Consider the following 144,179-nt stretch of genomic DNA (forward strand, 5'->3'; position numbering starts at 1 on the left):
GTGTGTGTAGGATAGTGTAAGTGTGCGGGGATCGCTGGGCGGCGCGGACCCGGTGGGCCGAAGGGCCTGTTTCCATGCTGTATCTCTAAATCTAAAATCTAAATCTAAAATCACCTTATGATTCTATACGCTTGTATATGTTTGCCCCCCGGCCTCCTTCACTGTAAGGAATAAACTCATAGACAATAGACAATATGTGCAGGAGGAGGCCATTTGGCCCTTCGAGCCAGCACCGCCCATTCACCGTGATCGTGGCTGATCATCCACAATCAGTACCCCGCTCCTGCCTTCTCCCCAAATCCCCTGACTCCGCTATCCTTAAGAGCTCTATCGAGCTCTCTCTTGAAGGCATCCAGAGAATTGGCCTCCACTGCCTTCTGAGGCAGAGAATTCCACATGAGGGGGAAGGAACTGCAGATGCTGGTTTACACCGAAGATAGACACTAACAGCTGGAGTAACTCAGCGGGTCAGGCAGCATCTCTGGAGAATAGGTAACGTTTCGGGCCGAGACCTTCTTCAGACTGAAGAGTCAGTGGGGAGGTAACTGAGAGATATGAAACGAGTAGTACAAACAGTGAAACTGTAGGACGACAGTGAAACTAGTACAACGACTAGGGTGGGCGAGGGAGGGAGAGAGAGGGGATGCAAGGGCTACTTGAAGTTAGAGAAGTCAATGTTCATACCGCTGGGGTGTAAGCTGCCCAAGTGATATATGAGGTGCTGTTCCTCCAATTTGTGTTGGGCCTCACTCTGACAATGGAGGAGGCCCAGGACAGAAAGGTCAGTGTGGGAATGGGAGGGGGAGTCAAAGTGTTTGGCAACCGGGAGATCATGTAGGTCTAGGCGGACTGAGTGAAGGTGTACTGAGCAGGACTTATGTGGAGTTTAATTAACACTAAAACCCACTCTGAGAGGTATAAGATTCAGCACAATCAGCTGGTAGCCTACTTAGGAGATGGAGAAACAACATTCCATCACTGCTGCTCTGGGCTCTCATGCTTTGGCCAATATCGCTAATGTCCTGCACACTTTGATGCAGCCTTTTTGATGCAGCTTTATAAAACTTTGGTTAGGTTGCATTTGGAGTGAAACCTTTTCACCCAGAGAGCTGTGAATCTGTGGAATTCTCTGCCACTGAAGGCAGTGGAGGTCAATTCACTGGATGTATTCAAGAGAGAGTTCGATACAGCTCTTAGGGCTAACGGAATCAAGGGATACGGGGAGAGAGCAGGAACGGGGTCCTGATTTTGGATGTTCAGCCATGATCATATTGAATGGCGGTGCTGGCTCGAATGGCCTACTCCTTTGCACCTATTTCCTATGCTTCTATGAGTATTAACTACAGATCCGGTCGCCCGATTACAGGAAGACTATGGAGGCTTTGGAAAGGGAATCGAGGAGGTGTAACAGAATGATATCTGGATTAGAGGGTATTGGTTACAGGGAGAGGTTGGACAGACTTCAAATGTTTTCTCTGGACTGCCGGAGGTTGTGGGGCGATCAAATAGAAGTGCATAAAATGAGGAGAGGCTTAGGTAGGGTAGACCATCAGAATCTGTTCCCCAGGATAACATAAATACTCCAGGGAACAGCTATGAAGTGAGAGGGGCAAAGTTTAAAGGAGATGTGCTGAACAAGTTTTCTTTCAAAGAGGGTGGTGGGTGCCTGGAATGTGAGGCTCTATAAGGCGCTGGTCAGGCCGCATTTGGAGCATTATGAGCAAGTTTGGGCCCCATATCTGAGGAAGGATGTGCTGGCTCTGGAGAGGGTCCAGAGGAGGTTTACAAGAAGGATCCCAGGAATGTGTAGGTTAACCCATGATGAGCATTTGTCGGTACTGGGCCTGTACTCGGTGGAGTTTGGAAGAATGAGGGGGGGACCTCATTGAAACATAGGGAATAGTGAAAGGCCTGGATAGAGTGGATGTGGAGAGGATATTTCCACTAGTGGGAGATCCTAGGACTAGAGGTCACAGCCTCAGAATTAAAGGATGTTCTTACAGGAAGGAGATGAGGAGAAATGTCTTGAGTCAGAGGGTGGTGAATCTGTGGGATTCTTTGCCACAGAAGGCTGTGGAGGCCAAGTCAGTGGATATATTTAAGGCAGGGATAGATAGGTTCTTGATTAGTACGGGTGTCAGAGGTTATGGGGAGAAGGCAGGAGAATGGGGTTAGGAGGGAGAGATGGATCAGCCACGATTGAATGGCGGAGTAGACTTGATGGGCCGAATGGCCCAATTCTACTCCTATCACGTATGATGTTATGACCATATAATGTGCTGTCGGGGGTAGTGGTAGAGGCAGATATAATAGTGGCGTTTAAGACACTTTTGGACAGGCACATCGATATGCAGGGAATGGAGGGGTATGGGTTATGTTAAGTGCAGGCGGATAAGAGTTGGTTTTGGCATCATGTTCAGCTAGGGGTTGCCAACAATCTCACTCCCAAATACGGGACAAGGTGACGTCACCGCCCCGCGCCCCACGTGACCTCACCCAGCCAGCGGCCACGTGCTCCCGCTCCATCAATGGCGGCCGCACGGGCTGGGAGACGGGTTGCTAAGCAACCTCCGTTAGGCGGCGCCTGGGCCTCCGGACCTACACTGTCCGGGCCTACAGTGTCCGGGCCTACACTGTCCGGGCTACACTGTCCGGGCTACACTGTCCGGGCCTACACTGTCCGGGCCTTCACTGTCCGGGCCTACATTGTCCGGGCCCACACTGTCCGGGCCTACACTGTCCGGGCCTACACAGTCCGGGCCTACACTGTCCGGGCCTTCACTGTCCGGGCCTAAACTGTCTGGACCTACTGCTCCCCCCGGGCCTACACTGTCCGGGCCCACACTGTCCGGGCCCACACTGTCCGGGCCTACACTGTCCGGGCCTACACAGTCCGGGCCTACACTGTCCGGGCCTTCACTGTCCGGGCCTAAACTGTCTGGACCTACTGCTCCCCCCGGGCCTACACTGTCCGGACCTACAGTGCCCCACGGGCCTAATATGAGACAAGGGCGGTCCTGTATGGGACAAACAAATGTAGCCCAATATACGGGATGTCCTGGCTAGCAGGGACAGTTGGCGACCCTATGTTCAGCACAGACATTGTGGGCCAAATGTTCCTGCGCTGTGTTGTAATGTCTCCTGTCACTTCTGTTGTCTCTCCAGGAATTCCATGTGTGGGAAGCTGCAGTGTGAGAACGTCAACTCTGTGCTGGTCTTTGGCCGCCAGCCTTCCATGAGCCGCACCCCCATTGATGGCACCGTGTGCTGGGGGGTGGACTTTGAGTTGGGCTCGGATGTTCCTGATCCTGGCATGGTCAGTCCAGGCACCCGATGTGACCCGGGCAAGGTACAGTCAGAGTCTGATCAACATCTGACATCAAAGGGCTTTTCTTATTTCTGGCATTCGGGAAGTTTCGTCCAAAGATACGGCTCAGAAGCAGGCCCTTCAGACCACCGCGTCCGCGCCGACCAGCGATCCCCGCGCATTAACACTACCCTACACACCAAGGGCGGCACAGTGGCGCAGCGGTAGAGTTGCTGCCTTACAGCGAATGCAGCGCCGGAGACTCAGGTTCGATCCTGACTACGGGTGCCGTCTGTACGGAGTTTGTACGTTCTCCCCGTGACCTGAGTGGTTTTTCTCCGAGATCTTCGGTTTCCTCCCACGCTCCAAAAACGTACAGATTTGTAGGTTAATTGGCTGGGCAAATGTAAAAATTGTCCCGAGCGGGTGTAGGATAGTGTTAGTGTGCGGGGATCGCTGGGCGGTGTGGACCCGGTGGGCCGAAGGGCCTGTTTCTGCGCTGTACCTCTAAATCTAAATCTAAAAAATCACACTAGAGATTAATTTTTATATTTGCCGAGCCAATTAACCTACAACCTGTACATTTTTGGAGCGTGAGAGGAAACCGAAGATCTCGGAGAAAACCCACGCAGGTCACGGGGAGAGCGTACAAACTCCGTACAGACGGCACCCGTAGTCGGGATCGAACCCGGGTCTACTGCCATTGTAAGGCAGCAACTCTACCACTGTGCTGCCCTAAGTTAGGCGCGGGATTGTCTTGATGTCATGTTGGGTGGGTCGGGAGATGTACAATCTGATTGCGAGCAAGGTGGCGTGGTGGTAGAGTCGCTGCCTTACAGCACCAGAGACCCGGGTTCGATCCCGACTACGGGCGCCGTCTGTGCGGAGTTTGCACGTTCTCCCCGTGACCTGCGTGGGTTTTCTCTGAGATCTCCGGTTTCCTCCCACACTCCAAAGACGTGCAGGTTTGTGAGACAATTGGCTTTGGTAAAATTGTAAATTGTTCCTAGTGGGTGTAGGATAGTGTTAGTGTGCGGGGATCGCTGGGCGGCGCGGACTCAGTGGGCCGAGGGGCCTGTTTCCGTGCTGTATCTCTATACTAAACTAAACTAAACATGCAACATGGCGGAAAGGTTGAGAGTTAAACCTCTTTGCACGTGGCCTCTTTAAAACCGCTTTATCTCAGGAGAACTGCTGAGGCTGTGGTATTAAGCTTGGGTTTATTGGTGCATTGTACACGATTAAAGTGGAGCTCAGCAGGAGACTGTCGATGCTGCACCAGATTGTGCTGCAGTGACTGCTCTCGAAGCTGCTGACGAGGTTCGGTGCAATGTACCCAATGCCCTGTGAACTTGTCCTCACTGACCCCACATTGGAGTTCCTGCACCTTCTACAAGCTGAACCACATCCCAACAAAGATAGACGCAACATGCTGCAGCAACTCAGCAGGACAGGCAACAGAGAAACATAGAACATAGGTGCAGGAGGAGGCCATTTGGCCCTTCGAGCCAGCACCACCATTCATTGTGATCATGGCTGATCATCCACAGTCAGTAACCTGTGCCTGTCTTCTCCCCATATCCCCTGATTCCGCTAGCCCCCAGAGCTCTAAAGTTGCTGGTCCGGCTCCTATTATATCTTATATATAAGAAAATAACTGCAGATGCTGGTACAATATATCGATTTATTCACAAAATGCTGGAGTAACTCAGCAGGTCAGGCAGCATCTCGGGAGAGAATTTCCTATTAATCTGCTATTATTTAATCTCCTATTAAATCTCCTATTAAATCTTGCTTCTCTCATCTTAAACCTATGTCCACTGGTTCTTGATTTTGAAGTGCATTTTCTTCTCTGCATTTTATAATTCTGGACCTCAAATCTTTTATATATGATTCCCTCTATCTTCCTGTCTCCACCTATATCCTTCCTTTGTCCCGCCCCTCTGACATTAGTCTGAAGAAGGGTCTCGACCCGAAACGTCACCCATTCCTTCTCTCCTGAGATGCTGCCTGACCTGCTGAGTTACTCCAGCATTTTGTGAATAAATACCTTTGATTTGTACCAGCATCTGCAGTTATTTTCTTATACCATATTTGGCACGGTACTTTGCATCCTTTCAGCGCCTTCATGTCTTAGATATTTGCACCCTGGGGGAAAAATGAAGACTGTACACCCCTCCATCACGCCCCCCCCCCTCCCCCTCTCCTCTGGGTAGAAGGAATGGGTGACGTTTCGATCGAGATCCTTCTTCAGACTGAAGTCTGCTGTTTGAAGAAGGGTCTCGACCCGAAACGTCACCCATTCCTTCTATCCAGAGATGCTGCCTGACCTGCTGAGTTACTACAGCATTTTGTGTCTCTCTTCGGTGTAAACCAGCATCTGTAGTTCCTTCCTCCACGTCCCACCAAGATGGCAAGATGGCAAAGACCACTTTGAGTCATAGCCATTCAGCATAGAAACAGGCCCTTTGGCCGAACTCATTACAATCGCTCCACACTTTTAAATATCTACTCCTTCAGCGTTAAACGTTATTCCCTTGTCATGTTCGTCCACACTGTGAATGGCGCGATTGTAATCATGTATTGTCTTTCCGCTGACTGGTTAGCACGCAACAAGAAGAGCTTTTCACTGTACCTCGGTACACGTGACAATATACTACACTGAACTAAACTCGTCCATGCTGTCCAAGATGCCCCATCTACACTAGTCCCACCTGCCCGCGTTTGGCCAATATCCCTCTCAACCTTTCCCATCCATGTACCCGTCCGAATGCCTTTTAAGTGTTGTAGCGGTACCTGCCTCAACGACCTCCACTGGCCGTTCAATCCACATACCCACCACCCTCAGTGTGGAAAAAGCTGCTGCCCTCGGCTCCCATTGAATCTTGCTTCTCTCAACTTAAACCTGTGTCCACTGGTTCTTGATTTTGAAGTGCATTTTCAATAGACAATAGGTGCAGGAGGAGGCCATTCAACCCTTCGAGCCAGCACGGCCATTCGACGTGATCATGGCTGATCATCCACAATCAGTGCCCCGTTCCTGCCTTCTCCCTATATCTCGTGTGTCTTCTTTGCGCTTTATAATTCTGGGCTACAAAGCTCACCATATTTGGCACGGTGTTTTACGTCCTTCCCGCGTCTTTGATATTTCTACGATGGGAGGAAGATGGTGACTGTCCACCCCTCCCTCATGGTGGTCCCCTCCCCCCCCCCCCCCCCCCCCCCCACACCGGGTCCTCCTCTGTTCCTTCCCCTTGGTCCGTTGCTCGGCGCCATCATCGACCGCCGCACCGTCAATAGACAATAGACAATAGGTGCAGGAGGAGGCCATTCGGCCCTTCTAGCCAGCACCGCCATTCAATGTGATCATGGCTGATCATTCTCAATCAGTACCCCATTCCTGCCTTCTCCCCATACCCCCTGACTCCGCTATCCTTAAGAGCTCTATCTAGGTCTCTCTTGAATACATTCAGAGAATTGGCCTCCACTGCCCTCTGAGGCAGAGAATTCCACAGATTTACAACTCTCTGACTGAAAAAGTTTTTCCTCATCTCTGTTATAAATGGCCTACACATTATTCTTAAACTGTGCCCCTTGTTCTGGACTCCCCCAACATTGGGAACATGTTTCCTGCCTCTAACGTGTCCAACCCCTTAATAATCTTATACGTTTCGATAAGATCTCCTCTCATCCTTCTAAATTCCAGTGTATACAAGCCTAGTCGCTCCAGTCTTTCAACATATGACAGTCCCGCCATTCCGGGAATTAACCTAGTAAATCTACGCTGCACGCCCTCAATAGCAAGAATATCCTTCCTCAAATTTGGAGACCAAAACTGCACACAGTGCACAGGTGCGGTCTCACTAGGGCCCTCCCTGTACAACTGCAGAAGGACCTCTTTGTTCCTATACTCAACTCCTCTTGTTATGAAGGCCATCATTCCATTGGCTTTCTTCACTGCCTGCTGTACCTGCATGCTTCCTTTCAATGACTGATGCACTAGGACACCCAGATCTCGTTGTACGTCCCCTGTTCCTAACTTGACACCATTCAGATAATAATCTGCCTTCCTATTCTTACCACCAAAGTGGATAACCTCACACTTATCCACATTAAACTGCATCTGCCATGCATCCGCCCACTCACACAACCTGTCCAAGTCACCCTGCAACCTCATAGCATCTTCCTCACAGTTCACACTGACACCCGGCTTTGTATCATCTGCAAATTTGCTGATGGCCCTCTCCGGCTAACCATGGCTTTGATGTGCCACAGGTCTGCATGGACTTCACATGCGTGGATGTCTCGGTCTTGAACTATGATTGCGACGTGGAGGTGAAATGCAGCGGTCACGGTGTAAGTACGAGCTCCTGCCCGAATAAATAACTGTTACCCCAGTCAACGATATGAGGATATTGCTGGACATGTTCATCTGTGTGTAAAAGAAAAAAATGTTACCTTGCACATCGCATAAGGTCATAACTCACAGGAGCAGAATTAGGCCATTCGGCCCATCAAGCCTCTTCCGCCATTCAATCACGGCTGATCTATCTCTCCCTCCTAACCCCATTCTCCTGCCTTCTCCCCAAAACCCCTGACACCCGTACTAATTAAGAATCTATCTACACCTTAGAAATATCCACTGACTTAAGGCCTCCACAGCCTTCTGTAGCAAAGAATCCCACAGATTCACCACCCTCCGACTGCAGTTTAAAAAAAGGATACAAAGTGCTAGAGTAGCTCCACGGGTCCTACGGTCATATGATAAGTGATAGGAGCAGAATTAGGCCATTCGGCCCATTAAGTCTACTCCACCGTTCAATCATGTCTGATCTATCTCTCCCACTTATCCCCATTTTCCTGCCTTCTCCCCATAACCACTGATACCCATGCTAATCAAGAATCTATCTATCTCTGCCTTAAAAATATCCATTGACTTAAGGCCTGCACAGCCTTCTGTGGCAAAGAATCCCACAGAATCTATCTATATCTGTCTTAAAAATATTCACAGCCACCTGTGGCAAAGAATTCCACAGATTCACCACCCTCTGACTAAAGAAATTCCTCCTCGTCCCTTTCCGAAAGGAACGTCCTTTAATTCTGAGGCTGTGACCTCTAGTCCTAGACTCTCCCACTGGTGGAAACATCCTGTCCACATCCATTCTATCCAGGCCTTTCACTATTCTGTTTGTTTCAATGAGGTCCCCCCTCATCTTTCTAAACTCCAGCGAGTGCAGGCCCAGTGCTGACAAATGCACATCATATGTAACCCATATAAATCTCCTTTAAATTTGTTGAATGGGCAACTAGAACAGTTCAGCACAAGAACAAGGCCCTTCGGCCCACAATGTCTGTGCAGACCATGATGCCAGCTCTTATCTACCTGCACATAATCCACATCCCTCCATTTCCCGCATATCCATGTGCCTATCCAAAAGCCTCTTAAAAGCCACTACCGTATCTGCCTCACCCACCAACTTTGGCACGATCCAGGCACACTCACCCTCTGTGCAAAAAGTAAAGCGGCCCTGCCCATCTCATATCATATCATATCATATCATATCATATATATACAGCCGGAAACAGGCCTTTTCGGCCCTCCAAGTCCGTGCCGCCCAGCGATCCCCGCACATTAACACTATCCTACACCCACTAGGGACAATTTTTACATTTACCCAGCCAATTAACCTACATACCTGTACGTCTTTGGAGTGTGGGAGGAAACCGAAGATCTCGGAGAAAACCCACGCAGGTCACGGGGAGAACGTACAAAAAATCCTTACAGTGCAGCACCCGTAGTCAGGATCGAACCTGAGTCTCCGGCGCTGCATTCGCTGTAAAGCAGCAACTCTACCGCTGCGCTACCGTGCCGCCCTTTAATCTCCTTTAATCTTTGCCCCGTTCACCTTAAAGCTGTGCTCTCTAGATTTAGATTTAGATTTAGAGACACAGGGAGAGAACATTGCCAGGACTCGAGGGCCTGAGCTACAGGGAGAGAGTGTGGGATGATGTTAATGTGCGGGGATCGCTGGTTGGCGCGGACTCGGTGGGCCGAAGGGCCTGTTTCCGCTCTATCTCTAAACTAAACTAAACTAAACTACTTACAGGAATGCAAGGGTGGGCATACCAGGAAGTGGGGAACTGATTGGGCCTCTTTCCACATGAGAATAAAAGACTGAGGGCATTGATAGGTGCAACTCATGAACGAGCCAGTCAACTCATTAACCAAATGGATAACTCATTAACCAATGGTGCAATTCATTAGCCACCAGGACTACTCATGAAACATGCCCAACATCCACACATCCATTATAACATTGAGCCATTCCACATTATCTTTGATCAACGTCCCCTTTGATCTGTGTTTTCACACCTTACCCTTCCATATCTCTATGTCTCCCTCATCCCTGACTCACAGTCTGAAGAAGGGTCTCGACCCGAAACGCCAGCCGTTCCTTCTGGAGGCCCAGCACAAATTGGAGGAACAGCACCTCATATTTCGCTTGGGCAGTTTGCACCCCAGCGGTATGAACATTGACTTCTCCAACTTCAGATAACCCCTGCTTCCCCTCTCTATCTCCTCCCCCTTCCCAGTTCTCCCACTAGTCTTCCTGTCTCCGACTACATCCTATCTTTGTCCCACCCCCTCCCCTGACATCGGTCTGAAGAAGGGTCTCGACCCAAAACGTCACCCATTCATTCCTTCTCTCCCAAAATGCTGCCTGACCCGCTGAGTTACTCCAGCATTTTGTGTCTACCTTCGATTGAAAAACCAGCACCTGCAGTTTTTTGTTCCTACACACCTGCCGTTCCTTCCCGCACACCAACATCCACCATGGCAGTGGGGAAAACCACGTTTACTAAAGAAGGAGGCCCTAGAGTGGAACGCCTCATCTCAGGAGCAGATGCATTGGAAATGGAGGAACAACGTTGACGCTGAAACAACGTTCTACTTCTGGAGAGATTAAGCTAGAGGCTTTTAATGTGAGACAACCAGCCAGTAAAATCCAGTGGGGAATTTTACAGGAGAAACCTTTTCCCTCGCAGTGGTGAGAGGTGACGTTCCCTCACAGAGAGGAACGTCGAGGAGTGGCGCAGTGGCAGACCGGGTTCGATCCTGACCACGGGTGCTGTCTGTATAGAGTTTGTCCATTTTCCCCAGGTCCTCCAGTTTCCTCCCGCACTCCAAAGACATAGAAACATAGACAATAGGTGCAGAAGGAGGCCATTCGGCCCTTCGTGCCAGCACCGCCATTAATTGTGATCATAGCTGATCGTCCACAATCAGTAACCCGTGCCTGCCTTCTCCCCACATCCCTTGATTCCACTAGCCCCTAGAGCTCGATCTAACTCTCTTTTAAATTCATCCAGTGAATTGGCCTCCACTGCCCTCTGTGGCAGCGAATTCCACAAATTCACAACTCTCTGGGTGAAAACGTTTGTTCTCACCTCAGTTTTAAACGGCCTCCCCTTTATTCTTAGGCTGTGGGCCCTGGTTCTGGACTCCCCCAACATTGGGAACAATTTTCCTGCATCGAGCTTGTCCAGTCCTTTTATAATTTTACACGTTTCTACAAGATTTGTACGTTTCTATGAGACGTGCAGGTTTGGAGGTTAAATGGGCTCCTCCTTTGGATAGAACTAGTATAGGGATGATGGCTGGTCGGCATGGACTCGGTGGGCCGAAGGGCCTGTCCCAGCGGTGTATCTCTAAAGACCAAAAAGTCCAAAGAGTAAAGTCTAAATGGTGCTTGTCGGGGGAGTCTGGGCAAAATACTCAGTCACTCGAGCAGCATCAGTGAAGGCAAGAGAGGCGTGTGTCGAGGTTTCAGGTACAAGACCCTGCATCAGGGCGAGGCGAGGGAAAAGTGGAAAGATGGCAAGTCTCTAGATGTGTGGGAGAGGGATGAGATGGGAGGTGACGAATCCCCTTCTCCCCAGAGGAATAGATCGAGTAGATGCACAGAGTCTCTTGCCCAGAGTAGGGGAATCGAGGACCAGAGGACATAGGTTCAAGGTGAAGGGGAAAAGATTTAATAGGAATCCGAGGGCCAACATTTTCACACAAAGGGTGGTGGGTGTACGGAACGAGCTGCCAGAGGAGGTAGTTGAGGCTGGGACTATCCCAACCTTTAAGAAACAGTTAGGCAGGTGCATGGATAGGACAGGTTTGGAGGGATAAGGACCAAAAAGCGGGCAGATGGGACTAGTGTAGCTGGGCAGGTTGGGCCGAAGGGCCAGTTTCCACACTGTATCACTCTATGACGCTATGACCTTGCCGTCGTTCGGAGGTCCTTTCCCGTACGAAAGGTCTTGCTGTGCCACTGGTGCGTAGCCCAGAGGGAGTGAGCCATGCTTTGTTTCTTTACAGGTGTGCAACAACAATAAGAACTGCCACTGTGACAAAGGGTGGGCACCCCCCACCTGTGCTAAAGCAGGATACGGAGGGAGTGCCGACAGTGGACCAACCTACGATGGTAACTAAGCGCTACCTTAGCACCAGCTTCAGAAACATGGGAAATAGGTGCAGGGGCAGGCCATTCGGCCCTTTGAGCCAGCACCGCCATTCCAATATGACCATGGCTGCTAATTCAGACTCAGTACCCCGTTCCTGCTTTCTCCCCCATACCCCTTGATTCCGTTAGCCCGAAGAGCTAAATCTAACTGTGGAATTCTCTGCCTCAGAAGGCAGTGCAGGCCAATTCTCTGAATGCATTCAAGAGAGAGCTAGATAGAGCTCTTAAGGATGGCGGAGTCAGGGGGTATGGGGAGAAGGCAGGAACGGGGTACTGATTGAGAATGATCAGCCATGATCACATTGAATGGCGGTGCTGGCTCGAAGGGCCGAATGGCATCCTTCTGCACCTATTGTCTATTGTCTATTGAAAACATCCAGTGAGTTGGCCTCCACTGCCTTCTGCGGCAGAGAATTCCACAGATTCCCAACTCCTCATCTCAGTCCTAAATGGCCTACCCCTTATTCTGGTCCCCCCCAACATGGGGAACATTCTTCCTGCATCTCGCCTGTCCAATCCCTTAAGAGTTTTATATATTTCTATGAGATCCCCTCTCAACCTTCTAAATAACAGTGAATACAAGCCCAGTCGATCCATTCTTTCATCATGTCAGTCCCGCCATCCCGGGATTTAACCTGGTGAACCTATGCTGCATTTTCATTTTTGTTTTACAAAGCAGTGGTTTAAAATATTTTAAAAAAGATGTGCAAATGTAACTCCATACATTTTCATCTTAAAAATAGATGATTCCAGATTACTGTGTAATGAAGAAGGAACTGCAAATGTTGGCTTATACCAAAATATTGACTTTCGACTTTATTTAGCACTTAGAAAGCCATGTAAAGTTTGATTGTGTAGGAAGGAAATACAGATGCTGGTGGAGACCGAAGACAGACACAAAAAGCTGGAGTAACTCAGCGGGTCAGGCAGCATCTCTGGAGAGAAGGAATTGGTGACGTTTCGGGTCGAGACCCTTCCTCAGTCTGAACGGGTGAACAGCACAAAACGTCACCCATCCCATTCTCTCCAGAGATGCTGCCTGTCCCGCTGAGTTACTCCAGCACTTTGTGTCTATCTTCAGTGTAAACCAGCATCTGCAGTTTCTTTCTACACCTCACAACCCAGCGGTATGAATATTGATTTCTCTAACTTTAAGTAACCCTTGCTTTCCCTCGCTCTCTGCCCCCACCCCCCCCCCCCCCCACCTTAGTTCCCCCGAAGAGTTTCACTATCCGGCTGAATAATTTCACTGATTGAATGCATCGTTGTCACTTTCTCTTCAGCTAAGAATGAACCATTCTACATTTCCTTGATCATCGTCTGCTTTGATCTGTCGTTTGCGCACCTTACCCTTCCAAAGTCTGAAGAAGGGTCTCGACCCGAAACATCACCCATTCCTTCTCTCCAGAGATGCTGCCTGTCCCGCTGAGTTACTCCAGCATTTTGTGTCTACCTCTAGTTTCCCTCTTCCCTGACACTCAGTCTGAATAAATGGTCTCGACACGAAATGTCACCCATTCCTCCTCTCCAGAGATGCTGCCTGTCCCGCTGAGTAACTCCGGCATTTTGCGTCTACCTTTGCCTTAGCCTTATCTGCCTCACGTAAAGGGACCAAGTCCAGCACTGCCACCACCTAGATGGACACAAAAAGCTGGAGTAACTCGGGTCAGATGGCATCTCTGGAGAGAAGGAATAGGTGATGTTTCAAATCGAGACCCTTCTTCAGCTACCAGTTCCAACAGATCGCACTCTGGAGCAATGTTATTAATCTCTGCAAAATAAGTCTCTCTCTCTCTCTCTCTCTCTCTTCCAGAAAACGACACCTCGCTACGGGATGGCTTGCTGATTTTCTTCCTGTTGGTTGCGCCACTCACTATCCTGGCAGTATACGTATTTGTAAATAGGAACGAGCTGAAACGAAGATTCCATCAAAGACAAAGGTCGCAACGACACAAGTAAATGTTCTATTCTTTGTTTCACCCTCTGGGGCCGGGGGGACTTTAAGTTAGGTTGATTAAATAAACCTGTAATGAATGATTGAAATCTGTAATGGGGACTGTGAAGTGGCAGGAGTGTCATTAAAACCTCACCCCACCTCCCATTAGACCCTCAATGATGGATGCATAAGATGGCTACAATCTTGGAAGATGATACATGTTGCCTGGTGTGTAGATGGGAGAGGTGGTACGTGGACAGGGCAGGTTTAGAGGGATATGGATCTAACGCGGTCAGGTGGGTCTAGTGTAGATGGGGCATCTTGGTCAGCACGGGCAAGTTGGGCCGAAGGGCCCGTTTCCGTCCCGTGTGACTCCATGAATTGAACATGTACCAGTAACTGATCGATCATTATGATTAGTGTGAAACGATCACCTCTGCCCATCTGCACCCCACGCTGCCTCGGTAAGGCCAGCAGCATCATCAAGGACCAGTCTCACCCCCCCCCCCGGCCACTCCGTCTTCACCCCTCTCCCATCAGGCAAGAGGTACAGAAGTGTGAAAACGCACACCTCCTGATTCAGGGACAGTTCCTTCCCAGCTGTTATCAGGCAACTGAACTGTCCTCTCACCAGCTATAGTTAGAGATTAGCTACCTCGTTTAGTTAATGAGAATAAATTTGCCCTTTGAGGTTGACCACGTTGTTTAGTCTCACCTTTTGTGTCTGTCTTAGATCTGAAAGCTCAGCAGGGCCAAGTGGTGCATCGAATAACTCTGCCAAGGAAGGGGTGAGTGAAATGTTCCACATGTTCACTTTGCTATCTGGTTAGTTTAGTTTAGTTTCATTTTGAGATACGGGCCCTTCGGCCCACCGGGTCAGCGCCGACCAGTGATCCCCGCACACTAACACCATCCAACACACCCTAGGGACAATGTTTACATTTACCAAGCCAGCTAACCTACAAACCTGCACGTCTTTGGAGTGTGGGAGGAAACCGAAGATCTCGGAGAAAACCCACGCAGGTCACGGGGAGAACGTACAAACTCCGTACAGACGGCGCCCGTAGTCGGGATCGAACCCGGGTCACTGGCGCTGTAAAGCAGCAACTCTACCGCTGCGCCACCGTGCCGCCTTACTGTTCTGATGTTAACGGGAAGCACTGCCTGGGCGATGAGACAGCAAGAATCATTTTTAAACTCCGGCCTCTGGGAACTATAGACAATAGACAATAGGTGCAGGAGGAGGCCATTCAGCCCTTCGAGCCAGCACCGCCATTCAATGTGATCATGGCTGATCATTCTCAATCAGTACCCCGTTCCTGCCTTCTCCCCATACCCCCTGACTCCGCTATCCTTAAGAGCTCTATCTAGCTCTCTCTTGAATGCATTCAGAGAATTGGCCTCCACTGCCTTCTGCGGCAGAGAATTCCACAGAGTCACAACTCTCTGACTGAAAACGTTTTTCCTCATCTCACTTCTAAATGGCCTACCCCTTATTCTTAAACTGTGGCCCCTGGTTCTGGACTATCTATGCTTTGTGGACAGACACGAAATGCTGGAGTAACTCAGTGGGACGGGCAGCATCTCTAGAGAGAGAAGGAATAGGTGGTGTTTTGGGTCGAGACCCTTCTTCAGACTCAACTCGACCGGTTGGGTCTGGAGTGTGTCGTATTCTCGTTAATTCTCCATCTGCCTGCCAGCGCCTGTTTGCAAGACTGAGAGGGCACCTCTTCCCCAGCAGTGATGGCGGCAGAGGGAAGCGTTGTAGAGGGGTTGAGCACAAAGCTCTCATGCCCTTTATGCCCGGGTCTCTCTGTCTCAGCAGGGTGAAGGCATCATATTTAAAACGCAGGCACAAAATGCTGGATAACTCATCTCCATGTGCTGCCTGACCCGCTGAGTTACTTCAGAATGAGATGCTGCCTGACCCTCTGAGTTACTCCAGCATTTTGTGTCCATTTTCGGTGCAAACCGGTTTCTGCAGTTACTTCTTACTTATATAAAAAAGTAACCAGAAATGCGTCCACAGTCAGCAATGTTAAATGCATTACTTATTCACGTGAAAGTGCTACGCTCTGCCTTGACAATCCATTCTTGGTGACGTTTCGGGTCGGGACCTTTCTTCGTGGATAGGTGAGGTTTTGGGTCGGGACCCTTCAGTCTGAAGAAGGGTCCCGACCCGAAACGTCACCTATCCATGTTCTCCAGAGATGCTGCCTGACCCGCTGAGTTACTCCAGCACTCTGTGAAACGTCACCTATCCATGTTCTCCAGAGATGCTGCCTGACCCGCTGAGTTACTCCAGCACTCTGTGAAACGTCACCTATCCATGTTCTCCAGAGATGCTGCCTGACCCGCTGAGTTACTCCAGCACTTTGTGCCTTCACCTGTTGTTAAGTACTTGGACCTTTAGAAGGGCTTCAACAAGGTGCTACCGAGGAGGTTATTAATTTACAAAAAAACTAGGCACAGGGTATTGGCAGTAAGATATTGGCTTGGGCTGAGCATTGGTTGGTGGACACGTCAGTTGAGCAGTAAGACGACGCAGCGGTAGAGTTGCTGCCCTACAACGCCAAAGACCCGGGTTCGATCCCGACCATGTGCTGTCTGTACGGAGTTTGTATGTTCTCTCCGTGACCTGCGTGTTTTTTCTCCTGGATCTCTGGTTTCCTCCCACACTCCAAAGACGTACAGGCTTGTAAGTTAATTGGCTTCTGTAAATTGTGCCTAGTGTGTGTAGGATCGTGTTAGCGTGCGGCAATTGCTGATCGGCGCGGACCCGGGCCGAAGGGCCTGTTTCCGCGCCGTATTTCTAAACGAAGAATAAACGGGTGATCTTGGATTAGGCATAGAACACAGAATGTCTGTGCCAAGCATGAGGCCTACTAGGGTTAATCCGATCTACCTGCATGCACTCCACATCCCTTCATTTCCAAGCACATTGACGTGTTTATCTGAAGGTCTCGTAAACACCACTCTGCAATCTATCTGATCCGATCAGTGAAGCTGGGTCCCTGGTGCTTCAAAGGGTGGCACGGTAGCGCGGTGATAGAGTTAGAGAGGTAGAGTGGTACAGCACCGGAGACCCGGGTTCGATCCCGACTACGGGCGCTGTCTGTACAGAGTTGGTACGTTCTCCCCGTGACCTGCGTGGGTTTTCTCCGAGATCTTCGGTTTCCTCCCGCGCTCCAAAGACGTACAGGTTTGTAGTTTAAAAGGCTTGGTATAAGTGTAAATTGTCCCCAGGGTGTGTAGGATAGTGTTAATGTGCGGGGATCGCTGGTCGGCGCGGACCCGGTGGGCGGAAGGGCCTGTTTCCGCACTGTATCTCTAAACTAAACTAAACTAAACTAATCCAAATAAACCATGCTGATGGTGCAAATATGAGTGGCAGTGTGGGTTGTGTGGAGGGGCTAGGGGCTCAGACGGATAATGGATGAGGGCGTACCAGATGGGATGTGATGTGGAAAAGGTTGGGAAAAATAACAAGGGGAAGAATATTCTAAATCATCAGGGATTGCTAGTGTTGCCGTTCAGAGGCACTTTGTGCGCAAGTCACTGAAAATTAACATTAGGGTATAACAAGCAATTAGGAAGGCAAATAGCATATTTCAAGTTGATTAGAGAGACCAAGGAGTGCAGGTACATAGTTCCCTGAAAGAGGCCACACAGGTAGGCAAGGTGATGATAAAGGCATATGGCGTGTTTGCCTACAACCAACGGATGTGGACAGCTTGCATGTCCTGGCCGGTATTGCTCCACCAGGAATCCGCAGATCAGTTGTCGGTGGAACTGGACGTAGTAGGCAAGATGGGTACGCCCGCCATCCCTGTCACTCCCATCACCCGGCCTCAACGCGCTGGAAGTCGAGGAAGAGCTTCCTTCACACACGGTCTAGCCACTGTCACGGTCTCCTCAAGCAACCAGACTCGCCTTGTGGGAAAACCACCGCCGCTACGGAAAGCTGCCAACCCCCAGCCAAGGAACAGCTACCACACAGGTGTGACTGGAAGGCCAGGACGTCCCTCAATAGGCTTGGTACGGGGATGGGCCGATGCAAGGCCAATATGAGCAAGTGGGGCCGTGCAGATGCGGCAGACACAGAATGTGAATAGAAACATTGAAACATAGAAAATAGGTGCAGGAGTAGGCCATTCGGCCCTTCGAGCCTGCACCGCCATTCAATATGATCATGGCTGATCATCCAACTCAGTATCCTGTACCTGCCTTCTCTCCATACCCCCTGTTCCCTTTAGACACAAGGGCCACATCTAACTCCCTCTTAAATATAGCCAATGAACTGGCCTCAACTACCCTCTGTGGCAGAGAATTCCACAGATTCACCACTCTCTGTGTGAAAAAAAAAGTTCTCATCTCGGTCCTAAAAGACTTCCCCCTTATCCTTAAACTGTGACCCCTTGTTCTGGACTTCCCCAACATCGGGAACAATCTTCCTGCATCTAGCCTGTCCAACCCCTTAAGAATTTTGTAAGTTTCTATAAGATCCCCCCTCAATCTTCTAAGTTCCAGCGAGTACAAGCCATGTACAATGTGGAACATCTGTACAATCCACGCCACACCTACTAAGGTGCCCACTTCTCGGTGAACAAGGCTGTCTGGAAGATCCAGCGGTGGCCAACGAGAAGGCTGCCCACTGTGCAAGAGCCTGGCCCAACATTTGAAACAGAGACGATGGACACGAAAGATGAATGAGCATTGAGTACAGGAGTCGGGACAACATGTTGGAGTGCAGGATGAGACCGCACCTCGAAAGTCGTGCGCAGTTTCTGCTCGCCGAACTACAGCAAGGATGAGATTGGGTTGGAAAGAGTGCAGAAATGATCGACAAAAGGTTTTGCTGGGTCCGGGAACCGTGAGTTATGAGGACAGAACAGATGAGTTGGGCCTGTTTGACAATAGACAATAGTTGCAGGAGGAGGCCATTCGACCCATCGAGCCGGCACCGCCACTCAATGTGATCATGGTTGATCATTTTCAATCAGTACCCCGTTCCTGCCCCCTCCCCATACCCCCCTGATTCCGCTATCCTTAAGAGCTCTATCTAGCTCTCTCTTGAATGCATTCAGAGAATTGGCCTCCACTGCCCTCTGAGGCAGAGAATTCCACAGATTCACAACTCTCTGACTGAAAAAGTTTTTCCTCATCTCCGTTCTAAATGGCCTACCCGGTATTCTTTTAAACTGTGGCCCCTTGTTCTGGACTCCCCCAACATTGGGAACATGTTTCCTGCCTCTAACGTGTCCAACCCCTTAATAATCTTATACGTTTCGATAAGATCCCCTCTCATCCTTCTAAATTCCAGTGTATACAAGCCTAGTCGCTCCAGTCTTTCAACATATGACAGTCCCGCCATTCCGGGAATTAACCTAGTAAACCTACGCTGCACCCCCTGGAGCTCAGGAGGCTGAGGGGTAACACAAAATGCCGGAGTAACTCAGCAGATCAGGCAGCATCTCTGGAGAGAAGGGATGGGTGACGTTTCGGGTCGAGACCCGGAAGGTCACCCATTCCTTCTCTCCAGAGATGCCTCCTGACCCGCTGTGTTACTCCAGCATTTTGTGTCAACCTTCGATTTAAACCAGCATCTGCAGTTTTTTCCCTACACAGGCTGAGGGGCAACCTTTATATAGGTTAATAAACTCATGAGGGGCATGGATAAGCGTGGATGTGCACAGTATTTTCCCCAGCGTAGAGGAGTTTGAAACTAGAGGGCACAGGTTTAGGATGAGAGGAAGGTGATTTCAAAGGGACTTCATGAAAGACATCTACCAGTGGGTAGACGGAACCAGCAGCCAGAAGACGTGGGAGGGCAGGGCACACTCACAATGTTTAAAAGACATTTGGACAAGTTTGTGGACAGACAATAGACAATAGGTGCAGGAGTGGGCCATTCGGCCCTTCGAGCCAGCACCGCCATTCACTGTGATCATGGCTGATCATCCACAATCAGTACACCATTCCTTGCCCTCTCCCCATACCCCCCTGACTCCGCTATCTTTCAGAGCTCTATCTAACTCTCTCTTGAAAGAATCCAGTGAATTAGCCTCCACTGCCTTCGGAGGCAGAGAATTCCACAGATTCACAACTATCTGGGTGAAAATTCTTTTCCTCATCTCAGTTCTAAATGGCCTACCCCATTATTCTTAAACTATGGCCTCTGGTTCTGGACTCCCCCAACATCGGGAACATGTTTCAATAGACAATAGACAATAGGTGCAGGAGTAGGCCATTCGGCCCTTTGTCCCATTTCTGCGTCTTGTGTGTCCAATCCCTTAATAATCTAATAGGTCTCATTAATAGGAAAGGTTTAGAGGGACATGGGCCAAGTATAGGCAAATGGAGATAGGCCAGGAAGACATGTTGGTCGGCATGGGCAAGTTGGGCCGAAGGGCCTGTTTCCATGCTTTTACAACACTGTTACTCTATAATGGAGGTAAAGATGTCAATCCTCAATTTTACGAGAAACAGAGAAACATAGAAAAATAGGTGCAGGAGGAGGCCATTCGGTCCTACGAGCCAACACCGCCATTTAATATGATCATGGCTGATCATCTAAAATCTAAAACCAGTACCCCGTTCGTGCTTTCTCCCCATATCCCTTGATTTCTTTAGCCCTCAGAGCTAAATCTAACTCTCTCTTGAAAACATAATAATAATAATAATAATCCTTTATTCGTCCCACAACGGGGACATTTGCAGGGTTACAGCAGCAAAGTGGATAGCAAAAATAAATAAGCATTCATTAAGAAATAAAATAATGGTAATTATCTTTATTTACTGGTCAACTGGTCGAACATCAACTGATAGACGCTGCCTGGAATACTGAGGTAGGACCTACGAGTCCATTGAATGTTCACCAGACTAATTTCTTGGATATAGAGGTTTGTTGTATGAGGAAAGATGAATAGACTGGGTCTGGTCCAGCATTTTGTGATACCTTCGATTTGTACCAGCATCTGCAGTTATTTTCTGACAGCATGGAAATAGGCCCTTCGGCCCACCAAGTCCACGCCGACCGACGATCGCCCATATCTCTATCCTACCCTACACACTAGGGGCAATTTACAGAAGCCAATTAACCTACAAACCCACACGTCTTTTGAATTTTGGAGGAAAACAGAGCACCCGGAGAAAACCCACACGGTCACGGGGAGAAACAAAGAAGAGTTTTAGTATACAGATAACTGCAGGATGTTCACCGCGCTTAGTGGGGGGAGGGGGGGAGAGGTGAGTTCATCGTTGGACCCTTCCATCGCTCACACGTGGATGTTTTAGGACTTGTAGTTTTGCTCTTTTGAGGTGTAGCAATAATATGTTTTATTTTCAAAACACCAGGTCCAGTTCTTGCCAGACCGACAGGTAATTTGTCTTTGTGAATCTTCAGGGCTGCCCCCTGGCATGTCCGCAGAGCTGGTGTTGCGTCCGCCTGCTTTGGCTTTTTGGGAAATGTTGCTGCAGGGGGAGGCGGAGACTTGGTCCAAAAAAAACCCCCATCTCACAAAGTTCCTCTGCATTCTGTGTGGAAATTTGCCTTGAAATGGACCGGTCGGATATTGAGCTGCATTTTTAATGTCGAGCAGAAACAGGTCACATGTGCACAAGGGGTGGAGACATAAAGTGGCCGTGAACTAAATTTCCTTTCAGGCTAGCTGCTGCAGCTGGGACTATGACAATGGTGACAGATCTTGGCCATCCTTGCATATGGACTCAGTGGGCTGTTGCTGTACATTCTTTACTTAATCGGGTTAAGGGGGAGAGCATTCTGGATGTGGAGAGGATGTTTCCACCAGTGGGAGAGTCTGGGGCCAGAGGCCACAGCTTCAGAATTAAAGGACGTTCTTTTAGGAAGGAGGTGAGGAGAAATTTCTTTAGTCAGAGGGTGGTGAATCTGTGGGATTCTTTGCCACAGAAGGCTGTGGAGGCCAAGTCAGTGAATATTTTTAAGGCAGAGATAGATAGATTCTTGATTAGTAGTGCGGGTGTCAGGGGTTATGGGGAGAAGGCAGGAGAATGGGGTTAGGAGGGAGAGATAGATCAGCCGTGAATGAGTGGCGGAGTGGACTTGATGGGCCGAATGGCCTAGTTCTACTCCTATTCCTTATGACCTCTGCACGGCAATAGTCTTACTGATCTGTGTGCAACAAAAAGAATATCACTGAGCCTTGGTACATGTAATCATAGAGGAAGAAGGTCTGAAGAAGGGTCTCGACCCGAAACGTCACCCATTCCTTCTCTCCCGAGATGCTGCCTGACCTGCTGAGTTACTCCAGCATTTTGTGAATAAATACCTTCGATTTGTACCAGCATCTGCAGTTATCTTCTTATAATCATAGAGGATCATTTAACTGCAACTGTGTCCCTACCCAACTCAGCTGAGGCTGGTAATGAAAACTTAAAAACACACCACAAAGATCGGCTAAGGCAACCAAGGACTTATCTTAAGAGCATCAAGTAGAACAGTCATTGGGAACAGTTCAACTACACTGTTTCCTGAACAAAGATACATATGACCATTCGAAAGTTTTTCCCTGTGTAGTTTTTGTACACTATTAACCCTAACAGGTTTAAGGTGAAGGGGAAAAGATTTAATAGGAATGTGAGGGGTAACTTTTTCACATTTTCACACTTTGTGTGCCTTTCACACAAATGCTGCAGAAATGGCGTATGGAACGAGCTGCTGGAAGAGGTAGTTAAGGCAGAGACTATCCCAGCAAGTTGGACAGGTACATCGATAGGACAGGTTTAGAGGGATATGGGCCAAACTCAGACAGGTGGGACTACTGTAGCCGGGACATGTTAGTCGGCGTGGGCAAGTTGTGCCGAAAGCCTGTTTCCACGCTGTGTGACTCTGTGATTCTATGACTCTATAACAGATTTCACACAGAGACCTCAGCATTTCTTTCTTCAGAATGATCTAACAACAGTTCCCATTCATGCACCTCCCACATCACAGAGCACCAAACGCAGCTCAATCCAATGTCCATGGCAGCTATGCAAATGTCCTGCAACCTATTGACGGTTTAATTATTCCACTTGTCCTTTTACAAGGCACACAAATTCGGAGAACTTTGTGTTTTGTACGAAAGCTTTGAATCTCAAATAAAAGCAGAAAACACTCAAACTGGCAGCTTGCGTGAAGGGCGGAACAGAAATAATATTTTGGGTCCCTGACCCTTCATCTGAATTGTTTCTGACTGACCTGAGGAGTAAACGCTAGCCTTTTCTGCTTCTATTCCAGATTTTAAGCATTTGCATTTTCTTTGTGCTTCGCTGCTTTGAATTGATTTTGCATGCTGTTACCTGTCCATTAATGTAACCTTGTCAGTCACAGCATCCACATGGTGCTGTGTGAGTGGCTGTAGAGGCAAAAAACAAATTAAATACCTTTGGGCAGATAGAAGAAAATCTTTTAACAATACCCTCAGGAGGAGTTGTACGATGCTGTTACTGTATCTGCTCATCTATTGTGCATCCAACATTCAAAACATTGCCTAGATATTCATCCGTGGCCACCAATGTTAAACGTAATAAAACTGAGTGCCAGTGAGCAAGTATAATGCACTGTCACTTCCAGTGTGATTGGAGATGCTGACTGGGAACCTCTCGGCTTATTTGCCCCCTACAGTAAACCCTCGCCATCGCAAACCTCTTTATAGTGGATTATGGTTGCAGTGGTCTCTTTCAGAAGCCAGGCTGCTAGTTGCACTGCGGAGGTCATTGAAATTGACAAGGTCATTGAAATTGACAAGCCCGTTGAAATTGACAAGCTCATTGAAATTGACAAGGCATTGAAATTGACAAAGTCTTTGAAATTCACAAGGCCATTAAAAGTGACAAGGCCATTGAAATGGACAAGACCATTGAAAGTGACAAGGCATTGAAATTGACAAGGTCATTGAAAGTGACAAGGCATTAAAATTGACAAGCCCATTGAATTGACAAGGCATTGAAATTGACAGTCTTTGAAATTGACAAGGCCATTAAAAGTGACAAGGCCATTGAAATTGACAAGACCATTGAAAGTGACAAGGCATTGAAATTGACAAGGCCATTGAAATTAACAAGGCCATTCAAAGTGACAAGGCATTGAAATTGACAAGCCCATTGAAATTGACCCCATTGAAATTGACAAAGTCTTTGAAATTGACAAGGCCATTAAAATTGACAAGGCCATTGAAATTGACAAGCCCATTGAAATTGACAAGCCATTGAAATTGACAAGGCAATTGAAAGTGACAAGGTATTGAAATTGACAAGCCATTGAAATTGACAAGGCATTGAAAATGACAAGGCATTGAAATTGACAAGCTCATTGAAATTGACAAGCTCATTGAAATTGACAAAGTCTTTGAAATTGACAAGGCCATTAAAAATGACAAGGCCATTGAAATTGACAAGATCGTTGAAAGTGACAAGGCATTGAAATTGACAAGGTAATGAAAGTGACAAGGTATTGAAATTGACAAGGTCATTGAAATTGACAAGGCATTGAAAGTGACAAGGTATTGAAATTGACAAGGTAATTGAAATTGACAAGGCATTGAAAGTGACAAGGTCATTGAAATTGACAAGGCCATTGAAATTGACAAGGCCATTGAAATTGACAAGATCGTTGAAAGTGATAAGGCATTGAAATTGACAAGGCAATGACATTGACAAGGCATTGGAATTGACAAGGTCATTGAAATTGACAAGGTCACTAAAATTGACAAGGCATTGAAAGTGACAAGGCATTGAAATTGACAAGGTCATTGAAATTGACAAGGCATTGAAAGTGACAAGGCCATTGAAATTGACAAGGCCATTGAAATTGACAAGGCCATTGAAATGGACAAGGCCATTGAAATTGACAAGGCCATTGAAATTGACAAGGCCATTGAAATTGGCATGACACTGAAATTGACAAGATCATTGAAATTGACTAGGCATTGAAATTGACAAGGTCAATGAAAGTGACAAGGCCATTGAAATTGACACGGCATTGAAATTGACAAAGTCTTTGAAATTGGGCATGACATTGAAATTGACAAGGTGTCACTTTGTTCAGCACATAACCATGAAACAATGTAATAAACAGCCTTCAGTATTTTTAGCTTGCAGTAACAAAAATCAATTTTTAGCTGTTAAGACCCTTGTACACTCAACAGGTTAGGCAGGTGAGTGTCTTCAGAATGAGAAGCACAGTTAATGTTCAAGGTGGATGTCCTTTCACCCTGAACTCTGGGCGGGCACCATGGTCGTGGGAGTCTCGGTTAGAGCTGGACAGGGTTTCCACACCCCGTCACACCGCCTGTTTTGCTCTCAGTCTCTGAATGTGAGAACCAGCAGCAGAGACAACGCTGGCCAAGGTAGTGGGAGGTGGCCTTCTTGTGCCGCTGCGCTGTGTGTGGCGGGGGAGGTCCCACTGGGCTCTCAGTGACGAGGCTCCAGGATTCTGACCCAACGCCGCAACCCACTAATGGGGAAAATCCCTTCCTCGGTTACAGCGGACAATTGGCATTAATGGATACCATTCCCCCATTGTCCGTTATAACGAGGGTTTACTGTAACACACACCAATTAAACACCACCCTATGGTCCATCGTAACAAGGGTTTACTGTAATACACACCAATCTCCCATGATCCATTGTAACAAGGGTTTACTAAACTGACACCAATTCCCCCCCCCTTGGTCTGATATAACAAGGGTTTACTGTAACACACACTAATTCTCACTCCCTGTGGTCCATTTATAACAAGAGTTTACTATTTTATATACTTCTATCAGGTCTCCCCTCAACCTCCAGAGATCCAAGATTGTTCACCATCTCATTCTAGCTAATTTCCTGTTAAGTGTGGAACCAGGGAACTGCAGCTTTCTGGTGAACCTCCTCTGCACCCTCTCCAAAGCCTCGACATCTTCCTGTAAGGAGGTGTCCAGAACTGCACGCGATATTCCAAATGCAGCCTAACCAAAGTCCTATGCAGCTGCATCATGACTTCCTGACTCTGAAACTCAATGCCCCAAACAATGAAGGCAAGCACACCGTACACCTTCTCTACCACTCTATCTACTTGTGTTGTCACTTTCAGGAAGCTACGGACAGGACACAAAGATTCCTCCGTAATTTAACATATATTTTCCCCTTACATTCAACCTACCAAAGGACAACACCTCACACTTGCTTGGACTAGACTCCATCTGCCATTTGTCCGCCCATTCTTGTAGCTGGGCTGAATCCCACTGTAAACTTTGACAGCCTTCCTCACCGTGCTGAACTCCAGCAATCTTGTTGTCTGCAAACCTACTGAGGAACCCATCTGCAGTTATGTCCAAGTCATTGATACATTGATCAGAACTGCCCCCTCCATCGACTCCTTTAAGTCCAGGCTCAAAACCTATTTCTACTCCCTAGCGTTTGAGGCCCTCTGAGGGGGCGCTGTGAACTGTTTATGTATGTACTGTTATGTTTGTGTGCCATTGTATGTTCGTTTCTTAGTACCTGAACTGATGTACAGCACTTTGGTCAACGTGGGTTGTTTTTAAATGTGCTGTACAAATAAAATTGACTTGACTTGACTTGTCATATCACAAATAACGGAGGTCCCAGCAGATATACCTGTGGATCTGTCAGTCAGAGTATAGAGTATAGAAGTTGGGAGATCATGATGCAGTTATGTAAGTCATTGGTGAGGCCGCATTTAGAGTATTGTGTTCAGTCCTGGGCACCATGTTGTCAAGCTGGAAAGGGTACTGAGAAGATTTACGAGGATGTTGCCAGGACTCGAGGGTCTGAGCTATAGGGAGAGGTTGAGCAGGCTGGGACACTATTCCTTGGAGAGCAGGAGAATGAGGGGGGATCTTATAGAGGTGTACAAAATCATGAGAGGAATAGATCGGGTAGACGCACAGAGTCTTTTGCCCAGAGTAGGGGAATCGAGGACCAGAGGAGATAGGTTTAAGGTGAAGGGGAAAAGATTTAACAGGAATCTGAGGGGTAACTTTTTCACACAAAGGTTGGTGGGTGTATGGAGCGATCTGCCAGAGGAGGTTGTTGAGGCTGGGACTATTGCAATGTTTAAGTAACAGCTAGACAGGTACATGGATAGGACAGGTTTGGAGGGATATGGGCCAAAGGCAGGCGGGTGGGACTAGTGTAGATGGGGCATGTCGGCCGGGGTGGGCAAGTTGGGCCGAATCACTCTATGCCTCTATGACTCCACAGGTCACCGACATCCAGCTTGAGTAAGGCCCTTCCACCACCAACTTCCATCTTCTGTGAGGATGCCAGTGAACTCCCACATCCACGAGCATTGTTAGGCTGTAAATTTAATGCTGTAAATTGTCTCCAGTGTATAGGTTGAGTGGTTAAATCTGGGGGAGAATGTGCAAAGAAAATAGAACAATATGGCGCTGGGACAGTCCCTCTAGCTCACCAGGCCTGGGCTCACCATGGACATGCTGAAGGAACTCAATGGGCCAAAGGGCCCGTTTATGTGTTGTGTTTCTCTCTCACTCCCAATGACAATCATAATCATAATCATACCTTATTAGCCAAGTATGTTTTGCAACATACGAGGAATTTGATCGAGTACAGTTTACAAAACTGCTGCCGTGAATATATTACAATAGTTCACTATTCACTATGGGGCGGCACGGTGGCGCAGCGGTAGAGTTGCTGCCTTACAGCGAATGCAGCGCCGGAGACTCAGGTTCGATCCCGACTACGGGCGCCATCTGTACGGAGTTTGTACGTTCTCCCCGTGACCTGCGTGGGTTTTCTCCGAGATCTTCGGTTTCCTCCCACACTCCAAAGACGTACAGATTTGTAGGTTAATTGACTGGGTAAATGTAAAAATTGTCCCTAGTGGGTGTAAGATAGTGTTAACGTGCGGGGATCGCTGGGCGGCGCGGACCCGGTGGGCCGAAGGGCCTGTTTCCGCGCTGTATCTCTAAATCTAAATAAATCTAAATCTAAAAGAAAAATTATTCAAAGGGAATTGTAGCAATATACTTAATCGAAACGAGCCACATCTAAGCAGCTGTGATGCCTTTCTAAGCATTAGGCCCATATTCCTGAGCGCCTTTCCCATCCAAGTAGCCACCTTTTAAACATTGCAATTGCATCTGTCTCTCCCACCTCCTCTGGCAGCTCGTTCCATCAGTCACCACCCTCTGTGTGGAAAACCTTGCCCACCAGATCTCCTTAAATGTCGCAGAATCTACTGTTTGGCATTATCAGTAATATATAAAAGGGTATAAAATGTGTGTGAGCGATGTTTTCATATGTGGGAGGAGCTGCCAGAATTGAGGCAGGTACTACCACAGCATATAAAAGACACTTGAACAGGTCACATGGATAGGAAAGGTTTAGATGGATATGAGCCCAATGCAGGCAAATGAGACTGGCTTGGATGGGGCAACTTGGTTGGCATGGACGAGTTGGGCCGAGGGCATGTTTCCATACTGTGCAGCGTAGGTTGACGAGGTCAATCCCCGGGATGGCGGGACTGTCGTATGAGGAGAGATTGGAAAGACTAGGCTTGTATTCACTGGAGTTTAGAAGGATGAGAGGGGATCTTATAGAGACGTATAATATTATAAAAGGACTGGACAAGCTAGATGCAGGAAAAATGTTCTCAATGTTGGGGGGGGGTCCAGAACCAGGGGCCACACAGTCTAAGAATAAAGGGGAGGACATTTAAAACTCAGGTGAGAAGAAACTTTTTCACCCAGAGAGTTGTGAATTTGTGGAATTCTCCGCCACAGAGGGCAGTGGAGGACAATTCACTGGATGAATTTAAAAGAGAGTTAGATAGAGCTGGAGGGGCTAGTGGAATCAAGGGATATGGGGAGAAGGCAGGCATGGGTTACTGATTGTGGATGATCAGCCATGATCACAATGAATGGCAGTGCTGGCTCGAAGGGCCAAATGGCCTCCTCCTGCACCTATTTTCTATGTATGACTGTACAACTCTATATTCTCTTGCCTTCCAATCAATACTAACAATGACACATTAGCCTTGCAGTTCATATTTGATTAGTACTGTTGTATGCATGCTATATCAGTGCTCACGTCCAGAATTAATGTTACCAACCGTACTGGATGGATTAGAGTCATGCATTGTAGAAATAGGCCCTTCGTTCCAACTTGCCCACACTAACAACATGCCCCATCTACACTAGTCCTGCATTTGACCCATATCCCTCCAAACCTGTCCTATCCAAGTACCTGTCTAAATGTTTCTTAAATGTCGTGATAGTACCTGCCTCAACTACCTCCTCCGGCAGCTAGTTCCCTACACTCACAATCTTTTGTGTAAAAGGTTACCCCATCAGGTTCCCATTAAATCTTCCCCCTCTCACCTTAAACCTCTGTTTTCTGGTTCTCGATTCCCCGACTCTGGCAAGAGACTGCGTTTTTCAGTTTTTCTATTAATCTCGTGGTATTGTACACGTACTTCTATGGTGTAAGATTACTGGGAGTGATTTTTGTTTGTACGTTGCAGTTCTGAGTTATGTTTCTGCAAATGTTGTCAAGCTGCAAAGTGTACAGAGAAGATTTATGATGTTTCGCCAGGACTCGAGGGTGTGAGCTACAGGGAGATGTTGAGTAGGCTGGGACTCTATTCCTTGGAGCGCAAGAGGCTGAGGGGTGATCTTATAGAGGTGTATAAAATCATGAGAGGAATAGATCGGGTAGACGCACAGCCTCTTGCCCTGAGTAGAGCAATCGAGAACCAGAGGACATAAGTTTAAGATGAAGGGGGAAGAGATTTAATAGGAATCTGAGAGGTAACTTTTTCACACGAAGGGTGGTGGGTGTGTGGAACGAGCTGCCAGAGGAGCTAGTTGAGGCAGGGACTACCCCAACATTTAAGAAACAATTAGGCAAGTACTTGAATAGAACAGGTTTAGAGGGACATAGGCCAAACACGGGCAGATGGGACTAGTGCAGATGGGACACGATGGCCGGTGTGGGTAAGTTGGGCTGAAGGGCCTGTTTCCACGCTGTATCACTCTATGACTCTCTATGACTAAATCATGTGCCTTTTTTTTGTCACCAGGTGGGTCCAACAAGAACAGCAGTGCCAACATACGTAGCCAGACCATCACACCTGTCGCCATCCAGGTACGCTACTTCCTAGTGACCTGCTGAGTTATAGACAATAGACAATAGACAATAGGTGCCGGAGGAGGCCATTCGGCCCTTTGAGCCAGCACCGCCATTCAATGTGATCATGGCTGCTCATTCTCAATCAGTACCCCGTTCCTGCCTTCTCCCCATACCCCCTGACTCCGCTATCCTTAAGAGCTCTATTTAGCTCTCTCTTGAATGCATTCAGAGAATTGGCCTCCACTGCCTTCTGAGGCAGAGAATTCCACAGATTCACAACTCTCTGACTGAAAAAGTTTTTCCTCATCTCAGTTCTAAATGGCCTACCCCTTATTCTTAAACTGTGTGGCCCCTGGTTCTGGACTCCCCCAACATTGGGAACATGTTTCCTGCCTCTAACGTGTCCAACCCCTTAATAATCTTATACGTTTCGATAAGATCTCTGGCACTTTGTGGCGTTCATTTTTCAAGCTGAACTGTAAGTCCTTCTGCAGTTGTGCAGGACCTTGGTGAGATCACATCTGGAGTATCGTGTGAGGTTTTGGTCTCCTAATTTGAGGAAGGACGTCCTTGCTATTGAGGCAGTGTGGCGTAGGTTCACAAGGTTAATCCCTGGGATGGAGAGACTGTCATATGAGGAAAGATTGGAAAGACTGGGCTTGTATTCACTGGAGTTTAGAGAGGGGATCTTATAGAGACGTATAAAATTATAAAAGGACTAGACAAGCTAGATGCAGGAAAATGTTCCCAATGTTGGGGGAGTCCAGAACCAGAGGACACAGTCTAAAAATAATGGGGAGGCTGTTTAAAACTGAGGTGAGAATATTTTTTTTCACCCAGAGTGTTGTGAATTTGTGGAATTCTCTGCCACCGAAGGCAGTGGAGGCCAATTCACTGGATGGATTTAAAAGAGAGTTAGATAGAGATCTAGGGGCTAGTGGAATCAAGGGATATGTGGAGAAGGCAGGCACGGGTTACTGATTGTGGATGATCAGCCATGATCACAATGAATGGCGGTGTTGGCTCGAAGGGCCAAATGGCCTCCTCCTGCACCTATTGTCAATGTTTCTATGTAGCAATTGATCTGTTCCAACAATATAATGGATCTGAGCATTGCAATAAATGTACGCTGATTGCACTGAAGGTATTTACTCGATTTGTACCAGCATCTGCAGTTATTTTCTTACACTGATTGCACTGAAATCTTGTCTTTCTCTATCTTTAATTCCAGGCCAGCGCCCCCTCGACCGGTGCCTTCAAGGCCTGTGCACCCGCCCCAGAGGGTATAGAGTACTGTTAAAGCTGTACTGTATCTACTCTGTACAGATAGTTCTATGATCAATGCTCTGTATACTCTGCTCCTGCCCTGCTTTAAGAGTGCCGACTGACTTTTCTACCTGAACCGGACAAAAACCAGCGTTTTTTTAAAATTCCTGCTCCGTACATTCTTCGCTTCACAGCTCATCGAACACAAGGCCCAGTCCCGGAAGGACGCGGCAACTGAATACCTCCGACTCGGCTTTTCTTCGTGACTCACGATCGTCTGAAGGGAGAGCGATTTACACTCTGTCTGCTCGTTTACGAAGAAGCGCCCCGATGTCTCAGCATGCAAAACACTCGCCCATCACGTACCTGAGTGCCCAACAATGCACGGAACACAACAGTCCATTATTACTGACGACTAATTTATTTTACAAGTCACCAACGTTACAACGCGCGATAGCTATCAGCAGGACGGCACGGTCTTGCTCTAGGACTCCACAGGAACACGGACATCCAGCTTCAATAACGCCCTTCCACCATCACCCTCCGTCTACTGTTAGCGACAATAATCTCACTGATCTGTCTGCAAAGAATGAATCTCACTGTACCTTGGTACACGTGGTCATTTCGAACCATTCAAGTGTTGGGCGTGGCGTGGCGGTGGTGTGGCGGCAGAGTTACTGCCTTACAGCGCCAGAAACCAGGGTTTGATCCTGACCACGGGTGCTGCCTGTGCGGAGTTTGCACGTTCTCCTCCTTGATCTGCGTGGGCTTTCTCCGGGTGCTCCGGTTTCCTCCCACACTCCAAACATGTACAGGTTTGTAGGTTAGTTGGTTCCAGTAAAATTGTAAATTGTCCCTAGTGTGTGTAGGATAATGCTAGTTCGCGGGTCGGCACGGACTCAGTGGGCCGAAGGGCCTGTTTCCGCGCTGTATCTCTAAACTAAACTAGATGGTCCCACCACAATCTTCTGTTGCCTGGCAGAAGGATTTATATTGTTATATTGCTTAGGTGGTGGTTCAATAATGGTAACCAATCCTACGTAATTCCACCTTCTCTGCCAGGCTACAGCGTTACCACGTTTACAGCGGCATTGGAAGTCACAAGGATCTGCAGATGCCAATTTACAGAAATAGACACAAAGTGCTGGAGTAACTCGACAGGTCAGGCAGCATCTCTGGAGAACATGGATTCTATTTGGAACACTATTTGGAACACATGGAGCACTCTTTGCCCCAGGGATGTGCGGGTGAATATCCAAGCCCATCTCTCTCCTTGGTTATCTGTTGAGAGGCGCTTGCGTTTGCCTGCAGAAGGTAGCATCCGTGTGTTTCCGCCCAATGTCACTGCACAACATGTCCTGATTTAGGAAGGAGCTGCAGAAGCTGGTCTGGAGAAGGGTCTCGACCCGAAACGTCACTCACTCCTGCTCTCCAGAGACGCTGCCTGTCCCGCTGAGTTACTCCAGCTTTCGGTGTTTATGTCCTGTTTTACACATGGCTGCCTTTTAAACCTTGTGGGCAGTAGGTGACTAATTTTGCACCCTTGGCACTTTTGTACCACGTCGTTTCCCCCCCCCCCCTTCCCCCCACCACCAAACACTTAACACTCAAGTTTAGTTAGAGACACATTGTGGAAACGAGCCCTTCGGCCCACTGTGTCCGTACCGTCCTCCTCACTAGGGACGACTTACAAAAGCCAATTAAACTGCAAGCCCGTACGTCTTTGGAATGTGGCAGGAACCCAGAGGAAACCCGCGCAGGTCACGGGGTGAACGTGCAAACTCCGTACAGACAGCACCTGTCGTTGGGATTGAACCCGGGTCTCTGGCGCTGTGAGGCAGCAACTCTACCGCTGCGCCACTGTGCCGTCCGACTTGTTTGTCAGCTGAAAATCCACGAAGGAAATGCAATGGCAGTTAATCATGGCGATGGGATTGACAGCAGGAAGGCTTGGATGGTTGAGGGTTTTTTCCTGTACCTTGTCGTTACTGGGTGCATGCCATGCAGTTAATTTTAAGTATGAGCCTCTATCTTACCACCGTGTGGTGTGGCATTGCCTTGTGTGTGAAAGCAACAGCTTAAAAGTTAAGACAGAGACACAAAAGACTGCAGATATGTCCATAAATGAGAGGAGCAGAATTAGCCCATCTGGTCTGCTCCACCATTCAATCATGGCTGACCTATCTTTTCTTCTCAGCCCCATTCTCCTGCCTTTACCCCATAGCCCCTGACATCTGTACCAATCAATAATCTATCAATCTCCACCTTAAAAATATCCACTGACTTGGTCTCCACCGTCGTCTGTGGCAATGGATTCCACAGATTCACCACCCTCTGACTAAAGAAATTCCTCCTCATCTCCTTCCTAAAGGTACATCCTTTTATTCTGAGGCTGTGGCCTCTGATCCTAGACTCTCTTGCTAGTGGAAACATCCACTTCACAGCCGCTCTATCCAGGCCTTGCACTATTTGGTAAGATGCTGGAATCTTGAACAAAAGGCAAAGTGCTGGAGGAAGTTAGCGTGGCAGGCAGCATCTGTGGAGGGAAATGGACAGACGGCATTTGGGGTCTTCAGACTGGGTTAAAAGTTAATCCCGTGTTGCACAGCTGTAAAATGAACCCGGTTGTGCAAATGAATTCTGCAAACGAATCTGCCACCTCATTTGCAGCAACGTGGGACAGTTCATTTTACTGGCCTTGTCTCTCCATTAGTTTAGGTTTCACACTGTGCAGAGGACAATTCTGGCCCAGGTGCGCTGAGGGTTCTTTACAACTCCTGATCACCCCTTGTGCTTTGTGTCATAAACCACGTGCCGCTTGCTGTGGATTCAAACCTAACATTTCCACCAAAGATGCTTGTTGCCCAGCTCAGATGAGTGCAATATTTGCAAAAATAACGTTCATAAACAATGGACAATTTTGCACCTCAAATGCAGAGTGATCATTATGTTCACAACGTGATGACCAAGGATTTGTGCTCAATTGATCGGTAGTTCTGATACGGTTCCACCACCGATTTTCCAGCCACTGGTGTACCGGGTCCTCCTTTAATCCGTACATTTTTCCAGAGAGCGCACTTGAAATCCCTCCCCCCACCCCCCCCGAAGTCGCCCCAAAAACGTGGTGCCTGGGCTGGGTGAGGCAGCCGATCTCGACCTCATCGGCACTTCCGCGCAGATCAGCAGGTCGAATTTGCTCCCTGCAGCTGGGGCTCTGGAACTCCAGCCTGGCCCGAGCCAACGGATCCGTTCCCATAGCCGACTTCGAGGGGCCCGCATCTCGGCCCCCCCGGCGGCCTAGGCAGAATGTTCCGGTATCCTTGGACTCCTCCCGGTGGCCATGTTGTTGTTCCCTGTTGTTCCAGCAAAACGGATAATCCAGAAACGCTCTTGAACCAAGGGTGCCGGGAAATCAGTGGTGGACCTGTACCTACATGCTTTACTTTACGTGCTGTAAAGCCAAATAGTCTTTGAATCTGCACCAAGAAAATGAATTACACGGTGATTTGGGATATGGTGTTATTGCCATTGAACTATGTTTAGCTAATATTGTTACAGCCCAGAACCACTGAAAAAAAACTTCTGCTGTGACTGGTACTTAAATAAAAAATGAATTGATCTTCTGCTGTTCAAAAAACTATACCTAGTCAGTGATGCTTTTAGAATCTGTAGTTGTTAAACTGATATTGTTCCAGTGTTTGTAACAGGCTGTAGGATTAACCATGGGCTGGAAGCTGACCCAATAGTTTGCTATTTGTGGGTCCCGCAACACACTTTGAACAGAGGAACATTTAATTCCTATTAAATGTGCAAATTCCAAATGAACAACAGTCTAAATTCTATTACAATAAACCTCTTTATAATAGATTTTGGCCTTCAAGAACACAGGCTGCTAGTTACAATGCGGAGGCTATTGAAATTGACAAGGCACTGAAATTGACAAAGCATAGAAATTGACAAGGCCTTGAAATTGACAAGGCATTGACATTGACAAGGCACTTTGAAATTGACAAGGCTTTGAAATTGACAAAGCATAGAAATTGACAAGGCCTTGAAATTGACAAGGCATTGACATTGACAAGGCATTGAAATTGACAAGGCTTTGAAATTGACAAGGCTTTGAAATTGACAAGGCATTGAAATTGACAAAGCATAGAAATTGACAAGGCCTTGAAATTGACAAGGCATTTAAATTGACAAGGCCAGGAAATTGACATGGCTTTGAAATTGACAAGGCTTCGAAATTGGCAAGGCATTAACATTGACAAGGCATTGAAATTGACAAGGCCTTGAAATTGGCAAGGCTTTGAAATTGGCAAGGCATTGAAATTGACAAGGCATTGAAACTGACAAACAATATCCTCGATCGACACTTAACTCTATTAAACAATGTAACAAACAGTCTTCAGTATTTTTAGCTAGCAATAACAAAAATACATTTTTAGCTGTTAAAAAGAGCTTTGTATTTGAAAACAACTCGTTGTTTTACGGAGTGACCACTAGGTGATTGGAGTGAATCCCTTACTCGGTTATAGAAGACAATCGTCAATAAAGGAGAGCATTCTCCCCCTCTTCCCCCCCCCCACTCCCCCCCCCACCCCCACCCATGGTCCATTATAACAAGGGTTTGTTGTATGTTGATATATTTTTTAACAGACCCATTTAGAGGTGGGGTTTTAAATCTGGGATTAGGACAGTTATTGGAATCTGAGGTGGCCTGGTATTTTGGGAGTATGTCGTCTGAATGTCTTGGAACTGTCAGAAGTAGCCTCTCGGCATGCTGTGTATTGCACTGGAAGCAGTAAAGCAAAGACCATAGATAGACACAAAGTGCTGGGGTTACTCAGCGGGACAGGCAGCGCCTCTGGACAGAAGGAATGGGTGACGTTTCGGGGTCGAGACCCTTCTTCAGCGGCACCCATTCCTTCTCTCCTGAGATGTGGCCTGTCCCGCTGAGTTACTCCAGCATTTTGCGTCTGTCTTCGGTGTAAAACCAGAATCTGCAGTTCCTTCCCCAGCAAAGAATGTAACTGAACTTTGAGCTGAGCGATTTTGCCAGTGACCTTTACAGATAATGACAGGCAGGATAATGCAGCCAAAAGTGCATTATCTACTTTTAGATTCCACACACCGACTGTAGGGAATAAATTAAGTGAAGCTGCAGACTGGGTTGGAAATTGTAAAGCAATCTCTGCCGTTTTATAGAATCTTGGAGTCCACAGCTACTCCCAGATCATTGTATATCCTATCTCTTTCTTCACTTGAATATTTGCACTTTTTCTTTTGAAATGAATCGTATATAACATTTTCAAGAATAACTGATTATTTTCTTCTTTAAGAGATTATGCATACATGGATCGCAGATGGCTTTTATTTAATCTGTATGTACAAAGGACAATAATGCAATAAAAGTGATTTTTTTTCTAATTTGAAGTTTTTATTGATTGAAAGTTACAGTATGGAAACAAGCCCTTTGGCCCATCGAGTCCCTGCTGTCCAACGATCGCCCGTACGCACTAATTCCAAGTTATCTCACTTTTTCTTCCACTCCCGACACACGCGGGGCAATTTACAGAGGGCCGATTAACCTGCAAACTCACTCGCCTTTAGAGCTGCTGTCTTATAATGCTAGAGACCCAGTTTCGATCAAAGATACTAGAGGAACAAGATGGACCACTCCGTTGAAGTCGCCTATACTGAAATGTAGTACGCAAAGGAGCCATTTTAGTATGCGTTGCCTCTCGCAGTGTAATCAGTGTTGTGGGGGAACAGTGTGTGTGATGATACCATTAAAATGCAGAATATATCTCATCTATCAATTCACAGATTTTTCTTTTTAAATGTTTCTGCAAGTTTCTGCCGACTAAAATGGTGCCGTGACGTACTACGGTTTTTAGGATCGAGTGGTCTATCTTGTTCCTCTAGTATCTTTGGTTTTGATCCTGATTAAGGGTGCTGTCTATGCACATTCGACCTGTGACTGTGTGGGTTTTGTCTGTTGGTTTAGTTTGATTTAGAGACACAGTGTGGAAACTGTGGCTCAGCCCACACTGTGGTTCAGCCCACAGAGCCCGTGGCAACTATCAATCACTCACACACTAGTTCTATCCTAGACAATTTACAGAAGCCAATCAACCTAAAAGCTGCACGTCTTTGGAATGTGGAATGGAAACTGGAGCACCGGGAGAAAAAACATGCGCTCGTTGGGAGAACGTACAAACTCCGCACAGACAGCACCCGCGGTCAGGATGGAACCCGGGTCTCTGCCGCTGTGAAGCAGCAACTCTACCACCGCGCCACTCAGTTTCCACATTCCAAAAGCGTGCAGGTTTGGAGATTTATTGGTTTCTATAAATTGTCCCTAGTGTGTAGAATAGAACAAGTGTACGGGATCGCTAGTCAGCGTGGACTCGGTGGGCCGAAGGGCCTGTTTCCATGTTATTATCCCTAAGCTAAACTATACTCAACTGTTAGGACGCTGTGCCACTGTGCTACCCCAGTTGGTATGTCATGATACACGTGTATAATGTTAGTTCGTCCACAGTTGTGCGGTATTGCGTGCAGTGCTGATTGCCACGCGGCAACAGCAATATGGTTCAGCTCGTGAAGGCACAGAAAGGATTTGCAAGAATGTTTTCTAGCCTCGAGGGCTTGAGTTACAGGGGGAAATGCAAAGTTGTCGGCAGGACTCGAGGGGCCTTGAAAGCAAAGGTTTAAGACGAGGAGGGAAAGTTTTAAAGGTGATGTAAGTTTGTTTCCAGCCACTCCCCACCCCTCTTTACCCCACTCACCTTAAAGCCGTGCCCTCTGGTATTTGATTTTTCCATCCTGAGGAAAAAGAATGGTCTTTCCTCTCTGAATTTTATATACAATCTATGCCTCTCAGAATTTTAGATAAACGTTTTAGATGAGCACAAGATAGACACAAACAGCTGGAGTAAGTCAACGGGCCAGGCAGCATCTCTGAAGACAAGGTACAGGTGACGTTTTGGGTCGACCCTTGTTGAGATGTACAAACCTAACCTGGTCAGCAGGTGATGAGTTGGGCTGAAGGGCCTGTTTCCATGCTGTTTCGTGGTGTCAATGGTTTCTTGATTGTCACGTGCACCAGGTACAGTGAAAAAAAGTTTTTTGCATCCAGCTCATCAAGACTATCCCGTACATGAGCCCAATCACCCCGGTTAGTGCAGAATGTACAGAACAGCCCACTGTGTCTTTATGCGAGAGACGCCATTTTGGGGCCATTTTACAGTCCCAGCTGCAGCCGGCCACAAGGGCCCATTACAACCTTCGCCTCCATCCCGTCATCCCGTCCACCGACGTCCCTCTCCTTGCCTGGCCTTCCTCAACCCTTGTTATGACCACCAGCGGTATTTTTTAGTTGAGTTTAGATTTTTTTTTAATATATATCAAAAAATACTTTATTCCAGTAATAAATATTTACAAAACATTTTCTTTTCAAAAACTCCATCCGACATTCCCGGAGGTTATACATTCAATACAGATATTCATTGTCAGATTTACACAGAATCCCTTCCCTTATTTGGAGGGGGGGCGTCTCCACCATACCCTGCCCCCCATGTCCAGCAGCGGAAGGCCCCTAGACTGTGGTCCTCCCCCACAGGGCCTTGGCGCTGGCTGCACCGAGCTTCAGTGCGTCCCTCAGCACGTACTCCTGCAGTCTGCAGCTGGCCAGACGGCAACATTCCCCGGCGGACTTGCACACAGCGCGGAAACACGCCCTGCAGCCCACAGTTGTCCAGTGATCCCCGCACACTAACTCTATCCCACACACGGTAGGGACAATTTACACCTGCACCAAGCCAATTAACCTGCAATTCTTTGGAGTGCGGGAGGAAACGGTAAAATCTCAGAGAAAAGCCACGCGCTCACGGGGAAAATGTACAAACTTCGTACAGACAAGTACCGGTGGTTGGGATGGAACCCGGGTCTCTGGCGCTGTGAGGCAGTAACTCTACCGCTGCACCGCCCCGAAATCAAATAAAAGCACCCCTGAATAAATACAAAGTAAATGATGCTATCAGTGTTGTGTTCCAGGTTAACACAGACAGGAAAGACCAACATAGACAGTGCTGCCAGGAGGACAACTGACCATTAAAGCCAAGATAAGATTCTATTTTTAACTACTTTGAAACTTAGGGCGGCACGGTGGAGCTACTGCCTTACAGCGCCAAAGACCCGGGTTTGATCCTGACTACAGGTGTTGTCTGTACAGAGCCTGTACGTTCTCTCAGTGACTGTGTGGGTTTTCTCCAGGTGCTCCGGTTTCCTCCCACACTCCAAAAACGTGCAGGTTTGTAGGTTAATTGGCTGCTGTTAAATTGTAAATAACCCCTCGTGTGTAGGATAGTACGGGATCGCTGGTCAGCGTGGACTCGGTGGGCTGAAGGGCCTGTTTCCCAGTTCGGTTTATTGTCACGTGTACCGAGGTACAGTGAAAAGCTTTTGTTGCGTGCTAACCAGTCAGCGGAAAGGCAACACATGATCACAATCGGGCCATTTACATTGTACAGATACATGATAAGTTTAGTGCAAGGTGAAGACTGTAAAGTCTGATTAAATATAGTCCGAGAGTCTGCAATGAGAGAGATTATAGTTCAGAACTGCTCTGGTTGTGGTCGGGTGGTTCAGTTGCCTGATAGAGTACAGAGCTTGTACGTTCTCCCCGTGACCTGCGTGGGTTTTCTCCAGGTGCTTCGGGTTCCTCCCACACTCCAAAGACGTGCAGGTTTGTAGGGTAATTGGCTTCTGTAAAATTGTAATTTGTCCCTAGTGCGTAGGATAGTGCTAGTGTACGGGGATCGCTGGTCAGCGTGGCGTCGATGGGCCGAAGGGCCCGTTTCTACACTGTATCTCTAAATTCTAAAGTAAAATTGTTTAACTGTCATCTGTACCAAGAATGGAACAATGAAATTCTTACTTGCAGCAGCATAACTGGCCTATAACATTACGCACATAGATAATATATAATAAACAGAATTCAATGAATTAATAAGCCCAATACTCGTGCAAAGAAAAGCCCAAAGTCCTTACTACAGCCGGGGCCAGCCATCGGTTCACAGGTTAGTGTTGAGCAGTCTTCAACAGCCTGATAGAAGTTGGGAAGAAACTATTCTTGAAGCTGGTGGACACTGTTTTGAGAATCCTCTACGTTCCTCATGGTAGGGGTGAATTGAGAGCATCTTTGGTGTGAATCTTTGCTGGTATTTGTTGCCTTTTTGAGGCAGCGCGTTCTATGGATCACTTCGATGGCGATGAGGCCATTATGCCAGATGTTTAGCTTTAGTTTAGTTTAGAGATTATCATGTATCTACATGATTGTGGTTCATGAGGTGCCTCATCACGACCTTCTGAAGGACAATTACGGGCAGTTAATGCAATAAGTGTTGTTAAACACAGAGACTCACCGGTAGAAATGACTAGTCCCTCACTGTGAATGGCTCGATTGTAATCATGTGTTGTCTTTCCACAAAAATAGATAAGCATTCATTATAAATAAAATAAAGATACATATCTTTATTTCGGGGTCTGCTGGGAGCAGCGCTGGTTGTACAGTCTGACGGCAGCAGGAAGGAAGGCAGGACCTTCGATATCTCTCCCTCACACACTTGTGGTGAAGAAGTCTTTCACTGAAGGAGTGACAGGGGCAATTTACAATTAGGGGCAATTTACAATTTTTACAGAGGCCTATTAACCTGCAAACCCCTACGTCTTTGGAGTGTGGGAGAAAACCGGAGCACCCGGGGAAAACCCACATGGTCACAGGCAGAACGTACAAACTCCGTGCAGACAAGCACGAACCTGGGTCTCTGACGCCGGAAGGCAGCAACTGGAAGTGCCACCGTGCCACCCACATTGTTATATATTTGTGTAACGATTCTGTGGCGGTTCTGTGTCGGGCACTCCTGGAAAACAGTTGATAGGGGAGGAAAATGTAACAGTGCATTGTAGTTGCTCATCCAGGCCACTCCGGCAGTATACACCAAAAGCCCACAGCGTTGACCATGAAGAAAGTCCATAGCGGTGAATCCATGCGAGGAACACCACCACATGCAGGTTCCCCCAAATCCTGACCAGGAAAAATGTCGTTGGTAGAAACAAGGAACTGCGGATGCAGGTTTACTAAAAAGGGAGCAATGTCTGAAGAAAGGTCCCGACCCGAAACATCACTTATCCATGTTGTCTCGGGATGCCTCCTGACCCGCTGAGTTAATAGACAATAGACAATAGGTGCAGGAGGAGGCCATTCGGCCCTTCGAGCCAGCACCGCCATTCAATGTGATCATGGCTGATCATTCTCAATCAGTACCCCGTTCCTGCCTTCTCCCCATACCCCCTGACTCCGCTATCCTTAAGAGCTCTATCTAGCTCTCTCTTGAATGCATTCAGAGAATTGGCCTCCACTGCCTTCTGAGGCAGAGAATTCCACAGATTTACAACTCTCCGACTGAAAAAGCTTTTCCTCATCTCCGTTCTAAATGGCCTGCCCCTTATTCTTAAACTGTGGCCCCTGGTTCTGGACTCCCCCAACATTGGGAACATGTTTCCTGCCTCTAACGTGTCCAACCCCTTAATAATCTTATACGTTTCAATAAGATCCCCTCTCATCCTTCTAAATTCCAGTGTATACAAGCCTAGTCGCTCCAGCACTTTGTGTCCTAATACATTGCTGGTCACTTGGTGATACTGGGTCTAAATCCGAGAACTCCAATCCTAAGTGTAGTGTGTTTAAGGTTTAAGGTGAGGGGGGATTTAATAGGCATCTCAGGGGCAACATTTTTACACAAAGTAGGGTCGGTATATGAACGAGCTGCCGGAGGAGGTAGTTGAAGAAGGTACTATCACAACATTTAAAAAAGATTTGGACAGGTACATGGATAGGGTAGGTTTAGATGGATATGGGCCAAACGCAGACAGGTGGGGCTAGTGTAGATGGGGCACGTTGGTCAGCGTGGCCAACACTGTATGACTATGAGATACTGGATAGGGCAGGACAGTGTTTCCTGGAGCATTGGAAGCTGAGGGTATGATTTCTGTTGAGGTTTCTATAATCATGAGGGGCACCTGGATCATCGCAGTGGCACAGTGTTAGAGCTACTGCCTCACAGTGCCAGAGACCCGGGTTTGATCCCAACTACGGGCGCTGTCTGTACGGAGTTTGTACGTTCTCCCCGTGACCCGCATAGGTTTTCTCCAAGATCTACAGTTTCCTCCCACACACCAAAGATGTCCAGGTTTGAGGGTTAATTGGTTCGGTATATATGTAAACTTGTCCTCAGTGAGTGCGATAGTGCTAATGTTAGTGTGCGGGGATCGCTGGTCGGCACGGACTCGGTGGGCTGAAGGGCCTATTTCTGCGCTGTATCTCTAAAACTAAAAACTAAAAAATAAGACAGTTGTGGAAACATTGTGACTCATTGTGTTCTACCACAGTGCAATCTACGATTCATGCACCACATTTAGTTCACTTTTTTTAGTTTAGAAATACAGCGCGGAAACAGGTCCATCGGCCCACCGGGTCCGCGCCGCCCAGCGATCCCCGTACACTAACACGATCCTGCACCCACTAGGGCCAATTTTTTTTAACATTTACCAAGCCAACTGACCTACAAACCTGTACGTCTTTGGAGTGTGGGAGGAAACCGAAGATCTCGGTGAAAACCCACGCAGGTCGCGGGGAGAACGTACAAACTCCGTACAGACGGCGCCCGTAGTCGGGATCGAACCCGGGTCTCCGGCGCTGCATTCGCTGTAAGGCAGTAAGGTTGTGCTTATCTATAGTATGAATTGACTTAATTGGTTGCAAAACAAAGAATATCACTGCGTCCAGATACCAGAGACAATAAAGTGCCACTGAATCATTGAAAAGAAACCAAATAAAATTAGCTGTAAATGTAATTGCTCTGCTTTTATACAGCATTCCCACACTGACCTTTCTGTCCTGGGCCTCCTCCATTGTCAGAGTGAGGCCCAGCGCAAATTGGAGGAACAGCACCTCATATTTCGCTTGGGCAGCTTACACCCCAGCGGTATGAACATTGACTTCTCTAACTTCAAGTAACCCCGGCATTCCCTCTCTCTCCATCCCTCCCCCACCCAAGTCGCACCAGTTTCTCGTTTTCACCCAACAAACAGCTACCAAGGGCCTGTTTCCTTTATCATCGTTACTTTTTCGCGTATCTTTCATTTATTGTTCTTTATCTCTCCACATCACCGTCGATCTCTCTCGTTTCCCTCTTCCCTAAGCAGACTGAAGAAGGGTCTCGACCCGAAACGTCACCCATTACTTCTCTTCCGAGATGCTGCCTGTCCCGCTGAGTTACTCCAGCCTTTTGTGTCCATCCCTGCTACACATCCCTGTTTGTGTAACCATAAATCCTGACATCGGCAATGTAGTGTACAGGCACCTCGTGTTTTACATGGGAGGTCACGTGCTTGAAAAGCAGGGGGTGATTTAAAAATGCATGAATTAAACATGTCAGCGAGACCAAGCGCGGACTGGGCGATCATTTCGCTGAACACCTCCGCTCAGTCCGACTTGGCATACACGATCTCCTGATTGCCAAACACTTTGACTCCCTGAAGAAGGGTCTCGACCCGAAACGTCCCCCATTCTTTCTCGCCAGAGATGCTGCCTGCCCTGCCGAGTTACTCCAGCTATCTTCGGTGTCTTGTGTCTATCTACACACTTTGACTCCCCTCCCCATTCCCACACCAACATTTCTATCCAGGGCCTCCTCCACTGCCCGAGTGAGGCCAAACGAGGCCAAATTAGAGGAACAGCACCTCATATTTCGCTTTGGCAGCTTACAACCCAATGGTATGAATAATGATTTATCTAACTTCAAGAAAGCCTTGCATCCATTCTCTCTCTCTCTCCATTCCTCCCCCACCATTATGGTCGTACTAGTTTCACTGTCATCCATCTCTGTTTGTATCCACTCGTTATTACATTCCTCTGCCAACAATGGACCATTGTGGGCTCTACATTTCCTTGATTATCGTTGCTGGCTTTCACTTGTTCTTTTCCCTGGCTTTCATCCATTTGTTCTTTGTAACTTTCCATATCTCTCGTTTCCCTCTCCCCCTGCCTCTCAGTCTGAAGAAGGGTCTCGACCTGAAACGCCACCCGTTCCTTCTCTCCAGAGGTGCCCCCTGTCCCGTTGAGTTACTCCAACGTTTTTGTGTCTGTAGTCTGAGTTCTACTGCACTCTGCATTCGCCCAAGAGGAACCAGAGTGGCAGAGAGCACATGAATGCCAGGGTGTAATTGTTATACAATGCAAAATAGACACAAAATGGCTGGAGTAACTCAGCGGGACAGGCAGCATCTCTGGAGAGAAGGAATGGGTGACGTTTCTGGTCGAGACCCTTCCTCAGTCTGAGAGTCAGGGAAGAGGGAGACACAGAGATAAGGAAGTATAAGTTGTGAACACGAGACATCAAAGGTGATGAGATCAAGGAAAGTGTAGAATAGATAATTGTTAGCTAGGAGAAGGTGACAACGAGGCAAACAGAGATAAAATGTAATCAGGGGGACAGTCAGACTGGTCGGAGAACTAGGGTGGGGGAGGGATGGAGAGAGAGAGGGAGAGCAAGGGTTACTTGAAGTTAGAGATATATAAGAAAATAACTGCAGATGCTGGTACAAATCGAAGGTATTTATTCACAAAATGCTGGAGTAACTCAGCAGGTCAGGCAGCATCTCAGGAGAGAAGGAATGGGTGACGTTTCGGGTCGAGACCCTTCTTCAGACAATCTACTTTCACTGAGGAGGAGCGACTCCAAGGAAAGCTGCCACGATAGGAAATCTGGACATCGGAATGTTGCCGCCCGCCCTCGAGACTGAAACAATAGCCGCATGCAGATTTCAATGCAAGGAAGCCAGCCCGAGGTCACAGGCAGTCCTCTGGCACATCTCCGGAGACCACCAGAGCAGCCCCCCCTTGTCAATGTGCCGGACAAGGTGTGGCTTCACAGCCTGATTTCATGTACTCTTTTAAAAACAAAAATAGCAAGCTTCCAATTCCTGTGCCCAGAGATCAAGTCGATCCTGAAGCCCTTTGTGACGCTCAGTGCCATCTCTCAGAGCAAGGTCTCCATCAATGAGGTAGAGTTGCTGCCTTAGCGCGCCGGAGACCCGGGTTCGACCTTGACCACGGGCGCTGTCTGTGCGGAGCTTGTACATTGCTCCTTGTGACCGCGTGGGTTTTCTCCGGGGCTGCTCCGGTTTCCCGCCAATCGGGATGGTGGAACCTGGAACAAAAACAAAAGGGCTTCAGTGACTCAAGCGGCATCTGTGGAGGCAGAAGGAAGGTCAACGTTTTGGCTCGAGACATTGCTTCGGGACTGAGAGTGAAGAGGGAAGATCGCAGGCGTGTAGAAGCGAGAGGGGAGGGTGTGATATAGACAATAGACAATAGACAATAGGTGCAGGAGTAGGCCATTCAGCCCTTCGAGCCAGCACCGCCATTCAATGCGATCATGGCTAATCACTCTCAATCAGTACCCCGTTCCTGCCTTCTCCCCATACCCCCTCACTCCGCTATCCTTAAGAGCTCTATCCAGCTCTCTCTTGAAAGCATCCAACGAACTGGCCTCCACTGCCTTCTGAGGCAGAGAATTCCACACCTTCACCACTCTCTGACTAAAAAAGTTCTTCCTCATCTCCGTTCTAAATGGCCTACCCCTTATTCTTAAACTGTGGCCCCTTGTTCTGGACTCCCCCAACATTGGGAACATGTTTCCTGCCTCTAATGTGTCCAATCCCCTAATTATCTTATATGTTTCAATAAGATCCCCCCTCATCCTTCTAAATTCCAGTGTATACAAGCCCAATCGCTCCAGCCTTTCAACATACGACAGTCCCGCCATTCCGGGAATTAACCTAGTGAACCTACGCTGCACGCCCTCCATAGCAAGTATGCCATATGTAAGTTCAAAGGCTCAATGGTACTTTATTGTCACATGTACTGAGGGGGCAGAGAAATCCCCTTTTATTGCAGAGTTCAGTAACGATATCATGATACATTAGACACAATCATTAACCAAGTACAAGAGCGAAAGAGAGGAGATTTCTCTGAGGAAACTCTCAAGAGACGCCATGTTTTTCGTGCCATCTTGCACTCTTCAAGTTCAGAGATGTTAAAAATGTTAGCCTTAAAAGATAGTTGCGGCGCGGTGGCGCAGCGGTAGAGTTGCTGCCTTACAGCGCCAGAGACCCAGGTTCGATCTGACCACGGGTGCTGTCTGTACAGAGTTTGCACCTTCTCCTCGTGACCACTTGGGTTTTCTCCTGGTGCTCCGGTTTCCTGCCACGCTCCAAAGATGTACAGGTTAGTCGGCTTTGATAAATAAAACATGTAAAATTGTCCCTTGTGTGTAGGATAGTGTAAGGGGTGATCGCCGGTCAATAGACAATAGACAATAGGTGCAGGAGGAGGCCATTCGGCCCTTTGAGCCAGCACCGCCATTCAATGTGATCATGGCTGATCATCCAACTCAGTATCCTGGGCCGAATGGCCTCCTCCTGCACCTATTGTCTATTGTCCATTGACCGGCGATCACCCCTTACACTATCCTACACACAAGGGACAATTTTACATATATATCTCCCCATGTGATCATGGCTGATCATTCTCAATCAGTACCCCGTTCCTGCCCTCTCCCCATACCCCCTGATTCCGCTATCATTAAGAGCTCAATCTAGCTCTCTCTTGAAAGCATCCAGGGAATTGGCCTCCACTGCCTTCTGAGCCAGAGAATTCCACAGATTCACAACTCTCTGACTGAAAAAGTTTTTCCTCATCTCAGTTCTAAATGGCCTAACCCTTATTCTTAAACTGTGGCCCCTGGTTCTGGACTCCCCCAACATTGGGAACATGTTTCCTGCCTCTAACGTGTCCAACCCCTTAATAATCTTATACGTTTCGATAAGATCTCCTCTCATCCTTCTAAATTCCAGTGTATACAAGCCTAGTCGTTCCAGTCTTTCAACATATGACAGTCCTGCCATTCCGGGAATTAACCTGGTAAACCTACGCTGCACGCCCTCAATAGCAATAGTTGTGTGGTCTCGGTGGGCTGAAGGACCTGTCTCTGCACTGTATCTCTAAACTAAACTCGAATTACAGTGTAGAAACAGGCCCTTCGGCCCATCGAGTCCACACCGACCATCAATCACCCGTTCACACTAGTTCTATTCTTCTTTCACTTCTTCGACTTTCTCATCCACTCCCTGCACAGGGGTGATGTACAGATGGACGATTAACCTGCAAGAATGCATGTCTTTGGGTTGTGTATGAGGATGTATTTTAACCTACTTTACACTGGAATGGGGGTGAGTGGATAGGCCACACTCTGTGAGAGTACAGGTGTCAGGGGTTATGTGGAGAAGGCGGGAGAAAGGGGTTAGGAGAGATAGATCAGCCACGATTGAATGGAGGAGTAGATTTGATGGGCCGAATGGCCTAATTCTGCTCCCATCACTTGTGACTGACGAGAGGTTGAGTTTATTCCCTGTGTTATATAGTGAGGGAGCAGAGACGGGGATAAACCAGGCCGAGATGCAACCCGAATATGGACACAACAAGCTGGAGTGACTCAATGGGTCAGATGTGGAGAGAAGGAACGGGTGACGTTTCAGTTCGGGACCCTTCTTCAGGCTGAGAGTCAGGGGAGAGGGGAAGGGGAGATAAAGACTGCGGAAGCCTCCTGCAACCCGACAGTATGCTTTCTGTGGTATATCTGCGGAGGTTGGTGAGAGTCATTGGAGAATTTTCCCAGGCTCGGATGAAATGCACGTTCTTGGCAGTCCACCGCAATGTGGATGGTCTGGCATTGAACATCGGTGATATTTATGCCAAGGAATTTGAAGCTCACAACCATTTCCACTTCAGCATTACGGACGCTGAGGTAAATGTTTCCGTTTAGCATTCACATCAATAGCCAGAAGGCACAGATTTAAGGGCCTGTCCCACTTAGGCGATTTTTTAGGCGACTGCCGGCGAGTGTCAAAGTCGTAGCAGATCGCCGAAATGTTCTTTTACCCGAAACAATGACCTCGACAATGACCATGACAATGACCACGACAATGACCTCGACAATGCCGAGTCAGGTCGAGATTACAACGTCTTCGGAAACATTGCGAGATTCCCAAGCTGTCAATGCTTCTCCGGCGTCCTAATTTTCGCTGAAATCACTGACAAGTCGGTAAGTACTTGAGAGTTTGGAAATATAACATCTTGCCTGGGTTACTTGACAACCAAGCTTCATGGTAACAAGGCATAAATTGGATTGACTTCCAGTTTACTAATAGCAATATTAAGAAATTTAATTTTAAACGTGATTGAATGGATTTTTGTGCGGAGTGTGGGCATTCTTTGAAAATGTACGGGAGATGCATATCTGGTTTCTGGGTTGCATATCTGGGTTGGGAGCCTACTTTAAATGTAATCGCGGATGGCCATAAACGTCGCAGAAATTCCCACGCTTACCTGACCGTCAAACTGTCGCCTCCAATCTACCTGTCAAATATCCTGACGGTAAATAAATTGGTTAAACACAAGTATTTTATGGTATCTTCAAATTACTTTACTTAATTTAATATTACGTGCTTCTAAATGCATCTGCGACAACCTGGCAAACCTGGGGACTGCGTGCGACAGCGCCCGCAATAAGCAACGATACCTGGCGACGAGAAATTTCACTCCGGTTGATTTCTCAGCGACGCACCGAGATCCACTACGATTCTTGGAAGACTCCTCACGATCATGCCTGCGACACCCCGGAGAACTGTTGGCGGCAGTCGCCTTAAAATCGCCTAAGTGGGACAGGCCCTTTAAGGTGAGGGGTGAGACAGTTAGAGGGGGACCTCAGGAAGAGTTATTTTCATACAAGAGGTCCCTGCATTGTCCAACATGCTGCCTGAGAAGGTAGACACCAAAAGCTGGAGTAACTCAGCAGGTCAGGCAGCATCTCTGGAGAGAAGGAATGGGCGATGTTTCGGGTCGAGACCCTTCTTCAGACCGATGTCAGGTGAGGGGGCGGGACAAAGAGAGGATGTAGTCAGAGACAGGAAGACTGGTGGGAGAACTGGGAAGGGGGAGGGGAAAGAGAGGGACAGAGGGTGGGAGAACTGGGAAGGGGGAGGGGAAAGAGAGGGACAGAGGGTGGGAGAACTGGGAAGGGGGAGGGGAAAGAGAGGGACATTCTGCCTGAGAAGGCAGATAGTCACAAAATGTTGGAGTAACTCAGCGGGTCAGGCAGCATCTCTGGAGAGAAGGAATGGGTGACTGAACACAATACTTTATAGAAGAGTCTCAACTTGAAACATCGCCCATTCCTTCTCTCCAGAGATGCTGCCTGACCCGATGAGTTACTCCAGCATTTCATGTCTTCCTTCGGTGTAAACCAGCATCTGCAGTTGCTTCCTGCACATTTCGTCTGAGAAGGTAGTGCGATCCAGATTCTTCCATGCATTCATCAACCTCTCAACGGACATGCAGATATTGCAGCAGAATAATGTAACGGAACGATTGTGGGGGAAAATAGAGCGGGAAAGAGGGACGGAATGGCTTACACTTACTTTGCTTTTAACATAGAAACATAGAAACATGGAAAATAGGTTCAGGATTAGGCCATTCGGCCCTTTGAGCTAGTACCGCCATTCAATATGATCATGACTGATCATCTAAAATTAGTACCCCGTTCCTGCTTTCTCCCCATATCCCTTGATTCCGTGAGCCCTAAGAGCTTTATCTAACTCTCTCTTGAAAACATCCAGTGAGTTGGCCTCCACTGCCTTCGGTGGCAGAGAATTCCACAGATTCACAACTCTCTGCATGAATTTTTTTTTCCTAACCTCAGTCCAAAATGGCCCAACCCTTATTCTTAAACTGTGACCCCTGGTTCAGGACTACCCCAACATCGGGAACAATTTTACTGCATCTAGCCTGTCCGATCCCTGAAGAAACAGGTTCTTCGGCCCACTGAGTCCACACCGACCATCGACCAGCCGTTCCAGCTAGTTCTATGTTATCCCACTTTCTCATCGACTTCCTGCACACTAGGACCAATTTACAGAGGGCTAATTAACTTACAGACCCGCACGTATTTGGGATGTGGGAGAAAACCGTAGCACCGAAGCTAAGAAAGCTAATGGCATGTTGGCCTTTATGACCAGAGGAGTTGAGTATAGGAGCAAAGAGGTCCTTCTGCAGTTGTGCAGGGCCATAGTGAGACCGCACCTAGAGTACTGTGTGCAGTTTTGGTCTCCAAATTTGAGGAAGGACGTCCTTGCTATTGAGGGCATGCAGCGTAGGTTCACTAGGTTAATTCCCGGAATGGCGGGACTGTCGTATGTTGCAGGACTGGAGCGACTAGGCTTGTAGACACTGGAATTTAGAAGGATGAGAGGGGATCTTATTGAAACGTATAAGATTATTAAGGGATTGGACACGTTAGAGGCAGGAAACATGTTCCCAATGTTGGGGGAGACCAGAACCAGGGGCCACAGTTTAAGAATAAGGGGTAGGCCATTTAGAACTGAGATGAGGAAAAACCTTTTCAGTCAGAGACAATAGACAATAGACAATAGACAATAGGTGCAGGAGTAGGCCATTCAGCCCTTCGAGCCAGCACCGCCATTCAATGCGATCATGGCTGATCACTCTCAATCAGTACCTCGTTCCTGACTTCTCCCCATACCCCCTCACTCCGCTATCCTTAAGAGCTCTATCCAGCTCTCTCTTGAAAGCATCCAACGAACTGGCCTCCACTGCCTTCTGAGGCAGAGAATTCCACACCTTCACCACTCTTTGACCGAAAAAGTTCTTCCTCATCTCCGTTCTAAATCTGTGGAATTCTCTGCCTCAGAAGGCAGTGGAGACCAATTCTCTGGATGCTTTCAAGAGAGAGCTAGATAGAGGTCTTAAGGATAGCGGAGTCAGGGGGTATGTGGCGAGGGCAGGAATGGGGTACTGATTGTGAATGATCAGCCGTGATCATGGTGAATGGCGGTGCCGGCTCGAAGGGCCGAATGGCCTCCTCCTGCACCTATTGTTTATTCGTCACCCGGTGGAAATCGACGTGGTCACGGGGAGGACGTGCAAACTGCCGAGAAGCAGCACCCGAGGTCTGGATCAAACTCAGGCCTCAGGCGCTGTGAGGCAGCAGCTCCACCCGCTGCACCACTGTGCTGCCTTTCCGCTGCTTATGTTCCTGAAATCTTATTCATCTGTTCCCTCCTCCTCTGCAGCAGACAGTCGACAGCAGCCGCTTTGCATCTCGTGCCTCTTCTCCAGATACAACCCAGCATGGTGGGCTGCTCTGGAAGGTTAGATCGCATGGGATCCAAGGAGAGATAGCTGGATGGATGGAAAATTGGCTTTCATGGAAGGAAGCAGAGGGTGATGGTGGAAGGTTGCTTCTCGGACTGGAGGCCTGTGACTAGTGGTGTGCCTCAGGGTTCGGTGCTGGGGTCGTTACTGCTGGTCACGGACGGTACGGCACGGTAGCGCAGCGGTAGAGTTGCTGCTTTACAGCGAATGCAGCGCCGGAGACTCAGGTTCGATCCTGACTACGGGTGCTGCACTGTAAGGAGTTTGTACGTTGTCCCCGTGACCTGCGTGGGTTTTCTCCGAGATCTTCGGTTTCCTCCCACACTCCAAAGACGTACAGGTATGTAGGTTAATTGGCTGGGTTAATGTAAAAAAAAATTGTCCCTAGTGGGTGTAGGATAGTGTTAATGTACGGGGATCGCTGGGCGGCACGGATTTGGAGGGCCGAAAAGGCCTGTTTCCAGCTGTATATATATGATATGATATGATATGATAAGGAGATGAGACTTTCTTGTTTACATTCCATCACAGTGTGGAGGTGCCTGGGGGAGAATCACTGTGATGGGTGTTTGTGTTGAATGACATAGGTGCGTGTTTTTGTTCTTTTTTTAGTGTCGTGACTACATGGCAATTAAATTTCGGTCAAACTTGTTTTGAATGACAAATAAATTCAATTCAAGTCAGTCCAATTCAATTCATCAGTTAGAGTATTGGATTTAGAAATTGTGAGGTTTTGCTGCAGTTGTTTTAGACGTTGGTGTGACCGCGTTTAGAGTATTGTGCTCAGTTCTGGGCACCATGTCATAGGAACGATGTTGTCAAGCTGGAAAGGGTACAGAGAAGATTTACGAGGATGTTGCTCGGACTAGAGGGTGTGAGCTATAGCGAGACATTGAGTAGGCTGAGTTTCCATTCCTTGGAGCGCAGGAGGATGAGGGATGATCTTATAGAGGTGTACAAAATCACGAGAGGAATAGATCGGGTAGATGTATGGAATCTCTTGCCCAGAATCGAGGACCAGAGGACATAGGTTTAAGATGAAGGGGAAAAGATTTAATAGGAATCTGAGCGGTAACCTTTTCACACAAAGGGTGGTGGGTGTATGGAACGAGCTGCCAGAGGAGGTAGTTGAGGCTGGGACTATCGCAACGTTTAAGAAACAGTTAGACAGCTACATGGATAGGACAGGTTTAGAGGGCACGTTGGGGCGAAGGGCCTGTTTCCACGCTGTATCACTCTACACTCCAAGTGCTTGCTAGCTAAAATGGACTTGGCTTTAGCCTGCGTAACAGCTCTTCCTTCATAGCCCTGGAGGGAAAGGTAATTCAGGAGCCCAGCGGGTTACATGATGAATGTTGGAGCAAGCAAATGAGAGCTGCCGGAAGAACTCAGCAGGTAAGGCAGCATTGGGCTAAAGGGCCTGTTTTCGCACTGTATCACCCATATGATTCTATGAACAGCCACTTTGCACCTCATGTCCCATCTCCTGGTGCAACCCCTGTTATCTCCGCTCCCTTATCTTGCCAGATGTTTTATTTGATCTGCCTTTGAAAGAGTAAACATAATTTATCCTCCCAACTCAGTGGCGTGTCCTTGAACTCCAGCCAGTTATTTCTGAATGCTTTCAGAGAGCCAATGAAATTGCCTTTCAAAAGCTCACTTAAAGCTGAGTCCAATGTCCAAACCGGTTTACACCATTGGCTTTCTACAGTTGCTGAAGACAGCTCTCAACCCTGTGGCGAAACACATTTGGAAGCAATTGTTATATTTCAACCTTGGTGGAGAAATAGTCATTTCCCAATGAGCAATGAATCAGGGAGAAGATGAGGCAAGGAATACAAAGTGCATGAACCTGGACACGTTTCACATCTCCGAGGAGTTTGGGTTTGTCTTGCCGGAGCCTTTGGTAAGTCTTGACTTTTTTCTACCACTGTTGAAATGTCCAATCAAGATTTAATTTCCAATGGGGTGGGTGTACGAACTGCTGGAGGAGGTAGTTGAGGCAGGGACTATCCCAACGTTTAGGTACATGGTTTAGAAGGACATGAGCCAAATGCATAGGAAGGAACTGCAGATGCTGGTTTAAACCGAAGGTAGACAAAAGGCTGGAGTAACTCAACGGGACAGGCAGCATCTCTGGAGAGAAGGAATGGTCGAGAACATTCAACTTTCGAAACACAAATTGGCTTTCCGTTTCTCTGCACAAAGTAAGGTTTTGCATAATTTGCATCTAGCCTATTTGATGAATCATTTATTTCTTTATTTCACCAGTCCGACCTTCCGAAGTTCTACCGACCATGGATGGACATCGCCAACAATATTCCTCGGCTGATTGAGTGCCATCAACTTCGTCATGAAGTGAATAAAGTAGGTACTTCGTTTATCATTTGACCCTGAGCTCAATGCTTCAATGTTTAGTTTTAGTTTAGTTTAGTTTCGAGATACAGCGCGGAAACAGCCCGCTTGGCCCACCACGTCCGTGCTGACCAGCGATCCCCACACACTAACACCTCCCTACACACACCTGGGGATCATTTTACACTGATACGATTATACCAAACTAGTTACCTTACAAACCTGCACGTCTTTGGAGTGTGGGAGGAAACGGAAGATCTCGGAGACAACCCATGCAGGTCGCGGGGAGAACGTACAAACTCCGTACAGACAGCACCCGTAGTCGGGATCGAACCCGGGTCTCCGGCAGCTCTACTGCTGCGCCACCATGCTGCCCAATGCTTCAATGGTTCTCTACTACACCAAGCACCAAGGTGTAGTGAGATTCCTTCTTTGCATACAGACCAGTAAGATTATTGCCATATATACAGTAAGTACTATCCCTGTTTAAGTGCACAATGCATAGGAACAGCCCACTGGGACCATACACGTACAACCGTTGCCAGGTCCAGGAGACATTTTCAAAGTCCAATCTGTAGTTGGCAGTAGAGGGCCGTGGCAGCCATTGCCTCCGTCCGGATTGTCCCACGAACTGTCCTCCCTCTCCTCCCCTGGCCGCCCTCGGCCTCTGTGCCTCTCGCAGCCGACCTTGATAATCAGATATTACTCTTCATAAATACAATCAAACTGAGGGCGTGCAGCGTAGGTTCACTAGGTTAATTCCCGGAATGGCGGGACTGTCGTATGTTGAAAGGCTGGAGCGATTGGGTTGTATACACTGGAATTTAGAAGGATGAGGGGGGATCTTATTGAAACATATAAGATAATTAGGGGATTGGACACATTAGAGGCAGGAAACATGTTCCCAATGTTGGGGGAGTCCAGAACAAGGGGCCACATTTTAAGAATAAGGGGTAGGCCATTTAGAACGGAGATGAGGAAGAACTTTTTCAGTCAGAGGGCTGAATGGCCTACTCCTGCACCTATTGTCTATTGTCTATTGTCTATTGAACTGAAGGTCAACAGGTAGAGCAAAGAGGAAGATACAGAGTGCAGGATATAGTCCTCAGCATTGTAGTGCATCAGTTCCATTGACAAGGTCCAATGTCCGCAATGGGGTAGAGGTGAATCGGACAGCACCCTAGCTTATGGAAGGGCCGTTCAGAAGCCTGATAACAGAGGGGAAGAAGCTGCTCGTGAGTCTGGTGGTGCGCGCCTTCAAGCTTCTGTACCGTCTGCCCAATGGGAGCAGAGAGAAGGAGGAGGAATGACCGGGGTACGACCAGTCTGAAGAAGGGTCTCGACCCGAAGCGTCACCTGATCCTTCTCTCCAGAGATGCTGCCTGACCCGCTGAGTTGCTCCAGCATTTTGTGCCTATCTTATTTCTCGATTATGTTGGCTGCTTTTCCTGAGGCAGGATGAGGTGCGGATGGAGGCAATGGTGGGGAGTCTGGCCTGTGTGATGGACTGGGCTACATCTACAACTCTCCGCAATGTCCTGCCGCCTTGGGCAGAGCTGTTCCCAAACCAGGCCGTGATGCAACTCGACAGTTTGGTGCAGGCGTAGACGTTTGTAAGAGTCATTAGAGGCATTGGTGTACCTTCTCGGCTGTCACTTCAACGAGGTTGATTTATGACAGACCATCGGTAATATTTATGCACTCAGAAATAGTCATGTCAAATAGTCAAATACAGAAAAATTAATATCTTATATATATAATATCTTATTAGACAGTGACATTCCCTCCACGGACTTATACAGACAAAAATGGGAAAAAGAATTAAACCAAGTAATTACGAAAGATACTTGGGAAGAAAGTTTGCAACATATACATCAGTGTTCACTAAACGCCAGACATTCTCTAATACAATTTAAAGTAATACATAGGTTACACTATTCAAAAACAAAACTACATAAAATTTTCCAACATATCTCACCTAAATGTGATAAATGTCAACATTTAGAAGCTACATTAGTTCATATGTTTGCAAACTGTATAAAAATTAAAAAATTCTGGGTAAATATTTTTAGCATAATATCTAAAGTAACCAGCACACAATTGGACCCAGATCCAAAATTAATTATACTCGGAATATTAGAATTAAATCAAACATTTAGAACAACACAAAGAAACTTTATGGATTATAGTTTAATAACAGGAAAAAAATTAATTCTAAAATTTTGGAAAGGACCTACGGCCCCCACAATCAAAATGTGGATTATAGAAATGACGGAGACCTTAAACGTGGAAAGAATCAGATTTTCCCTGTTGGACAAACAGGAATTATTCATTGGAACATGGTCTCCTTTTATTGATTACTTAAAGGGTCAGAATGGTTCAGCACAGGAACCTGACTAGCACTCGGACTAAAGAATGGATGAAATGCTATACTTTGAAATGTACGAATATATCTCGAATGAAGTTTTTGTTATTTTAATAAATTTCTCCATTCTTCTTTAACTAACTTTTTCCTTATCTTTATAATTTGTTTTTATTTTTGTTTTTATTTTTCTTCTCTCTCTTTTCTTTCTTTACTTCATCTATTTCTTTAGTTCTATCTAGTTTAAAAAAAAAAAAGGGGCAAAAGGTATTGGAGACAATATAATAATAATTGACAATATTATCAATTTAAAAATGTATGACTGTAAAGATGTAAACAGGTTATGTACCTATCTCCAATAAAAATTTATCTTAAAAAAAAGAAATAGTCAAATTAAAGATAGTCCGCCGATAGTTTAGTTTAGAGATGCAGCGTGCCCTACTTAAATCAGTCTGAGGATGGGTCCCCAGTCCCGACCCGAGCCGTCACCTATCCATGTTCTCCTGAGATGCTGCCTGATCCGTAGACACGCTCCAGCACTTTGTGGTCTATCGTTGTCTATTGTTGCTCAGTCTCACCTCAGTGCACTCATGGGAAGTCAGAGACATCTTTGAAGAATACAGGGTGGCGGCACGGTGGCGCAGCGGTAGAGTTGCTGCCTTACTGCGCCGGAGACCCGGGTTTGATCCTGACCTCGGGTGCTGACAGCAGGGAGTTTGCACGTTCTCGCTGTGACCACATGGAGAGTTAAATAGAGCTCTTAATGATAGCGGAGTCAACGGATATGGGGAGAGGGCAGGAACGGGAAACTGATTGTGGAGGATCAGCCATGATCACGGTGAATGGCGGTCGGTGCTGGCTCGAAGGGCCGCATGGCCTCCTCCTGCACCTATTGTCTATTGTCTATTTTCTCCAAAGACGTGCAGGTTTGTAGTTTAATTGGCCTCTGTGTGTAGGATGGAACTAGTTAGTGTAGCAGGTGATCACTGGTTGCCGTGGGCTCGGTGGGCAGAAGGGCCTGGATCCATGCTGTATCTCTAAACTAAACTAATCCACCTTAAAATAAGGTAAAGGGCCAACCGAGAGAAACCTTGGATTAAATATCCCAGGCCAGGAATTCCAAATACCAAGCGGAGTCTGTAGAAGGGGCTCGACCCAAAACGTCACCCATTCCTTCTCTCCAGAGATGCTGCCTGTCCCGCTGAGTTGCTGCGGCATTTTGTGTTTGTTTTTCTTTTGTTCATCGTATTCATCTCCTGCTTTATCCTTCCACAGATGGAACTCCTGGGCACCCATCTGCTCACGGGGTATAAACAGCAGAGGTTGGCACACATGGCACTAAGCTTCATCACAATGGGTTATGTGTGGCAGGAGGGATATCGTAACCCAGCTAAGGTTTGACGACTTATCTTGCCTTATTGACTCTTTGTATTAGTTTAGTTTGGAGATATAAGCGCAAAAACAGGCCCTTTCGGCCCCACCGAGTCCGCGCCGACCAGCGATCCCCGCACACTAACACTAGGGCGGCACAGCGGTAGAGTTGCTGCCTTACAGCGAATGGAGCGCCGGAGACTCGGGTTCGATCCTGACTACAGGCACCGTCTGTACGGAGTTTGTACGTTCTCCCCGTGACCTGCGTGGGTTTTCTCCGAGATCTTCGGTTTCCTCCCACACTCCAAAGATGTGCAGGTATGTAGGTTAATTGGCTTGGCAAATGTTTAAAAAAAATTGTCCCTCGTGGGTGTAGGATAGTGTTAGTGTGCGGGGATCGCTGGTCGGCGCAGACCCGGTGGGCCGAAAGGCCTGTTTCTGCGCTGTATCTCTAAATCTAAAAAAAATCTAACACTACCCATCACCCACCAGGGACAATTGTTACATTTACCAAGCCAATTAACCTTCAAACCTGTACGTCTTTGGAGTGTGGGAGGAAACCGAAGATTTCGGAGAAAACCCACGCAGGTCACGGGGAGAACGTACAAACTCCGTACAGACGGTGCCCGTAGTCAGGATCGAACCCGAGTTCACGGGGAGAACGTACAAACTCCGTACAGACAGCGCCCGTAGTCGGGATCGAACCCGGGTCTCCGGCGCTGCATTCGCTGTAAGGCAGCAAGTCTACCGCCGTGCCCACCGCGCCGCCCAGCTTTAGTTGGATGTTGAAAAGAGGCAATGAACTGACTTTTGATTTCTTTGCGGTTTGGTGTGTTTTGTGCCAGGTGCTCCCCAAGAACCTTGCCATTCCCTACTGCCAGGTCTCTGAGACCCTCGGACTGCCACCCATCTTAGTTCATGCCGACTGCGTCTTGTCCAACTGGAAGAGAAAGGATCAGAACAGGTGAGGATTTCTCCCCCCAGCAAGGAGACAAGTCGGAACTGCCGCTCAATGTTTCATTTCACCATGGTGACTGTTGCCACGGTGATACAACTCTCCCTTGACCAAAGATACCACAGGAGCAAGATAGACCACTCGACCCTAAAAACCATAGTATGTCATGGCAAAGGCAGAAACTTGCAGAAGCATTTAAAAAGAAAAATAACAAAAATCTGTAAATTGACTATGAGATATATTCTGCATTTTAATGGTATCATCACACATACTGTTCCCCCACAACATTGATTACACTGCGAGAGGCATAGCGAACGGCGGGTTTTGCTTATTAAAATGGCTCCTTTGCGTACTGCACTTCAGTACAGGCGATTTCAACGGAGTGGTCCATCTTGCTCCTCTAGTATCTTTGTCCTTGACCACCTTAGCCAGTGGACAGTGAGAAGCAATCAAGCCTCCCAGTCTGAAGAAGGGTCTCGACCCGAAACGTCGCCCATTCCTTCTCTCCAGAGATGCTGCCTGTCCCGCTGAGTTACTCCAGCATTTTGTGTCTATCTCCAAACAGATGATATTTTCCACTCCGATTTTTTAATCTTCCACCAGCAGGCAAGATGGAGGACTTCACAGCGGTGCTGGGGTGGCACGGTGGCACAGCAGTAGAGTTGCTGCCTCACAGTGCCAAGCAGGGGCCCAGGTTCGTTCCTGACCACGGGTGCTGTCTGTACGGAGGTTGCACATTCTCCTCGTGACCTGAGTGGGTTTTCTCCAGGTGCTCTGGTTTCCTCCCACACCCCAAAGACATGCAGGTCTGTATATTGTCCCTAGAGTATAGGATAGAACTAGTGTATGGATGGGCTCAGTGGGCTGAAGGCCCTGTTTCCACGCTCTATCTCTAAATTAAACTAAATGTGTTTGCTGGGTGTTTCATTCCTCAGGAAGAGTCCCACTTGCCCCTTCCACCCCACCCTCCCTCCCCCCCCCCCCCCCCCCAACACTCAACTTTGTCCATGGCCCCACTGACCACCAAGTCCTGTTGGCTTGGAGGTCACACTCTCTGGGTGAGGAAGCATCGCCCCTGACTAGGGTTGCCAACTATCTCACTCCCAAATAAGGGACAAAAGGTGACGCCACCGCCCCGCGCTCCACCTGACCTCACCCAGCCAGCGGCCACATGATCCCAATGGCGGCTGCCTGGGTCGGGAGGCGGGTTGCTACGCAACCTCTGTTAGGTGCCACTCGGGCCTCCGGGCCTACACTGTCTGGGTCTACGGCGGCCTCCGGGCCTACAGTTTCCAGGCATACAGTGTCCGGGCCTACAGTGTCCGGGCCTACAGTGTCCGGGCCTACCGCGCCCCCCTCCCCGGGCCTAATACGGGACAAGGGCGGTCCCGTATGAGACAAACCAATTTTGCCCAATATACGGGATGTCCCGGCTAATACGGGACAGTTGGCAACCCCTACCCCTGAGCAAGTCTCTCCTGACACACTCCAAGGCCCCCTCTCCAAATAACCCCAAAGCCCCAGGGATCAGTGCCAGCCAAAGGTCATAGATTACTTTGAATTGCCTTCAAAAATCTAATAGAATTTATTCAAATAGATGTGGATAATAGAAAATTGTAGTTTCAAAATTGGTTATCAACATTTGAAGTCCTAGAAGTTAATTGATTGAACGATTGAAAGATATAGTATGAAAACAGGCCCTTCGGCCCACCAAGTCCACATCGACCATCGATCACGTCACATTATTACTTTAGTCATGGAGTCATAGAGTGATACAGTGTGGAAACAGACTCTTCAGCTCAACTTGCCCACACCGGCCAACATGTCTCAGCTACACTAGTCCCACCTGCCTGCATTTGGCCCATGTCCCTCCAAACCTGCCCTATCCATGTACCTGTCTATTTGTTTCTTAAACATTGGGATGGTCCCTGCCTCAACTACCTCCTCCGGCAACTCGTTCCATACACCCACCACACTTTGTGTGAAAACGTTATCACTCGGATTCTTATAAAATCTTTCCCCCTTCACCTTAAATCTATTTTGGAAGATTCCCCGACTCTGGGCAAGAGACTCTGGGCATGTCTATTCAACCTATTCCTCTCATGATTTTATACACCTCTATAAGATCACCCCTCATCCTCCTGCGCTCCAGGGAATAGAATCCTAGCCTGCTCAACCTCTCCCTATAGCTCAGGCCCTCGAGTCCTGGCAGCACCCTTATAAATCTTCTCTGCACCCTGTCCAACTTAACATCTTTCCGATAACACGGTGCCCAGAATTGAGCACCATACTCTAAATCTGTAGGGGGGAGCTGCAGATGCTGGTTTACAATGAAGATAGACACAAAATGCTCTAAATGCGGCCTCAACAACATCTTACATTATCATATCATATCATATCATATATCTACAGCCGGAAACAGGCCTTTTCGGCCCTCCAAGTCCGTGCCGCCCAGTGATCCCCGTACATTAACACTATCCTACACCCACTAGGGACAATTTTTACATTTACCCAGCCAATTAACCTACATACCTGTACATCTTTGGAGTGTGGGAGGAAACCGAAGATCTCGGAGAAAACCCACGCAGGTCACGGGGAGAACGTACAAACTCCTTACAGTGCAGCACCCGTAGTCAGGATCGAACCTGCGTCTCCGGCGCTGCATTCGCTGTAAAGCAGCAACTCTACCGCTGCGCTACCGTGCCGCCCATTACTGCGACGTGACCTCCCAATGCTCGTTACTAAAATTACTAGCAATAATATTACTACAGCACAATTCTAAGCTTGCCTGAATACAGGATGTAGACACAAAATGTTGGAGTAACTCAGCGGGTCAGGCAGCATCTCTAGAGTGAAGGAATGAGTGACGTTTCAGGTCGAGACCCTTCTTCAGACTGATGTCAGGCGAGAGGGAGGTACGTAGATGAATGTATGAATGAATGAATGAATGAATGAATGAATAAGTTTATTGGCCAAGTATGTGCATATACAAGGAATGTGCCTTGGTGCTCCGCTCACAAATGACAACACAAACACACAGTTAACAATTAAGAATAAAGCATAACCACCTTAAAACAATTAGGGTACAACATTACGGGTGAAACATGTGGGTGAAAATAAACCAGAGCAAAAAAGAGACTACAGACTTTGGTTATTGAGTAGAACTGTCACTCGTGGAAAAAAAGCTGTTTTGATGTCTGGCTGTGGCTGCTTTGACAGTCCGGAGTCGCCTTCCAGAGGGAAGTGCTTCAAAGAGTTTGTGGTCAGGGTGAGAGGGGTCAGAGATGATCTTGCCCGCTCGCTTCCTGGCCCTTGCAGTGTACAGTTCGTCAATGGGGGGAAGGTTGCAGCCAACAACCTTCTCAGCTGTGCGAACGATCCGTTGCAGCCTCCGGATGTCGTGCTTGGTGGCTGAGCCAAACCAGACCATGATGGAGAAGGTGAGGACGGACTCTATGATAGCAGTATAGAATTGGACCATCATTGCCTGTGGCAGATTGTGTTTCCTCAGTTGCCGCAGGAAGTACATCCTCTGTTGGGCCTTTTTGACTGTGGAGTCGATGGTTGCCCCCCATTTAAGGTCCCTGGAGATGATGGTTCCAAGGAACTTAAATGACTCCACAGATGTGACTGTGGTGTTGTTGATGGTGAGTGGGGGGAGGGGAGGGGGATCTCTTCGAAAGTCTACAATCAGTTCCACTGTCTTGAGAGCATTGAGCTCCAGGTTGTTGCGATGGCACCAGGACGCCAGCTGTGTCACTTCCCCTCTGTAGGCAGATTCCTCCCCATCCTGGATCAGTCCAATCAGGGTTGTGTCATCCACAAACTCGAGGAGCTTGACAGAGGAGTCTGTGGAGGTGCAGTCGTTGGTGTCGAGAGAGTAAAGGAGAGGGGAGAGTACGCAGCCTTGCGGTGCTCCTATGCTGAGGGTCTGCGGGTCTGAGATGTGCTTTCCCAGCCTCACATGCTGCTTCCTGTCCGTCAGGAAGTTGACGATCCACTGACAGAGGGGTTCAGGCACAGTCAGCTGGGAGAGTTTGTAGTGTAGTATCTCTGGCACAATGGTGTTAAAAGCAGAGCTAAAGTCCACAAACAGAATCCTGGCATAGGTCCCCTTGTGGTCTAGGTGCTGGAGGATGAAGTGCAGGCCTAGGTTGACCACGTCATCCACCGATCTATTGGCCCTGTATACAAACTGCAGGGGGTCCAGCAGGGGGTTTGTGATGTTTTTCAGCTGGGCCAGCCCAAGTCTTTCAAAGGTCTTCATGACTACAGAGGTCAGTGCGACAGGCCTGTAGTCATTAAGACCAGTGATCCTTTGTCTTTCTGGGTACAGGGACAATAGTGGAGACCTTGAAGCAGGCAGGGACAGTGCAGGTTTGCAGGGACTGGTTGAAAATGTCTGTGTAGACCGGTGCCAGTTGTTCAGCACAGAGCTTGAGGGTGGAGGGGGAAACATTGTCCGGTCCTGGAGATTTCCGGCTTTTCTGTTTTCTGAATAGCCTCTAGGAATAGCCTCCTAGATAAGGAGTGTAAGGTGTGAAAACAGGACAAAGGGAATGGCGAACAAGGGAACTGTTGAATAGATCATTGTTAGCTGGGAGAAAGTATCAACAAAGCAAACGGAGATAAAATGTCGTCGGAGACAGTAAAAGACTGGTGGGAGAACTGGGAAGGGGGAGGGATGGAGAGAGAGGGAATGCAAGGGTTACTTGAAGTTAGAGAAGTCAATGTTGATACCACTGGGGTGTAAGCTGCCCGAGCGAAATATGAGGTGTTGTTCCTCCAATTTGCGCTGGGCCTCACTCTGATAATGGAGGAGGCCCAGGACAGAAAGGTCAGTGTGGGAATGGGAGGGGGAGTTAAAGTGTTTAGCAACTGGGAGATCAGGTAGGTTTAGGCGGACTGAGCGGAGGTGTGTATGATTTGGGGCCACAATTCTCATGTTTCATTTGCAAGTTGTTAATGTACACTTAGAAGATGGATAATCTTGCTTTTCGACACTAAATTGTGGAAAATGCTAATTATTTTCTTAATTCCTTTTCTATATCTCCTCGGTGACCTCTTCCAGTGCCGTGGAGTTAGGGTGAGTATGGTGGCCTTTTGTTCTCTATCCCCGTGATGAATTTTGCTCAGTAAGTTGTGAAGAGATGTGGATGGCTGTGCAGGAAGGAACTGCAGGTGATGGTCTACACCGATGATAGACACAAAATGCTGGAGTAACTCAGCGGGACAGGCAGCACCTCTGGAGAGAAGGAATGGGTGACATTTCGGGTCCAGACCCTTCTTCAGACTGAGAGGCAGGGGAGAGGGAAACTAGAGATAAGGAAGGGTACAAAGGGAATGTAAGGTGTGAAAAGGACAGATCAAAGCAGACGAAGCTCAAGGAAATGTACAACGAACGGTTCATTGATGGCTGAGGGGAGGCATACGAACAGTTAAATTAAGCAGGAGGACACGGTGGCGTAGCGGTAGAGTACTGTCCGATATCGCCAGAGATCCGGGTTTGATCCTGACTACGGGCGATGTCTGTACGGAGTTTGTACGTTTACCCCGTGACCTGCGTGGGTTTTCTCCGGGTGCTCCGGTTTCCTCCCACACTCCAACGACGTACAGGGTTGTAGGTTAATTGGCTTGGTATAAATGTAAAAATTGTCCCCAGTGTGTGTAGGATGGTGTTAGTGTGCGGGGATCGCTGGTCGGCGCGGACTCGGTGGGCCGAAGGGCCTGTTTCCGCGCTGTATCTCTGAATCTAAAACCAAACTAAAGCTAAAGACAGGGAAGTGGTCAGTAAATGAATGCCTCTTTTCCTGCAGTTATGTGAAAATATCATAAATATATCAAATGCCTTTCAACCGGTGAAAGAGAATTTGTGAGTGAGAACTGAACGCAATGCGAATACATCACTTGTTCTTCTAATGACACAGGAGAAGTCTATTTGGCCCACTGAGTCCATGCTAGCTAGCTCCTAGTAGAGCATTCCCTTTGATCCTATCCCTCCACTTTATTTCCTTATTTCCCCAAATCCCAACAACTTTAGTCAGAGGGTGGTGAATCTGTGGGATTCTTTGCCACAAAAGGTCGTGGAGGCCAAGTCAGTGGATATATTTAAAGGCAGAGGTAGATAGATTTTTGATTAGTACGGGTGTCAGGGGTTATGGGGAGAAGGCAGGAGAATGGGGTTAGGAGGGAAAGATAGATCAGCCATGATTGAATGGCAGAGTAGATTCAATGGGCCGAATGGCCTAATTCTGCTATCACCTATGATCTTATGACCTTATGAACTTATTCTCTATTATACACTTCTGCCCATCAACTTCTCTTTCATTTTTTTAGCATTAAAGGTGATAAGAGAGAAAAGATTTCAGGTCATAAGGTCATAAGTGATAGGAGCAGAATTAGGCCATTCGGCCCATTGAGTCTACTCTGCCATTCAATCATGGCTGATCTATCTCTCCCTCCGAACCCCATTCTCCCGCCTTCTCCCCTTAACCCTTGACAACCGTCAAGAGAGATTAGCCGTTAGAGACACCAGTTAGAGAGAATTATGGGCGAAAAACAGGCACATGGGACTAACTCAAATATGCAAATTGGTTAGCACGGAGAGGTTTAGTTGAGTTTAGAGATACAGCACGGAAACAGGCCCTTCGGCCCACCGGGTCCGCGCCGACCGGCGATCCTCGCACATTAACACCATCCTACACTCCCTTGGGACATTTTTTACATTATACCAAGCCAATTAACCGACAAACCTGCATGTCTTTTGAGTGTGGGAAGGAAGACGAAAATCTCGTAGAAAACCCACGCAGTTCACGGGGAGAACGTACAAACTCCGTACAGACAGCACCCGTAGGCGGGATCGAACCCGGGTCTCCGGCGCTGCATTCGCTGCAAGGCAACAACTCTACCGCTGCGCCACCGTGCCGCCCGTCAAGTTGGGTCGAGGGGCTGGTTTTCATGCTGAATAACTCTATGACTACATTAATGTTTATTAGAGTAGATACGATTTTGATAGATGGTAGTTATAGTCTTGGTAGGTGAAAGATCAGGGATTTGAAGGCAACGAGGAAGTGGCCCATGGCACCAATCATGCCCTATTCTCCCACATTCCCATCAACTCTTCCCACGTTTTACCATCTACCTGCATGAGGGGCGATCTTTAATAGCCAATTAATCTTCGAAAACCTGCACGGGATATGTGAGAATGCGAACAATTGGAGAAAACCTACCGGGTCACAGGGAAAATACGCAAACGCCCCCGGGTCTCTGGTGTGGTGAGTCAGCAGCTCTACCCGCTGCATTATGGCACAGTGTCCCTTGCCCAGAATTGGTAGATGCACAGAGTCTCTTGCCCGGAGTAGGTGAATCGAGGACCAGAGGACATGGGTTTAAGGTGAAGAGGAAAAGATTTAATAGGAATCTGAGGGGTAACCTTTTCACACAAAGGGTGGTGGGTGTATGGAACAAGCTGCCTAAGATGGTAGTTGAGGCTGGGACTATCCCAGCATTTAAGAAACAGTTAGAGAGGTACATGGATAGGACAGGTTTGGAGGGATATGGACCAAATGTGGGCAGGTGGGACTAGTGTAGCTGGGACAGGTTGGCCGGCGTGGGCAAGTCGGGATGAAGGTCCTGTTTCCACGTTGTATCACTCTACCACTCTATGACTATAAGTGCTTGCTAGCTAAAATGGCCTTAGCTAAAATGGCCTTTAATGGCTCTTCCTTCAAAAACCAGAGGGAAAGGTAATTCAGGAGCCCCAGCGGGTTACTTGATGAATGGTGGAGTAAGAAAACGAGAGCTGCCGGAAGAACTCAGCAGGTCAGGCAGCATGTGCGGAAAGCAATGGAAGGGGGATATTTTGATCCGGACTGTAAGAGTAGAGGGGAGATAGCCTGTGTTGTGGAGGTGGAGGGTAGGGCAAGAGCTAGCAAGTGATAGGTGGAAACAGGTGATGAGGACGGTCATTAGCAGGTAAGCGTCTAATGAGAGTGGGAGGGATGGAGATAGCAACAGAAGCCGAGAGGAGGTAAATGGAGATAACAAAAACCTCCGCTGTGTAAGTGTGGAGAGGGTTTCTGCCTTCATTGCTTCTACAGGGATGTGGGTCAAACGCGGGCAGGTGGGACTAGTGTAGCTGGGACATGTTGGCCGATGTGGACAAGTTGGGCCGAGTGGCCTGTTTCCACGCTGTATCACTCGGTGACTCTGACTCTACAGGTCTGAAGAGTCTGAAGAAGGGCCTCGACCCGAAACGTCGCCCATTCCTTCTCTCCTAGATGCTGCCTGACCTGCTGAGTTACTCCAGGATTTTGTGAATAAATACCTGACTCTACAGGTAACGGGTTCACTAGACTCTTCCTGAATCATCTTTATGGGTTTGAAGAAGGGTCCCGAGCCAAAAGGTCGCCATGTTCTCCATGGAAGCTGCCTGACCCGCTGGGTTATTCCAACATTCTACGTGTAGAATGCATTCTGTCTCCAGCAGTTGAGCGGCACGGTGGCGCAGCGCTGGAGTTGCTGCCTTGCAGCGCCAGAGACCCGGGTTCGATTCTAACCGTGGGCGCTGTCTGTGTGGGGCTTGCACGTTCCGCTAGTAATAGACCACCAGGCAGATCAGACAATTGGCTTGCCGACACCACACTTTACATACGATCCTGCAAGTGTGGGAAGCGTGGAGTGCGGGAGGAAACCGGAGCACCCGGAGAAAACCCACCCGGTCGCAGGGAGAACTTACAAACTCCGTACAGACAGAACCCATAGTCAGGATCGAACCCGGGTCTCTTGGATGGAGCTGTTGCCAAACCAGGCTGTGTCACATCCCGGTAAAATCCTTTCTACAGCGTGCAAGAGTTCCTTTGCTGTGTGATGCACATAATAAAAAGCTTTTATTGCTTGAAGAAGGGTCTCGACCCGAAACGTCACCCATTCCTTCTCTCCAGAGATGCTGCCTGTCCCGCTGAGTTACCGAGGTACAGCAAAAAGCTTTTTATGTGCAGGAAAGAACTGCAGATGCTGGTTTAAATCGAAGGTAGACACAAAATGCTGCAGTAACTCAGCGGGTTCAATGTCACTGGAGTTTTGGCTGCTGGAAGACTCAGCGTCCTCACTAACAAGGGCGTCAAACAGATTAAAACGGACTTGTTTTGGCTGTTAAAAAGCCTGTGATGAAAAATTGTCGTTGTATCTATGTTATGGTATTTTGTATGGCCACTAGATGGTAATACATTTCTTCCAGAAACTTGGACACGATCTTTGCACTGCCTGGAGGGGAGAGCTTGAAGGGCTTCTTTCTGGTCACGTTGGAGGTAGAACTGGCTGGTGTACAAGGCATCAAGGTACGGAGTCCAACACCAAAGGTGTGAAGATTCACATCTCTGTAGGTTTAGTTTAGTTTTTTAGTTCAGAGATACCGCGCGGAAACAGGCCCTTTCGGCCCACCGGGTCCGCGCCGCCCAGCGATCCTCGCGCACTAACACCATCCCACACCCACTAGGGACAATTCTTTTTACATTTACCAAGCCAATTAACCTACAAACCTGTTTGTCTTCGGAGTGTGGGAGGAAACCGAAGATCTCGGAGAAAACCCATGCAGGTCACGGGGAGAACGTACAAACTCTGCACAGACAACACCCGTAGTCAGGATCGAACCCGGGTCTCCGGCGCTGCATTCGCTGTAAGGCAGCAACTCTGCTGCTGCGCCACCGTGACCGTCCAGGTGTAAAGGTGTACTGAATGATTGAGGCCATCACACAAACCAACCTCCCTTCCATGGACTCCATCCACACCTCACGCTGCCTCGGTAAGTGTACCAGCACAATCAAGGTCGAGTCTCACCCCGGCCACTCCCTCTTCTCCCCTCTCCCATCGGGCAAGAGATACAGAAGTGTGAAAGTGCACACCTCCAAATTCAGGGACAGTTTCTTCCCAGCTGTTATCAGGCAACTGAACCATCCTTCCCTCTGGAAGGTCACAGCCGCCACAGCCGGACATAAAAACAGATTTTTTCCACGAGCAGTAGCTCAACTCAATAACCAAAAGTCTGTAGCCTCCTTTTGCTCTGGTATTTTATTTCATTCACATGTTTCAACTATTAATGTTTTATTCTTATTATAAGAAAATAACTGCAGATGCTGGTACAAATCGATTTATTCACAAAATGCTGGAGTAACTCAGCAGGTCGGGCAGCATCTCAGGAGAGAAGGAATGGGTGACGTTTCGGGTCGAGACCCTTCTTCAGAATGTTTTATTCTTAATGTTTTAATGTTTTATGTTTTAGAAACATAGAGAAACATGGAAAATAGGTGCAGGAGTAGGCCATTCGGCCCTTCTAGCCTGCACTCCCATTCAATATGATCATGGCTGATCATCCAGCTCAGTAACCTATACCTGCCTTCTCTCCATACCCCCTGATCCTTTTAGCCACAAGGGCCACATCTAACTCCCTCTTAAATATAGCCAATTTATTTTTAATTGTTTACTGTATATCGTGTTGTTACTTGTGAGCAAAGCACCAAGGCAAATTCCTCGTATGTGTACATACTTGGTTAATAAAATTTATTCAATTCAATTCAATTCAATTCAATTCAATTCAATCCTATCACCAGCTAGAGAGCGGTCCCGATCTACCATCTACCTCATTGGAGTCCCTCACATTGACTTTAATTGGATTTTACTGGACTTTATCTTGCACTAAACGTTATTCCCTTTATCATAGAAACATAGAAAATAGATGCAGGAGGAGGCCATTCGGCCCTTCGAGCCAGCACCGCCATTCATTGTCGTCATGGCTGATTGTCCACAATCAATAATCTGTGCCTGCCTTCTCCACATATCCCTTGATTCCACTAGCCCCTAGAGCTCTATCTAACTCTCTCTTAAATCCATCACCTTTGTCTTCCACTGCTCTCTGTGGCAGAGAATTCCACAAATTCACAACTCTCTGGGTGAAAAAATTCCTTCTCACCTCAGTTTTAAATGGCCTCCCCTTTATACTAAGCCTGTGGCCCCTAGTTCTGGACTCCCCCAACATTGGGAATATTTTTCCTGCATCTAGCTTGTCCAGTCCATTTATAAATTTTATTTGTCTCTATAAGATCCCCTCTCATCCTTCTAAACTCCAGTGAATACAAGCCTAGTCTTTTCAATCTTTCCTCATATGATGGTCCCGCTATCCCAGGGATCAATCTCGTGAATCTACGCTGCACTGCCTCAATTACAAGGATGTCCTTCCTCAAATTAGGGGACCAAAACTGTACACAATACTCCAGATGTGGTCTTACCAGGGCCCTGTACAACTGCAGAAGAACCTCTTTACTCCTATACTGAAATCCTCTCATTACGAAGGCCAACATGCCGTTAGCTTTCTTCACTGCCTGCTGCACCTGCACGCCAACTTTCAGTGACTGGTGTACAAGGACACCCAGGTCTCGCTGAAAGTTAGCGTGCAGGTACAGCAGGCAGTGAAGAAAGCTAACGACATGTATCTGTATCCTGTATCTGTCCACTGTGGACGGCTTGATTGTAAATCACGCACAGTCTTCATTGGAATTTTTATGTATCTAAACTCCATTGATTTAAAGTCCCGGAATGGCGGGACTGTCGTATGTTGAAAGGCTGGAGCGATTGGGCTTGTATACACTGGAATTTAGAAGGATGAGGGGGGATCTTATTGAAACATATATGATAATTAGGGGATTGGACACATTAGAGGCAGGAAACATGTTCCCAATGTTGGGGGAGTCCAGAACAAGGGGCCACAGTTTAAGAATAAGGGGTAGGCCATTTAGAACGGAGATGAGGAAGAACTTTTTCAGTCAGAGAGTGGTGAAGGTGTGGAATTCTCTGCCTCAGAAGGCAGTGGAGGCCAGTTCGTTGGATGCTTTCAAGAGAGAGCTGGATAGAGCTCTTAAGGATAGCGGAGTGAGGGGGTGTGGGGAGATGGCAGGAACGGGGTACTGATTGAGAGTGATCAGCCATGATTGCATTGAATGGCAGTGCTGGCTCGAAGGGCTGAATGGCCTACTCCTGCACCTATTGTCTATTGTCTATTGTCTATTGTCTATAAAAAGTTGACAAAACCAATTACCGTCAGAAAGGGAGTGAAAGAAGGAGATTTAATGTCCCATATTTTTTTTAAGGTAGGGCACTTTATCTCCAGAGATGCTGCCTGACCCGCTGAGTTACTCCAGCATTTTGTGATACCTTATCTAATGAAGAAGTAGATTTTATTTTTGAGGGCTAAGGTTTTAATTCCACTTCATTGGCACTTGTTGCCTATTGGCATTAATGAGTGACGCTGTGGTCCTCTAGTGTGGGCGACAGAGTGGCGCAGTGGCAGAGTTACTGCCTTACGGTGCCAGAGACCCCTGGTTCGATCCCGACTCTGTGGAGTGTGCAGGGATCTCTGGTCACTGTGTACCCGGTGGGCCGAAGGGCCTGTTTCTGCCCTGTGTCTCTAAAACTAAAAACTAAGCAGAATTAGACCATTCACCCATTGTGTCTACTCTGCCATTTAATCGTGGCTGATCTATCTTTCCCCTCTCAACCCCATTCTCCTGCCTTCTCCCCATAACCCCTGGCACCCTTACTGATCAAGTATCTGCCAATCTCCATTTTAAAAATACCGTAAGACTTGGCCTCCACAGCCGCCTGTGGGTACGAACTCTAAAGATTCACCAGCCTGCGGCTAAAGAAATTTCCCCTCATCTCCTTTCCAAGAAGGAACGTCCTTTTATTCTGCACACATTCACTGGCTTTGCCAATGTAAAGCAAGGTGTTGACAGACCAAGTCCCTGGGAACCATTGCAATGTGGTTTAATTCCACACTGAGAGGCCTATGCTGACCCAGTGTTACCTGTACAACTTAAAGCCCACTCCCTCGAGCGCTTTCGACTGCTTGGATTATGAGTGAGCTGGTCCCATGCTTTCATTGCTGTCCTCAGCACCCTGTAGACATTCTGACCTGATTTATCCAAGACCGCAGGGAATTGCAACGAATTGTGGACGTGGCCCAGACCATCACACAAACCAACCTCCCTTCCATTGACTCCATCTACACCTCACGCTGCCTCGGCAAGGCCAGCAGCATAGTAAACTAAACTAAACTGAACTAATCGAGGAGCAGGGGACTGAGCTTCTCAGATGGACCGAATCCATTCTCTAACTACACTGGCAAAAAGAAAGATATATCGGTGAAGAAAGTACAAGGGTTGATTGAACTGTGAGCAGATGCAGGTGTTTTGTTCATGACCCGACCCTGAATGATATCATTGTTCTGCAGGAAATGTTTGCCATTCCAGCCATACTTGCTGCATGATGGTGTTGCACCTGACTAATCTGAGCATTGTCCTAATTCCAACAACAGTCTGGCTCAGATGTTGAGGCAAAATTCAAGATCATAACTTAGCGTGACCGTTGCTTAACAGTTATCGTCAGATCATTAGAACCATCTTGTCAACCGCAGCCAGGGTTTGCCGACTGTCCCGTATTAGCTGGGACATCCCGTATTTTTGGCTAAATTGATTTGTTCCGTATGGGACTGCCCTTATCCCGCATTAGGCCCGGAGGGCACTGTAGTTCGGGGGGCGTTGTAGGCCCGGACACTGTAGCCCAGCGGGGCGCTGTGGGCCCGGGCACCGCCTAATGGAGGTTGGGTAGCAACCCGCCTTGGGGCCCGGGCGGCCGCCATTGGTGGAGCGGGAGCACGTGGCCGCTGGCTGGGTGAGGTCACGTGGGGCGCGGGGCGGTGACGTCACCCTTGTCCCGTATTTGGGAGCGAGGAAGTTGGCAACCCCTAACTGCAGCTGCCACCACTCCATTTTGAGACAGAACGATAGATTGTTTTGAAGGAATCTGTTCCATTCTGAACTGAAACTTTGCTAACACTGATAATCTTCTGGCAGAATGTGCTTCAAACCTTGAAATGACCTCAGGAATAAGGCACATTCAACTCATTTTTCTATAAGCACGGCAAACTGCACCTGACAACATTAATATCATCAATTTTCACCTCGCTGGGTAAGTTCTCGACAAAGACCTACAAGTTTGTAGGTTAATTGGCTTGGCATAAGTGTGACTTGTCCCTGGTTCAATCCCGACCACGGGTGCTGTCTGTACGGAGTTTGTACGTTCTCACCGTGACCATGTGGGTTTTCTCCGAGATCTTCGGTTTCCTCCCACATTCCAAAGACGTGCAGGTTTGTAGGTTAATTGGCTTGAGGTAGATGTAAATTGTCACTAGTGTGTGCAGGATAGTGCGGGGGTCGCTGGTCGGTGTGGATTCGGTGGGCCGAAGGGCCTGTTTCTGCACTGTGTCTCTGCACTAACCTAAGCTAAACATCAGAGGTTGACGAGAGACTTGAGAGACGTATATAAATCTATGAGAGGCGTAGATACGGTAGACAGTCAGAACCTGTCTCCCAGACTGGAAACGTTGGCATGGATGAGTTGGGCCGAAGGGTCGGTTTCTGTGTTAGAAGGAACTGCAGATGCTGGTTCATACCGAAGATAGACATAGAATGTTAGAGCACTTCACTGGGTCTGGCAGCATCTCAGGAGGACATGGATAGGTGATGTTTCAGATTGGGACCCTTCTTCATTAGATCATAATATGGTAGAGTTCTTCATTAGGATGGAGAGTGACAAAGTCGATACAGAAACAAGTGTTCTGAACTTAAAGAAAGGTAACTTTGAGGGTATGAGGTGTGAATTGTCCAAGATAGACTGGCGATTGATGCTGAAAGGGTTGACGGTGGACATGCAATGGAAGGCATTTAAAGGTCGCATGGATGAACTACAGCAAGTGTTCATCCCAGTTTGGCAAAAGAACAAACCAGGAAAGGTAGTGCATCCGTGGCTAACAAGGGAAATCAAGGATAGTATTAAAACAAAAGATGAAGCATACAGATTAGCCAGAAAAAGTAGCATACCAGAGGACCGGGAGAAATTTAGAGTCCAGCAGAGGAGGACAAAGGGCTTAATTAGGAAAGGGAAAATAGATTATGAGGGAAAACTGGCAAGGAACATAAAAACTGACTGCAAAAGCTTTTATAGATATGTCAAGAGAAAAAGATTAGTTATGGTAAATGTAGGTCCCTTGCAGTCGGAAACAGGTGAATTGATCATAGGGAACAAGGAGATGGCAGACCAATTGAACAAATACTTTGGTTCTGTCTTCACTAAGGAAGACATAAACCATCTGCCGGAAATAGCGGGGGACCGGGGGTCTAATGAGATGGAGGAACGGAGGGAAATCCAGGTTAGTCGGGAAGTGGTGTTAGGTAAATTAAATGGATTAAAGGCAGATAAATCCCCAGGGCCAGATAGGCTGCATCCCAGAGTGCTTAAGGAAGTAGCCTCAGAAATAGTGGATGCATTAGTGATAATTTTTCAAAACTCTTTAGATTCTGGAGTAGTTCCTGAGGACTGGAGGGTAGCTAATGTAACCCCACTTTTTAAAAAGGGAGGGAGAGAGAAAACGGGGAATTATAGACCAGTTAGCCGAACATCGGTAGTGGGGAAAATGCTAGAGTCAGTTATTAAAGATGTGATAGCATCACAGTTGGAAAGTGGTGAAATCATCGGACAAAGTCAGCATGGATTTACCAAAGGCAAATCATGTCTGACGAATCTTATAGAATTTTTCGAGGATGTAACTAGTAGAGTGGATAAGGGAGAACCAGTCGATGTGTTATATCTGGACTTTCAGAAGGCTTTCGACAAGGTCCCACAAAGGAGATTGGTGTACAAACTTAAAGCACACGGTATTGAGGGTTCAGTGTTGAGGCGGATAGAAAATTGGTTGGCGGACAGGAAGCAAAGAGTAGGAATAAATGGGTCCTTTTCGGAATGGCAGGCAGTGACTAGTGGGGTACCGCAAGGCTCAGTGCTGGGACCCCAGTTATTTACAGTGTATATTAATGATTTGGATGAGGGAATTGAATGCAACATCTCTAAGTTTGCGGATGACACGAAGCTGGGTGGCAGTGTTAGCTGCGAGGAGGATGCTAGGAGGCTGCAGAGTGACTTGGATAGATTAGGCGAGTGGGCAAATGCATGGCAGATGCAATATAATGTGGATAAATGTGAGGTTATCCACTTTGGCGGCAAGAACAGGAAAGCAGAATATTACCTGAATGGTGACCGATTGGGAGAAAGGGAGATGCAACGTGACCTGGGTGTCATGGTGCACCAGTCATTGAAAGCAAGCATGCAGGTGCAGCGGGCAGTGAAGAAAGCGAATGGTATGTTGGCATTCATAGCAAGAGGATTTGAGTTGAGGAGCAGGGAGGTTCTGCTGCAGTTGTACAGGGCCTTGGTGAGACCGCACCTGGAGTATTGTGTGCAGTTTTGGTCTCCTAACCTGAGGAAAGACGTTCTTGCCTTAGAGGGAGTACAGAGAAGGTTCACCAGATTGATCCCTGGGATGGCGGGACTTACATATGAGGAAAGACTGGATAGACTGGGCTTGTACTCGCTGGAATTTAGAAGACTGAGGGGGGATCTTATAGAAACATATAAAATTCTTAAGGGGTTGGAGAGGCTAGATGTGGGAAGATTGTTCCCGATGTTGGGGGAGTCCAGAACCAGGGGTCACAGCTTAAGGATAAGGGGAAGTCTTTTAGGACCGAGATGAGAAAACATTTCTTCACACAGAGAGTGGTGAGTCTGTGGAATTCTCTGCCACAGAAGGTAGTTGAGGCCAGTTCATTGGCTATATTTAAGAGGGAGTAAGATGTGGCCCTTTTTGCTAAAGGGATCAGGGGGTATGGAGATAAGACAGGTACAGGTTACTGATCTGGATGATCAGCCATGATCATATTGAATGGCGGTGCAGGCTCGAAGGGCCGATTGGCCTACTCCTGCACCTATTTTCTATGTTTCTATGTTTCTATGTTTCAGATTGATTGTAGAAGGGAAGAGGAGGGGTGTGTGGAGGGGGGTGGGGTGAGATCACTGGGAGAGAGGAGAGGCATGCCAAAGCAACGTATGATACAGTCAATGCCAACCCGAAACGTCACCTATCCATGTTCTCCAGAGATGCTGGTGACCCGCTGAGTTACTCCAGCACTTTGTGTTATTTTTTCTTCTATGAACCAGCATCTGCAGTTCCTTGTTTCTACACTTTGGTTACATCCCACCTGTGTCTCGGGTGTTGTAAAGAAGCCTGCCTGTGTCTAAATGGACTCCCCCCATATCTGTAACCCTCCAAACCTATAAGTCGCGGCGTGGGGGCGCAGCGGTAGAATTGCTGCCTTACACCGAATGCAGCGCCGGTGACCCGGGTTCAATCCCGACTACGGGCGCTGTCCGTACGTTCTCCCCGTGACCTGCGTGGGTTTTTTTTCCGAGATCTTCGGTTTCCCCCCACACTCCAAAGGCGTACAGTTTTGTAGGTTAATTGGCTTGGTAAATGTAAAAACTGTCCCTAGTGAGTGTAGGATAGTGTTAATGTGCGGGGATCGCTGGTCGTCGCGGACCTGGTGGGCCGAAAGGGCTTACTCCTGCACCTATTGTCTATTGTCTATTGTTTTCGCGCTGTATCTCTAAACTAGACTAAGTCTCCGCTGCAACTTATCCACTGGTGTCACCACATCTCCTGCTGTGCTGGACATAATGCTGTAGCTTTGTCTGAAGAAGAGTCCCGACCCGAAGCTTCACTTGTCCATGTTCTCCAGAGATACTACCTAACTGGCTGAATTACTCCAGCACTATGTGTCTTTGTATCTTTGGTATAAACTGGCATCCTCAGTTCCTATTTAACTGTAGTAGTTTAACTGGAGGCTGTAAATGACCTCCGGTGTATTTGGCTAGCAGTGCACGAGGCGAGGTGTTGGGAATAGAGAGGGGCAAAGTTTAAAGGAGATGTATGTGCTGGGCAAGTTTTTGTTCACAGAGGCTGGTGACTGAAAGAGATGGTGGTTGAGGCAGATACGATAATGCCATTTGAGAGACTTTTGGATAGGCACACGGATATGCAAGGCTTAGAGGGACATGGATTATGTGCAGGCAAATAAAAGTCGGTCTTGGCATCATGTTTAATAATAATAATAATAATCCATTTGTTTGGCACAGACATTGTGGGCCGAAGGGCCTGTTCTTAGGCCGTGCTGTTCTATGTTCTGTGTAGAACAGGTTCGATAGAACAGGTCTGAAGAAGGGTCTCGACCCGAGACGTCACCCATTCCTTCTCTCTAGGGCTGCTGCCTGTCCAGCAGTTTGTGTCTACCTTCGATTTAAACCAGCATCTGCATTTCTTTCCCACACAGGTTATAGAGAACTAACTGTGTAATGGAATACACTAAGATCTGGGCATGGATCAATGGATTGAATGGCCTCTTTCTGCATAAGGAAATATGAAGAACATAAAAATAGTTTAAAGTTTAATTTTAGAGACACAGTGTGGAAACAGGCCCTTCTGCCCACTGAGTCCACACCGACCAACGACTCTGCCTAGACACTAGGGACAATTTACAGAAGCTAATTAACCTACAAACCCGCACGCCCTTGGAATGTGGGAGGAAACCAGAGTACCCGGAGAAAACCCACGTGGTCACAGGTAGAAGGTGCAATCACCGGAGAGACAGCACCCATGGTCAGGATGGAACCTGGGTCTCTGGCACTGTGAGGCAGCAACTCTACCGCTGTGCCACCGTGCCGCTGTAAGGGAGTTCCGTGATAGAGTTGGTGGTTTATTTGCATTTCTAATACCGCTATTGTTCCATCCCTTTGAACAGGCCATTGTCACTGCGACTGAGGCAGTCAGGAGCAACGATGATGATCTAGTGAAGACTGCTTTGCTGGAGCTGGCTGAATCAATCGGAAAGATGAACCAGACAATCATGAAATTAGACGGTGAGTGTAGGCAGGCTTCTGTTGACAGTGTTTGACTGCTTGAGCATCCAAAGTAATGGTGACTGTTGTTGGCTAATGTTGTCCCACTTTTGCTAATGTTGTCCCACGTTTTAAGAAAGGAGGGAGAGAGAAAACGGGAAATTATAGACCAGTTAGTCTGACATCAGTGGTGGGGAAGATGCTGGAGTCAATTATAAAAGACGAAATTGCGGAGCATTTGGATAGCAGTAACAGGATCGTCCCGAGTCAGCATGGATTTACGAAGGGGAAATCATGCTTGACTAATCTTCCGGAATTCTTTGAGGATGTAACTAGGAAAATTGACAGGGGAGAGCCGGTGGATGTGGTGTACCTTGACTTTCAGAAAGCCTTCGACAAGGTTCCACATAGGAGATTAGTGGGCAAAATTAGAGCACATGGTAGTGGAGGTAGGGTACTGACATGGATAGAAAATTGGTTGACAGACAGAAAGCAAAGTGTGGGAATAAATGGGTCCCTTTCAGAATGGCAGGCAGTAACTAGTGGGGTACCGCAAGGCTCGGTGCTGGGACCGCAGCTATTTACAATATACATTAATGACTTGGATGAAGGGATTAAAAGTACCATTAGCAAATTTGCAGATGATACAAAGCTGGGTGGTGGTGTGAACTGTGAGGAAGATGCTATGAGGTTGCAGGGGGACTTGGACAGGTTGTGTGAGTGGGCGGATGCATGGCAGATGCAGTTTAATGTGGATAAGTGTGAGGTTATCCACTTTGGTGGTAAGAATAGGAAGGCAGAGTATTATCTGAATGGTGTCAAGTTAGGAACAGGGGACGTACAACGAGATCTGGGTGTCCTAGTGCATCAGTCACTGAAAGGAAGCATGCAGGTACAGCAGGCTGTGAAGAAAGCCAATGGAATTTTGGACTTCATAACAAGAGGAGTTGAGTATAGGAGCAAAGAGGTCCTTCTGCAGTTGTACAGGGCCCTAGTGAGAGCGCACCTGGAGTACTGTGTGCAGTTTTGGTCTCCAAATTTGAGGAAGGATATTCTTTCTATTGAGGGAGTGCAGCGTAGGTTTACTAGGTTAATTCCCGGAATGGCGGGACTATCATATGTTGAAAGACTGGAGCGACTAGGCTTGTATACACTGGAATTTAGAAGGATGAGAGGAGATCTTATCGAAACGTATAAGATTATTAAGGGGTTGGACACGTTAGAGTCAGGAAACATGTTCCCAATGTTGGGGGAGTCCAGAACAAGGGGCCACAGTTTAAGAATAAGGGGTAGGCCATTTAGAAATAAGATGAGGAAAAACTTTTTCAGTCAGAGAGTTGTGAATCTGTGGAATTCTCTGCCTCAGAGGGCAGTGGAGGCCAATTCTCTGAATACATTCAAGAGAGAGCTAGATAGAGCTCTTAAGGATAGACAATAGACAATAGACAATAGGTGCAGGAGGAGGCCATTCAGCCCTTCGAGCCAGCACCGCCATTCAATGCGATCATGGCTGATCACTCTCAATCAGTACCCCGTTCCTGCCTTCTCCCCATACCCCCTCACTCCGCTATCCTTAAGAGCTCTATCTAGCTCTCTCTTGAAAGCATCCAACGAACTGGCCTCCACTGCCTTCTGAGGCAGAGAATTCCACACCTTCACCACTCTCTGACTGAAAAAGTTCTTCCTCATCTCCGTTCTAAATGGCCTACCCCTTATTCTTAAACTGTGGCCCCTTGTTCTGGACTCCCCCAACATTGGGAACATGTTTCCTGCCTCTAATGTGTCCAATCCCCTAATTATCTTATATGTTTCAATAAGATCCCCCCTCATCCTTCTAAATTCCAGTGTATACAAGCCTAATTGCTCCAGCCTTTCAACATACGACAGTCCCGCCATTCCGGGAATTAACCTAGTGAACCTACGCTGCACGCCCTCAGCGGATAGCGGAGTCAGGGGGTATGGGGAGAAGGAGGAGGCCATTTGGCCCTTCGGGCCAGCACCGCCATTCATTGTGATCGTGGCTGATCATCCACAATCAGAAACCTGTGCCTGCCTTCTCCCCATATCCCTTGATTCCACTATCCCCTAGAGCTCTATCTAACTTCGGACTCATCAGACTGTAAAGAAGGGTCTCGACCCAAAAACGTCACCCATTCCTTCTCTCCAAAGATGCTGCCTGTCCAGCTGAGTTACTCCAGCATTTTATCTTAAGAACAATTCATGGATAGGCTTTGCTGTGTTCCCTTCAGTGTAGATAACCACTGCAAATGTGTATAATTATAATTACATTGTGTGAGTTTAGTTGAGTTTAGTTTATTGTCATGTGTACCAAGATACAGTGAAAAGCTTTTGTTGCTTGCTATGCAGGCAAATTACAATCGAGCCGTCTACACTGTACAGATACATGATGAAGGGAACAATATGAATGACATTTAGTGCAAGATAAAGCCAGTAAGTCCTGATCAAAGATAGTCCGAGGGTCTCCAATGAGGTAGGTAGTAGTTCAGCTGTTGGCAGGATGGTTCCATGGCCTGATAACAGCAGGGAAGAAACTGTTCCTGAATCTGGTAGTGTGCATGTTCATACTTTTATACCTTTTGCCTGATGGGATTGGCTGGGGTGAGACTGGTCCTTGATGATGCTGCTGGCCTTGCCGAGGCAGCGTGAGGTGTAAATGGAGTCAATGGAAGGGAGGGAAAAAAAACTGCAGATGCTGGTTTATATCGCAGGTAGTAACACAAAACGCTGGTGTAACTCAGCGGGTCAGGCAGCATCTCGAGAGAGAGAAGGAAGGGGTGACGTTTCGGGTCGAGACCCTTCTTCAGTCACCCGAGACGTCACCCATTCCTGCTCTCCCGAGATGCTGCCTGACCCACTGAGTTACTCCAGCATTCTGTGTCTACCTTCGATGGAAGGGAGGTTGGTTTGTCTGATGGTCTGGGCTGCGTCCACAATTCTCCGCAATTTCTCGCGGTCTTGGATGGAGCTGTGTCCCAAACAATCCTCATCAAATGCTTTCTATGGCGCATCTGTAGAAGTTGGTGAGAGTTGTAGGGGACATGCCAAACCTCCTAAGCCTTCTAAGGAAGTAGAGGCGCTGGTGTGCTATTGCCTCAATATAGGTGGTCCAGGAGAAGCTGAAGATATTGACTCCTAGGAATCTGAAGGCTTCGGCCCTTAATAGCATTGATATACAGAGGGATCTTGGGGCCCAAGTTCACGACTCCCTGAAAGTGGCCGCACAAGTACCAAGGCAGGCATGCGATATGCTTGCTTTCATTTGTCAGGGCATTGACGATAAGACAGACACAAAATGCTGGAGTGACTCAGCATGACAGGCAGCATCTCTGGAGAGAAGGAATGGGTGACGTTTCCGGTTGTTTCTCCATGTTTCTCTTCTTTCTCCCTGAGTCATTGTATTAGACGTCCTTTTGAAACGTTCTTCAGCTGCTCAGCTGATCGTGTTCTGAAGGTCTGAAGAAGGGCCTTGACCCGAAATGTCACCCATTCCTTCTCTCCAGAGATGCTGCCTGTCCCGCTGAGTTCCTCTACCATTTTAGACAATAGACAATAGGTGCAGGAGTAGGCCATTCGGCCCTTCGAGCCAGCACCGCCATTCAATGTGATCATGGCTGATCATCCACAATCAGTACACCATTCCTGCCTTCTCCCCATACCCCCTGACTCCCTATTATTAAGAGCTCTATCTAACTTTCTCTCGATTGCATCCAGAGAATTGGCCTCCACTGGGGCTGGGTAGTTGGGGCTGGGACTATCGCAATGTTTAAGAAACAGTTAGACAGCTACATGGATAGGACAGGTTTAGAGGGATACTAGACCAAGTGGACCCTTTGGGCCCAAACCTGTCCTGCATTGGCATAGCATCCTCCCCTCCCCTCCCCCCTTCCCCCCCCCCCTTCCCCCTCCCCCCCTCCCTTCCTTCCTTCCCCCCCCCTCCCTTCCTTCCTTCCCCCCCCCCTCCCCCTCCCTCCCTCCCTCCCTCCCTCCCTCCCTAGGAGATAGATTTAAACTTTAAAATGTGAATAACTTTAAAAATAAAACACTGATTTCAATGAAACTTCTTCCACTAGCCCCAAAGGGACGACGGTGAGTAAGGTGGGCCTAACATTGTTGCGCTATTGTGAACCGTTTTGGCTGTAGTTCAGGAACTAACAATAAAACAAACAAGAGTTTGGACTGTGGGTGATGAACTCTTGTCCAAAAAACTTGTTTCAGTCCAATTTGACTCTCGTCCAAAAAACTTGTCCTGAGTCCTGAATCCTATATAGATGGGCTCAATGCAGGCAGGTGGGACCAGTGTAGATGGGACATGTTGGTCGGTGTAGACAAATTGGACTGAAGGGCTTGTTGCATGCTGTATGACTCTATGACACTTTGTGCCTTTCCTTGCAGCTTTTAATCATCTTTTTGGGGTGGGATAGACTGGAGTTGTGGGATGACTGATCACGTCATGGAATAGAAGGAACATAGGTTTATAAGGTTGTAGTCGGGTAATGCTAATGGATAGGACAGGTTTAGAGGGATACTAGACAGGGAGGGATACCAGGGAGGGAGAGAGGGAGGGAGGAAGGGAGGGAGGGAGGGAGGGAGGGAGGGAGGGAGGGAGGGAGGGAGAGAGGGAGGGAGGGAGGGAGGGAGGAGGGAGGGAGGGAGGGAGGGAGGGAGGGAGGGAGGGAGGGAGGGAGGGAGGGGAGGGGAGGGGAGGGAGGGGAGGGGAGGGGAGGGAGGGAGGGGAGGGGAGGGGAGGGGAGGAGAGGGGAGGGGAGGATGCTATGCCAATGCAGGACAGGTTTGGGCCCAAAGGGTCCACTTGGTCTAGTATCCCTCTAAACCTGTCCTATCCATGTAGCTGTCTAACTGTTTCTTAAACGTTGCGATAGTCCCAGCCCCAACTACCTCCTCTGGCAGCTCGTTCCATACACCCACCACCCTTTGTGTGAAAAGGTTACCCCTCAGATTCCTATTAAATCTTTCCCCTTCATCATACACCTGTGTCCTCTGATTCTCCATTCCCCTACCCTGGTCAAGGGGCACCGTGCATCTGTTCCTCTCATGATTTTATACACCTCTATAAGATCTCCCATCATCCTCCTGCACTACAAACAGAGTCCTAGCTTTCTCAAACTCTCCCTGCAGCTCAGGCCCTCGAGTCCTGCCAACATCCTGGGAAACCTTCTCTGTACCCTATCCAACTTTACATCTTCATTCCTATAACGTGGTGCCCAGTACTGAATTACTCAAAGGGTCAGGCAGCATCCTTGAAGAACATGGAGAGGTGTCGTTTCAATAGACAATAGACAATAGACAATAGGTGCAGGAGTAGGCCATTCAGCCCTTCGAGCCAGCACCGCCATTCAATGCGATCATGGCTGATCATGGCAGGTCGGGACTCTTCTTCAGATGGACTCCAGGGGTGCAGGGAGCCAGTACCACCTTTCAATGTGATCATGGGCCGAAGGGCCTGTTCCACTGATCTATTGTTCTAAGCGCTATGATACTGAGACCCCCTGGAGGATGCTTGGAGCTGGGGCAGTCAGTTGTGTTGGTCACGCATCCTATATAGACTGCATAGAGGGGTAACCTTTGCAAGGAAAGGCAGGTTTATAAGGTTATAGTTGGGTAATGCTAATTGACCCTCAGAGTTACTCCAGCACTTAGAGTCTACCTTTGGTGTAAACCAGAATCTGCAGTTCCTTCCTACACACTGGGAGTTTCATCAATCAATAGACAATAGACAATAGGTGCAGGAGGAGGCCATTTGGCCCTTCGAACCAGCAACGCCATTCAATGTGATCATGGGTGACGTTTCCGGTTGTTTCTCCCTGAGTCATTGTATTAGACGTCCTTTTGAAAAGTTCTTCAGCTGCTCAGCTGATCGTGTTCCGAAGGTCTGAAGAAGGGTCTTGACCCGAAATGTCACCCATTCCTTCTCTCCAGAGATGCTGCCTGTCCCGCTGAGTTACTCCAGCATTTTAGACAATAGACAATAGAAAATAGGTGCAGTAGTATAACACAATAACTGCAGATGCTGGTACAAATCAAAGGTATTTTCACAAAATGCTGGAGTAACTCAGCAGGTCAGGCAGCATCTCAGGAGAGAGAAGGAGTAGGCCATTCGGCCCTTCGAGCCAGCACCGCCATTCAATGTGATCATGGCTGATCATCCACAATCAGTACCCCGTTCCTGCCCTCTCCCCATACCCCCTGACTCCGCTATCATTAAGAGCTCCATCTAGCTCTCTCTTGAATGCATCCAGAGAATTGGCCTCCACTGCCTTCTGAGGCAGAGAATTCCACAGATTTACAACTCTCTGAGTGTTGTAAATGTTGCGTCTATCTTTGGTTTAAACCAGCATCTGCAGTCCCTCCCTGCACATATGGATGATGCGCAGCAGGGCAAAAGTTAGTTTTGGTCTGATGAGCCTGAAAAAAGATCTCGACTCGAAACGTCACCTGTTCCTTTTCTCCAGAGATGTTGTCTGACCCGCTGAGTTACTCCAACTTTTAATTTTGGCATTGTATTTGCCATAGACATTGTGGGCCGAAGGGCCTGTTCCACTGATCTATTGTTCTAAGCGCTATGATACTGAGACCCCCTGGAGGATGCTTGGAGCTGGGCAGTCAGTTGTCCATGGCCATGCATCCTATATAGAGGACTGCACCACACCCTCGTGGTATTGGGGCGGTCTGCACCAGTCTTCTGTTACTCCCCAGCATTCATGATAGTTTCAATGATGAGATATAACCAGAAAATGGTGGAAACACTTGACCTGAAACATTGACTCTGCAAAAAGCACTTAACTCTGTTTTTCTTTCCACAGATGCTGCCTGACCTGCTGAGATTTTTCTGCATTTCCTGCTTTTATTTCAGATTTTCCAAGAACCTCGTGGTGCATCTGACACGAGGACACGAGCAGCAATCAGCAGTAGCAGCAGCAATCAGCAGTAGCAGCAGCAATCAGCAGTAGCAGCAGCAATCAGCAGTAGCAATCAGCAGTAGCAGCAGCAATCAGCAGTAATCAGCAGTAACAGCAGCAATCAGCAGTAGCAGCATCAATCAGCAGTAGCAGCAGCAATCAGCAGTAGCAGCAGCAATCAGCAGTAGCAGCAGCAGCAATCAGCAGTAGCAAGCAGCAGCAATCAGCAGTAGCAAGCAGCAGCAGCAGTAAGCAGCACCAAGCTGTGTTGCTTGGGAAGTATTGTGTGGGGATTGTGTGGGGATTGTGTGGGGATTGTGTGGGGATTGTGTGGGGATTGTATGGGGATTGTAAGGAGTAAGACCTGTGTGATCTCCCGGACTAGTTTCGATCGCCTAGCTTGGGGTCGGAGAGGAATTTCCCGGATTTTTTCCCAAATTGGCCTGGGTTTTTTATCCGGTTTTTCACCTCTCCCAGGAGATCACTCAGTTCTTTTGGGTGGGCGGTTGGAGCGGTTGGAGTAGCGGCCGGGCGGTAGGTTTAGTAACCGAGCGCGGGGCTTTGTTTGGAGAGTATGACTGCCAGGGCAGTTTTTTGTTCTGGGTGTCAGATGTGGGGAATCTGGGAGTCTGATATTCTTCCAGACATCCACATCTGCGCCAGGTGTGACGAGATGGGGCTCCTAAGGGACCGTATTAGGAACCTGGAGCGGCAGATTGATGACCTCCGTCTGATCAGGGAGAGTGAGGAGGTTATAGATAGGAGTTACAGGGAGGTGGTCACTCCTAGACCACGGGAGGTAGACAAGTGGGTCACTGTTAGGGGGTCAAGGAAGAGAGGCAGGGACTAGGGAGTACCCCGGTGGCTGTACCCCTTGGAAATAAGTACTCCTGTTTAAGTACTGTTGGGGGGGACAGCCTACCTGGGGGCAACGATGGTGCCCGGGCCTCTGGCAAGGAGTCCGGCCCTGTTGCTCAGAAGGGTAGGGAAAGGAAGAGGAGAGCGATAGTAATAGGGGACTCTATAGTGAGGGGGTCAGATAGGCGATTCTGTGGACGCAGTCGGGAGACCCGGATGGTGGTTTGCCTCCCTGGTGCCGGTGTCCGGGATGTGTCTGAGCGTGTCCAGGATATCCTGAAAGGGGAGGGAGAGGAGCCAGAGGTCGTGGTACATATAGGTACCAACAATATAGGTAGGATAAGGGAAGAGGTCCTGAAAGGAGAATTCAGGGGGCTAGGAAGAGAGTTAAAAAAAAGGACTTCCAAAGTAATAATCTCAGGCTTACTGCATGTGCCACGCGATAGTGAGAATAGGAATGGAGTGAGGTGGAGGATAAATACGTGGCTGAGGAACTGGTGCAGGGAGCAGGGTTTCAAGTTTCTGGATCATTGGGACCTCTTCTGGGGGAAGTATGACCTGTACAAAAAGGATGGGTTGCATCTGAACCCGAGGGGAACCAATATCCTGGCGGGGAGATTTGCTAAAATAACTGCGGAGACTTTAAACTAGTACGGTTGGGGGGAGGGACTCAAACACAGATAGCTAATAGGCAGTGTGTGAGGCAGGAGGCAGAAAAAGGAAACACTCAGACCCAATATGTAGGAGAGAAAGAAGGGAAAAGAAATAAACTGAGAATAAGAAATGATGGGTCCCTTAAATGTGTATATTTTAATGCTAGGAGCATTGTAAGAAAGGTGGATGAGCTTAGAGCCTGGATTGACATCTGGAAGTATGATGTTGTGGCGATCAGTGAAACATGGTTGCAGGAGGGTTGCGATTGGCAATTAAATATTCCAGGATTTCATTGTTTCAGATGTGATAGAATCGGAGGGGCAAGAGGTGGGGGTGTTGCATTGCTTGTCAGGGAGGATATCACAGCAGTGCTTTGGCAGGACAGACTAGAAGGCTCGATTAAGGAGGCTGTTTGGGTGGAACTCAGAAATGAGAAAGGTTTAGCAACACTTATAGGGGTGCATTATAGACCGCCAAATAGGGAACGAGAATTGGAAGAGCAAATATGTAAGGAGATAGCAGATATTAGTAGTAAGCACAGAGTGGTGATTGTGGGTGATTTCAATTTTCCGTATATAGACTGGGAATCACATTCTGTTAAAGGGCTGGATGGTTTGGAGTTTGTAAAATGTGTGCAGGATAGTTTTTTGCAGCAATACGTAGAGGTGCCTACCAGAGAAGGGGCAGTGTTGGACCTCCTGTTAGGAAATGAGATGGGTCAGGTGACGGAGGTATGTGTTGAGGAGCACCTTGGGTCTAGTGATCATAATGCCATTAGTTTCAATATCATTATGGAGAAGGTCAAATCTGGACCAAGGGTTGAGATTTTGGATTGGAGAAAGGCTAATTTTGAGGAGATGAGAAAGGATTTAAAAGGAGTGAAATGGAAATTGTTGTTTTATGAAAAGGATATAATAGAGAAATGGAGGATATTTAAAGGTGAAATTTTGAGAGTACAGAGTCTTTATGTCCCTGTTCGGTGGAAAGGAAAGAATAATAATTTGAAAGAGCCGTGGTTTTCCAGGGAAATTGGACACTTGGTTTGGAAAAAGAGGGAGATATACAATAAATATAAGCGGCAGGGAGTAAATGAGGTTTTTGAGGAATATAAAGAATGTAAAAGGAATCTTAAAAAGGAAATTAGAAAAGCGAAAAAAAGATATGAGGCTGCTTTGGCAAGTAATGTAAAAGTAAACCCCAAGGGGTTCTACAGATATGTCAATAGCAAAAGGATAGTGAGGGATAAAATTGGTCCATTAGAGAGTCAGAGTGGACAGCTATGTGCTGAGCCGGAAGAAATGGGGGAGATATTAAACAATTTCTTTTCTTCGGTATTTACCGAGGAGAAGGATATTGAATTATGTGAGGTAAGCGAAACAAGTAGAGTAGTGATGGAAATTAGGAGGATTAAAGAAGAGGAGGTACGGACACTTTTGAAGAATATAAAAGTGGATAAGTCTCCAGGTCCTGATAGGATACTCCCTAGGACATTGAGGGAAGTTAGTGCAGAAATAGCAGGGGCTATGACGGAAATATTTCAAACATCATTAGAAACAGGGATGGTGCCGGAAGATTGGCGCATTGCGCATGTTGTGCCTTTGTTTAAAAAAGGTTCTAAAAGTAAACCTAGCAATTATAGACCTATTAGTTTGACGTCTGTGGTGGGAAAATTAATGGAAAAGATACTTAGGGACAATATATATAATTATTTGGATAATCAAGGCCTGATTAGAAACAGTCAACATGGATTTGTGCCTGGAAGGTCATGTTTGACTAATCTTCTTGAATTTTTTGAAGAGGTTACCAGGGAAATTGATAAGGGCAAGGCTGTGGATGTTGTCTATATGGACTTCAGTAAGGCATTTGACAAGGTTCCACATGGAAAGTTGATTAAGAAGGTTAAATCGTTGGGTATTAATAGTGAGGTTGCAAGATGGATTCAACAATGGCTGAATGGGAGATACCAGAGGGTAACGGTTGACAATTGTATGTCAGGTTGGAGGCCAGTGTCTAGTGGAGTGCCCCAAGGATCTGTGTTGGGTCCATTGTTGTTTGTCATTTACATTAATGATCTGGATGATGGTGTGGCAAATTGGATCAGTAAATATGCAGATGATACTAAGATAGGTGGAGTAGTTGATAGTGAGGTAGATTTTCAAAGTCTACAGAGAGACTTGGGCCTTTTGGAAGGGTGGGCTGAAAGATGGCAGATGGAGTTTAATGCTGATAAGTGTGAGGTGCTGCATTTTGGTAGGACAAATCAAAATAGGACGTACAGGGTAAATGGTAGGGAATTGAGGAATGCAGTGGAACAGAGGGATCTGGGAATAACTGTGCATTGTTCCCTGAAGGTGGAATCTCATGTGGATAGGGTGGTGAAGAAGGCGTTTGGTATGCTTGCCTTTATAAATCAGAGCATCGAGTATAGAAGTTGGGATGTAATGTTGAAATTGTACAGGGCATTGGTGAGGCCGAATCTGGAGTATGGTGTGCAGTTCTGGTCGCCAAATTATAGGAAGGATGTTACTAGAATGTTGCCTGGGTTTCAGCACTTAGGCTACAGAGAGAGGTTGAATAGGTTGGGTCTTTATTCTTTGGAGCGTAGAAGGTTGAGGGGGGACTTGATAGAGGTTTTTAAAATTTTGAGAGGGACGGACAGAGTTGACGTGGGTAGGCTTTTCCCTTTGAGAGTGGGGAAGATTCCAACAAGGGGACATAGCTTCAGAATTGAGGGACAAAGGTTTGGGGTAACATGAGGGGGAACTTCTTTACTCAGAGGGTTGTGGCTGTATGGAATGGGCTTCCGGTGGAAGTGGTGGAGGCTGGCTCGATTTTATTATTTAAGAGTAAATTGGATAGGTATATGGATAGGAGGGGATTGGAGGGTTATGGTCTGAGTGCAGGTAGATGAGACTAGGTCAGGGAGAATGGTCGGCGTGGACTGGTAGGGCCGGACAGGCCTGTTTCTTTGCTGTAGTTGTTATGTTATATGTTATATGTTATTTAGATTTTCAATGTGAGCTGATATCCCGGCAGTTCAAACACTTCCTGAACTCTCCCCCTTGGCTCGTGGTCTACATTGGGCCTAAGGCTCTCGACCTGTCCTTTGACTCTACGACCATCCATCCAAGCAACCATTTGAGTCGTGGAAGTCATGGAAGGTCATGAACCAAATGTAGATAAATGGGACCGGTCTGGATAAGTACAATGGCTTACATGGACATGGTGGGCCGAATGTCCTGCTTTTGTGCTGTGTGTAGGATTGCCAACTATCTCACTCCCAAATAAGGGACACACTGATGTCACCACCCCGCGCCCCACGTGACCTCACCCAGCCAGCGGCTACGTGCTCCCGCTCCATCAATGGCGGCCGCCTGGGCTGGGAGGCCGGTTGCTACGCAACCTCCGTTAGGCGGCGTCTGGGCCTCCGGACCTACAGTGTCTGGACCCACACTGTCCGGACCTACCGTGTCCGGGCCTACACTGTCTGGACCTAAAGTGTCCGGGCCTACATTGTCTGGGCCTACCGTGTCCGGGCCTACAGTGTCCGGGCCTACAGTGTCCGGGCCTACAGTGTCCGGGCCTACAGTGTCCGGGCCTACAGTGCCCCCCGAGCCTAATACAGGACAAGGGCAGTCCCGTGCGGGATAAACCAATTTAGCCCAATATACGGGATGTCCCGGCTAATACGGGACAGTTGGCAATCCTAGCTGTATGACTCAATAATAATTTATGACTCCCCGTCTCTGACTGCAAATGAGGTTGCAGCTTTTTAAATGTAGAAACAAGGAAGTGCAGATGCAGGTTTATCAGGGAAAGACACAAGATTCTAGAGCAACTCAGCTGGTCATGCTGAATCCCTGGAGACCGAGGAAAGACACAAAATGCTGGAGTAATCCAGCGGGTCAGGCAGCATCCCTGGAGTCCATCTGAAGAAGAGTCCCCGACCTGAAACGACACCTCTCCATGTTCTTCAAGGAATCTGCCTGACCCTTTGAGTAATTCAGTACTGGGCACCACGTTAGAGGAATGAAGATGTAAAGTTGGATAGGGTACAGAGAAGGTTTCCCAGGATGTTGGCAGGACTCGAGGGCCTGAGCTGCAGGGAGAGTTTGAGAAAGCTAGGACTCTGTTTGTAGTGCAGGAGGATGATGGGAGATCTTATAGAGGTGTATAAAATCATGAGAGGAACAGATGCACGGTGCCCCTTGACCAGGGTAGGGGAATGGAGAATCAGAGGACACCGGTGTATGATGAAGGGGAAAGATTTAATAGGAATCTGAGGGGTAACCTTTTCACACAAAGGGTGGTGGGTGTATGGAACAAGCTGCCAGAGGAGGTAGTTGGGGCTGGGACTATCGCAACGTTTAAGAAACAGTTGGACAGCTACATGGATAGGACAGGTTTAGAGGGATACTAGACCAAGTGGACCCTTTGGGCCCAAACCTGTCCTGCATTGGCGTAGCATCCTCCCCTCCCCTCCCCTCCCCTCCTCCACCCCCTCCCCTCGATCCCCACTCCTCCCTCCATCCCCTCCCCTCGACCCCCACCCCTCCCTCCCTCCCTCCCTCCCTCCCTCCCTCCCTCCCTCCCTCCCTCCCTCCCTCCCTCCCTCCCTCCTCCCTCCCTCCCTCCCTCCCTCCCTCCCTCCCTCCCTCCCTCCCTCCCTCCCTCCCTCCCTCCCACCCTCCCTCCCTCCCCTCCCTCCCTCCCTCCCTCCCTCCCTCCCTCCCACCCCCTCCCCATCTACCCCTCTCCCCTCCCACACTCCCCTCTCCCTCTCCCCAGCCCCCTCCTCTTCTTCCCCTCCCCCCCCTTCCCCTCCCTCCACACCCATCCCCCCTCAACCCCCTTATCCTCCCTCCCCCCCACCCCCCCCCACCCTCCCTCCCTCCCACCCTCCCACCCACCCTCCCACCACTCCCTCCCACCCACCCTCCCACCCCCCCCCCACCCTCCCACCCTCCCACCCCTCCCCACCCACCCACCCCCTCTCCTCTCCCCCTCCCCATCTACCCCTCTCCCCTCCCTCACTCCCCACTCCCTCACCCCAGCCCCCTCCTCTTCTCCCCTCCCCCCCTCCCCACCCCTCCCTCCCCTCCCCCACCCCCACCCCTCCCTCCACCCCCACCCCTCCCTCCCTCCCTCCCCTCCCTCCCACCCTCCCTCCCTCCCTCCCTCCCTCCCTCCCTCCCTCCCTCCTCCCACCTCCCCCCTCCCTCCCTCCCTCCCTCCCTCCCTCCCACCCACCCCCTCCCTCCCTCCCCTCCCTCTCCCCCTCCCCATCTACCCCTCTCCCTCCCTCACTCCCCTCTCCCTCTCCCCAGCCCCCTCCTCTTCTTCCCCTCCCCCCCTTTCCCCTCCCTCCACTCCATCCCCCTCAACCCCCTTTATCCTCCCTCCCCCTCCCTCCCTCCCCCTCCCTCCCTCCCTCCCTCCCTCCCTCCCTCCCTCCCTCCCTCCCACCCTCCCTCCCTCCCTCCCTCCCTCCCTCCCTCCCTCCCTCCCTCCCTCCCTCCCTGCCTCCCTCCCTCCACTCCATCCCCCTCAACCCCCTTTATCCTCCCTCCCTCCCTCCCTCCCTCCCTCCCTCCCTCCCTCCCTCCCTCCCTCCCTCCCTCCCTCCCTCCCTCCCTCCCTCCCTCCCTCCTCCCTCCCTCCCTCCCTCCCTCCCTCCCTCCCTCCCTCCCTCCCTCCCTCCCTCCCTCCCTCCCTCCCTCCCTCCCTCCCTCCCTCCCCTCCCCCCCTCCCCCCCCTCCCCCCCTCTCCCCCTCTCCCCCTCTCCCCCTCTCCCCCTCTCCCCCTCTCCCCCCTCCCCATCTACCCCTCTCCCCCTCCCTCACTCCCCTCTCCCTCTCCCCAGCCCCCTCCTCTTCTTCCCCTCCCCCCCTTTCCCCTCCCTCCACTCCATCCCCCCTCAACCCCCTTTATCCTCCCTCCCTCCCTCCCTCCCTCCCTCCCTCCCTCCCTCCCTCCCTCCCTCCCTCCCTCCCTCCCTCCCTCCCTCCCCTCCCTCCCTCCCTCCCTCCCTCCCTCCCTCCCTCCCTCCCTCCCTCCCTCCCTCCCTCCCTCCCTCCCTCCCTCCCTCCCTCCCTCCCTCCCTCCCTCCCTCCCTCCCTCCCTCCCCCCTCCCCCCCTCCCTCCCTCCCTCCCCCCCTCCCTCCCCCTCTCCTCTCCCCCTCCCCCATCTACCCCTCTCCCCCTCCCTCACTCCTCTCTCCCTCTCCCCAGCCCCTCCTCTTCCCCTCCCCCCCCCTTTCCCCTCCCTCCACTCCATCCCCCTCAACCCCCTTTATCCTCCCTCCCTCCCTCCCTCCCTCCCTCCCTCCCTCCCTCCCTCCCTCCCTCCCTCCCTCCCTCCCTCCCTCCCCTCCCTCCCTCCCTCCCTCCCTCCCTCCCTCCCTCCCTCCCTCCCTCCCTCCCTCCCTCCCCCCTCCCCCCCCTCCCTCCCTCCCTCCCCCTCTCCTCTCCCCCTCCCCCATCTACCCCTCTCCCCTCCCTCACTCCCCTCTCCCTCTCCCCAGCCCCTCCTCTTCCCCTCCCCCATCTACCCCCCTCCCTCCCTCCCTCCCCCCTCCCTCCCCCCCTCCCTCCCTAGGAGATAGATTTAAACTTTAAAATGTGAATCACTTAAAAAATATAACACTGATTTCAATGAAACTTCTTCCACTATCACCAAAGGGACGACGGTGAGTAAAGTGGGCCTAACATTGTTGCGCTATTGTGAACCGTTTTGGCTGTAGTTCAGGAACTAACAATAAAACAAACAAGAGCTTTAGTACAGTAAAAAAACAAACAAGAGTTTGGACTGTGGGTGACGAACTCTCGTCCAAAAAAACTTGTTTTTTGGATGGCAAATAAAGATATCCTGAACCCTGAGTCCTGAATCAATAGTCAATAGTCAATAGTCGTTTATTTGTCAAATACACATAAATGTATAGTTCCGCGCTGTATATATATGATATGATATGATATAGAAACATAGAAACATAGAAAATAGGTGCAGGAGTAGGCCATTCGGCCCTTCGAGCCTGTACCGCCATTCAATATGATCATGGCTGATCATCCAGCTCAGTAACCTGTACCTGCCTTCTCTCCATACCCCCTGATCCCTTTAGCAAAAAGAGCCACATCTAACTCCCTCTTAAATATAGCCAATGAACTGGCCTCAACTACCTTCTGTGGCAGAGAATTCCACAGACTCACCACTCTCTGTGTGAAGAAATGTTTTCTCATCTCGGTCCTAAAAGACTTCCCCCTTATCCTTAAGCTGTGACCCCTGGTTCTGGACTCCCCCAACATCGGGAACAATCTTCCCGCATCTAGCCTCTCCAACCCCTTAAAAATTTTATATGTTTCTATAAGATCCCCCCTCAGTCTTCTAAATTCCAGCGAGTACAAACCCAGTCTATCCAGTCTTTCCTCATATGTAAGTCCCGCCATCCCAGGGATCAATCTGGTGAACCTTCTCTGTACTCCCTCTAAGGCAAGAAGGTCTTTCCTCAGGTTAGGAGACCAAAACTGCACACAGTACTCCAGGTGCGGTCTCAGCAAGGCCCTGTGCAACTGCAGCAGAACCTCCCTGCTCCTAAACTCAAATCCACTTGCTATGAATGCCAACATACCATTCGCTTTCTTCACTGCCTGCTGCACCTGCATGCTTGCTTTCAATGACTGGTGCACCATGACACCCAGGTCACGTTGCATCTCCCCTTCTCCCAATCGGTCACCAGTCAGGTAATACTCTGCTTTCCTGTTCTTGCCGCCAAAGTGGATAACCTCACATTTATGATATGAAATTAAACATTACCCGCAGTTCAACAATAAGACCAATAAGAATAATCAATAAAAATGCAATAACACACGCAATCATAAACTAACACCAAACAAAAGAAACATCCATCACAGTGAGTCTCCTGCAGTCACTCCTCACTGTGATGGATGGCCAGAATGTCTGTTTCTCTTCCCTGCCGTCTTCTATATAGATGGGCTATATAGATGGGCTCAATGCAGGCAGGTGGGACCAGTGTAGATGGGACATGTTGGTCGGTGTAGACAACTTGGACCGAAGGGCTTGTTTGCATGCTGTATGACTCTATGACACTTTGTGCCTTTCCTTGCAGCTTTTAATTATCTTTTTGGGGTGGGATAGACTGGAGTTGTGGGATGACTGATCACGTCATGGAATAGAAGGAACATAGACAATAGTCAATAGACAATAGGTGCAGGAGGAGGCCATTCAGCCCTTCGAGCCAGCACCGCCATTCAATGCGATCATGGCTGATCATTCTCAATCAATACCCCGTTCCTGCCTTCTCCCCATACCCCCTCACTCCGCTATCCTTAAGAGCTCTATCCAGCTCTCTCTTGAAAGCATCCAACGGACTGGCCTCCACTGCCTTCTGAGGCAGAGAATTCCACACCTTCACCACTCTCTGACTGAAAAAGTTCTTCCTCATCTCCGTTCTAAATGGCCTACCCCTTATTCTTAAACTGTGGCCCCTTGTTCTGGACTCCCCCAACATTGGGAACATGTTTCCTGCCTCTAATGTGTCCAATCCCCTAATTATCTTATATGTTTCAATAAGATCCCCCCCTCATCCTTCTAAATTCCAGTGTATACAAGCCCAATCGCTCCAGCCTTTCAACATACGACAGTCCCGCCATTCCGGGAATTAACCTAGTGAACCTACGCTGCACGCCCTCCATAGCAAGAATATCCTTCCTCAAATTTGGAGACCAAAACTGCACACAGTACTCCAGGTGCGGTCTCATCAGGGCCCGGTACAACTGTAGAAGGACCTCTTTGCTCCTATACTCAACTCCTCTTCTTATGAAGACCAACATTCCATTGGCTTTCTTCACTGCCTGCTGTACCTGCATGCTTCCTTTCATTGACTGATGCACTAGGACACCCAGATCTCGTTGAACTCCCCCTCCTCCTAACTTGACACCATTCAGATAATAATCTGCCTTTCTATTCTTACTTCCAAAGTGAATAACCTCACACTTATCTACATTAAACTGCATCTGCCATGTATCCGCCCACTCACACAACCTGTCCAAGTCACCCTGCAGCCTTATTGCATCTTCCTCACAATTCACACTACCCCCCAGCTTAGTATCATCTGCAAATTTGCTAATGGTACTTTTAATCCCTTCGTCTAAGTCATTAATGTATATCGTAAATAGCTGGGGTCCCAGCACCGAATCTTGCGGTACCCCACTGGTCACTGCCTGCCATTCCGAAAGGGACCCATTTATCCCCACTCTTTGCTTTCTGTCTGTCAACCAATTTTCTATCCATGTCAGTACCCTACCCCCAATACCATGTGCCCTAATTTTGCCCACTAATCACCTATGTGGGACCTTGTCGAAGGCTTTCTGAAAGTCGAGGTACACCACATCCACTGACTCTCCCCTGTCAATTTTCCTAGTTACATCCTCAAAAAATTCCAGTAGATTTGTCAAGCATGATTTCCCCTTCGTAAATCCATGCTGACTCGGAATGATCCTGTTACTGCTATCCAAATGCTCAGCAATTTCGTCTTTTATAATTGACTCCAGCATCTTCCCCACCACTGATGTCAGATTAACTGGTCTATAATTACCCGTTTTCTCTCTCCCTCCTTTCTTAAAAAGTGGGATAACATTTGCTATCCTCCAATCCACAGGAACTGATCCTGAATCTATAGAACATTGAAAAATGATCTCCAATGCTTCCACTATTTCTAGAGCCACCTCCTTAAGTACCCTGGGATGCAGACCATCAGGCCCTGGGGATTTATCAGCCTTCAGTCCCATCAGTCTACCCAAAACCATTTCCTGCCTAATGTGGATTTCCTTCAGTTCCTCCATCACCCTAGGTTCTCCGGCCCCTAGAACATTTGGGAGATTGGGTGTATCTTCCTCAGTGAAGACAGATCCAAAGTAACGGTTTAACTCGTTTGCCATTTCTTTGTTCCCCATAATAAATTCCCCTGCTTCTGTCTTCAAGGGACCCACATTTGCCTTGACTATTTTTTTCCTCTTCACGTACCTAAAAAAACTTTTGCTATCCTCCTTTATATTATTGGCTAGTTTACCCTCGTTTATAAGGTTGTAGTCGGGTAATGCTAATTGAATTGTCTGGAAAATCTACTGATATTTTTCACTCAGAGTGTCAGTTGTAACGAGGTTTCCAGTAAGTTCAGCTCACCGATCCAAAACTGCAGACTCAATTAGGATCACAAAGCAGAGTGGACTGTATCACAGCTGAATAGAGTCATAGCTTATGGAAGGACCGTTCAGAAGCCCGATAATAAAGTGTCATGACTTAGAGTCTTAGAGTCATGCAGTGTGGAAACAGCCCCTTCTGCCCAACTTGCCCATGCTGACCAACATGTCCCATTCACACTAGTCCCACCTGCCTGCGCTTGGCCCATATCCCTCTAAATCTATCCTGTCCATGTACCTGTCCAGATGTTTTTAAAACATTGTGATAACACCCTCCTCAACGACCTCCTCCAGCAAATTATTCCATATACCCACCACCCTTTGTGAAAAAGAAAGTTGCACCTCAGGTTCCTATTAAATCTTTTCCCTCTCACTTTAAGCCCATGTCCCCTGGTTCTTGATGCCCCTACTCTGGGTAAAAGACGCTGTGCATTCAACCTATCTATTCTTCTCATGATCTCTAAGATCACCCCTCATCCTCCTGTGTTCCAAGGGTTGCTAGGAGCCCTAGCATACACAACATTTAAGAAACGGTCAGACAGGTACATGAATAGGACAGGTTTGCAGGGATATGGACCAAGTGCAGGCAGTTGGGACTAGTGTAGTTGGGACATGTTGGCCAGTGAGGGCGAGTTGGGCCGAAGAGCCTGTTTCCACACTATATCACTCTATGACTCCATGACTCTAACCACAGGCCCTCGAGTCCTGGCAACATCCTTCTTTGCACCCCCCTCCACCGTAACAATTTCAGATTCAGTAGACTTAGATCATACTAGTGCCAACCCTTGTCCAAACATCACTCTACAATCTACCTACACGGACTGGTCTATTTTATTCCCCTGAATTAACTTTCCTTTTAATGAAGAAGAACCTGTTTTTTTTCTCCCTAGAGTACGTCGACCCTGCTATATTTTATGGAATAATTCGACTCTTTCTGGCTGGGTATGTATATAATATTAAAATTCAATTATTATCTAGCATTGTGTCGAAATTTCAATGAATATGCAGACCGTTCAATCAATGTATTATGTTAATTTTATCCCCAAAATTATTAATCCAACTTGACCCAAATCTTTCATAATGTACCATCAACAATCTGGACCAGTCTCCCCCCTCTTCTCCCCTCTCCCATCAGGCAAGTGGTTACAGAAGTGTGAAAACGCGCACCTCCAGATTCAGGGACAGTTTCTTCCCAGATATGTCAACTGAACCATCTAATCACCAACTAGAGAGTGGCCCTGAGCTACCATATACCTCATGGGAGACCCTCGGACTATCTTTAATTTGACTTTACTGGACTTGATCTTACATTAAACGTTATTCCTTTTATCCTGTATCTATACACAGTGGATCGCATGATTATAATCTTTTGACTGGCTGGATAGTATGCAACAAAAAAGCTTTCAGAGTCATGGAGTCATAGAGTGATACAGTGTGGAAACAGGCCCTTCAGCCCAACTTGCCCAACATGTCCCAGCTACAGTGGTCCCACCTGCCCACGTTTGGTCCATATCCAAATTTGTCCTATCCATGTACCTGTCTAACTGTTTCTTTAAACTTTGGGGTAGTCCCTGCCTCAATTACTTCCTCCGGCAGCTTGTTCCCTACACCCACCACCCTTTGTATGAAAGAGTTAGCCCTCATATTTTATTTTCAGATTTCAGGTACAGCGCGGAAACAGGCCTTTTCGGCCCACCAAGTCCGCACCGCCCAGCGATCCCCGCACATTAACACTATCCTACACACACTAGGGATAATTTTTTTACATTTACCCCTGTCAATTAATCTACATACCTGTACGTCTTTGGAGTGTGGGAGGAAACCGAAGATCTCGGAGAAAACCCACGCAGGTCACGGGGAGAACGTACAAACTCCTTACAGTAAACTCCTCAGATTCCTATTAAATCTTTTCTCCTTCACCTTAAACCTATGTCCTCTGCTGACCAGACCCCTATTCTGGGCAAGAGACTCTGTGCATCTACCCGATCTATTCCTCTCATGATGTTATACACCTCTATAAGATCACCCTTCAATGTCCTGCGCTCCAAGGAATAGAGACCCAGCCTACTCAACCTCTCCCTATAGCTCAGACCCTCTAGTCCTGGCAACGTCCTCGTAAATCTTCTTTGTATCCTTTCCAGCTTGACAACATCACTTTTCACTGTACCTCGGGTACACAGGACAATAAACTAAACTAAACTGTTCTTAAAGGTTATCAGGGTCTTCAGTGTATTGTTAATGCTATAATGCATCTTATGAGATCAGAGTGTTCTCTGTGAATAGATGTGCAGTGCTCTGGTGAGGATATTGACCATTGTTCTGTTGGCCCCATTATAGGAAGGATTTGATTGTGTTTGAAAGAGTACAGAGGAGATTCACCAGAATGCTGTCTGGATCGGAGAGCTTCAGTTTAGTTTAGTTTAGAGATACGGAACGGAAACAGGCCCTTCAGCCCACCGGGTCCGCACTGACCAGCGATCCCCGCACGTTAACACTATCCGACCCACACTGGGGACAATTTTACACATACACCAAGCCAATTAAACTACAAACCTGCACGTCTTTTGAGTGTGGGAGGAAACCGAAGATCTCGGAGAAAACCCATGCAGGTCACGGGGAGAAGGTACAAACTCCGTACAGACAGCACCGTAGTCGGGATGGAACCCGGGTCTCCGGCGCTGCATTCGCTGGAAGGCAGCAACTCTACCGCTGCGCCACCGTAACCGCCCTCGGTACACAGAACAATAAACTAAGCTAATCTAAACTGTTCTTAAAGGTATTTATTCACAAGATGCTGGAGTAACTCAGCAGGTCAGGCAGCATCTCAGGAGAGAAGGAATGGGCGACGTTTCGGGTCGAGACCCTTCTTCAGACTTCTTCAGACAGACTATTCTTAAAGGTTATCAGTTGTGGGGAAAGATTGGATAGGCTGGGTTTGTCTCAGCTGGAGTGAAGGACGGGACTGTTTGCACCAAACTGGGGCTCCTTCTTAAAAGATTAACCTTTCATGGAATGGATTTACAATGAAATAAATGATTCTACTGAGTAGTGATCTGATCGATGTGTGTAAGATGAGGAGAGGCCCAGATTGGGTAGAGTCATAATCCATGGTGGAGGTTACAAAACAAGAGGACGATGTTTAAGATAAGTGATAGGAGCAGAATTAAGCCATTCGGCCCATCAAGTCTACTCTACCATTCTATCATGGCTGATCTATCTCTCCCTCCTAACCCCATTATCCTGCCTTCCCCCCATAACCCCTGACACCCCTGATGAGAAGAGGTGGGGGGGGTGTATTAAAATAGATCAAAAGGGAAAGTTTTATTTTAACAGAAAGAGTGGCCGATATCTGGGCTGTCAGAGGAGGTGGTGGGATCGGAAACAACCACAGTATTTCAGGGGCGGCACAGTGGCTCAGCGGTCGAGTTGCTGCCAGATACCTGGGCTCGATCCGGACTATGGATGCTGTCTGTGCAGAGTTTGTACGTTCTCCCTTTAACGGCGTGGGCTTTCTCCGAGATCTTCAAAGGCCAAAGGCGCACAGGTTTGTAAGTTAATTGACCCCCGCAAATAGTCCCCAGCGTGTGGGATAGAGCTGGTGTGAATGGGTGATCGCTGGTCGGCGGTTGAGCCGGTGGGCTCCAGGACCCGCGACCACGCAGGCAGTTTGCAGGCGTCTACCTTCAACGGGACCTCACCTGGGACTCACCTTCCTGCAGGTGGAAGGACAATCCAGCCTTTCCAGAAGGGCTTGTGTACGAGGGAGTGTGGGAAGGCCCAAGGCAGTTTGCGGGCGGAAGTGCGGCTCAGAGCTCCACCCTGCAGTCCTTCGATGAGTTTTTGGGAATACGACACATCGAGAAAAGTGGTAAGCATACTCCCCACCACGCTCTCCCGGTCAAATGGCTGGGTGTCTGCAAAACAGCGTACAGATACAGAAGAATGGGAACAATGGGTAGGTGCAAAATGCTGGAGTAACTCAGCGGGTCAGGCAGCATCTCTGGAGAGAAGGAATGGGTTACGTTTCGGGTCGAGACCCTTCTTCAGACTGATGTCAAGGGAGGGGGCGGGACAAAGATAGGATGTAGTCGGAGACAGGAAGACGAGTGGAAGATCTGGGAAGGGGGAGAGCAGGGGCTATCAGAAGTTAGAGAAGTCAAAGTTGATACCGCTGGGGTGTAAACTACCCAAGCGAAATATGAGGTGCTGTTCCTCCAATTTGCGCTGGGCCTCGCTCTGGCAATGGAGGAGGCCCAGGACAGAAAGGCCTAGACTGGGAATGGGAGGGGGAGTTGAAGTGCTGAGCCACCGGGAGATCAGGGTGGTTAAGACGGACTGAGCGGAGGTGTTCAGCGAAACGATCGCCGAGCCTGAGCTTGGTCTCGCCGATGTGGACACCTGGATACAGTAGATTGGGAGTAATGTTTGGTGCAAGCTAAAGCCCAGTGACTGGGCCTCTGCTTAGTTTAGTGATACAGCGTGGAAGAAGTGTTATGTTAGATTGCAGACAAAAGGGGCAATTTTTGATTGAAACCCGTAGCTGCCTTGACAACAGTAAAGTTCAATGAAAAAAAAAGCTAATTGGAGAAATAATCAACAAAATTAATAAACTGAACAGACTACTCAACAAATAAAAATTAGGATTATTGGGAAAGTACTAAGCTAGTATTACAGAAATTGACAAATACCGACAAGCCTCCTGTATGAAACTCACTATGAAATAAAAGGACTGCCATCTCCATATTTATTGCTGGGTTAATATCAACAGGGAACCTAGTATTAAATTTAATTGGAATATAACTCAGGTTAATTGTCGCAAATGCATTATGGAAATTCAGACTCTAAGTCAATAGACAATAGACAACAGGTGCAGGAGGAGGCCATTCGGCCCTTCGAGCCAGCACCGCCATTCAATGTGATCATGGCTGATCATTCTCAATCAGTACCCCGTTCCTGCCTTCTCCCCATACCCCCTGACTCCGCTATCCTTAAGAGCTCTATCCAGCTCTCTCTTGAATGCATTCAGAGAATTGGCCTCCACTGCCTTCTGAGGCAGAGAATTCCACAGATTCACAACTCTCTGACTGAAAAAGTTTTTCCTCATCTCAGCTCTAAATGGCCTACCCCTTATTCTTAAACTGTGGCCCCTTGTTCAGGACTCCCCCAACATCGGGAACATGTTTCCTGCCTCTAACGTGTCCAACCCCTTAATAATCTTATACGTTTCGATAAGATCTCCTCTCATCCTTCTAAATTCCAGTGTCACACACTTTGAGGAGCCGTCCTGAACTACTATCTATCTCATTGGATACACTCAGACTATCTTTAATCGGGCTTTAGTGGACTTTATCTTGCACCAAACATTATTCCCATTATTCTGTATCTGTACACTGTGGACGGCTTGATTGTGACCATGTATAGTTTAGTTTAGAGATACAGTGTGAAAACAGGCGCGGACTCGATGGGCTTGTTGGCGGCGCCTAACGGCAGCGGCTGACTAGCAGTCTGTCCGTCTTTTTTTTGTTGAGTGTCGGTGTTGGGATGATTTTTATATATATTTTTTTGGTTGTGTATGTGTGGGAGGGGGTGGTGGTGTGTGGGGGGTGGGTGTGGGTGGGGAACTTTTCTCTTCCTCACGGCGCGGGGTGCGGCTCGGCTGCGGGGCCTAACATCCCCCGGTGCGGCTCGGCCGCTGGACTTACACCGCCCGGTGCAGCTCGGCTGCGGGGCTTAACATCGCCCGGTGCAGCTCGGCTGCGGGGCTTAACACCGCCCGGTGCAGCTCGGCTGCGGGGCTTAACACCGCCCGGTGCAACTCGGCTGCGGGACTTAACACCGCCCGGTGCGGCTCGGCTGCGGGACTTTTCACCGCTGGTGCGGCTCGGCTGCGGGACTTAGCTGCGCAAGGCTTGGTCGCGGGCCTTTCATCGCCCGGTTCGGCCGCGAGACGTTTCAGCGCCCGGTGCGGGGACTGTGCGGGTCGGTCGGGGACGAGCTGTCTGTCCGTGGGCGTGGGGAGGAGAGGGGAAGTTTTGTTGCCTCCATCACAGTGAGGGGGTGTTTGGAGTCACTGTGATGGACGTTTGTGTTGGGGTCATGTGTCTTGTGTTCTTTTTTTTCTTTTTTCTATGACTGCTATGTAGTTTCGTTCGGTACTTCGGTACCGAACGACAAATAAAGCTCTGTTATACCTGTTATAACAAGAGGAAAACAAGGATGCAAGGGGGTTACTCCTACTATAACGCGCTGTCCAGAGGCACCCTGGGGGATTTCCGGGACCGCTGGGCACCGCGGGGAGTTGGATGCATCCTGGATAGGGATTGTAATATCATTGTATTTATTCACAAAATGCTGGAGTAACTCAGCAGGTCAGGCAGCATCTCAGGAGAGAAGGAATGGGCGACGTTTCGGGTCGAGACCCTTCTTCAGACTGATGTCAGGGGGGCGGGACAAAGGAAGGATATAGGTGGAGACAGGAAGATAGAGGGAGAACTGGGGAAGGGGGAGGGGAAGAGAGGGACAGAGGAACTATCTAAAGTTGGAGAAGTCAATGTTCATACCACTGGGCTGCAAGCTGCCCAGGCGAAATATGAGGTGCTGTTCCTCCAATTTCTGGTGGGCCTCACTATGGCGCTGGAGGAGGCCCATGACATGAAAGGTCAGACTGGGAATGGGAGGGGGAGTTGAAGTGCTCAGCCACCGGGAGATCAGAGAGGGACCGCGCGCTGTCCAAGGGCATGCTGGGGGATTTCCGGGACCACTGGGCACCGCGGGGAGTTGAATGCATCCTGGACAGGGATTGGAATATAGTTGTATAATAGTTTCATTTGGCATGTTTGTTTGTATTGTATTCTGGTGCTGGGTTCTGTTTTGCTTTACTTCATTGTAAATATTGTTTTTCAATAATTGAATACATTTTTTGATTAAAAAAACAAAACCTGCACGTCTTTGGAGTGTGGGAGGAAACCAGAGCGCCCGGAGAAAACCCACGCGGTCACGGGGAGAACAGACAGCACCCGTAGTCAGGATCGAACCCGGGGCAGTGGCGCTGTAAGGCAGCAACTCTACCGCTGCTCCACTCTGTTGCCCCAAGTCTTTCTGCTGGCTCGATAGCACGCAACAAAAAAGCTTTTCATTGTACCTCGGTACACAAGACAATAAACTGAACTAAACTAAACTTTACAGTATTAGTATCCCCCTTGCATCCCTGTATCCCTCTTGTCATCACCCCCCCCTCCCCTCCCCAGCCAACAATGGGCCATTATGGGCTCCACCCTTATTCTATTAATGTCACCCATTCCTTCTCTCCAGAGATGCTGCCTGACCCGTTGAGTTACTCCAGCATTTTGTGTCCATCTTCCATTTTCTTGCTTTAATTTATTGTCACGTGTGAAAAGCTTTTTGTTGCCTGCAATCCAGTCAGGGGAAAGACTATACATGATTACAATCGAACCGTCCACAGTGCACAGATGCAGGATAAAGGGAAATAACATACAGTGCAAGATAAAGTCCAGTAAAGTACGATTAAAGATAGTCCGAGGGCCTCCGATGAGGGAGATGGTAGCGCAGAACCGCTCCCGAGTTGGTGGTAGGATGGTTCAGTCGCCTGATAACAGCCGGGATGAAACTGCCCCTGAATCTGGAGGTGTGCGTTTTCACACTTCTGTATCTCTTGCCTGATGGGAGAGGGGAGAAGAGGGAGTGGCCGGGGTGAGACTTTGAGGGACTGATGCACTATTCCAGGCAAGCAGGGGAGGCGAGGGGGCATTAGGTGGAAGAGGGTGAAGTCTCACCCACGGACCAACCTTTTGGCATCTTTCAGAGGTCGGTACAGATATGGAACGAGCTGCAGGGGAAGTAGACACAAAAAGCTGGTGTAACTCAGCGGATCGGTCAGCATCTCTGGAGAAAAGGAATAGGTGGCGTTTCGGGCTAATGGGCCTATTTCCATGTTGTATCTCTAAACTGATATCTAATGTGAATGGAAGTTATTTATTCACAAAGTGCTGGGGTAACTCAGCAGTTCAGGCAGCATCTCGGGAGAGAAGGAATGGGTGACGTTTCGGGTCGAGACCCTTCTTCAGACTGATGTCAGGGGGGCGGGACAAAGGAAGGATATAGGTGGAGACAGGAAGATAGAGGGAGATCGGGGAAGGGGGAGGGGAAGAGAGGGACAGAGGAACTATCTAAAGTTGGAGACGTCGATGTTCATACCGCTGGGCTGCAAGCTGCCCAGGCGAAATATAAGGTGCTGTTCCTCCAATTTCCGGTGGGCCTCACTATGGCACTGGAGGAGGCCCATGACAGAAAGGTCAGACTGGGAATGTGAGGGGGAGTTGAAGTGCTAATGTGAATGTGAATCTAATGTGAATGGGTGATTGTTGGTCTACATGCACTTGGTGGGCCGAAAGGCCTATTTCCATGCTGTTTCTCTAAACTAATAACTAATGTGAACAGGTGATTGTTGGTTGGCGTGGACTTGGTGGGCCGAAGGGCCTGTTTCCATACCGTATCTCTAAATTAAAAAAATACTAAACTAAATTATAAAACCTGTTGGTACAGTAGTTTGCAACAGACTAGGTGCCTTCATGTAAGTTTCAGTTTAGTTTATTGTCACATGTACAGTGATAGTTTTTTATTGCATGCTAACCAGTCAGTGGAAAGATGATACGTCAATACATGGGGTGGCACGGTGTTGCTGCCTCACGGCGCCAGTGACCTGGGTTCGATCCCGACTACGGGTGCTGTCTGTACGGAGTTTGTACGTTCTCCCCGTGACCTGCGTGGGCTTTCTCTGAGTGCTCTGGTTTCCTCAAAAACACCAAAGATGTACAAGTATGTGGGTTAATTGGCTTTGGTAAGAATTGTAAATTGTCCCCGGTGTGTGTAGGACAGTGTGCTTCTTCTTATCGAGTCCACATCACAAGATTAGAAACTATTCAGCCAGAGCTGACACACTTCTCAGCATCTGCACACAATGGCGTCTTGGGCTTGTGTTTCTGATGCTTCTTGTGTGCGGTGGTGGAAAAATTGGTGGAAACAGGGCTGCGATGTGAACGCTCTTTCCTTGACCCCAGGACAGAGTTAAAGTGCGGGGATCGCTGGTCGGCGTGGACTCTGTGGGCCGAAGGGCCTGTTTCCGCGCTGTATCTCTAAGCTAAACGAAATCCATGCCAAGGCATGAAGGTGTGCTAACCTTCACGGTTGTTTGATTAGATTTAACATTGACAATACCTTGTGTCTTACGTTGTCATTGACAGCTGAATTCCTCCATCGGATGAGGGATTACATGCTACCTCCGCACAAGGCGTTTATCCGAGCGATTGCATCGGGGCCTTCTGTGCGGGAGTACATGGCCAGCCACCCTGGTGCCGGCCTGAGAGACGCCTACAACGCCTGCATCGTGGCCCTGGTGAGCTTCAGGAGCCACCACATCATCGTGGTCACCCGCTACATCACCATCTTGGCGGCCCAAGCCAAGGCGGCGAAGGCCAAGCTGGGCGCCGCTGCTTCAGATGTGCTCCAGAAAGCCCCGCCGTCCCTGGGAGAGAGGGGCACCGGTGGCTCGGACATCTTGTTGCTCCTGAAAAGCGCACGGGACTCGACCAAGGTAGCGGAGATCGAGAACAGCGGGCAGCACTGATTACAGCCACCAAAGCCAGTTTCTGTGAACTGTGGGGAATCATTCACGGGGAAAAAATATGCGTAAATGCTCATGGACATAGAAAATACAAACTGCCGGTGAGAACCATCAACAGCAAAAAAAAATTAAACATTATAGTGCTTATTACAGATACTTAAACAGCTTGCAGTCTTAACATTGAGGTGGTTAGTTATATTTGCTACGGTGTGATTACTTCTAAGTCTTCCAGATGCCTTTATTCAATGTATGCAGGATTAGTTTAGTTTATTGTCACGTGTACCGAGCTACAGTGATAAGCTTTTGTCGCGTGCCAGTCAGCAGAAAGGCAATGGGTGATTCCAATTTGCTGTGTACAGATACATATAACAGGTATAACAGGTATAACAGAGCTTTATTTGTCGTTCGGCACCGAAGTACCGAACGAAACTACATAGCAGTCATAGAAAAAAAAAAGAACACAAGACACATGACCCCGACACAAACGTCCATCACAGTGACTCCAAACACCCCCTCACTGTGATGGAGGCAACAAAACTTCCACTCTCTTCCCCACGCCCACGGACAGACAGCTCGTCCCCGACCGACCCGCACAGTCCCCGCACCGGGCGCTGAAACGTCCCGCGGCCGAACCGGGCGATGAAAGGCCCGCGACCAAGCCTTGCGCAGCTAAGTCCAGTGGCCGAGCCGCACCGGGCGATGTTAAGTCCCGCAGTCGAGCCGCACCAGCGATGAAAAGACCCGCAGCCGAGCCGCACCGGGCGATGTTAAGTCCCGCAGCCGAGCTGCACCGGGCGATGTTAAGTCCCGCAGTCGAGCCGCACCAGCGATGTAAAGTCCCGCGGCCGAGCCGCACCGGGCGATGTTAAGTCCCACGGCCAGGCCGCACCGGGCGATGTAAAGTCCAGCGGCCAAGCCGCACCAGTGATAAGGGAATAACGTTTCGTGCAAGGTTAAGCCAGCAAAGTCCAATCGACTAAAGTCCGAGGGTCACCAAAGAGGTGGATGGTAGTTCAGGACTGCTTTCTGGCTGTGGCAGGATGATTCAGATGCCTGACAACAGCCCAGGAAGAAATTGTCCCTGAGAATGCAATAGGTAAATCAAGTTCCAGTCCCCCCCGCACATTCCCCCTCAGGATCACGTGAATCTTTTGTGGTCACGCCCATGCCTCCATTTTCTTGGTCATCAGTGCCATCTCCAATTTGTCTTGTCCCTTTTCATTCCTCTAGCTTCCCTTTCCCCTGACTCTCATTCTGAAGAAGGGTCTCGACCCGAAACGTCACCTGTTCCTTCTCTCCAGAGATGCTGCCTGACCCAACGAGGCACTCCAGCATTTTGTGTCCATCTTCCATTTTCTTAATTTTATTTATTGTCATGTGTGCCGTAGAACAGTGAAAAGCTTTTTGTTGCCTGCTATGCAGTCAGCGGAAAGACTGTACATGATTACAATAGTGCACAGATGCAGGATAAAGGGATACTAGAGGAGCAAAGATACTAGAGGAGCAAGATGAACCACTCCATCGAAATCGCCTATACTGAAGTGTAGTACGCAAAGGAGCGTAACGGCCGCCATTTTAGTAAGCAAAACCCGCCGTTCGCTATGCCTCTCGCACTGTGATCAGTGTTGTGGGGGAACAGTATGAGTGATGACACCATAAAAATGCAGAATATATCTCATCTATCAATTCACAGATTTTTGTTATTTTTCTTTTTAAATGTTGCTGCAAGTTTCTGCCTACTAAAATGGCGCCGTGACGTACTACGGTTTTTAGGGTCGAGTGGTCTATCTTGATCTGCTCTATTATCTTTGACGTTCAGTGTCAAAGTCGAAGAGCCTGTTTCCACTCTGTATCTCTAAAAGCCCGAAGAAGTTAAAACCATTTAGTTAAGAAACACCACATCTGAAGATTAATGTTCCTGCGATACCTCACTTTCATTATAATCATTTGAACAATCATCATCATATCATCATCATATATATACAGCCGGAAACAGGCCTTTTCGGCCCTCCAAGTCCGTGCCGCCCAGTGATCCCCACACATTAACACTATCCTATTTGCAAAGGTGGGAGACTGTTTCAGGGGGGAGTGGACGTGGACTACAGGAGACCCCAGTGGCTGTGCCTATTGCAAATAGGTATACCCTCTTGGGAACTGTCGGGGCAGAAGACGTTTCCAGTCCGAGTGGCGGACCTGTTGGCAAGGATACTCGACAGGGGAGACCGAAGTCTGGAAGAGCCGTAGTGGTCGGTGACTCCATAGTCCGAGGGACGGACAGAAGATTCTGTGGCAGCAGGAAGGACTTGAGGATGGTCTGTTGCCTCCCTGGTGCCAGGGTTCAACACATCACAGACCGGCTTCAGAAAATCCTAGTGAGGGAAGGCGATCAACCTGAAGTCGTTGTGCACGTGGGCACGAATGACGTCGGGCGGAAGAGGAAGGAGGTGCTACAGCGGGAGTTTAGAGAGTTGGGAAAAGCACTGAGAAGTAGGACGTCGAAGGTGGTTATCTCTGGACTGCTACCGGTACCTCGTGCTGGTGAGGCCAGGAACAGAGAGATAGAGGGTATGAATTTATGGCTGAGGGGCTGGTGCAGAGAGCAGGGATTTCGATTTCTGGACCACTGGGATCTCTTCTGGGCTAGGGGTGACTTGTACAAAAGGGACGGGTTGCATCTTAACAGCAGGGGGACAAACATTCTGGAAGGCAGGTTTGCTAGTGTGACACCTGTGGCTTTAAACTAAGTAGTGGGGGGGAGGGGTTAACAAATTGTGAATATGAAGATGAGGTAAAAGGGAATACAGGAGATATTGCAAAAGACTCTCGGAAGAATGGGAACAGAGGTTCTAGAGCGGAAAAGAAATTAAGGGCAGGGCCAATTGTGAACGATGTGAGAGAGGAGGTAAATACAGAAGTTAAAGTGTTGTACTTAAATGCGCGTAGTATAAAAAATAAAGTGGATGAGCTTGAGGCTCAGTTAGTCATGGGCAAGTATGATGTTGTAGGGATCACTGAGACATGGTTACAAGAGGACCAGGGCTGGGAACTGAATATCCAGGGGTACACAACGTATAGAAAAGACAGACAGGTGGGCAGAGGGGGTGGGGTTGCTCTGATGGTAAGGAATGATATTCATTCCCTTGCAAGGGGTGACATAGAATCAGGAGATGTTGAATCAGTATGGATAGAAATGAGAAATTGTAAGGGTAAAAAGACCCTAATGGGAGTTATCTATAGGCCCCCAAACAGTAGCCTCGACATAGGGTGCAAGTTGAATCAGGAGATAAAATTGGCGTGTCAAAAATGTAATGCTACTGTGGTTATGGGAGATTTCAACATGCAGGTAGACTGGGAAAATCAGGTTGGAAATGGACCCCAGGAAAGAGAGTTTGTAGAGTGCCTTCGAGATGGATTCTTAGAACAGCTTGTACTGGAGCCTACCAGGGAGAAGGCAATTCTGGATTTAGTGTTGTGTAATGATCCTGATCTGATAAGGGGACTAGAGGTAAAAGAGCCATTAGGAGGCAGTGATCACAACATGATAAGTTTTACTCTGCAAATGGAAAGGCAGAAGGGAAAATCGGAAGTGTCGGTATTACAGTATAGCAAAGGGGATTACAGAGGCATGAGGCGGGAGCTGGCCAAAATTGATTGGAAGGAGGCCCTAGCAGGGAAGACGGTAGAACAGCAATGGCAGGTATTCCTGGGAATAATGCAGAGGTTGCAGGATCAATTTATTCCAAAGAGGTGGAAAGACTCTAAGGGGAGTAAGAGACACCTGTGGCTGACGAGGGAAGTCAGGGACAGCATAAAAATTAAGGAGAGGAAGTATAACATAGCAAAGAAGAGTGGGAAGACAGAGGATTGGGACTCTTTTAAAGAGCAACAAAAGTTAACTAAAAAGGCAATACGGGGAGAAAAGATGAGGTACGAGGGTAAACTAGCCAATAATATAAAGGAGGATAGCAAAAGTTTTTTTAGGTACGTGAAGAGGAAAAAAATAGTCAAGGCAAATGTGGGTCCCTTGAAGACAGAAGCAGGGGAATTTATTATGGGGAACAAAGAAATGGCAGACGAGTTAAACCGTTACTTTGGATCTGTCTTCACTGAGGAAGATACACACAATCTCCCAAATGTTCTAGGGGCCGGAGAACCTAGGGTGATGGAGGAACTGAAGGAAATCCACATTAGGCAGGAAATGGTTTTGGGTAGACTGATGGGACTGAAGGCTGATAAATCCCCAGGGCCTGATGGTCTGCATCCCAGAGTACTTAAGGAGGTGGCTCTAGAAATAGTGGAAGCATTGGAGATCATTTTTCAATGTTCTATAGATTCAGGATCAGTTCCTGTGGATTGGAGGATAGCAAATGTTATCCCACTTTTTAAGAAAGGAGGGAGAGAGAAAACGGGGAATTATAGACCAGTTAGTCTGACATCAGTGGTGGGGAAGATGCTGGAGTCAATTATAAAAGACGAAATTGCTGAGCATTTGGATAGCAGTAACGGGATCATTCCGAGTCAGCATGGATTTACGAAGGGGAAATCATGCTTGACAAATCTACTGGAATTTTTTGAGGATGTAACTAGGAAAATTGACAAGGGAGAGTCAGTGGATGTGGTGTACCTCGACTTTCAGAAAGCCTTCGACAAGGTCCCACATAGGAGATTAGTGGGCAAAATTAGGGCACATGGTATTGGGGGTAGGGTACTGACATGGATAGAAAATTGGTTGACAGACAGAAAGCAAAGAGTGGGGATAAATGGGTCCCTTTCGGAATGGCAGGCAGTGACCAGTGGGGTACCGCAAGGTTCGGTGCTGGGACCCCAGCTATTTACGATATACATTAATGACTTGGACGAAGGGATTAAAAGTACCATTAGCAAATTTGCAGATGATACTAAGTTGGGGGGTAGTGTGAATTGTGAGGAAGATGCAATAAGGCTGCAGGGTGACTTGGACAGGTTGTGTGAGTGGGCGGATACATGGCAGATGCAGTTTAATGTAGATAAGTGTGAGGTTATTCACTTTGGAAGTAAGAATAGAAAGGCAGATTATTATCTGAATGGTGTCAAGTTAGGAGGAGGGGGAGTTCAACGAGATCTGGGTGTCCTAGTGCATCAGTCAATGAAAGGAAGCATGCAGGTACAGCAGGCAGTGAAGAAAGCCAATGGAATGTTGGCCTTCGTAACAAGAGGAGTTGAGTATAGGAGCAAAGAGGTCCTTCTACAGTTGTACCGGGCCCTGGTGAGACCGCACCTGGAGTACTGTGTGCAGTTTTGGTCTCCAAATTTGAGGAAGGATATTCTTGCTATGGAGGGCGTGCAGCGTAGGTTCACTAGGTTAATTCCCGGAATGGCGGGACTGTCGTATGTTGAAAGGCTGGAGCGATTGGGCTTGTATACACTGGAATTTAGAAGGATGAGGGGGGATCTTATTGAAACATATAAGATAATTAGGGGATTGGACACATTAGAGGCAGATAACATGTTCCCAATGTTAGGGGAGTCCAGAACAAGGGGCCACAGTTTGAGAATAAGGGGTAGGCCATTTAGAACGGAGATGAGGAAGAACTTTTTCAGTCAGAGGGTGGTGAAGGTGTGGAATTCTCTGCCTCAGAAGGCAGTGGAGGCCAGTTCGTTGGATGCTTTCAAGAGAGAGCTGGATAGAGCTCTTGAGGATAGCGGAGTGAGGGGGTATGGGGAGAAGGCAGGAACGGGGTACTGATTGAGTGATCAGCCATGATCGCATTGAATGGCGGTGCTGGCTCGAAGGGCTGAATGGCCTACTCCTGCACCTATTGTCTATTGTCTATTGTCTATTGTCTGACCTTGCTGGCCAATCCGAGGGTTCGACTCTCAGGACCAATCCCTATGGTCGCTACATGACCCCCCCCCCAGAACCCGAGGTACGGAACCTAGCAGGGAGCCGGATTTCGCGACCAGAACGAGTAAGGGGAGGGGCTGCAGGAATCACAGGAGCAGGGGTTCCCGGATCAGGGGGAATTGCAGGAGGACGGCCCCGCCGAGGCGGCTGACCGACCAGGACAGGGCGGTCCTGATCCAAGTGTGCAGGTTTGAGCCTGGACACAGAGACCAGCTCACTCCTGCCCCCAACATCCAAGGTGAAGGTGACCGTCCCTTTACGCAACATGCGGAACGGTCCTTCATAGACCCTCTGCAACGGGGAACGATGGGCATCTCTACGCAGAAACACAAATTCACAGTCCTTCAAGGCAGGCGGTTCATGCACCATGGAACACCCGTGACGTGAAGTAGGAACCGGAGCCAGGGAACCCACTCGCGCCCGGAGTGATGCTAAAACCGACGGAACCGAGGGCTGCTGACCAGAGGACTCCGGAAGGAAATCCCCGGGCACTCTGAGTGGCGAGCCACATACCAGTTCCGCGGACGAAGTTCCGAGATCCTGCTTAGGAGCAGTACGGATGCCCAAAAGGACCCAGGGGAGCTGGTCTACCCAGTCAGGGCCGTCCAGCCGCGCACTGAGGGCCGCCTTAAGTTGCCGGTGGAACCTCTCCACGAGCCCATTAGCCTGTGGGTGGTACGCCGTGGTCTGCTGCAACCGGGAACCGTACAGCTCCGCTAGCGTAGCCCAAAGGGCAGAGGTGAAATGGGACCCCCGGTCGGTGGTAATGACGGACGGAACACCGAAACGGGCCACCCAATGGAGGGCCAGGGCCCGGGCACAAGAGGCGGCGGAGGTGTCGGACAACGGGAAGGCCTCCGGCCAACGGGTAAATCGGTCAACCACCGTGAGTAGGTGAGTGTAGCCCCTGGAGGAAGGTAAAGGCCCAACTAAATCAATAGACAATAGACAATAAGTGCAGGAGTAGGCCATTCGGCCCTTCGAGCCAGCACCGCCATTCAATGTGATCATGGCTGATCATTCTCAATCAGTACCCCGTTCCTGCTTTCTCCCCATACCCCCTGACTCCGCTATCCTTAAGAGCTCTATCTAGCTCTCTCTTGAATGTATTCAGAGAATTGGCCTCCACTGCCTTCTGAGGCAGAGAATTCCACAGATTCACAACTCTCTGACTAAAAAAGTTTTTCCTCATCTCTGTTCTAAATGGCCTACCCCTTATTCTTAAACTGTGGCCCCTGGTTCTGGACTCCCCCAACATTGGGAACATGTTTCCTGCCTCTAACATGTCCAACCCCTTAATAATCTTATACGTTTCGATAAGATCCCCTCACATCCTTCTAAATTCCAGTGTATACAAACCTAGTCGCTCCAGTCTTTCAACATATGACAGTCCCGCCATTCCGGGAATTAACCTAGTAAACCTACGCTGCACGCCCTCAATAGCAAGAATATCCTTCCTCAAATTTGGAGACCAAAACTGCAAACAGTACTCCAGGTGCGGTCTCACTAGGGCCCTGTACAACTGCAGAAGGACCTTCTTGCTCCTATACTCAACTCCTCTTGTTATGAAGGCCAACATTCCATTGGCTTTCTTCACTGCCTGCTGTACCTGCATGCTTCCTTTCAGTGACTGATGCACTAAGACACCCAGATCACGTTGTACGTCCCCTTTTCCTAACTTGACACCATTCAAATAATAATCTGCCTTCCTATTCTTACCACCAAAGTGGATAACCTCACACTTATCCACATTTCTGCCATGCATCCGCCCACTCACACAACCTGTCCAAGTCACCCTGCAACCTCATAGCATCTTCCTCACAGTTCACACTGCCACCTAGCTTTGTATCATCGGCAAATTTGCTAATGGTACTTTTAATCCCTTCATCCAAGTCATTGATGTATATTGTAAATAGCTGCGGTCCCAACACCGAGCCTTGCGGTACCCCACTAGTCACTGCCTGCCATTCTGAAAGGGACCCATTTATCCCCACTCTTTGCTTTCTGTCTGTCAACCAACTTTCTATCCATGTCAGTACCCTACCTCCAATACCATGTGCTCTAATTTTGCCCACCAATCTCTTATGTGGGACCTTGTCGAAAGCTTTCTGAAAGTCGAGGTACACCACATCCACCGGCTCTCCCCTGTCAATTTTCCTAGTTACATCCTCAAAAAATTCCGGTAGATTAGTCAAGCATGATTTCCCCTTCGTAAATCCATGCTGACTTGGAACGATCCTGTTACTGCGATCCAAATGCTCCGCAATTTCGTCTTTTATAATTGACTCCAGCATCTTCCCCACCACTGATGTCAGACTAACTGGTCTATAATTTCCCGTTTTCTCTCTCCCTCCTTTCTTGAAAAGTGGGATAACATTAGCTACCCTCCAATCCACAGGAACTGACCCGGAATCTATAGAACATTGGAAAATAATCACTAATGCGTCCACAATTTCTAGAGCCACCTCCTTAAGCACCCTGAATATGGAAAAAACGGATCGCAGGGACCGCAAACTCCTGCACCGGAGGTTGGACATGCCGGTGAATTTTAGCGGTCTGGCAGAGAAAACAGGATCGGGCCCAAGCGGCTACTTGCTTCCGCAGGCCGTGCCACACAAACCTAGCGGCTACTAAGGCAGAGGTGGAGCAAATGGACGGGTGCGCCAGCCCATGAATGGCATCAAACACCCGGAGCTGAAGGGCGGCCGGCACCACCGGCCTGGGGCGGGGAAGGGAAACATCGCACCAGACTTTTGTACCCGCAGGCCCGCAAGCCACTTGGGCCAACTGCAACCCCGAAGTGGTGGACTGGTATGCTGAGTCAGTGTCTGCCAGGCGCTGTGCCTCCGCAAGCTCCTGGAAATCTACCTCGCATTCCACCGCTGAAATTGGGGAAATGGCTGGCCTGGACAGGGCATCAGCAACGGCATTAAGCTTACCCGCGACGTGACGGACATCGGTGGTAAACTCTGAGATGGCAGTCAGGTGCCGCTGCTGGCGGGCCGACCATGGGTCGGACACTTTCAAAAAAATAAAAGTCAATGGTTTGTTTGCAGTAAAGGTCACAAATGGGCGGCCTTCTAGAAAATACCTAAAGTGGCGGACAGCTAAATAGAGAGCCAGAAGCTCTCGGTCAAAGGCGCTATATTTCAGCACAGCCGGATTAAGCTGTCGGCTGAAAAACGCCAAGGGCTGCCAACTGCCATCTACATGCTGTTCCAAAACCCCTCCCACCGCCACGTCCGACGCATCGACCGTCAGGGCCGTGGGGGCGGAGGCGCTCGGGTGGACGAGCATGGTGGCGTCTGCCAGAGCCACTTTAGCTGCCTCAAAGGCCGTCTCAGCGGCTGCGGACCACTTCAACTCGACAGGTTTGCCTGCGAGACACAGGAAGAGCGGACGCATGATCCGTGCCGCTGCCGGTACGAACCTGCAATAGTAATTCACCATCCCCAAGAACTCCTGCAACCCCTTTACCGTGGTGGGCCGCGGGAAGGCACGAACAGCCTCCACTTTTTCGGGCAAAGGAGTGGCGCCGGGTGAGGTGATCCGGTGTCCTAAGAAATCAATAGAGGGGAGGCCAAATTGACACTTGGAGGGGTGGATGATGAGCCCGTGGTCTTGGAGCCGCCGGAACACGGTCCGTAAATGGACCAGGTGTTCCAGCTCCGAGCGACTGGCGACCAGGATATCATCCAAATAAATAAAAACAAAAGACATTTCCCGACCGACATGGTCCATAAGCCACTGGAAAGCCTGCGCCGCGTTTTTCAAACCGAAAGGCATACGCAACCATTCGAACAACCCGAACGGAGTGATCGTGGCAGTCTTCGGCACGTCTTCCGGATGCATAGGAATCTGGTGGTAGCCCCGCACCAAATCAATTTTGGAGAATACCGTGGCACCTTCCAGTCTAGACGAGAAGTCCTGGATGTGCGGTATGGGGTAGCGGTCTGCCGTGGTGACGGAGTTAAGGTGCCGGTAATCTCCACATGGTCTCCACCACCCAGATGCTTTGGAGACCATATGCAACGGAGAGGCCCACGGGCTGTCGGAACAACGGACAATGCCCATTTGTTCCATCTTCTGAAATTCTTCACGCGCTACCCTCAGTTTGTCCGGCGGCAATCTCCGGGCCCGAGCGAAAACGGGGGGCCCCTCGGTGGGAATGTAATGGACAACGCCGTGCTTTGCAGAAGGGGCGTCGAAACGCTGAATGAGCAGCTCCGGAAACTCAGCCAGGACGGCAGCATACGGGTCGGAGGCCGCGACAACGGCCTGGACAGTCGGGCTGGGCGGGGTGGCGGCTGGTGGAGCGGCGGGCTCATCGCTGCTGGCGGAGGATCGAAGGCCTTTACCTCGGACATCGGCTACTAGCGAAAAGGCCCAGAGGAAATCTGCGCCCAGGATCGCCTGACCGACTTCCGCGATGATAAACGACCATTCGTACGTGCAGGTGCCTAAAGACAGAGACATTGCCCGCGTACCATACGTGCGGATGGGGCTACCGTTGACCGCGATGAGGGTAGGCCCTCTCTTTCCCGATCAGGTTTCGAGGTCGGTCAGCGGTACGATGCTGACTATGGCTCCCGTGTCGACCAAGAACTCTGTGTCCGTGAATCGATCTATGACGTAGAGGCGTCGGTTCTGGCCAATCGCAACTGCCTCTATGTACGATCGGCCGAAGCATTTCCCGAGAAGGTGCAAGGTGAGCGGCAGTTGCGGGCTTCTCCACCCCATCTCAGATGATAATAACACCAGCCGCGCTTGTGCGGATCATTTTGGCGGGGTTTTGGAGAAATGGCGGGAGTCGCGGCGCCATTTTGGTGCTGCTGCTGGCTGCCCGATGGTGCCGAGACCCTGTTGATCGAACTGTGTTTTTTCGATTTCGCGTATGCCACGGGGTCCTTAAAAGAACAATCCTTGAGCATAAGCCTAACGTTTTCTGGAAGTTGCCCTCAGAATGGCTGCTCGAACATGAGGCAATCCTTGTGCTCACCTGCCAGCGCCAACATTTCGGCCATGAGGGCGGACGGCAGCCGATCTCTGAGATCCGGTAGGTGCATAAGCCTCTCAGCTCGATCATGCCTACTGAATCCGAAGGTTCGAAGCATGAGTACCTTCAGCGCCTTGTACTTGCCCTCTGCCGGAGGGGCGATGATGAACTGCATCACCCGCGTGGACGTCTCAGGCGGTAGGGCGTCGACCAGGTAATAATACTTTGTCTCGTCCACCGGGATGTTTCTCAGGTGGAACTGAGCTTCAGCATGGGCAAACCAAAGGTGTGGTTGATGCGCCCAAAACGGAGGAAGATGAACGCTGACTGCGTTTAGCTGCGGTATGCCGGGCGTTAGAACCAAAGCAGGGGCGTCTTGTCCCTCCATGATAGATGATCGGCTAGATCACGTCGGGGTCACCAATATGGCGAGTCTGGAGGCTTGTACTTTGTTAAAGAAGTTTATTGCGGCAGCAATATTCAATTACAAAGGATAACAAACGAGATTGCAGACGACCATTAACTCAAACTGTTCACATCGAAGTTCTCTTCCCACTGACTGGTTTTGGGCGCCAAAACCACCACGTGACCTTGCTGGCCAATCCGAGGGTTCGACTCTCAGGACCAATCCCTATGGTCGCTACAACACTCTGTTGTGCAGGAAGGAACTGCAGATGCTGGTTTACACCGAAGATAGACACAAAATGCTTCTCTCCTGAGCCGCTGGAGCCACTCCAGCATTTTGTGTCTACCTTCGATTTGAACCAGCATTCGCAGTGATTTTCCACCTCCACCAACGCCCGGCCTCACCGCCGCTGTTGCTGCTGCTGCCGCCTCTCCCCATGCCCTACCTCAGGCCCGCTGTTACCAGGTCACGTCCAGGCCCAGGCCCAGGCTCTGGCTGCTACCCCCGGCACCAGGCCTGGCACTCCCGCAGCTAGGGAGCGGGCAAACCTGCCCCCAAGAGGCAAGCGGCCGAGCCCTGCTTGTCCCGAGATCAACGGGCACATACTGCGCAGACGCGTTTGTTCTGCACACGCACGGATACGGCAGCCATCTTACTTAAGTACCAGATCAATGGGCATGCGCGGTTTTTAAAACTTAAAATATGAATAACTTTAAAAATAAAACACCGGTTTCAATGAAACTTCTTCTATAGGACCACGGGACGACGGTGAGTAAGGTGGGCCTAAAACTGTCACGCTATCGTGTGCCGTTTTGGATGTAGTTCAGGAACAAACAAACAACGAGAGTTTTAGCATATAGATAGATATAGATAGATTCTTGGTTAGTACGGGTGACAGTGGTTATGGGGAGAAGGCAGGAGAAAGGGGAATAAGTGGGAGAGATAGATCAGACATGATTGCATGGTGGAGTAGCCTTAATGGGCCAAATGGCCTAATTCTGCTCCTATCACTTATGACCTTATGACCTTATGATCCGTGGAGTTACTCCAGCACTTTGTGTCTTTTTTTCAAACTGTAATTGTTCAGTTAAACCTCTTTATGATAAAACTTGTCTTTTTTTCTCAGTCAAATACTCCATTTCAGCTTTATCAGAAATCTCTTATGAATTTTCATGACTCAATTTCCCAGAAACTCATTCTAATTACTCTGCTTATTTGCTTTCATTAAATCTGTATGGAATCTCCCTCTCTTCCCAATTCTCATTAGTTAGTAATTGCAAAAAATACAAATTCATTTTTAGAATTATGGCTATCTAACCCATTTGGCATTTTGATGATCTCAGTTTAGCTCCTGGGAATTTTCTTCTACACAGCACAGAAATAGGTCTTTTGGCTTACTGAGTCCATGCTGGCCATCGACCACCCATTTTCAGGTGAGGCAGAGGTTCACCTGTTGAGGATGTGCTCCCGGTGGATATGAAACTTGTCGCGGGCTACCTTAAGACCTGGAGACTAAACCTGAGTGTGGCAAAAACCACCACAACGGCCTTTCACCTGAACAACAAGGAAGCTCAACGCCAGCTAACCGTCACCCTCAATGGGTCACCCCTACCCTACGACCCATTTCCTACATACCTCGGGGTGAAACTAGATCGGCAGCTGACCTACAAGCAACACCTTGAAGCTCTCCGTGCTAAAGTCTCGGCACGGATCAACCTCCTGCGATGCTTGGCCGGATCGTCATGGGGCGCCAGGACATCTACTCTTCGAACCAGTGCTCTTGCACTTGTGTACAGCGCCGCTGAGTACGCCGCCCCAGCATGGTGCCGCAGCGCTCATACTAGCAAGCTAGACGCCACCCTCAACGACACCATGTGGATCATCACTGGCTGCCTACGCTCTACTCCCACGGATCCCCTGCTGGTGCTCGCAGGTATCGCACCCGCCAAGCTTCGCAGAGAGTTCTTCACTCATAGGCTGGTGTGCAAGGCCCCATCGGACGCCAAACATCCTTTGCACCACCTCGCCCAGGATTCACAGCAACTGGGACCTCAACGCCTGTCGTCTCGTCACCCTTTCTCCCGTCATGCAGCGACCCTCTGGGGCTCCGGTTTCAACACACTAGGAGCATGGAGAACCAGCTGGGAACAGACATCGCCACCTTCTCAATTCACTGTCGCACCGAACACCACAGCCCCACCCGGCTCGGACACGCCCCACAAAGAGTGGGTCGCCCTGAACCGGCTCCGCACAGGGGTCGGCCGGTTCAACGCCAACATGCATCGTTGGGGGTTGTGTCCATCAGCAGCCTGCGTGTGTGGAGCAGACCAGCAAACAGCGCGGCACGGCTTGTCCGACTGCACTGTCCTCCGCCCCCCTGGTGGAGGGGTAGACCTCACGGCCCTCGCCAACAGCACTGGCTACAGCGCCTGGAGGACGTTACATAACCTCTGCTGCCTCAAACACAAGAAGAAGAAGACTTGTACCTCCTCCAACCACAGCTACTGTATCTGCTGTTCCAGTGGTGGACTCCTGTATATCAGTGAGACCGAGCGCATGCTCGGCGATCGTTTCGCTGAACACCTCCGCTCAGTCCGTCTGAACCTACCTGATCTCCCACTTTACCTCCCCCTCCCATTCCCGCACTGACCTTCCTGTCCTCCATTGTCAGAGTGAGGCCCAGCACAAATTGAAGGAACAGCACCTCATATTTCGCTTGGGCAGCCTACACCCCAGCGGTATGAACATTGACTTCTCTAACTTCAAGTAGCCCTTGCATTCCCTCTCTCTCCATCCCCTCCCCCTTCCCAGTTCTCCCACCAGTTTTACTGTCTCCGACTACATCCTATCTCTGTTCCGCCCCCTCCCCTGACATCAGTCTGAAGAAGGGTCTTGACCCGAAACGTCAACCATTCCTTCTTTCCAGAGATGCTGCCCGTCCCGCTCAGTTACTCGATTTAAACCAGCACCTGCAGTTCCTTCCGGCACATCAACCACCCATTTATACTTAACCTAAACTAACCTTAATTTTATTCCCCCCACATTCCCGTCAACTTTGCTTCAGTTTAATTTGGAGATACAGTGTGAAAACAAGCCCTTTGCCCATGATAGACACAAAATGCTGGAATAACTCAACGGGACAGGCAGCATCTCTGGAGAGAAGGGTCTCAACCCGAAACGTCACCCATTCCTTCTCTCCAGAGATGCTGCCTGTCCCGCTGAGTTACTCCAGCATCTTCTGTCTATCTCCGGTGTAAACCAGCATCTGCAGTTCCTTCTTACACAAATATCTACTTCTGTTTATTCTCCATGAACAAAGCTCAAGGGTAAAAATAAATGGCATTCATTTTCCTTTAAGAAGAATGCATTGGGCTCTCCTTCAACCACTGACTAACCCTTTTTGATTGCAGGGTGCACTGGACAATGGACTTAGAGGTTCCTATTGAAAATGAGGCTTTTTAAGAGGTAGGCCATTTAGAACGGAGATGAGGAAAAACTTTTTCAGTCAGAGAGTTGTGAATCTGTGGAATTCTCTGCCTCAGAAGGCAGTGGAGGCCAATTCTCTGAATGCATTCAGGAGAGAGCTAGATAGAGCACTTAAGGATAGCAGAGTCAGGGGGTATGGGGAGAAGGCAGGAACGGGGTACTGATTGAGAATGATCAGCCATGATCACATTGAACGGCGGTGCAGGCTCAAGGGGCCGAATGGCCTACTCCTGCACCTATTGTCAATTGTCTATTGTCTATTAGCAACTGCAGTGTATTTTAATAAGCTAACAGGACTGAATGTGATCAGGTTTAGTTTAGTTTTAGTTTAATTTAGGGACACAGCATGGAAACAGGCCCTTCAGCCCACTGTCTACGCCGACCATCAATCACCTGTTTACACACTAGTTCCATGTTATCCCACTTTCCCATCCACTCCCTACGCACAAGGTGGATATTTACACAGGCCAATTAACCTCTAGGATGTGGGAGGAAACCCATACGGTCACAGAGAGAGCGTGCAAACTTCACACAGACACCATCCGAGGTCAGGATCGAACCCAGGTCTCTGGTGCTGTGAGATCGCAACTCTACCAGCTGCTGTTATCGAGTTAAACTTACAGAGACTGAAAGGCAGCGCATCATTTGACTAAAGCTAAGCAGCGCCTTTACCACCTTAGACAACTGAGGAAATTCAGAGTGTCGCTGAGGATCCTTCATTGCTTCTACTCTGGGGCTGTAGAGAGCATCCTGTCCGGCAACATTACAGTCTGGTTTGGGAACAGCTCTGCCCAGGACAGGATGGCCCTGCAGAGAGTAGTGCGTTCGGCAGAACGCACCATGGGAACTACACTCGTCCCCCTGCAGGACCTATACATCCGGAGGTGCAGATCCAGAGCAAGCAAGATCATGAGGGACCCCTGCCACCCCAGTAACGGACTGTTCCAGATGCTACGGTCAGGCAAACGCCTCCGCTGTCACGCTGTGAAAACGGAGAGGATGAGACGGAGCTTCTTCCCACAGGCCATCAGGACTGTCAACTTTGATAACCCCAGAGACTAAATTTTTGTCGACACTTTTTGTGCTATGTTTAGTAACTTATTAACTTTATTTATATGCTGTAACTGTAATTATTTTTGTGCACAACCCGCAGGCATTGCCACTTTCATTTCACTGCACATCGAGTATGTGTATGTGACAAATAAATTTGACTTGACTTGACTTAAAGTGATTCTTAAGTAAGCGAAAACATTTGGTTTTGCTAAAACAATTAATGACCAAAGAAAAATTATTGACCACAGATTTGGTCAATAATTATTATTTTTAAAATTGATGACCAAAGAAAATTGGAATCCATTAGTTCTGTTTAATGGGAACTGAATGGAAATTTGGTTTCTGTTTTCCCAACGAAATGGGAAGTAAATCAAAAATGAAAAATGTAAGATAGGCGGCACGGTGGCGCAGCGGTAGAGTTGCTGCTTGCAACGCCAGAGACCCGGGTTCGATCCCGACTACGGGCGCTGTCTGTACGGAGTATGTACGTTCTCCCCGTGACCTGCATGGATTTTCTCCGAGATCTTGGGTTTTCTCCTACACTCCAAAGACGTACAGGTTTGTAGGTTAATTGGCTTGGTAAATGGGGAAATTGTGTGTAGGAGAATGTTAATACGTGGGGATCGCTGGTCGGCGCGGACACGGTGGGCCGAAGAGCCCATTTCCGCGCTGTATCTCTAAACTAAACTAAACTAAATCTACATACAAACAGCGAGGATTTCAAATGGCCTTCTGCCATGGCTCAACAATAGACCAGAACACTGAATGTCCTTGCACTCAGATTAGTCCACTTTTATCACATCAAAGAAACCTCAAGTACGCCCAGGCAACATTTTATTGTTTAAACACTGGGAGGAAATGCTCTGGCTGAGAGCCATCGGTAAGGTTTTCATGCAATTTATTTACAGGGACTGATGCTTAGAACAAGAATTGCTTTCAGTCATAAATTCTGGGGAACCACAAAACTGTGGGTGGCAAGATAACTTTCCGATATCATTTAATTGACGATTAGCTAATCAATACATTATACGCAATAGTGCAAGTATTTTTCTTATTTCTTTGTTTATGGGATGTTGTTGTCACTGGAAACTGATCGTCCCTGACTGCCCTTGTGCTGTTGGAGGTAATTTAGAGTCAACCACTGCCTTACAGCGCTTACAGCGCCAGAGACCCAGGTTCGATCCCCACTACGGGTGCTGTCTGTACGGAGTTTGCACGTTCTCCTCGTGACCTGCGTGGAGTTTCTCTGAGACCTTCGGTTTCCTCCCACACTCCAAACATGTACAAGTTTGTAGGTTAATTGGCTTGGTATAAATGTAAAAAACTCGTCCCTGGTGTGTGTAGGTTAGTGTGTGGGGATCGCTGGTTGATGTAGACTTGGTGGGTCGAAGGGCCTGTTTCCGTGCTGTATCTTTAAACCAAACTAAACTAAACTAAACCACATTGATTTAGGTTTATTATTGTCACGTGCCACGCGAATGCTACCCAATCAGATCAGATAATACTTTGTATAAAAATACAATCAAGTCAAACTCAAGTACAACAGGTGAAGCAAAGGGGAAGATACAGAGTGCAGAATATAGTTCTCAGCATTGTAGTGCACCAGTTCCACAGACAACGTCCAATGTCCGTAATAGGGTAGAGGTGAATCGGACAGCACCCTAGCTTATGGAAGGACCGTTCAGAAGCCTGATAACAGAAGGGAAGAAGCTACTCGTGAGTCTGGTGCTGCGCGCTTTCAAGCTTCTGCCTGGCAGGTGCAGAAAGAAGAAGAAAAGCACGAGGAAGTCTTTGATTACAAAAACTGATTGTATCCGTCATTGTCACCTTTCCCCTTAGCGAACAATGAACCATTCTACATTTCCTTGATCATCGAAGATAGACGCGGAATGCTGGAGTAACTCAGCGGGACAGGCAGCATCTCTGGATAGAAGGAATGGGCGACGTTTCAAGTCAAGACCCTTCTTCAGACTGGTCATCCTTGATCAGCATCTGCTTTGATCTGATATTTTTCACACCTTACCCTTCCCTATCTCTGGTCTCTCTCTCTCCCCTGACACTCAGTCTGAAGATGGGTCTCGACCCGAAATGTCACCCATTCCTTTTCTCCAGAGATGCAGCATTTTGTGTCTATCTTCACCTAAACCACTCTGGTTGATTGAATTGAATGATAGATACTGTACAACATGGAAACGGGCCCTTCAGCCCATCGAGTCCACACTGACCACCGATCACCCGTTCATACTAGTTCTATGTTATCCCACTTTCTCATCCACTCCCTATATACGAACGGGCAATTTACAGAGGGCCGATTAACCTACAAACTCGCATGTCTTTGGGATGTGGGAGGAAACCGGAGCACCCGGAGGAAATCTACACAGTCGCGGGCAAACTCCACACAGACAGCACCCGAGGTCAGGATCGAACCCGTGTCTCTGGCAGCTCTGCTGGGCCTTCAGTTTGACCATGATTGGAAGTTATTTTCAATGAATTAGTAGATTTTATCTGTACACTTTGAGGGAGCATTGTCTTTAGATGTGAGGCAACTCCAATGGTTGAGAGAGTCTGAAAATCACATTTAGATGCGATTTACATATAAAATAATTTATTGCATGGGACAGGCACAAAAAGCAGGATTAACTCAGCGGGCCAGGCAGCATCTCTGGAGAAAAGGAATGGGTGACGTTTCAGGTCGATTCCTTTCTTCAGACTGAGAGCAAAGGGGAAAGGAAACGGGAGGTATTCACGAAGGATGTAGAGAGATATAGAACAATTGAATGAAAAACATGCAAAAAAGTAACGATGATAAAGGAAGTTGGCCATTGCCAGCTGTGGGCTAGGTGACAATGAGTTACAGACAATGAAACTGTGAAAACGAGGACACCGCTGGAGAAAAGGAATGGGTGACATGCCATGCTGAGATCCTTTGTCAGACATAGAGCGGCACGGTGGCGCAGCGGTAGAGTTGCCGCCTTACAGCGAATGCAGCGCCGGAGACTCAGGTTCGATCCTGACTACGGGCGCCGTCTGTACGGAGTTTGTACGTTCTCCCCGTGACCTGCGTGGGTTTTCTCCGAGATCTTCGGTTTCCTCCCACACTCCAAAGACGTATGTAGGTTAATTGGCTGGGTAAAATGTAAAAATTGTCCCTAGCTGTGCGTGTAGGATAGTGTTAGTGTGCGGGGATCGCTGGGCGGCGCGGACTCGGTGGGCGGAAGGGCCTGTTTCCGCACTGTATCTCTAAATCTAAAAAAAATATTTAAAAATCATTTCTCTGGAGATGCTGCCTTTCGTGCTGAGGGGAAAGGGAAACGAGAGAGAGATATTGATGGTGATATGGAGAGATGTAGAACAAATGAATTAAAGATGTGCATAAAAGTATCGATGATCAAAGAAGGATAGATCCCTTAATAATAATAATAATAATAATATATTTATTTTATATAGCGCCTTAACACATGCACAAAGCGCTTTACAAATACAATTAACATAGAAACAAACAGACAAACAGACAAACTATCCTGACGGAAAAGCGGCGAATACTCAACGCCAGCGTCCTCTCACGTCAGGGTCCGGCAGTAGACATTAAAGAACACAAGACACACAGATACAATTTTTTACACAAAACAGCCATCACAGTGATTGCTCTAGGCATACCCTCACTGTGATGGAAGGCAAAGTCTTATCTCCTCCTCGTTCTTCTCCCGTGGCGCCACGAGGTGATCGAGGCTCCCAACCCCTTGAAGCCCCCACCGGGCGATGGAAAGTCCCAGGGCCGAGCCGAGCAGGCCGATGAAAGTCCTGAGCCCCCACCGGGCGATGGAAAATGCCGCGGCCGAGCCACGCAGGGCGATGAGAGTCCTGAGCCCCCACCGGGCGATGTAAAGTGCTGCGGCCGGGCCATGCAGGGTGATGAAGGGCCTGCGGGCGGGTTGATCGTGCCTCGTGCTTCGGGGCGGTCGAAGCTGCTACGGCTGGAGCTCCCAAAAGCCGGTCGCCAGCCAGGGACCTGCGAGCTCCCGATGTTGCGGTCTGCAGGGCCCACGGCCGAAGCCTCCGAGATGGTAAGTCCAGGCCCTGCGACCGGAGTCTTCGAGGTCGATCCCAGCTGGAGGCCGCCGACTCCACGATGTTAGGCCGTTGCGCGAACGGAGATACGACACGGTAAAGGTCGCATCTCCGTTGAGGAGGAGATTTAAAAAAAGGTTTCCCCCAACCCCCCCACCACCCCCCTACATACACAGAATGGTCACAGTTCCTTCCTACACATTCTTCCATGGGATGTTGATGTTTGAGTCAAGTATATTGTCGTGTCCTCATGCCCATTGGCCATTTTACTGTCCTTCCTGGGCCATTAGCACTCCGCAGTAACTTTGTCACTTTGCAAATTTGTAACTTTGTAAGTGCCCTTTATAGGCGACTATTTGCATACCTTGTGAGCGTGCCGACAATGGATTTCACTGCGACTTGTCGCATGTGACCATAAAGTGTTCAATTCAATTCAATTCAGCAAGCGTGCAGGAGACACCAAAATAGGTGTAACTGGAAGCTTACCCAGTTGACTGATTGTCAACATGAAATGCTAACTCTATCTCTTCCTCCACGCAACTAAAGAAGTGGGCATTGAGAAAGGGGGATACGATACGATACGATACGATATTTATTTCACAAAATGTTGGAGTAACTCAGCGGGTCAGGCAGCATCTCAGGAGAGAAGGAATGGGTGACGTTTCGGGTCGAGACCCTTCTTCAGACTGATGTCAGGTGGGCGGGATAAAGGAAGGGTATAGGTGGAGACAGGAAGATAGAGGGAGAACTGGGAAGGGGAGGGTATGATACGATATGATACGATACGATATGATACGATACGATAGAACTTTATTCATCCCTGGAGGGAAAATGGTCTGCCAACAGTCACAACACGCAACAAGGTACACGAAAACTTGAAATTAAAATTAAATTAAAAAGTGAAAAAAAGAAAAAGACTGTTGACTGGAGGCCGTGTGCACGGCGCCTTAACCGGGACGGACAAACAAATGAACAAACAAACACAGGCTTATCCCCTGGGCAGAGGATTCTAAAACTAGAGTCGTCCCCCCACCCCCCCACCCTTTGTTCTCCCACCATCCCCCTCACGCCGGCTCCCCATTGTTCTTCACGCTGGGTCCCCATTGTCTTCCCCTCTCACGCTCATCGACCGCAGATCGCGGGTCGATCGCAAGGTGGCCCCAACGCCGCCAAAGCAACACCAGCAACATTCTGGCCGAAGTGGTGTTTGGGCTCGAATTGGGAGCCCCATCGGCGAGGAATTATCCATGCGGTGAAACTGGAGGAGGTGAGGAAACCACGGAGATTGCAGAATCGGCAGACGTACTGGGATACCAAAATATAAATATTCACGCGTCATTGTAAAGTTTAAAGTTTAAATCAGCCAACCTGATCTCCCGGTGGCTGAGCACTTCAACTCCCCCTCCCACTCCCAGTCTGACCTTTCTGCCATGGGCCTCCTCCAGTGCCATAGTGAGGCCCACTGGAAATTGGAGGAACAGCACCTCATATTTCGCTTGGGCAGCTTGCAGCCCAGTGATATGAACGTTGACTTCTCTAACTTTAAGTTGAAAGTTTAAAGATGTATAACCGATCAACATGTAAAATGGGATATAACCTTTTATGGCAACTTCTACTCCAGCCAAGATACTTGGAAAAAACTTGGCAGACCAGTATTTCCTTTAAACCTAACAGAAGCTAGCTTATCACAATATCACAAAGCATTTCCTGCCCTGACTAAGTGCTCCATAGTTACTGCCCTGTTTTTAACCTTTGCAACTAAAACATGCTTAATTCTCCTGGGCATCGATGACACTTTCAAAATCCAGAGTCTTTCTTTCAGAGCTGACCTTTAGAATATTTGTAGGGTTAACTCTTTCATGTACTCTTTCATCTCAAAACTTGCCGGCACCATTTCGGCATGGTGGCGCAATGGGTAGAGCTGACGCCTCACAGCCCCAGAGACCAGGGTTCGATCCTGACTATGGTGCTGTCTGAGTGTGGAGTTTGAACGTTCTCACCATGACCGCGTGGGTTTTCTCCGGGTGCTCCGGTTTCCTCCCACACTCCAAAGACGTGCAGGTATGTAGGTTAATTGGCTGGGTAAATGTAAAAATTGTCCCTAGTGGGTGTAGGATAGTGTTAATGTACGGGGATCGCTGGGCGGCACGGACTTGGTGGGCCGAAAAGGCCTGTTTCCGGCTGTATATATATGATATGATGATATGATGATATGATAGTGTACGCGATCGCTGGTCCCAATGTGAGTGAGGTATCTCAATGTGGGTGGGGTATCTACATATGGGTGAAGGTATCTCGACGTGGATGAGGTGTGGCACATGGGTGAGGAACGTGGTGCGGGTGGGGTACCTCGATGTGGGCAAGGGATCTCAGCGTAGTAGAGGGAAACCACAATGCGTGAAGGGCTTTGGTAGGGTGACGGGCCTGCTGTGGGTGATGGGCCTACTGTGGGTGACGGCCCTACTGTGGGTGACGGGCCTGCCGTGAGTGACGGGCCTACTGTGGGTGACGGGCCTGCTGTGGGTAACGGGCCTGCTGTGGGTGACGGGCCTGCTGTGGGTGACGGGCCTGCTGTGGGTGACGGGCCTGCTGTGAGTGACGGGCCTGCTGTGGGTGATGGGCCTGCTGTGGGTGATGGGCCTGCTGTGGGTGACGGGCCTGCTGTGGGTGACGGGCCTACTGTGGGTGACGGGCCTGCTGTGGGTGACGGGCCTACTGTGGGTGACGGGCCTGCTGTGAGTGACGGGCCTACTGTGGGTGACGGGCCTGCTGTGGGTGACGGGCCTGCTGTGGGTGACGGGCCTGCTGTGGGTGACGGGCCTGCTGTGGGTGACGGGCCTACTGTGGGTGATGGGCCTACTGTGGGTGACGGGCCTGCTGTGGGTGACGGGCCTGCTGTGGGTGATGGGCCTGCTGTGGGTGAGGAGGTCTCTCAATGTGGTTGAGGTGTCTCAATAAGAGATACCTCAACCAGTGTGAGCGACCGGCGTGTTGAAGTGAACGGGGAAACTCTGTTGTAGAAAGCACTCAGATTCCCAGTTGGCGGCACTTTGACCACATCCGTGCCCAATAATGTACCATTGTAGGCATGGATCTGTACACCGTGTAGCTTGTGTCCTATCAGGATCTCTTAGCTCTTCCATGCACAGTCGATGGATGTCTTTTCCTTGTCAACAAGTCAAGTTCCATTGACTAATCCAATTTAGCGCAGAACAACATTTGAAGGAACGTTTTACGTGGTTAGTTGAACAGGTGTCAGAGGTTATGGGGAGAAGGCAGGAGAATGGGGTTAGGAGGGAGAGATAGATCAGCCATGATTGAGTGGCGGAGTAGACTGGATGGGCCAAATGCTCTTGACACTTATGATTTTATGATCTTGTGAACTTATGACTGTCCAAGACTTCCTGAAGCTCAATTTATAAAAGTATGGAAGTTGTCAAGAATTCAAGATGTCAATCACAATAGATTCCTGTGAGCACCCTTGATCTCTGCTGACAGCCTGCCGCAGTTACTGATTCACACCTGATTGCTCAGGACTTTCACACACATCCCGTGCCAAGGAGTGTCGGGACTGCTCATCCATTCAGCACCAGATCCAGTCTACACTGAGCTACCAAGGACCACAGTCGGAGAAGGACACCAAATGCCGGAGTAACTCAGCGGGACAGGCAGCCTCTCTGGAGAGAAGGAATGGGTGACGCTTCGGGCTGAAGAAGGGTCTCGACCCGAAACCTCCCCCATTCCTTCTATCCTGCATGATAAATGGAGTGGCACGGTGGTGCAGCGGTAGAGTTGTGAACAGTAGAACTAGTAGTGGGGGGAAGGGGGAGAAAGGGAATGCAGGGGTTACTTGAAATTGGAGAAATCAACGTTCATACCAATAGACAATAAACAATAGACAATAGGTGCAGGTGTAGGCCATTCGGCCCTTCGAGCCAGCACCGCCATTCAATGTGATCATGGCTGATCATCCACAATCAGTACCCCGTTCCTGCCTTCTCCCCAGTCCCCCCTGACTCCACTATCATTAAGAGCTCTATCTAACTCTCTCTTGAAAGCATCCAGAGAGTTGGCCTCCACTGCCTTCTGAGGCAGAGAATTCCACAGATTTACAACTCTCTGAGTGAAAATGTTTTTCCTCGTCTCCGTTCTAAATGGCAAACCCATAATTCTTAAACTGTGGTCCCTGGTTCTGGACTCCCCCAACATTGGGAACATGTTTCCTGCCTCTAGCATGTCCAATCCCTCAATAATCTTATATGTTTCAATAAGATCTCCTCTAAAATCAACCTTCTAAATTCCAGCGTATACAAGTCCAGTTACTCCAGTCTTTCAACATACGACAGTCCCGCCATTCTGGGAATTAACCTAGTGAACCTACGCTGCACTCCTTCAATAGCAAGAATGTCCTTCCTAAAATTTGGAGACCAAAACTGCACACAGTACTCCAGGTGTGGTCTCACTAGGGCTCTGTACAACTGCGGAAGGACCTCTTTTCTTCTGTACTCAACTCCTCTTGTCCTGAAGGCCAACATGCCATTAGCTTTCTTCACTGCCTGCTGTACCTGCTTGCTTACTTTCAGTAAAACGCTGGGTTGTAAGCTGCCCAAGTGAAATATGAGGTGCCCTACTCTCTGCGATCGCTCTGTTACCCAGTCTGGTGAAGGATCACAGACGTGGAAGGTGAACTGTTTCTCACTGCAGATGCCTCCAGAACAACTGAGTATATTTCCACCATTTTCTTGCTGGAGAACCTGTGGTGGTCTGAAACCTGGGGGGGAAATCTCAAGCTGGGAAGGAGGTCATTTGTCAAGATTGAAGTTTGTTCCCATAAGCTCTATCTAGCTCTCTCTTGAATGCATTCAGAGAATTGGCCTCCACTGCCTTCTGAGGCAGAGAATTCCACAGATTCACAACTCTCTGACTGAAAAAGTTTTTCCTCATCTCAGTTCTAAATGGCCTACCCCTTATTCTTAAACTGTGGCCCCTTGTTCTGGACTCCCCCAACATTGGGAACATGTTTCCTGCCTCTAACGTGTCCAACCCCTTAATAATCTTATACGTTTCGATAAGATCTCCTCTCATCCTTCTAAATTCCAGTGTATACAAGCCTAGTCGCTCCTGTTTTATTTATTGAATTGATTACACGAGGAAACCGTTTGTTGATAAGAATTTAAGATTAATTTGGAAGCATTAAACATGAAACACTGGGGAAAGAGACTCCAATGGAGGCACGGATAACTTGTGTGAGCTTTGCGCTGGGCAAATCGGCAATCCTAAGGGGACAGTATTTCCTCAAGAATAATTAAAAGACCAATGTTAGGGCAAATCCTACACAAGTTCTGGTGTGGACACATGGAACTGCAGATGCTGGTTTACAAAATAATCCAAAGTGCTGGAGTAACTCAGCGGGTCAGGCAGCATCTCTGGAGAGCATGGGCAGGTGAAGTTTCAGGTCGGGACCCTTCTTCAGACTGATTGTACCAGCGGGAGAAGAAAGTTGGAAATGCGGACAAAGTGGTGAGGTAGCTGCCAGCACATTGACAGTGGTTGTTGACTGAGGTTACATGCAATGCTCTACACTGCCGTATAATTGTGTAGGAAGGAACTGCAGATGCTGGTTTGCATCAAAGATAGACACCAAATGCTGGAGTAACTCAGCGGGTCGGGCAGCATCTCTGGAGAGAAGGAAAGGGTGACGTTTCGGGTCGAGACCTTTCTTCAGTCTGAAGCATTTTACGTATATCTTAACTACTATATAATTCATCTGTTGTTCCTCTAATCTAATCCGACTACTGCCTTTACCTGTGAGTGATGAAAGACTGCTGGATGTTGGGTGACTTCCTCTTCAATTAGAAGTCTGAAGAAGGGCCTCGTCACAAAAATTCACCCATCCATTTTCTCCAGAGATGCTGCCCGACCTGCTGAGTTACTCCAGCACTTTGTGCCTATCTTTAGCTTGAAATCATGCTGGGCACAGACGTTGTGGGCTGAAGGGCCTGTCGCCGTGCTGTACTAGTTGTACGTAACTTCTGATAAGGTTGTCCTTTCATCTAAGTTCTTTTTCACTGCTAATTTTACAGATGTGACTGAACACAACTGAATTACCATTATATAATCAGTCTGAAGAAGGGTCTCGATCCGAAACGTCACCCATTCCTTCTCTCCCGAGATGCTGCCTGACCCGCTGAGTTACTCCAGCATTTTGCGTCTACCATTATATAATGTAGGTTTATGGCAGATAAAAAAGGTTAACATCGTGTGACAACCTGCTGTCTTTTCTCTCCCAAAAATATATGTCCAAAACAATGTATCGGGAACAATGAGGAACGAGATGCATTTTGGCTGTCAGACAAACTGACCTCCCTTTCTGTATCCACATGAAATCTCCAGGAGATGAAGCAGTCCTGGCCAAAGCAGTCTCTCAGCTGCTTCCTCGCATTGAATTCTGCTGTCAGCTATTGTTCTGCGGCCTCAAAGGCGGGAGATACACAGCTGCTGCCTTCCTTTCCAGGCGCCTCGATCAGACAAGGGCTTCGGCTCACGGAAATAGCTCACGATACGATTCGACCCCGAAGAACTATGAGGGCCAGCTAAAGTTTTTGAACTATTGGTAAAAAGAATAGCAATTCAAAATATTTAACATCATGCTATTTAAGGGCCATATTTTCCAACAAACATCGACTGCCTGGGTTGATGGGATGCAGGAATGAATTTAATGTTATTATTAGAAGTTTAGAAAGGAAATTAGGGAATAGCTGGGGCATTTTTCCTATGCCCCAGCTGGAGAGGGTGAGGAGGAGGTTTACAAGAATGACTCAAATGGTCTGAGTCACATATTTTCTGTGGCTTTCGGACTAAAAAATGTAGTCATTTAAAGAGGGGAAAAAATAACTGCAGATGCTGGTACAAATCGAAGGTAGACGCAAAATGCTGGAGTAACTCAGTTGGGGAAAGGCAGCATCTCTGTTGGGAGAGAAGGAATGGGTGACGTTTCAGGTCGAGACGTTTCGGCTTGACCTGAAACGTCACCCATTCCTTCTCTCCAGAGATGCTGCCTGTCCCGCTGAGTTACTCCAGCTTTTTGTGTCTACCTTTGTAGTCATTGAGAAGTCAGTTCAAGTCACACCGTTGGCAAATTTATATTTAAAACAGTATCGTATTAGAGTGTTAAAAGATATGAGGCATTGGAAAAATTAATACAGAACCAGCTCTTCTCATTATTTTACTTCTCTGTGCTTTCTATATATTTTTCAAAAATCTAATGAATTCATTGACAATGCCTTGTTAAGTGCATTTTCCTCATCGTTAATGAATTGCTTATATTAATGGAATTTATCTTGGTCCTACTGTTGACAGTATTTCATAGCTGCAAAATGAATCCTAAATCCTAAAGGGTCGAGACCCTTCTTCAGAATTCTGTGGAATTCTCTGCCTCAGAAGGCAGTGGAGGCCAATTCTCTGAATGCATTCAAGAGAGAGCTAGATAGAGCTCTTAAGGATAGTGGAGTCAGGGGGTATGGGGAGAAGGCAGGAACGGGGTACTGATTGAGAATGATCAGCCGTGATCACATTGAATGGCGGTGCTGGCTCGAAGGGCAGAATGGCCTCCTCCTGCACCTATTGTCTACTGTCTATTGTCTATTGTCTATTGTCTATTGTTCTCCCAGTGATCACAAAGATGTGCGGGTTGGAAGAGCAAGCAATCAACTCAGTGGGTCAAGCAGCTTCTGTGGGGCAAAAGGAACAGTCGATGTTTCGGGTCGAAATCCAGCTTTAGAAACATAGAAACATGGAACATAGGTGCAGGAGTCGGCCATTCGGTCCTTCGAGCCAGCACCACCATTTAATATGATCATGGCTGATCATCCAAAATTAGTACCCATTTCCTGCTTTCTCCCCATATCCCTTGATTCCGTTAGCCCTAAGAGCTAAATCTAACTCTCTCTTGAAAACATCCAGTGAATTGGCCTCCACTGCCTTCTGTGGCAGAGAATTCTACAGATTCACAACTCTCTGGGTGAAATAGTTTCTCCTCATCACAGTCCTAAATGGCCTACCCCTTATTCTTAAGGGCTGGGTTGGTAGTTTCATTGCCCACTGCAAATTGCCCCTCGTGTGATAGAGAGCTGAGCGTTAGAGTACGGGGAAGTCGATGGGAATGCGGGGAGAATAAAAACTGGGATTAATGTCAGATTTGTGTAAATGGGTGCTAAAGGGTGAGTATGGATTTAACGGGCTGAAGGGCCTGTTTCGATGTTGTATCTCTCTCTGTGACATATCTCTCTGTCTCTCCATGATATTACTAAAGGAGTTGGATTTTAACATGTCAGCGAAATAATTTCACGTTGCTAAGGACATGTTTTAAATTTGCGATTTTTATTAAATTAAAGGAATCTGAATTCAAACGTAATTTTAATTATGGGGTGAGCAGTTGTGGGGGTAATTAAAATTCAAGTAATTTAATGAAGCCATCTGGAATGACCAAAAATAATTAGTTTTCTGAATGGTAATGTTGATCTGAAGCACAATTGTAAATATACATCTGGAGAGAAAATATCCAGGGAAAAAAAAACTAACTTCATTACACAGTCTGCTTTAGTTTTTTTAGTTTAGAGATACAGCATGTATATAGCCTTCGGCCCACCGAGTCCATGCCGACCAGCGATTAACCATTCACACTAGTTCTATGTTATCCCACTTTCTCATCGGCTTCCTACACATTCGGGGTGATTCTTTTTAACCTGCAAACTTGCACGTGTTTGGGATGTGCGAAGAAGCTGAAGCACTTGGATACAATCCATATGGTCACAGGAAGAACGTGCAAACACCACACAGACAGCACCCGAGGTCAGTTTTGGTCTCCAAATTTGAGGAAGGACATTCTTGCTATTGAGGGCGTGCAGCGTAGGTTCACTAGGTTAATTCCCGGGATGGCGGGACTGTCAGGTGTTGAAAGACTGGAGCGACTGGGCTTGTATACACTGGAATTTAGAAGGATGAGAGGGGACCTTAGTGAAACATGTAAGATTATTAAGGGATTGGACACGCCAGAGGCAGGAAACATGTTCCCGATGTTGGGGGAGTCCAGAACCAGGGGCCACAGTTTAAGAATAAGGGGTAGGCCATTTAGAACGGAGATGAGGAAAGACATTTTCACTCAGAGAGTTGTAGATCTGTGGAATTCTCTGCCTCAGAAGGCAGTGGAGGCCAATTCTCTGGATGCTTTCAAGAGAGAGTTAGATAGAGCTTTTAATGATAGTGGAGTCAGGGGGTATGGGGAGAGGGCAGGAACGGGGTACTGATTGTGGATGATCAGCCATGATCACATTGAATGGCAGTGCTGGCTCGAAGGACCGAATGGCCTCCTCTTGCACCTATTGTCTATTGTCTATTGTCAGGGTCGAACCCAGGTCTCTGGCCCTGTGAGGAAGCAGCTCTACCTGCCGCGTCACTGACACCCCTTTATATGTGACTCCCGGACCCACAAATGCTGCCTGTCCTGCTGAGTTACTTCAGCATTTTGTGTCCACCCACAAATGTCTAATTGCCTCATCAGTCCAGCGCCATTTTGGAATGAACAAAATATGCTGCCATTTCCAGTGATCCAGTGAATGAACAAATGAACAGGAGGTACAAGAGCCAGTTGCTGGAACCATGAGGAAAACACAAAGTGCTGAATGGGTCAGGCAGCATCTGGGGAGAAAATGGATTGGCAACGTTTCAGGTCGGACAGTCTGACACCCAAGCCTTCTTCAGTCTTGTAACCATTCAAAGACACGGCCTCCACAACTGAGTTTGGTTGAGTTGAGTTGAGTTTAGGTTATGGTCACCGAGGTACAGTGAAAAGCTTTTGTTGTGTGCTAACCAGCCAGTAAAAAGACAATACACGATTACAATCGAGCCGTTCACAGTGTACAGACGCGCGCTAAAGGGAATAACGTGAATAACTTTCAGTGCAAGGTAGTGGTCAAGGAAAGAATGTGATGTGTACTCGACAAGAAGAAGTGCAAGATAAAGCAAATCAAAGATAGTCCGACGGTCTCCAATGAGGTAGATAGTAGGCAGACACAAGATGCTGGAGTAACTCAGCGGGTCAGGCTGCATCTCTGGAGAGAAGGAATGGGTGACGTTTCGGGTCGAGACCCTTCTTCAGACTCATCGTAGTTCAGGACCGCTCTCTAGTTGTGGTAGGATGGTTCAGTTGCCTGATAACAGCTGGGAAGAAACTGTCCCTGAATCTGGAGGTGTGCGTTTCTTGCGCTTCTTGTGCGCAGTGGTGGAAAGATTGGTACAATCTGCGCTGTCTGCGTAGAGTTTGCACCTTCTTCCCGTGACTGCGTGGGACTCCTCCGGGTGCTCCGGTTTCCTCCCACATCTCCAAAGTGGTGCGGGCTTGCAAAGTCACACAAGGACATGAAGGGGAGTGGAGGGCGATGGATCGCTGTGCAGGCATATGAATGGATAGGCAGAGGGTGGTTTATCTTGGTATCATGTTCAGCACAGACAGTGTGGGCCATATGTCCTGATCCATTCCCTGCCCTACTGTTCACTTGGGACGACAGGCTTTGTTTTTGCACCACATTGATTTTTTAATTTAACTTCTTGCTGTTTATTGTGGTATCTGCTGAATACCATTGTTGCAATCCTGTTGTGCTGCTATGCGTAAGAATCTCATTGTTCTGCTTGGCCCCTAGAGTGCAGGGCGTGGATGGGTAAGTGGGATAACACAGAACTGGTGATCAATGGTGGGTTTGGGCTCGGTGGGCCGAGGAGACAGTTTCCACGCTGTATCAAACAGTCAAACAATCAAACAAACATAATTCGGCAGGAAGGGTCTGCGGGTGGTGGTTTCAACCAAAGATTATTTTGGTCTATCTCTGGTTTAAACCAGCATCTGCAGTTCCTCCCAGCGTTTTGTGAAGTAACTCAGCGGGACAGGCAGCATCTCTGCAGGGAGGGAACGGGTGGCCTTTCGGGTCCCGACCCTTCTTCAGTCTGAAGAAGGGTCTCGCCCCGAAACGTCACCCATTCATAGAAACATAGAAACATAGAAAATAGGTGCAGGAGTAGGCCATTCGGCCCTTCGAGCCTGCACCGCCATTCAATATGATCATGGCTGATCATCCAGCTCAGTATCCCGTACCTGCCTTCTCTCCATACCCCCTGATCCCTTTAGCCATAAGGGCCACATCTAACTCCCTCTTAAATATAGCCAATGAACTGGCCTCAACTACCTCCTGTGGCAGAGAATTCCACAGACTCACCACTCTCTGTGGGAAGAAATGTTTTCTCATCTCGGTCCTAAAAGACTTCCCCCTTATCCTTAAGCTGTGACCCCTGGTTCTGGACTTCCCCAACATCGGGAACAATTTTCCCGCATCTAGCCTCTCCAACCCTTTAAAAATTTTATATGTTTCAATAAGATCCCCCCTCAGTCTTCTAAATTCCAGCGAGTATAAGCCTAGTCTATCCAGTCTTTCTTCATGTGAAAGTCCTGCCATCCCAGGGATCAATCTGGTGAACCTTCTCTGTACTCCCTCTAAGGCTAGATTCCTTCTCTCCAGAGATGCTGCCTGGCCCGCAGAATCAATCATAACTATCCAACATGATCCACGAGTACAGTGTAAGCCACAAAATGAAATTTAAAATAACGAAGATGCACCTGTGTTTCGTGTTGAAGGCAAAAGTATGTGATTTGCCCTGTACATTCAGGGGAGATTGATGTTTGCATTCTGACCACGGGAGATTTTTCTGGGCACCTTTGATGTTGAACTGAGATGGGGCTGCAATCCGAATTTCAGAAGGAGCCAGTCATTTAATATTCCACGCTGCACTAAAGTGAGCTTGAAGGCAGCAACAACAACAAAAAAATCACTGAAGGCAGGCCGCAAATAAATTTTTAATAATCCTGTAAATATCAAAAATGAGGCGAGGAAGCTTCTTGCTCGGGAAACGAATGGAAATGTATCACATCGTGAGCAATCAGGAACTGGGGACCTGAACACCAAGAGGCAATGTTACCTTACGACAGAGGCCTGAATTATACCCGATACCTTCCTTATAGAGGTGTGTAAGATCATGAGAGGAATAGGTCAGATGGATGCACAGAATCTCTTGCCCAGAGTGGGGGAATCGAGGACCAGAGGACATAGGTTCAGGGTGAAGGGGACAAGATTTAATAGGAATCTGAGGGAAATCCACGGGGTCATGACTGATCATATTGAATGGCGCTTTATTCACAAAATGCTGGAGTAACTCAGCAGGTCGGGCAGCATCTCGGGAGAGAAGGAATGGGTGACGTTTCGGGTCGAGACCCTTCTTCAGACTGAATGGCGATGCTGGCTTGAAGGGCCAAAGGGCCGAATGGCCTCCTCCTGCAGGTATTTTCTAATTCTGAGAATTCAAGGAACTATCTCTCATGACTGATCGTCTAAAATCAGTACCCCATTCCTGCTTTCTCCCCATATCCCTTGATTCCGTTGGTCCTAAGAGCTAAATCTAACTCTCTCTTGAATCCATCCAGTGAATCGGCCTCCACTGCCTTCTGTGGCAGAGAATTCCGCAGAGTCACAACTCTGGGCGAAAACGTTTCTCCCCAACTCAGTCCTAACCGGTCTGTCTCTTATTCTTAAAACTGTGACACTGATAGGATTCTGAGAATGTATTGATTAGAATCTGCAGCGTCGCCTGACTTCTTAAGGAATGTGTTAGCATGAAGTGTGTGTTCACTTTTATTTTGGGGTTCCACTAAATGTTGAGCCTTTAATTTCTGTGGCTGGGGGGGGGGGGGGGGGGAGGTTGCAAGCAGTGCAATGGGCAGATGTTCTTTGAATTGGCACATGGAGTTTAGGTGTATTTTTAAAAACACTGTAACATATAATATAACATATAACAACTACAGCATGGAAACAGGCCTGTCCGGCCCTACCAGTCCACGCCGACCATTCTCCCTGACCTAGTCTCATCTACCTGCACTCAGACCATAACCCTCCAATCCCCTCCTATCCATATACCTATCCAATTTACTCTTAAATAATAAAATCGAGCCAGCCTCCACCACTTCCACCGGAAGCCCATTCCATACAGCCACAACCCTCTGAGTAAAGAAGTTCCCCCTCATGTTACCCCTAAACCTTTGTCCCTCAATTCTGAAGCTATGTCCCCTTGTTGGAATCTTCCCCACTCTCAAAGGGAAAAGCCTACCCACGTCAACTCTGTCCGTCCCTCTCAAAATTTTAAAAACCTCTATCAAGTTCCCCCTCAACCTTCTACGTTCCAAAGAATAAAGACCCAACCTGTTCAACCTCTCTCTGTAGCCTAAGTGCTGAAACCCAGGCAACATTCTAGTAAATCTCCTCTGTACCCTCTCCATTTTGTCGACATCCTTCCTATAATTTGGCGACCAGAACTGCACACCATACTCCAGATTTGGCCTCACCAATGCCCTGTACAATTTCAACATTACATCCCAACTTCTATACTCGATGCTCTGATTTATAAAGGCAAGCATACCAAACGCCTTCTTCACCACCCTATCCACATGAGATTCCACCTTCAGGGAACAATGCACAGTTATTCCCAGATCCCTCTGTTCCACTGCATTCCTCAATTCCCTACCATTTACCCTGTACGTCCTATTTTGATTTGTCCTACCAAAATGCAGCACCTCACACTTATCAGCATTAAACTCCATCTGCCATCTTTCAGCCCACCCTTCCAAAAGGCCCAAGTCTCTCTGTAGACTTTGAAAATCTACCTCACTATCAACTACTCCACCTATCTTAGTATCATCTGCATATTTACTAATCCAATTTGCCACACCATCATCCAGATCATTAATGTAAATGACAAACAACAGTGGACCCAACACAGATCCTTGGGGCACTCCACTAGACACTGGCCTCCAACCTGACATACAATTGTCAACCGTTACCCTCTGGTATCTCCCATTCAGCCATTGTTGAATCCATCTTGCAACCTCACTATTAATACCCAACGATTTAACCTTCTTAATCAACCTTCCATGTGGAACCTTGTCAAATGCCTTACTGAAGTCCATATAGACAACATCCACAGCCTTGCCCTTATCAATTTCCCTGGTAACCTCTTCAAAAAATTCAAGAAGATTAGTCAAACATGACCTTCCAGGCACAAATCCATGTTGACTGTTTCTAATCAGGCCTTGATTATCCAAATAATTATATATATTGTCCCTAATTATCTTTTCCATTAATTTTCCCACCACAGACGTCAAACTAATAGGTCTATAATTGCTAGGTTTACTTTTAGAACCTTTTTTAAACAAAGGCACAACATGCGCAATGCGCCAATCTTCCGGCACCATCCCTGTTTCTAATGATGTTTGAAATATTTCCGTCATAGCCCCTGCTATTTCTGCACTAACTTCCCTCAATGTCCTAGGGAATATCCTATCAGGACCTGGAGACTTATCCACTTTTATATTCTTCAAAAGTGTCCGTACCTCCTCTTCTTTAATCCTCCTAATTTCCATCACTACTCTACTTGTTTCGCTTACCTCACATAATTCAATATCCTTCTCCTCGGTAAATACCGAAGAAAAGAAATTGTTTAATATCTCCCCCATTTCTTCCGGCTCAGCACATAGCTGTCCACTCTGACTCTCTAATGGACCAATTTTATCCCTCACCATCCTTTTGCTATTGACATATCTGTAGAACCCCTTGGGGTTTACTTTTACATTACTTGCCAAAGCAGCCTCATATCTTTTTTTCGCTTTTCTAATTTCCTTTTTAAGATTCCTTTTACATTCTTTATATTCCTCAAGAACCTCATTTACTCCCTGCCGCTTATATTTATTGTATATCTCCCTCTTTTTCCGAACCAAGTGTCCAATTTCCCTGGAAAACCATGGCTCTTTCAAATTATTATTCTTTCCTTTCCACCGAACAGGGACATAAAGACTCTGTACTCTCAAAATTTCACCTTTAAATATCCTCCATTTCTCTATTATATCCTTTTCATAAAACAACAATTTCCATTTCACTCCTTTTAAATCCTTTCTCATCTCCTCAAAATTAGCCTTTCTCCAATCCAAAATCTCAACCCTTGGTCCAGATTTGACCTTCTCCATAATGATATTGAAACTAATGGCATTATGATCACTAGACCCAAAGTGCTCCTCAACACATACCTCCGTCACCTGACCCATCTCATTTCCTAACAGGAGGTCCAACACTGCCCCTTCTCTGGTAGGCACCTCTACGTATTGCTGCAAAAAACTATCCTGCACACATTTTACAAACTCCAAACCATCCAGCCCTTTAACAGAATGTGATTCCCAGTCTATATACGGAAAATTGAAATCACCCACAATCATCACTCTGTGCTTACTACTAATATCTGCTATCTCCTTACATATTTGCTCTTCCAATTCTCGTTCCCTATTTGGCGGTCTATAATACACCCCTATAAGTGTTGCTAAACCTTTCTCATTTCTGAGTTCCACCCAAACAGCCTCCTTAATCGAGCCTTCTAGTCTGTCCTGCCAAAGCACTGCTGTGATATCCTCCCTGACAAGCAATGCAACACCCCCACCTCTTGCCCCTCCGATTCTATCACATCTGAAACAATGAAATCCTGGAATATTTAATTGCCAATCGCAACCCTCCTGCAACCATGTTTCACTGATCGCCACAACATCATACTTCCAGATGTCAATCCAGGCTCTAAGCTCATCCACCTTTCTTACAATGCTCCTAGCATTAAAATATACACATTTAAGGGACCCATCATTTCTTATTCTCAGTTTATTTCTTTTCCCTTCTTTCTCTCCTACATATTGGGTCTGAGTGTTTCCCTTTTCTGCCTCCTGCCTCACACACTGCCTATTAGCTATCTGTGTTTGAGTCCCTCCCCCCAACCGTACTAGTTTAAAGTCTCCGCAGTTATTTTAGCAAATCTCCCCGCCAGGATATTGGTTCCCCTCGGGTTCAGATGCAACCCGTCCTTTTTGTACAGGTCATACTTCCCCCAGAAGAGGTCCCAATGATCCAGAAACTTGAAACCCTGCTCCCTGCACCTGTCCTCAGCCACGTATTTATCCTCCACCTCACTCCATTCCTATTCTCACTATCGCGTGGCACAGGCAGTAAGCCTGAGATTATTACTTTGGAAGTCCTTTTTTTTAACTCTCTTCCTAGCCCCCTGAATTCTCCTTTCAGGACCTCTTCCCTTATCCTACCTATATTGTTGGTACCTATATGTACCACGACCTCTGGCTCCTCTCCCTCCCCTTTCAGGATATCCTGGACACGCTCAGACACATCCCGGACACCGGCACCAGGGAGGCAAACCACCATCCGGGTCTCCCGACTGCGTCCACAGAAACGCCTATCTGACCCCCTCACTATAGAGTCCCCTATTACTACTGCTCTCCTCTTCCTTTCCCTACCCTTCTGAGCAACAGGGCCGGACTCCTTGCCAGAGGCCCGGGCACCGTTGTTGCCCCCAGGTAGGCTGTCCCCCCCAACAGTACTTAAACAGGAGTACTTATTTCCAAGGGGTACAGCCACCGGGGTACTCCCTAGTCCCTGCCTCTGTTCCTTGCCCCCCCTAACAGTGACCCACTTGTCTACCTCCCGTGGTCTAGGAGTGACCACCTCCCTGTAACTCCTATCTATAACCTCCTCACTCTCCCTGATCAGACGGAGGTCATCAATCTGCCGCTCCAGGTTCCTAATACGGTCCCTTAGGAGCCCCATCTCGTCACACCTGGCGCAGATGTGGATGTCTGAAGACTATCAGACTCCCAGATTCCCCACATCTGACACCCAGAACAAAAAACTGCCCTGGCAGTCATACTCTCCAAACAAAGCCCCGCGCTCGGTTACTAAACCTACCGCCCGGCCGCTGCTCCAACCGCTCCAACCGTCCACCCAAAAGAACCGAGTGATCTCCTGGGAGAGGCGAAAAACCGGATAAAAAACTCAGGCCAATTTGGGAAAAAATCCGGGAAATTCCTCTCCGACCCCCAAGCTAGGCGATCGAAACTAATCCGGGAGATCACACAGGTCTTACTCCTTACTATCCCCACACAATCCCCACACACTACTTCCCAAGCAACACAGCTAGGTGCTGCTTGCTATTGCTGCTGCTGATTGCTGCTGCTACTGCTGATTGCTGCTTCTGCTGCTACTGCTGATTACTGCTGATTGCTGCTGTGCTGCTACTGCTGATTGCTGCTGCTGCTGCTGCTGCTACTGCTGATTGCTGCTGCTGCTGCTGCTGCTACTGCTGATTGCTACTGCTGATTGCTGCTGCTGCTACTCTGAATTCATTGCTTGTTACAACTTCTAACTTGTTAGACTAAAGAGTTTGAAGACGCCAGGGTTGGTCTTACGTTATCAGTGTAGACGCCCACTTTGGGTCAGTGCTGGCCCAATAAATAGCGGGCTGTCCGGGTTTCTGAGCCACTATCCTGCAGGCTTGCAGATAGACATCTCTGTCGGCGTTCAGGGGAGAGAATAGACCTCTTCTGATCATGGAGACGCCCGAGGATTGTGGACCCTACGCCCAGCTGGTCAGCCCCTCTCTGGTTTACAGGCAGGGGTTCGACACCCACCTCCGCAAGGCTGCCCTGCCCGACATCTTCCACTCGGTCAACCACACGGCCGTGCAGAGGCTCTTCCAGAGGGCAGGCGACAAGAAGGCGGAGGAGAGGGCTCGCATCATCTGCACCGACCAGAGTGGCGAGGAGGTGAGCAGGGCACTGCTGGCGCTGAAGGTGAGGAGGAGAGTGAAGCTCATGCAGATCTTACGCGTGGGCTGGAGGTCGCTGAGACTCCCATCGTAGAGCCCCCCACCACCGCTACTGACATTGAGTTAGCTTTATTCCACCCTCCCCCCAGCCTGGGGGGACAGACACACACCGTGCAAAGAGTTGCACACTGCCAGGGGAGTTGCAGATGCCCACAACTGGCACCTCTGTCACTTTCCACCAAGCTTGGCAAGGGTGGAAAGACATTGATATTTCACACAGTGAAATGGCAACAACAAGTCCACTTTCTTACAGTTTGGCTTCTGCCCAGCCAGTTGTTCAAGCGCCTTTTGATTGCAACATGCGCCTTGATTTAGTTCAACAAAGAAACTGGCAAGTTACTAAAGAAGTGTAAGAAAATAACTATAGGTGCTGGTACCAATCGAGGGTATTTATTTCACAAAATGCTGGAGTAACTCAGCGGGTCGGGCAGCATCTCTGGAGAGAAGGAATGCGGCGACGTTTCGGGTCGAGACCCCATCTTCAGACTACTTGCATCTTATAGATGCGTGAATTCAGAACGCAAGATGCCCCAAATCAGGGGACTTGACTGACTATGTCGACCACCGAGTGGAAACGAGCACTATTAAAAACTAGCAGCTTCAGAACAAGTGCAAGGAGGAACAAATTGCAGGCGCTGGTTTACACCAAAGATAGACACAAAATGCTGTTGTAACTCAGCGGGACAGGCAGCATCTCTGGAGAGAAGGAACGGGTCCAGACCATTCCTCAGACCTTTCAGGACACCATCAGCTGAAGAACTTTTCAAAAGGACGTCTGATGCAGTAACTCAGGGAGAAA

At 48.3% G+C, this 144,179-nt stretch overlaps 3 protein-coding genes across 4 annotated transcripts in view; all 3 read left to right on the top strand.

The window, feature by feature from the left end:
• Nucleotides 1–3,168: 3,168 nt before the first annotated feature.
• Nucleotides 3,169–36,571, top strand: LOC144610345 (disintegrin and metalloproteinase domain-containing protein 9-like). Of its 2 annotated transcripts, XM_078428965.1 has the most exons (8): nucleotides 3,169–3,349; nucleotides 7,583–7,663; nucleotides 11,679–11,784; nucleotides 13,637–13,778; nucleotides 14,493–14,547; nucleotides 21,116–21,139; nucleotides 29,829–29,893; nucleotides 31,110–36,571. In XM_078428965.1, the coding sequence occupies exons 1-8, from the start codon at nucleotides 3,173–3,175 to the stop codon at nucleotides 31,165–31,167; spliced, it is 708 nt and encodes a 235-aa protein (XP_078285091.1). In that variant the 5' UTR covers nucleotides 3,169–3,172; the 3' UTR covers nucleotides 31,168–36,571. The 2 variants fall into 2 exon arrangements, with proteins under 2 accessions (XP_078285091.1, XP_078285092.1); XM_078428966.1 differs by lacking the exon at nucleotides 21,116–21,139.
• Nucleotides 36,572–53,205: 16,634 nt separating this feature from the next.
• Nucleotides 53,206–105,859, top strand: ido1 (indoleamine 2,3-dioxygenase 1). The gene is made up of 10 exons (XM_078428891.1): nucleotides 53,206–53,409; nucleotides 53,775–53,870; nucleotides 57,496–57,615; nucleotides 58,437–58,555; nucleotides 63,618–63,632; nucleotides 67,785–67,884; nucleotides 77,284–77,401; nucleotides 96,936–96,987; nucleotides 99,765–99,913; nucleotides 105,306–105,859. The coding sequence occupies exons 1-10, from the start codon at nucleotides 53,311–53,313 to the stop codon at nucleotides 105,686–105,688; spliced, it is 1,251 nt and encodes a 416-aa protein (XP_078285017.1). The 5' UTR covers nucleotides 53,206–53,310; the 3' UTR covers nucleotides 105,689–105,859.
• A 37,191-nt stretch (nucleotides 105,860–143,050) lies between these two features.
• Nucleotides 143,051–144,179, top strand: part of LOC144610301 (transcriptional and immune response regulator-like) — a 1,175-nt gene continuing 46 nt past the window's right edge. Inside the window, exon 1 of the mRNA XM_078428899.1 lies at nucleotides 143,051–144,179. This exon is cut by the window's right edge and continues 46 nt beyond it. Coding sequence (XP_078285025.1) covers nucleotides 143,103–143,414 — 312 coding nt within the window. The 5' untranslated portion in view covers nucleotides 143,051–143,102 and the 3' untranslated portion in view covers nucleotides 143,415–144,179.

Source organism: Rhinoraja longicauda, chromosome 36 (assembly GCF_053455715.1).
Source record: "Rhinoraja longicauda isolate Sanriku21f chromosome 36, sRhiLon1.1, whole genome shotgun sequence".
NCBI classification, from domain to species: Eukaryota; Metazoa; Chordata; class Chondrichthyes; order Rajiformes; family Arhynchobatidae; genus Rhinoraja; species Rhinoraja longicauda.

What these genes read in the sequence shown, in the direction of transcription:
- ido1 (XM_078428891.1), top strand. Translation starts at nt 53,311, where the DNA reads ATGAATCAGGGAGAAGATGAGGCAAGGAATACAAAGTGCATGAACCTG. An exon ending in GATATCGTAACCCAGCTAAG is followed by an intron (nt 57,616 to 58,436) that starts GTTTGACGACTT and finishes GTTTTGTGCCAG; the next exon opens with GTGCTCCCCAAGAACCTTGC. An exon ending in CTGGTGTACAAGGCATCAAG is followed by an intron (nt 67,885 to 77,283) that starts GTACGGAGTCCA and finishes CCCTTTGAACAG; the next exon opens with GCCATTGTCACTGCGACTGA.
- LOC144610345 (XM_078428965.1), top strand. Translation starts at nt 3,173, where the DNA reads ATGTGTGGGAAGCTGCAGTGTGAGAACGTCAACTCTGTGCTGGTCTTT. An exon ending in CAGTGGACCAACCTACGATG is followed by an intron (nt 11,785 to 13,636) that starts GTAACTAAGCGC and finishes TCTCTCTTCCAG; the next exon opens with AAAACGACACCTCGCTACGG. An exon ending in CAAAGGTCGCAACGACACAA is followed by an intron (nt 13,779 to 14,492) that starts GTAAATGTTCTA and finishes TGTCTGTCTTAG; the next exon opens with ATCTGAAAGCTCAGCAGGGC.